Source organism: Heloderma suspectum, chromosome 2, assembly GCF_057233095.1.
Source record: "Heloderma suspectum isolate Gila_16-S chromosome 2, 16-S_ref, whole genome shotgun sequence".
NCBI lineage: Eukaryota > Metazoa > Chordata > Lepidosauria > Squamata > Helodermatidae > Heloderma > Heloderma suspectum.
The window spans coordinates 135,991,502-136,135,003 of NC_139459.1; the positions used below are offsets into that span (position 1 = coordinate 135,991,502).

General features: G+C 45.3%; 4 protein-coding genes across 17 annotated transcripts; 2 read left to right on the plus strand and 2 right to left on the minus strand.

Annotated features, from left to right (window-relative positions):
• Positions 1-30,827: 30,827 nt before the first annotated feature.
• On the plus strand, positions 30,828-79,752 carry GNE (glucosamine (UDP-N-acetyl)-2-epimerase/N-acetylmannosamine kinase). Of its 11 annotated transcripts, none has more exons than XR_014787853.1 (13): positions 30,828-30,991; positions 53,146-53,354; positions 56,513-56,964; positions 59,907-60,059; positions 60,757-60,969; positions 62,775-62,862; positions 66,236-66,446; positions 68,343-68,472; positions 69,252-69,473; positions 71,103-71,285; positions 73,100-73,216; positions 74,454-76,595; positions 78,911-79,752. XR_014787853.1 is itself a non-coding variant. In XM_084834870.1 (13 exons), the coding sequence occupies exons 2-13, from the start codon at positions 47,536-47,538 to the stop codon at positions 74,687-74,689; spliced, it is 2,232 nt and encodes a 743-aa protein (XP_084690996.1). In that variant the 5' UTR covers positions 43,547-43,911; positions 47,420-47,535; the 3' UTR covers positions 74,690-77,613. The 11 variants fall into 11 exon arrangements, 10 of the variants coding, with proteins under 10 accessions (XP_084690995.1, XP_084691003.1, XP_084691005.1 ...); XM_084834870.1 differs by lacking the exons at positions 30,828-30,991; positions 78,911-79,752 and adding exons at positions 43,547-43,911; positions 47,420-47,553 and having other exon boundaries at positions 74,454-77,613; XM_084834869.1 differs by lacking the exon at positions 78,911-79,752 and having other exon boundaries at positions 74,454-77,613.
• A 4,950-nt stretch (positions 79,753-84,702) lies between these two features.
• On the minus strand, positions 84,703-106,020 carry CLTA (clathrin light chain A). 4 transcript variants are annotated; one of them, XM_084834884.1, is made up of 6 exons: positions 105,642-106,020; positions 96,175-96,212; positions 92,665-92,782; positions 91,202-91,313; positions 86,326-86,361; positions 84,703-85,156 (listed from the first exon to the last, which is right to left on the minus strand). In XM_084834884.1, exons 1-6 carry the CDS (start codon positions 105,841-105,843, stop codon positions 84,985-84,987), a joined length of 678 nt encoding a protein of 225 aa, XP_084691010.1. In that variant the 5' UTR covers positions 105,844-106,020; the 3' UTR covers positions 84,703-84,984. The 4 variants fall into 4 exon arrangements, with proteins under 4 accessions (XP_084691010.1, XP_084691009.1, XP_084691012.1 ...); XM_084834883.1 differs by having other exon boundaries at positions 96,169-96,212; XM_084834886.1 differs by lacking the exon at positions 86,326-86,361.
• A 5,942-nt stretch (positions 106,021-111,962) lies between these two features.
• CCIN (calicin) lies at positions 111,963-113,790 on the minus strand. Its single transcript, XM_084834880.1, has one exon. The coding sequence runs from the start codon at positions 113,773-113,775 to the stop codon at positions 112,000-112,002; it is 1,776 nt and encodes a 591-aa protein (XP_084691006.1). The 5' UTR covers positions 113,776-113,790; the 3' UTR covers positions 111,963-111,999.
• A 19,750-nt stretch (positions 113,791-133,540) lies between these two features.
• Positions 133,541-143,246, plus strand: NANS (N-acetylneuraminate synthase). Its single transcript, XM_084834887.1, has 6 exons — positions 133,541-133,766; positions 135,175-135,390; positions 137,157-137,256; positions 138,146-138,300; positions 138,670-138,936; positions 141,257-143,246. Exons 1-6 carry the CDS (start codon positions 133,635-133,637, stop codon positions 141,464-141,466), a joined length of 1,080 nt encoding a protein of 359 aa, XP_084691013.1. The 5' UTR covers positions 133,541-133,634; the 3' UTR covers positions 141,467-143,246.
• Positions 143,247-143,502: the final 256 nt, after the last annotated feature.

Sequence of the window (143,502 nt, forward strand, 5' to 3'; positions counted from 1 at the left end):
GCCTTACTCATGCGCCTTTAGCAGCAGCATGAGATGCAGACGGTTAGCAGGTGAAGCTTTTCTAACTAGTGATCTGATCTCCATGCCAGAAAAAGCTTCACCTCCTCCCTCCCCAGCTGTGACACTCCCCCCCCCCGCCCTTCAACTAGGCTTGAAAAAAGCCTGGCTTAAAGAGATAGGGCGATGGGATGTATGCCACCGAGCTTTCAATATCCCAACCATGCCAAGAGGTGCAGATGTATGTTAAATTATGTAGGAAGATAGTTATCTGTGCCCACCCTGAGCCTAGCTAGTTAATAGCCAGGCAAATTTCAACCAATAAGGAAAACATCCCCTTCATGGATCACTGCCTTGTTGTGGCGAAGGGACTTGCGTAACTCAGTGAAGCCATAAGCTATGCCGTGCAGGGCCACCCAAGACGGACAGGTCATGGCGGAGAGTTCTGACAAAATGTGGTCCACTGGAGAAGGAAATGGCAACCCACTCCAGTATTCTTGCCAAGAAAAACCCATGGAACGTATCACAAGGCTAAAAGAGATGACGCCGGAAGATGAGCCCCTCAGGTCGGAAGGTGTCCAATATACTACTGGGGAAGAGCAGAGGGTATTTCCAAGTAGCGCCAGAAAAAGTGAAGCAGCTGGGCCAAAGCCGAAAGGACACTCAGCTGTGGATGTGTCTGGTGGTGAAAAGAAAGTCCGATGCTGTAAAGAACAATATTGTTTAGGAACCTGGAATGTCAGATCAATGAATCAAGGTAAGCTGGAGGTGGTCAAACATGAGATGGCAAGACTGAACATCGACATCTTGGGAATCAGTGAACTAAAATGGACAGGCATGGGCGAATTTAATTCAGGTGACCATCATATCTACTACTGTGGGCAAGAATCCCTTAGAAGAAATGGAGTAGCACTCATAGTCAACAAAAGGGTGGGAAAAGCAGTACTGGGGTACAATCTCAAAAATGATAGAATGATCTCAGTACGAATCCAAGGCAAACCATTCAACATCACAGTAATTTAAGTCTATGCCCCAACCACTGATGCCGAAGAAGCTGAGGTTGATCGGTTCTGTGAAGACCTTCAACACCTCCTAGAACTAACACCAAAAAAAGATGTCCTCTTCATCATAGGGGATTGGAATGCTAAAGTAGGAAGACAAGAAATCACCGGGATAACAGGCAAGCATGGCCTTGGTGTACAAAATGAAGCAGGAGAAAAGCTAATAGAGTTTTGCCAAGAGAACATGCTGATCATAGCAAACACTCTTTTCCAACAGCACAAGAGGCAACTCTACACATGGACATCACTAGATGATCAATATCGAAATCAGATTGATTATGTCCTTTGCAGCCAAAGATGGAGAAGCTCTATACAGTCAGTCAAAACAAGACCTGGAGCTGACTGTGGCTCAGATCATGAGCTTCTTCTTGCAAAATTTCGGCTTAAATTGAAGAATGTAGGGAAAACCACTAAACCATTCAGGTATGACCTCAATCATATCCCTTATGAATATATAGTGGAGGTGAGGAATAGATTTAAGGGATTAGACCTGATAGACAGAGTGCCTGAGGAACTATGGACGGAGGTCCATTACATTGTTCAGGAGGCAGCAAGAAAATCCATCCCAAAGAAAAAGAAATGCAAGAAAGCAAAGTGGCTGTCTGATGAGGCTTTACAAGTAGCTGAGGAAAGAAGGGAAGTGAAAAGCAAGGGAGAAAGGGGAAGATATATCTAACTGAATGCAGAGTTCCAGAGAATAGCAAGGAGAGACAAGAAGGCCTTCTTAAATGAGCAATGCAAAGAAATCGAGGAAAACAACAGAATGGGAAAGACTAGAGATCTCTTCAAGAAAATCGGAGATCTCAAGGGAACGTTTTGTGCAAAGACGGGCATGATAAAGGACAAAGAAGGCAGGGACATAACAGAAGCAGATGAGATTAAGAAGAGGTGGAAAGAATACACAGAAGAACTATACAGGAAAGATCTTAATGTCCCTGATAGCCATGAGAGTGTGGTCACTGAACTTGAGCCGGACATCCTAGAGAGTGAAGTCAAGTGGGCCTTAGGAAGTATTACTAACAACAAAGCTAGCGGAGATGACAGTTTTCCAGCTGAGCTATTTAAAATCCTAAAAGATGATGCTGTTAAAGTGCTGCACTCAATATGCCAACAAATCTGGAACGCTCAACGGTGGCCACAAGACTGGAAAAGGTCAGTTTACATTCCAATTCCAAAGAAGGGCAACGCCAAAGTGTGTTCAAACTACCGCACAATTGCGCTCATTTCACATGCCAGCAAGGTGATGCTTAAAATCCTACAAGCTAGGCTTCAGCAGTATGCGAACTGAGAACTACCGGAAGTACAAGCTGGGTTTCAAAGAGGCAGAGGAACTAGAGATCAAATCGCCAACATTCGCTGGATCATGGAGAAAGCAAGAGAATTCCAGAAAAACATCTATTTCTGCTTCATTGACTACGCTAAAGCCTTTGATTGTGTGGATCACAACAAACTGTGGCAAATTCTTAAAGTGATGGGAATACCAGACCACCTTACCTGTCTCCTCAGAAACCTGTACGAGGGTCAAGAAGCAACAGTAAGAACCAGACATGGAACAACCGATTGGTTCAAAATTGGGAAAGGAGTATGACAAGGCTGCATATTGTCACCCTGCTTATTTAACTTATATGCAGAGTACATCATGAGAAACGCTGGGTTGGATGAATCACAGGTCGGAATTAAGATTGCTGGGAGAATTATCAACAACCTCCGATATGCAGATGATACCACCCTAATGGCAGAAAGCGAAGAGGATCTCAAGAGCCTCTTGTTGAGGGTGAAAGAGGAGAGTGCAAAAGCTGGTTTGAAACTCAACATTAAAAAAAACTAAGATCATGGCATCTGGCCCCATCACTTCCTGGCATATAGAAGGGGAAGAAATGGAAGCTGTGACAGATTTTATTTTCTTGGGCTCCAAGATCACCACAGACAGTGACTGTAGCCATGAAATTAAAAGATGCTTGCTCCTTGGGAGGAAAGCTATGGCAAACCTAGACAGCATAGTAAGAAGCAGAGACATCACCTTGCCGACAAAGGTCCGTCTAATCAAAGCTATGGTTTTCCCAGTAGTAATGTATGGCTGTGAGAGCTAGACTATAAGGAAGGCTGAGCGCCGAAGAATTGATGCTTTCGAACTGTGGTGCTGGAGAAGACTCTTACGAGTCCCCTGGACTGCAAGGAGGTCCATTCAGTCAATCCTAAAGGAAATCAACCCTGAGTGCTCATTGGAAGGACAGATACTGAAGCTGAAGCTCAAATATTTTGGCCACCTAATGCGAAGAGAAAACTCTCTGGAAAAGACCCTGATGGTGGGAAAGACTGAAGGCAAAAGGAGAAGGGGACGGCAGAGGATGAGATGGCTAGATAGCATCACCGATGCAATGAATATGGACTTGAGCACGCTCCGGGAGAGAGCGCAGGACAGGAAGGCCTGGCGTGCTATGGTCCATGGGGTCACGAAGAGTCGGACACGACTGAATGACTGAACAACAACAACAACAAGGCAAACATGGCTGTGGTTTGGTGGATTTATTTCCATTTCTCTGCTTTATATTTCCCCCATCAGACAAGGCAGCCTTCAAGAGAAATCCACTTAAGGGTGCAATGTTTAGACAGAGGAAATGGCCTATAACTCCCAGCATGCCCCAGCTAGCATTGCTGGCTGGAGCATGCTGGGAGTTGTAGGCCTTTTCTCTGTCTAAACATGCATAGGATTGCACCCTAAGTTACTAATGCACATCAGCTTTTACTAGCCCACTTCCCTATATTAGTCATTTGTAACCAAGAAAGAAACTTTTGTCATGCCTAATTGCCTGGAAATTACTCTTACTTGCTACAGACAAGTGAAGCCTTATTATAAAAGCCAGGAGAAGCCTATACACTGTAAATTGACATTCGTCTGTCTGTGTTCATTGCTTACAGTGTGTCCATATTCACAGCAAGCCACCAAAATGAAAATTCTGTTATTGATTGAATCAATATTGGCACAACAATGTTGACTTTAAAATTCTGTCAAGCTGAAGGGTTATCTACATATACAGCGGCTGTTTGCACTGTGTATACAGTATGCAAAGAACCAATTCGAGCATCTGTTTTCAGACATAGCACAGTCTTCTCACAGGACTGAACTTCTTCAAAATGCTTGTTTGAAACTGACTCCATGTCAGAATCTCCCAGAATGTGAAGAGATGTCCCTTCCCCATGTCCAGCCTGCGGGGGGGGGGGGAGAGACGGGTGAATGCCCGTGATGTTCAAAGATGGCACTAACGGGGAGGGGAGGGGCTTACCAGCCATCTTAGGCTGCGGGGGCCCTCCCTCTCACCCTCTTCGAAGCACAGCTCCCTCCCTCCCGCCCTGTATGCGGTGCGGGCTATACTGGTCATCCTTTGGGGATCTGAGTAGGCATTTTTGGCTCATAGTCGGATAGGACTTGGCTATGTGTTTTTTGGCCCACTTCACACTTTAAGTGGGGTTGAGAGTTGACTTCAGGTTGTTTTGATCTGATTTAAATACTTAGGTGATTTGGTCACATTTTCTAAATAGGCAGGTCTGCGTGGGTACCTTGGTAGGGAAGGGTTGGTGAGCATTCGGAGGCACTGTTTCTGGTGACTGGTAAGGCCTCGGGCTTCCAGCTCAGGGCTTTGTGGCCCCTGTTTGAAGATAAGGATTACCTTTGAGGCCAACTGTCCTCACCCACTCAGGTTTTGTGGTTTGGGGGGGGTGACAGGAGAAGTCCTCCTGCCCCAAGGATTGGGCAGTCTTGTAATGTGGTGATCAAGGACTCCACACTACAGGTATCAAATGTCTGACCTGATACAATGCTAGGTAGTCACTGGCTTTGAGAAGTTGCCCACTTAGGTTTCCCTTCCCAGATCTGACCAATTTTAATAAATTTGGCCCTTGTTTTATATCAACTACTTGTGTCTCATCTCTTTATTTCCCCCACACACACCCTTTCACCTGCAAAACACATCAGCTCCTTGACATGTTTGCATTCAAACATTGTACAATCAAGGGGTGTGTTGTACATGTATGAACAGAGGTGCCAATGGAAGTGGCTGACCTAAGTCAGTTCCATAGTAGCAGGGTTTTCATTCCTTGAGCTTTGCAACCCAGTTGCCCTGCATCAGCTCTTTCCCCTGCAAAGTCCGACATAATGCATTCCAAAGGCAGCTCTCTTTAAAGACATTCCAGGCACTGAGCACTGATTTATGACTCTGTCTGTTCTTTCTTTTGTAATCCTCTTTTCATGAACATGTTTCAAAAATATGCCATTCCATAGAATTTCCTTGAAGAAATATTCCAGTTAAAAGAGATCCACCAACTCGTATGTTTCATTTAGACTATTCCTGCTTTGGATGAAATCTGTTCGCACTGCCATGTTCAGTGTTTTCCTTAACTATTCTACAATAGTTGGCATAATTGGCCAGTTTCCAGGGTCTATACGAGGCAATTTTGCAGCTCCCAAATACCGCATTTGGATGGTTCTTGATCCAAGAACTTATCTGAAAAAGAAAGGTGATGGTAGGAGGCAAACCCTCTTACTGCTTGATATAGTTCCTATGCAATGGGGCAAATTGTAGGGGGCGTATTACACCTGTTTTAGCCAAAGTACACTGATAGCCAGCTTGCTTCCAGGTTCAGTTCAACGTGTTGGTTCTTAACTACCAAGCTCTATCTTCCTAAACTATCTTGGGAGCCAGTGTGGTGTAGTGGTTAGAGTGTTGGACTGGGACTCGGGAGATCTGGGTTCTAGTCCCCACTTGGCCATGAAGCTGACTTTGGCCCAGTCATTGACTCTCAACCTAACCTAACTCATAGGATTGTTGTACGGATAAAATGGAGAGGAGGAAGACCATGTAAGCCACTTTGGGTTCCTTGCAGGAAGGAAAAGGGTGGCATATAAATATAAACATAAATAAATAAGCCTATCGTAGGGAGCATCTTCTCTTAACAGGAATCTTCCCATCCATTAAAATCTTTGCGGGAGACCTTGTTCCAGGTGTCTTGTCCCAAGAAAAGTAATTTGTTGTGTTCTTGGAACAGGGCCCACTTAGCGGTGGCACCTAGATGGTGTATATCCTTCCCTCTGAGAGCTTGCCAAGCAACATCATTGTTTGCTCTTTGGTGGCTTGCCAAGATCTCTTTCTTTAGGCAAACCTATATGGGGATCTTGAATTATTTTATATGTGTGAGCCAACTATTCTTGCTCCTTAAACAAAATGATTCAGCAGCTGATCATTTTTAGCTATGTTCCTGTGATTTCATTCATGTTTTACTTGTTCACCATCTCAGCCATTCTTTGGAATGATGGTATCAGTGGTGCAGTTAGATCATTTTAGCCCAGAACACTTGTAGCCCTCCGTATATTGTTGGACTCCAAATCCCATCAAAATAGCCAATGGTCAGGGATTATGGGAGTTGTAGTCCAACAGCATCTGGAGGGCCACAGGTACCGAACCTCTGTTTTAGACTCTAGACTTAACGGTCTTACTGAGTGTCAGGGGGGACGGGGACGTAATGTGTATTACTTTAGATGGTACTGTGTATTTCAATTTAGATGGTAATGTGTATCACTTCACTGTCTTCAAAATGTGGTAAGCCAGCCCTGGTGTGTTTGGAAGCTCTCCTGCTTATTCTGTTGAGTGCAGCCTTGGGCTTCCTCTCCAAAATCCTGCCCTGAATGCATCGCTGAAGATATATATTTTATGAATAAAAACAAATAGATTCCAAAGAATATACAAGCCAAACTGTCAGCATACAACCATTTGCCCCTTTCATATATGCAACTTGCACACTATATGTGTGTGTGTGTGTGTGTGTAAAACGATGTGTTAACAGTGCCATCTGGTGACTCTGGACATAAAACATCAGTTCTTTCTGGGAGGGGATTATTTTGCAGACTATCAAGGATTGTCACTGAGTACATTTTCTATGCTTTTTTCCTTTTCAACTGAATCCTTCTCCCTCTTTTTAAAAAGCAGCACTTCAGCATTTCATATTTATAACAGCCTCACTAAAATCCTGTACACTTGGTGCAGGTTGCCACATTTTTTATCCTGCCAGGGCTTCTCTGCCTTTAACAACTGCAGAACTCAACAGGTGAATCTTTTCCTGGAGATGTAAAACAGAAAATATCTACCACTGGATTGCCTGTCATGCAACTGCTAAAAGGCACAGGAGCCCAGCCAGTAAAAAGGTTGGTCATGATTTATTATATTTCTTATTATTATTATTATTATTATTATTATTATTATTATTTTGAAACCTGAGGCTGAGACACAGTGGGGTTGCCACCTTTTTTATGGGCCTGCTCCCATGCCTTTAACAGCCTCTGTCGTGCAAAAGGTAAGCAGGCAAAGTTTTCCCCATCATAACATGTCTCAAGTGCCAGAGTATCAAGCACTGTTAAGACACAGAAGCAGGGGCAGGAAAAGAAACCATAGCAAGACACAGTGACTTGCCCACAGGCAGCAGCCAGAGGGTCCATGGTTATCTTTGATCTGACCCCTTCTTATCCTTGGGATCTTACCTCTCCATTCCCAAAGAGCCTAGTTTTACAACTGCAAAGCACCAAAGTGTTCAAAGCTCGATTTGCAGTTCTCTGTGGTATAATTTCACCCACAGGTGTTGGAACTGTTTAAAGACAGCCAGTGGAGCATGACAGTTAACTATCTTTCAGTAAAGCAGAACTGTGTACTTTGTACCTAAAACAGATTATAAATGTGAAATGAATTTTGTTCCCTACATTTGCACTTTTGCTTAATTGACTTTTCCTTATCTTCACCTTCTGTCCCAGTGACGAAAGGCAAAACAGTACGTGGCTGGCTTCTCACAAAGCAAACATTCCTGTGTTTTATTTAAGGACAGGCATGATCCAGCCCAATGAAAAGACCAGGTGCAAACAAGGATACAAATCCGGAATCATGCGCCCTTCCCTTGACATTTTTGCACACCCGTAGTGATGTAATAAAACACACAAAGGGGTGTATCCGGCGTTGGCCCTAGTTAGAATAGACCCATTGCAATGAATGGGACTTCAGTTACACTAACATTGGATACAACCCACTGGATACAACCCAATGTCTTCAAGGGAGGAAAAAGGTCAGCTGGCATAAACCTTCATTGAACAAAGCTTGTAAACTGGGAGTCAGCAGCTGGCAGCCCTGGCGCCAAACCCAACCCTCTAGAAGGTACTATCTGCCTTTCCTCTTATTGCCAACTCTACAAGCAAAGGAAGAGTGTGAAGGAGTAGCATCTATTATTTATGATTGTTTATTAAATGTCATAGATGTCATCAAAAAGAAGAAGACTCAAAATGACTTACAGTAAAAGCTATACAATCTATACAGCGGTGCTGTCAAGGCCCCACTCAACAGAATGAGCAGTGGGGCTGGCTCACCACATTTTGACGTGGAGGAATACACAGTACACTCTAAAGGGTGTGTGTGTCAGGCCTTGAAGCGCGAAGTTGAAAATGGCCTACCTGCACTGCTACATCTATAGCAGCCAGGGCTGTGCACGGACACACACACCCTTCGCTTCAGATGCCGCTTTGGACCTTCCAAAGCAGCCCTGCTTCGCTTTGGACCAATTCAGACCCAGTCCGCTTTGCTTTGGATTCAGATCCAAAGTGAGATTCAGATATCTGAATCATTTGGATTTGACGTTTTCCCAAGGACTTGCATTGGAAAACAGAAATGGCTGTAACGTTTTCAGTTTTCATGATAAATACATGAAAGTTGGGTACCTGCCGACTTCCATGGAGGGGATTCCACCTGCCAAATTTCAGACAGTTTAGCCTGTAGTTTTTGTGCTAGGCACAGGTGAAATTTGATTTTGTCAACAAGAATTCTCAAATCAAAGAGCTATAACTTTTCACTGTTTCCACAGACGTCCATGAAATTTGGGAACCTGTCAGGAGACATGGAGGGGATCTCACATACCAAATTTCAGGCAGTTTAGCCCAGTAGTTTTTATGCGAGGCACAGATAAAATGTGCTCAGAAACTCAAACCAAAGGTCATAAAGGGATAATCAGAGAAGTTAGGTGTTCAATTTCTTTTCTTTATTTCTTTATTAAATTTCTTAATCACCCATCTGGCTGGTCACCCAGCCACTCTGGGTGATGTACAATAATACAACAGTTTAAAACAATAAAATTCCACCTTAAAACATTGTATTTCTAAAAATACCCTAACCCACCCCAAATGCCTGCCTGGACAACCACGTTTTTAATGCATGGCAGAAGCCCATTAAAGAGGGGCCATGGTGGAGTTCCCTAGGGAGGGAGTTCCACAGAGTGGGGGCCACCACAGAGAAGGCTCTCTCCATCGTCTTCAGCAGCCTAGCTGCCCTGGCTGATGGGACAGAGAGAAGATCATCCAAGGCTGATCTTGTTGAGTAGCCTGTCTGGTGTTGCTGGAGGCTCTCCTTGAGATAGGCTGGGCCGGAACCATATAGGGCTTTTAAGGTCAAAACCCGGAAAACAACTGGTAACCAGTGCAACTCCTTCAGCACCGAAGTAATGTGATCACGCCAGCAGCTGCTTTTAATCAGGCGAGCCACCGCATTCTGCACCAGCTGCAGCTTCCGAACCATCTTCAAGGGTAACCCCACATAGGGACCATTACAGTAGTCTAGATGAGAGGAGACCAAGTCATGTACTACCGATGGGAGCAGATGGTCGGGAAGGTAGGGGCTCAGCTGCCTTATCAGATGGAGTTGGTACAGCGCTGTCTGGCTCACAGCTGACACCTGAGCCTCCATGGACAGCTGGGAGTCTAAAATGACCCCCAGGCTGTGGACCTGGTCTTTCAAGGGTAGCCGTACCCCATTCAACACCAGGTCAACATCCCCCAACCTCCTCTTGTTTCCCACCAAAAGTACCTCGGTCTTGTCAGGGTTCAGCTTCAGGTTATTCCTCCCCATCCAGCCACTCACCGTCTCCAGACATTTGGACAGAGAATCTACAGCCAACCTTGGTGAAGATTTGAACGAGAGGAAGAGCTGCGTGTCATCCGCATATTGATGACACCGCACCCCAAACCTCCTGATGATAGCCCCCAGCGGCTTCACATAGATGTTAAATAGCATTGGGGAGAGGATGGAACCCTGTGGCACCCCACAAGTGAGCAGCCACGGATCCAACACCTCCTCTCCCAGTGCTACCCTCTGGTACCTGCCAGAGAGGAAGAACTGGAACCACCGTAATACAGTGTCTCCAATGCCCAACCCCTCCAGGCGGTCCAGGAGAATACCATGGTCAATGGTATCAAAAGCCACTGAGAGGTCAAGGAGAACAAGGAAGGAGCATTCACCCCTATCGAAAGCCCTCCCCATATCATCCACCAAGGCCGTTTCTGTCCCATGACCAGGCTTGAAGCCCAGTTGAAATGGATCTAGATAATCGGCTTCTTCGAAGTGTGCCTTCAACTGCATCGCCACCACCCACTCAATCACCTTGCCCAAAAATGGCAGATTCGAAACTGAGCAAAAGTTGTTCAGACTTGGAGATCCAGGGGGGCTTTTTTAAGAGCAGTCTTATCACTGCCTCTTTGAGGGCTGATGGTATCACTCCCTCCTCAAGGGAGGCATTTACCACCACCCTGATCACCTCACCCAATCTCTCTCTGCAGCACATAATGAGCAAAGATAGGTAGGGATCAAGTAAGCAGGTGGTCGGCTTTACAGATGAAAGCACCTTGTCCACTTCATCAGAAGGAAGAAAGTGGAACCAATCCCACAAAACAGACCGCCTCTCGCTTGCTAACTGTATCCACGGCACACAGAATAACACTCCTGATCTGATCAATTTTATCTGCAAAGTGCCTTGACAAGGCCTCACAGGAGGCCTTAGAATGCTCCAGCGGTTCCGGAGCAACTGTACTGACCAGGCTCCGAACCACTTGGAACAGCCTCCTGGGACAGCACTCTGCAGACGCGATAGAGGCAGCATAATATTCCTTTTTTGCTGCCTTCATCACCACGTGATAGGCTGAAGATACCGCTCTAGCCCTGTTGGAGTGAGACTGATTAAGCGCTGATTAAGAGGTCACTATCCCTAATCTCTGCTGTAGGTTTCTTTGGAGTGCAAATAGCCCCTCTCCTATTCAGCTTCACAGTGGATAACCTCAGGCTTTCTTTGGCGGAATGGAATACACATTACCTGGGAAAACAGGCAGGCAGGCAGGCTGGCAGAGTAGTTTTTGTGCTTTTTTCCAACAAAAACTCTCAAAGCAAAGGGCTATAACTTTTTAGTGGTTGCACTGAAGTGCATGAAATCTGGGCAACAGGCAGCCCAATGCCAAGACCCCAAAGATGCCTCATATTGGGCTTGCTTTGCCACACTGTGTAGTATTAAATTTAAATAATATGTTAATGTGTGTAGCGCTTTGCCTGCTGTATTTTGAAATATGGACTTGTGTCTAGTGCTTTGCCACAAACTGTTTGCTTGAACACAACAGAAGCACACACACATACACACACACAAGAGCAAAAGAAAAGCAAATACAGACCTACTTACAAGCAAAGAAAATGGGGTTTAATTTGTTTTGTTTTTGGGAAAAGATATAGAGTTCAAAAATGGGAAGGGAAGGAATACAGGACTTGAGAAGGGCGGGCAGTGAGAGCCAAGAACAAGGAAAGGAAAATGTGTGTGTGTGTGTGTGTGTGTGTGTGTGATGTAGCCGGAAATTACGAAGAAAGAGTTGAATTGAGAACGGGGGGGGGGGGGAGCCAAAGAACAAGGTAAGGCAAAGAAGCTAAACGAATTTTTAATTTTTTTGGTTGTTGTTTATAAAGAATCTAGAAAGAAAGAAAGTCATACAAATCATAGAATTATAGGGTTGGAAGGGGCCTACAAGACCATCGACTCCAACCCCCTGCTCATTGCAGGAATCCTGGTTCACAGGCAGTCTCCCATCCAGGGCTGACCCTGCTTAGCTTCTGAGATCAGATTGAGATCAGGCGCATCCAGTCCTTTGCTGTACAGAAAGACAGAGAGAGAGAGAGAGAGAGAGAGAGAGAGAGCTATAAGAATGGTTGAATAATTCAGAAGGGGAACCAAAGAACAAGGAAAGGAGGAAACTAAACTACTAAAGTACTGGTTTGGTTTGGCTTTTTAAATAAATAATCTAGAAAAGAAAGAAAGGGAATAGCTGAATTGAAAAGGGCTGGATGGGAATGAATAAGAACAAAACTGCAGTGCGGCACCCCCACACACACACACACACACACAGATCTAGCCAAGTAACTAACCAATTCTTTCTAACAACTGTCTCCAGTAACAACCGCCTAACAGCTCTCTCTCACACACAATGGAACAAACGCAGGCTTTCTCCAATATATACAGTATTTCCCCACTCCTCCACCACTGTCACTGATTGGAGACAGCTGGGTTAAGTTCAGCCCTAATTTGGCAACTAGAGTTGCCATTCACCAAAGCTCACTCCTTCCTCTTCCTCCTCCTCTCCTCTCCCCTCCCCTTCCCCCCTCCCTTCTCCTCCTCTCCCCCTCCCTGATCTTTCACAAGTTGATACATTTTAGAGACAGAATGTCTGGTCCTCAGAAGGCCTCAGAATAGCTCCAAATCCCCAAGGTGGACCAAGGCACTTTGGTGGTTACCCGCTTCACTTCAGAGCGCCTCGGTGCTGTTCTGATTCACTTCGGATCTCACTGAGGCACCCCCAAAGTACCCCAATTCACTTTGGGGTTCAGATTTGGCACTGAAGCGATGCACAGCCCTAATAGCACCAGCACTTGGCAGCAGAGTCTTTGGGGAGGTGCGTCTGGAACTTTAGTCCACCACCTACCACTCCCTTCTCAGCGTGGCCCTCCAGCAAAACTAGTTGCTGATCAGGGATGTAAATTCATTCAGGATTCAAGTAGCCTGTGTGGAACCTCTTCGTGGAGATACTGTAAAAAATATGGAGGTATGAATTCCAAATGAAAAGCATTAGGGTTGTTACAAGGTCACTTGAACTTCTGCCTCACCCATACATTATGGAGGAGGAAGACTGGGAGTTGTGAAAATGGCCCCAGCTGAGTGTGAGAATCAGATGGGAATGGGGAGCTCACCATTATGGATGCAACTGCCAACCAACCAATAATGTTGTACTAGTCCTGCCACAGTAAAACCATTATCACTTTGAAAAGCAAGTAAACACCACTTTCTCAATCTGGCTACACCCCTGACCCACCAGATTCTGCTCTACCTCTGCTTCTGACCCCTTCTGTCCTGGCTCTCTATAGCTGCCCAGCTGACCTCTTTCCCAAAGTGATTCCAGCCAATCAAATCTCACATAATAAATGTGATGGTGTCACTATGTCACATGTCCGTTCACAGTGCTTTCTGCCTTCATACTGAACATCAGCCATGTAGCCAGTCAGGTATTGCTACACGGTGACATCACAAAGGCAATTCAGAATGAGGGCAATCTGGATTAGTCATTGGTTTCAACCTTGCTTACTGCCCTTCTACCCTGAGAAACCACCAAACAAGGGGAGGTAATTTTGAGGGAGATTAAAGTGTTTCTGAAGAGACCGCTCCCCTCATTTTGGCTAAGCCCTAGCTACAACTCTACCTTCGTTTTTGCCCCCACTAGATGGCATTTGATGTAATGGAAGGGAGGAGGATACAGTAGCAGTTCTTCATTCCTTAGACTACTCTGGGACTGTAAAGTCAACCTTCCTACTGAACTTTGTAAATCTGTTAGGTTCTGGTTCATCACCACAAAATCTCCAACAACCATAACTTCTATCAAGGGCCGCCAAATCATGAAATAAAAAATATTCTGGTTTCTGAGTAAGACTTTCTGGGGTGGAGCCTAGAGTAGGTCTGCTGGTAGAGCCAGGGGTAGTGTCAAGTGGTTTCTGACAGGTCCAGGGAGGAGACAAAAGCTATTCACCACAGCATACAGCTTTAAAATAATTGGTTTGGGGAAGTGGAACAGCCTTATCTCTTTACTGTCCTTGTAAACAAAGAGAAAGCAAAAATGAATAAAACAAAAGCTGGGCTGTTTCACCACCACCACCACCCTGGTAAATTGGCATGGCACCTCTGCATTCATCTTTTTCCTCTGTGCTGTATTGTAACTGCAGTTAAATTGTACTGAGATTTCCCAATGTTGTTATTCTGTCTTATAAAGAAAAACAGCCGGTACTGGTGGTATCTTCTGATTAGGGTTGTTATGGAAAGCATAACTCTATATTTAATTAATGGAGGGGTGTGGAGGGGAGACAAGAAAATGACACAAAGAAAAAGAACAAAAGAAGAACAATGTGATGCTCTTTGATTTGCCTGCCTCTTGGGTCCTTCCTTTTGTCCTGCATTTATCTCCCCTTCTCTTAGTATTTACGGCAAATATAAATATACAATGTTAGCACTGCTAACATCTGTTCAGACTTTACCAACACTCTGTTTTATTCTGCCTGGCACCAGAGGTTGCAGGGCTTGGGAAGTTGCCAGAGTCGAGGCCCATGAAGGGGCCTGCCAACTGAGAGACCGTGCTGCCATGTTGACTCTCAATGCCTGTACACTGGCCAGTACCTGCACCAAATAAAAGTTAGGTCTTTTGGGGTCCCCAACCTTTTTGGGTCAGTGGACACATTTGGAATTTGAGGGAGTGTCATGGGCACTCTCATAAAATGGTTGCCATGGGGTGGAGTGCTTGCCCATTCATAAAATGGCTGCCATGGTGGGCATGGCCAGTCACAAAACACTCATTTCCCAGAAAGCAAACTAGTGAAACTAAAAGAAAAGTAACTTGCCCAAGAGCCTAAATCCAAAGCAGAGGTGGGCCCCGAGCTCTAAAACATAAAAACACTCTCTTGAACCCAAATAAAGATGGTGCTGGAGGGTAGCACTGCACTTTGCAGCATGCCTATCTCACGAACCTTTTAGTCCTGTCTTGTCTCACTAACCTTTTAGAGTTCTTTGAGAGTGTCAATAAACATGTGGACAGGGGTGATCCCATGACATTGTTTACCTGGAGGAAGGGGATCTTCACGACAACAGAATGAGAAGCGCATTGGAGTATTATCCGGATTTTCATGGAATTGGCTTCGGTCCGTCAGGAGCACATGAAGCAAGATAAACCAAGTGTACTGTACCTTTAAAATCTGGTTTTCATGGGTCACACAGCGATTGAAAGGAACATACTTCCAGGTGGAGTGGGCAGCGGGGGGAACTAGAACTGAATGTCATCAGACGTCATCAGCAGTTATCAGGGGCTGCTCAAGCAATGAGAGAGGCCTCTTTCCCAGCCTATGCCCAGGCTCCCCACTGCTAATACATTATTATGAATGGAGAGCAACTCATTTTTCCCCATGTGTGCAGATTTCCCTGAAGAAGTAAAATCCCTGCTTCTCGAGTGCAGCATCTGAAGTCTCCCCCTGAGAGCATCCCACCCACCCCAATTTCACCACATTCCAGCAATCTTTCGCAGAGTTATTGCTGTCACCCCATTCATCCCCATGTGTGCACTTTTGCCCTGAGAAGCCAAAATCCCCAGTTCTCGAGTGCAGCATCTGAAAGATCCCACTGAGAACAGCCAGCCCCCAATTTTGCCCCATTCCAGCAAACTGTTGCAGACTTAATGCTTCCACACACGTGCGCACACACACATACACACCACTTTTCTTCTTCTCTGGGCACTTTCCCCCTGCTTGCAATGATAGGCTCCCGAGACCTCACCAAATCGGAGAAGTGACTTCACCTAACATCAAAGAGGTGACTTTAGACAGTATTGGAGATGCAATCTAACACAACAATGGAGAAGTGAAGTAATGCAAACATCAGAGAAGTGCATCATCATGGAGGTGAATTACCAGCAGAATGGGAGTGTAGGGAGATTCTAAAGGTTGGAAAGGCTCTGTGAGGTCACAGCCAGGAGAAAGACACACCCCTCGGCAGGGCCATCATGCCGAAGTAAATGCAGAGGATAGGGGCACATAGCACCAGAAGTGCGGAAAACCTGAATTAAAGAAATAAAATGGAGTAAAAGTAGTCTCAGAAAAACTGGCTTTTTCACCAGAAATCTCTGGGGTGGCTGCAGATTGGCCATAATGTCATCTGCCTCCAACAACCTTGAAATGCTCCCAGTTTGCAGCAAATCCCCCACGAGGTCAGCCCCCTGGACTTCCAAACGGCTTTTGACAAAGTCCCTCACCGAAGACCCCTGAGCAAGCTTAGCAGTCATGGAATAAGAAGTCCTCTTATGGATCAGTAACTGGTTAAAGAACAGAAAGCAGAGAGTAGGAATGAATGGTAAATTCTCCCAATGGAGGAAAGTAAATAGTGGAGTCCCAGAAGGATCTGTATTGGGATCAATGTTCTTCAACTTGTTCATAAATGATCTGGAATTAGGAGTGAGCAGTGAAGTGACCAAATTTGCTGATGACACCAAATTATTTAGAGTGATCAAAACAAAAAGGGATTGTGAAGAGCTCCAAAAGGATCTCTCCAAACTTAGGGATGTCAGAGAATTCCACCACAGACTCCAGTGAGGCTGGATTCTTTAGAATCCGGCCCCCTGGAGTCCGTGGCGGAACGGCCTCCCCCCACCACCATTCCGCGGAATCCCCCCGGGACGGACCTACCTGGTGGCAGATGCGGAGGCAGCGGCGGCCCTGCTTTAGCCATGATAGGCTAAGTAAATATATACATAGCCTATCAGCGGCAAGCGTAGGGACACAAATGGCGGCCGCTATGACGGCCGCCATTTGCGGCCGCAGCAGCCCGGCAGCGGGTGGAGGTCCCGCTGCGGATCGGCCGAGCCAGAGGCTCCGTGGACTGGCCGCGGAGCACAGCCACCCGGCCAGGATTCCGGGGGGGAGGAACAAATCACCTCCCCCACCCCGTCGGGAATTCCAGGGGGAGGAACGGATCACCTCCCCCCACCTGTGGACCCCAGCGGAGCCAGGTAAGTTGGGTTTCGTACACCCCTATCCAAACTGGGAGAATGAGCACCAAAATGGGAAATGCAGTTCAATGTAAACAAATGAAAACTGTTGCACACTAAGCAAAAAAAATCCCAACTTCAAGTATAACCTGATGGGATCCGAGCTAGTGGTGACCAGCCAAGAAAGAGATCTTGGGGTTGTGGTGGATAGCTCGATGAAGATGTCAACCCAGTGTGCAGCCGCTGTAAAAAAGGCAAACTCCATGTTAGATATAATTAGGGAAGGAACTGAGAATAAAACCGCCAAGATCATACTGCCCATATACAAATCTATGGTGCGACCACACTTGGAATACTGTACAGTTCTGGTCACCACACCTAAAAAAGGATATTGTAGAGTTGGAAAAAGTGCAGAAAAGGGCAACTAAAATGATCAAGGGGCTGGAGCAATTCTCCTATGAGGGAAGGTTACAATAGCTAGGATTGTTCACCACTGGGTGAACAGAATGCTGAACTAGATGGACCCTTGGTCTGATCCAGCACAGCGCTTCTTACGTTCTTATGTCAAAAAATAATAATTAAAAATCTTAAGAAATAAAATAAAAAGCAGGGAGCTTTCTTTCTTTTTTAGGGTGGCATCTACCTGCATCTCCTTTGTCACTCTGTGAACAAGTTGATCTGGAATGGCGCACCAATGCTGGTACAAGTCAAAAACAACAGTGTGATTGACCGTGGGGTAAAAAGAAAGGGTTTGGGTATTTTTAGGAGGGTGATTTTGAGTAGACAAAGGAGTAAGGGTTAAGCAGCCTCTCTCACATTAATTTCTCCACACATGATTACAGCCTTCTAAGGCTGTTTTTCATTAAAAGAAAAAAAAAAGGATTGAGAAAATGATGCCTCATTGGGCCAAATAGGCTGTCATGAAAAGAACTCGTGGTGTATACATCTGGTCACATGCTGTTTTGACACAGAAGTTGCTTTCTGTTAAACTCAGCTCTCAACTAAATCCAAATTCTCTCATGCCCATTTCTTCATATCTATCATTACAGAGCTTCAGCTTGTTTCTTCCTCACAGAGATTTGCTTGCTCAAAAGCGTTCTTTTTTCTTTTTAAAAAAGTTCTTTGCTCAAGAACCAAGTAAGTATGGCTCCCTCCAGTACAGAAAGGGTTTCTAGTAGAATAATAATCAACCTTTGGAGTGATTAATTAACAAATCCATTATATTTAAATAAATTTGCATACTGTGTGCAAGATAATATAATAATATGTGTAGCCTTGTTTCTCAAAGATGCAACTACTTTTTGTGCCTTTGTAACTTCTAGGCTAGACTACTGTGATATGCTTTATGTAGGGCTGCCTTTGGTGACAGTTTGAAGGTTCCAGCTGGTAGCTAATGCAGAAGTAAATGTACATCTGGGTGCATATTTACATCTGCTTTGTGATGCTCATCCAGGCCCCATTTGACTGGCTTGGTGTGCCTTTTGATCAGGATGTAGATGCACACACCCATTTGGGCCCACTGGCTGTTATGCACGACAAGTTGCGCGTGACAAACGCTGGATCGGGACTTAAAACTTCGGTTGGTTGATCTACCGATTAAAGCCTGCAGGCCTAAAAATAAATGCCATGAGCCATTGTGTCCTTTGCAGATAAATTATTTCCAGTCCCAACCACTCTACAAGGCTCTTTTCTTTATCATGGTATCTGGGCAAACCTGCATTTTCCCCTCTCCATTAGTCTATTTGCTGCACGCCTTGAATTCCAGCCAAGGGTGACTAAGTCATTATGGTTGTGAAATCCCCTCAACCCCGCCCCCGCCTGAACTCCACTGTGTTAGGTATTTCCGAGTATATAACAAGTTCAGATGATGCTGAAAGGTTTCTCAGATTAGTTGAGCAGATTTTTATCTGTCTTCTTATTGATAGTGGGTAGTTTCTGTGCCAGGACACTGGAACACCTGCTTTACTAAATGATTGCACAATGTGCTACGCAGGTGCATAACCTGCTACGGCAAACAAGCTTTAAGTAACTGGAGTTGGAAGAGGACTTCCTAATCCAGCCCTCTCTGTGTGAAGGAATTCTGTGTTTCGCTCTGCACAAATGACTTCAGGTTATAATTGTGCAAGCTTTTCTCCAGCCCACATAAGGAAATGGATAAGAATGTTCAAGTGCTGTCACAGTGAGGGAACATGCAAATGAGCTGGCTGGGTGGAAATCTATGGCCTTTACTTTACGCCCCACAGGAATTAAGCTTCTACAGCAGGTTTGTTAAATCTCCAAATTCCATTTCAAGGATGCTCTGGGCGGCTGCATTCCAGTGGTGGGTGGGGCCAAAGACAAAAGGGGTGGGGCTAAAATACCAAAAGGACCAGCATATTTTACCTGAAAGCTCTTTGTCAGGTTCCTTCATCCTCCTCCTTCGCAATCAACACACTCCAGGAAACAAGGCTTTGGGCTACACTACTTTATTAGCAAAGGACTAGCTTATTTCCAAATGCAGATTCTAGGAAACTCTCAGACTGCAGAGAACCAGCTAATCTACACATCTATGAATATCAATAGAGGAGCCGAAGTGGATGTTAGAGAAGTTGCCAGCAGTCTGGGCACGAACCTCGCCGCCAGGCTTGCTTTGCAGGGATGCCCCTCCCTTAGGGTGGCTCCCGCCTACGTTGGCTTCCACGAGTGGCCAACCGGGTGGAGCGTCTGAGCCCTGCCCCTAAGTTTTCCCACTTGGCTCTGCGACGGACCCTAGCGTCCCTCAAGTCATGCCCCTCACTCTCCTCCTCCTCCGAAATTTGAGTTCTCATGGTGGAGGAACGGGGGAGCCATTCAGGCTGGGCCATCTGAGTGTCAAGGTCTTGGGAAGAAAGTCTCGCCATGTCTGGGCTCACTAGGGAGGGTTCCTCCCTCTGTTCTGGCTGTTCCCATTCTGAATCTGAGCTGCCAGACATCTCCACACACTCAGATTCATTCCTGACACTCTTACTGCCAGTAAGTAAGCTGGAGGAGAAGCATTTCAACCTTTTACAATGAGAAGAAAACCTGCACAAAACCAGGAAACCACCAAGTGATCGGTGGTTGGGGGAAAGGGGGTGGAGCCAGGCAAAAGGAGCGTGTTCATCTGGGGAACCCCGGGGGGCTGGACTGAGACCCCAGGTGAATCCTTTTCGGCCCCTGCTAAGGCCGGCCCTACCGTTAGGCAAAGCAAGGCAGTCATCTCAGGCAGCAGATACACTCAGGCAGCACCTCAGGCAGCAGATACACCTCAGGCAGCACCTCAGGCAGCACCTCAGGCAGCAGATACTGGCAGGCAGCAGCATGGGGTTGAAGGCGAGAGCTGTGTGCCATATGGCCTGCCCTGCCCCCACCCACAAGCTATCCTACTGCCTTCAGGTGCATGGACGATGCTGTCCCATCCCCATTACTGAAGTAAGCTTCAAGGGCCAGGTCAGTCAGCTTTTGTACATCGTGTTCTTCGCCTCAGGCAGCAAAATGGCCTAGGCCGGCCCAGGCCCCTGGGCCTGAGGTTCTGCACCCCTGTTCTAGAGAAAGTAGGGATGTACAAATCCCTTACCTGGTTCCATTCCAGGTAACCCTCCCCCTGGAATCCACCCCGGCAGGCTCTGCTCCGCAGCAAGTCTGCGGAGCCACCGGCCGGGGCTGCCCGCAGCCGGAGCTCCATCCACTACCGGGCTGCGGCTGCAAATGGCGGCTGCCATAGCAGCCGCCATTTGCATCCCTGCTTTAGCCCTGATAGGTTACGTATATATTTATGTAGCCTATCACAGCAAAGAGCAGGGATGCAAATGGCCACTACGCCATTTGCATCCCTGCTCTTTTTGTGATAGGCTACGTAAATATATACGTAACCTTTCACAGCTAAAGTAGCGAGGGAAATGGCGGCCTCAGACCAGGGCAGCCATTCACGGCCACGGATGAGGGCAGCAGATGGCTGACACAAGGTAGGGTCCTTCCCGGGGAAGTTTCGTGGGGTGGCGGGGGGGATTGCTCCGTTCCGTCAAGGACTCCGGGGGCCCGGATTCTTTCCGGCCTCACTGGAGTCCGTGGCAGAATTCTCTAACATCCCTAAGAAAAAGGGAAATATCAGTCAATCCCAAAGGAGGGTGTTGACTGGAAAGATGCACTGGCATATCAGTGTATCATGCAAGGATGCAGCAGGCAGCCTCCTCTGTACAAAGCGCATTAGCTATCCTCTCCAGACGTGCTAACGTGCTCTAGCACGCCGTCTGGGAATTCCTCATCTACACTGTAGTTCAGAGAAGTGCTTCCAGGGGGGGCGGGGGGTTGAGGGTTTTTTTCACAAATGAAGCCAGTGTGGTATAGTGGCAAAAGTGCTGGACTGAGAACCAGGAGATCCGGGTTCTAGTCCCCACTCGACCATGGAAGCTCACTGGGTGACTTTGAGCCAGTCACAGACTCTCAGCCCAACCTACCTCACAGGGTGGTTGTTGTGAGGCTAAAATGGAGAGGAGGAGGACCATGGAAGCCAACTTGGGCTCCTTGCAAAAGGAAAAAGTGGGATATAAATGTAATAATAAAAAAAAATAATAATAAAAAATATATAAAAATGAAGCCTTCACAGGTGAAATATGATTCCGGAGTGCTCTTTTGCCTGGAGAGAGAGAGAGAGGAGAGGGAAAACACAAATATCATAGTGTTGTGGAATCATAGCGTTGTAAGTACCTTGGAGATCATCTAGTCCAACCCCCCTGCTCAGTGCAGGCTCTGCAATGAAGGATGCAGCTGCAGCATCCCTGATAGGTGGCCTCTGCTTTACTACCTCCAGCGAAGGAGGACCCAGCCCTCCCAAGGCAGTTCATTCCATTGCCAAATAGCCAGTCTGTTGGGCAATTTCTCCAAATGTTAAGCCGAAATCTGCTTCCCTGCAACTTCCACCCATCGGTTCTAGTCCTGCCCTCTGGAGCAACAGAGAACAAGTCTGCTCCATCTTCTGCAGAACAGCCATTCGGATATTTGAGGAACCCTGTCCTCTCTCCCTTTAAGCTTCTCCTCTCCAGGCTGAACAAACCCAGCTTTCCCAACCATTCCTCATAGGACGTGGATTCCAGACCACTCGCTAGTCTTCTCTGGATATGCTCCAGTTTGTCTGATGACCTTCTTAAAATGTCACGCCCAGAGCTGGACGCAGTACTCCAAATGCAGCACAGCTAGCTAACGCAGGACAGAGCGGAACGATTACTCCCCATGGCCTGGAAAGTATGTTTCTGCTCATGCGACATAAGATCGCATTTGCTCTTTTTTAGCAGCCACGTTGCACGGAAGGCTCATATTCGGACTGTCATCTAGTACAGCACCCAGGCCCTTTTCACATGTACTGCTGCCAAGCCAGGTTTCCCCCATCCTGTACCTGCACCTTTGATGTTTGTTTTGGTACCTAAATACTACACTTGTAATTTCTCTCTGTTGCATTTCTTCTTCTTTGTTTCAACTCAGTGCCCCAGCCTGTCAGGATATTTTTTAATCTTTCTGCCTTCTATGGTGTTGGCTACCCCTCCTAGCTTCGTGTCATCTGTAAATTCGATAATCAACCGCTCTGCACCTTCACCTAGGGCATTTATAAAAAAAAACCCTGAACAGCAGAGGGCCTAGGACAGATAAAATGCTATGATTCAGGACAAGGATACGTCTCTTGGCCTGAATTAACCAAGCCATAGAAACAGAGGAGCAACCCCGACCCCTGAGGTGAGAGAGAACAAGTGCCCCTGCCTCATCGCACCCCTTCCCCTTACTGCCACCATGTTGCACTTCGTCTTCCCTTCAGTGTGTCATTTATTTATTTATTTATTTATTTATTTATTTATAACATTTCTATCCTTCCCTGTATCATTAAGATCTCAAGGCAGCATACAGATAAAATCAATGTAAACAGTATAAAACAATAAATAATTTAAACACCTAAAAACATATTAAACTATTAAACAGTCTAGTACCAGTTAAAATGTAAAACAATAAAGCGGTTAAAACAATGTGCTAGGGAATGCATTTAGCCCTCAAAGGCTTTGATAAAAAGTCATGTTTTTACTTGGCACTGAAACGAGACCAATGTCTGCACCAATTGGGCCTCCAAGGGGAGGGCATTCCACAACTGGGGTGCCACAGCAGAGAAGGCCCTCTCCCACATCCCACCATAGTGTATGTCTCATACTGCTGGGATGCAGAGGAGGGCTCCTCCAACAGATCTCAGTTCTCGGGCAGGCATATATAGGGAGAGGCGCTCCCTCAAATATCGAGGTCCCAAGCCGCTTAGTGCTTTAAATGTCATCACCAAAACCTTGAATTCCAACCGGAAGCATATTGGCAGCCAGTGCAATTCCTTTAAAACCGGTGTTATATGGTTTTTATGAGATGTTCCAGTCAGCAGTCTAGCTGCTGCATTTTGCACTAGCTGCAACTTCCGAGTTGTCTTCAAGGGCAGCCCCATGTAAAGTGCATTGCAGTTGTCTAATCGGGAAGTTACCAGCGCATGTACGACTGTGGCTAGGTTATACCTGTCCAGGTAACTCATGCCCCCAACCCCTTCCCCTTCATTCCCCCTTCCTTCCCACTACCACGTTGTGCTTCCCCTTCATCTCTTCCCCTACATCATGTCCCCCTTTCCCCTTACCACATCTCCCCCCTTACCTTTTCTGCTTCAAGTCATGCGCCAGGAGATTGCCCCTCTTGCAATGCCTGGCTCTGGGGAAGGACCCCTTCAGAGCCAGGCATTTTGGCCTGGCCAGCCACTCTTTCCTGGCAGCAAATGCAATACCAGGAGAGCAGGTGGCAAGGCTGTCTGGAGTACCCGCTGGAGGAGGCAGCAGGCCCTCCTGGTGGGGAGAAGCAGCATAATTCGTCGTTCCTCCTGCTCTGCCACCTGAAGCAGGGGCTTTACCGTGCCTCATGGGAGGGCCAGCCCTGCAGAGGAGAGACATTGTTCACGAGTCAGACTGTATTAACAACGTACTAACAACCACCACATGTTACACAGAATGAGGTGGTAGAGAAACACAGTAGAGTAATTTACCACTCTGGACTGCAGAGAGATTTTTAATGCTTCCCTGCATTTTTTTTTAATCCCTGCATATAGAAAAGTAGCACATCAGGAAGAAACATTTAGCACAACGCTCTCTCTGCTTTACCTAGGAGGGCTGTTTATATGGAGGACCATTAAAATACAGGGCGTGTCACAGAGCAAGAGAGAGAGAAAGAGTCCGATATAGTTCAGCTGAAAAGTATCTGATCTCATTCTGTTCAGCAACTCTAAGCAAAAGAGAGTCAAACATGCATGATGAGTTTCACAAGGGGGCACTCCCTTTCATGAAATCCAGCCCGATATGACCAAGTGTCAGGGCCTTGCTGTGCTAACACTTCTGCTGTGTGAATATCAGGGCAATTACCTGGGGTTAACAACAGGCAAATGGGAACAAATTTCACAGTAAACTGAGATCTGGGATGAATCTGATTAGAACCAGTAATCTCTTAAACCATCCTTCCTGGTGCCCTCCAGCAGATTCCCATCATCCCCAGCCAGCATGGCCATGCTGGCTGGGGAAAATAGAAGCTGTAGTCCAAGATATCTGGAGGGCACCAGGTTGGGGAAGGCTATCCTAATCCCATTCCCACCCAGCTAATCCCTTCTGCCCTTCACCCTCTTTTCTCTCCCAACTACCAATGGTCAAAATGTCCACAACCCCCCCCCCCACAACAGGCATATCATGCTCCATTCAACTCCCCCCTCCAACATACCATCACAACCCACACTCCAAGCAATCTCCTCTCCCACCCCCTCCTCCAAACACAACAAGCCCCAAATATGGTGAATTCGTTACAAGTGGGTTTGGGGCTTCAACGAGTTAACATGGGTGTACCAGTCAAAGGGAGAGAGTACTGACAGGCAAAGCTGGATGAGGAAGAAGGAACAAAAATAGAACCTCAAATGAGGAAAAACCAGTGTGCCAAGTTCTGTCCAAGTCAATGAGACTGACATATGACGTGCTTCCTGACCCCATTAACAAAAGAAGCACTCACTTCCTGCATACTGACCCAAAGAGATCTAGATCATACAGTAGAGAGGAGGTCAAATGGTCACACTTTGTTTTCTGCCTTAGTAGTTCAGAGTTTTAATAATCTCATGTGAACCTCTTCGTTTTTCAAGTCACAAATCACAAGACTACCACATTAGAGGAGAGTGTAGAATGACAGGGGAGAGGAGAGAATATTTCCCTCTTTCCTTCCTTGTTCTCATTCTCTCTCCTTCACCCAGTTTTTGTTGTTTATTCGGTCAGTCACTTCCGACTCTTCGTGACATCATGGACCAGCCCACGCCAGAGCTTCCTGTTGGCCGTCGCCACCCCCAGCTCCACCAAGGTCGAGTCCGTCACCTCCAGAATATCATCCATCCATCTTGCCCTTGGTCGGCCCCTTTTGCCTTCCACTTTCCCTAGCATCAGCATCTTCTCCAGGGTATCCTGTCTTCTCATGATGTGGCCAAAGTACTTCAGTTTTGCCTTTCATATCCTTCCCTCAAGTGAGCAGTCTGGCTTTATTTCCTGGAGTATGGACTGGTTTGATCTTCTTGCAGTCCAAGGCACTCTCAGAATTTTCCTCCAGCACCACAGTTCAAAAGCATCTATCTTCCTTCGCTCAGCCTTCCTTATGGTCCAGCTCTCGCAGCCATAGGTTACTACAGGGAATACCATTGCTTTAACTATGTGGACCTTTGTTGTCAGTGTGATGTCTCTGCTCTTCACTATTTTATCAAGATTTGTCATTGCTCTCCTCCCAAGAAGTAAACATCTTCTGATTTCCTGGCTGCAGTCAGCATCTGCAGTAATCTTTGTGCCTAGAAAGACAAAGTCTGTCACTGCCTCCATGTTTTCTCCCTCTATTTGCCAGTTATCAATCAAGCTGGTTGCCATAATCTTGGTTTTTTTGAGGTTTAACTGCAACCCAGCTTTTGCACTTTCTTCTTTCACCTTCATCATGAGGTTCCTCAGCTCCTCCTCGCTTTCAGCCATCAAAGTGGTATCATCTGCATAACGGAAATTGTTAATGTTTCTTCCAGCGATTTTAACTCCAGCCTTGGCTTCATCAAGCCCAGGACGTTGCATGATGTGTTCTGCGTACAGGTTGAATAGGTAGGGTGAGAGTATACAATCCTGCCGTACTCCTTTCCCAATCTTAAACCAGTCCATTGTTCCGTGGTCTGTTCTTAGTTTTGCTACTTGGTCGTTATACAGATTCTTCAGGAGGCAGACAAGATGACTTGGTATCCCCATACCACCAAGAACTTGCCACAATTTGTTATGATCCACACAGTCAAAGGCTTTAGAATAGTCAACAGAACAGAAATAGATGTTTTTCTGAAACTCCCTGGCTTTCTCCATTATCCAGCAGATATTGGCAATTTGGTCTCTAGTTCCTCTGCCTTTTCTAAACCCAGCTTGTACATCTAGCAATTCTCGTTCCATGAATTGCTGGAGTCTACCTTGCAAGATCTTGAGCATTACCTTCCTGGCATGTGAAATAAGTGCCACTGTTCGATAGTTTGAACATTCTTTGGTGCTTCCCTTTTTTGGTATGGGGATATAAGTTGATTTTTTCCAATCTGCTGGCCATTCTTGTGTTTTCCAAATTTGCTGGCATATGGCATGCATCACCTTGATAGCATCATCTTGCAAGATTTTAAACAGTTCAGCTGGGATACCTTCATCTCCTGCTGCCTTGTTATTAGCAACGCTTCTTAAGGCCCATTCAACCTCACTGTTCAGGATGTCTGGCTCTAGCTCACTGACCACACCGTCAAATCTATCCCCGATATTATTATCCTTCCTATACAGATCTTCTGTATATTCTTGCCACCTTTTCTTGATCTCTTCTGCTTCTGTTAGGTCCTTCTGTCCATAGTTCTTCCGGGACCCTATCTACTAAATCTAGTCCCTTAAATCTATTTTTCACCTCCACTGCATATTCATGAGGAATATTAGTGAGCTCATATCTAACTGATCTGTGGGTCTTCCCTATTCTCTTTAGTCTGATTCTAAATTGTGCAATAAGAAGTTCGTGATCTGAACTACAATCAGCTCCAGGTCTTGTTTTTACCAACTGCATAGATGTCCACCACCTTTGGCTACAAAGGATGTAGTCAATCTGATTTTGGTGTCGACCATCTGGTGAAGTCCATGTATAAAGTCATCTCTTAGGTTGTTGGAAGAGAGTGTTTGTTATGCACAGTGAGTTGTCTTGGCAAAATTCTATCAGCCTATGTCCTGCTTCATTTTGTTCTCCCAGACCATGCTTGCCTGTAATTCCAGATGTCGTTTGAATACCCACCTTAGCATTCCAGTCTCCTGTAATGAAAATAACATCTTTTTCTGGCATATTATCCAGTAGGTGCTGCAGATCCTCATAGAACTGATCTCCTTCTGCTTCTTCAGCATCTGTGGTTGGGGTGTATATTTGGATCACTGTGATGTTAAATGGCTTACCCTGAATTCGAATTGAAATCATTCTGTCATTTTTGGATTGTATCCAAGCACTGCTTTAGCCACTTTATTATTATGAAGGCTACTCCATTTCTTCTGTGGTCCTCTTGTCCACAGTAGTAGGTCTGGTGGTCATTTGATGTGAAGCGGCCCATTCCAGTCCATTTCAGTTCACTGACACCCAAAATGTCTATATTTAATCTTGACATCTCCCCAATAACCACATCCAATTTGCCCTGGCTCATAGATCTTACATTCCAGGTTCCTATGGTGTGTTGATCTTTAGCAAATCGTAATATCAAAGTGCAGGTTCTTAAAGTCGAGAAATGTGTTTCTGCTTCTCCTGTGCTGGTCCACTTTGTATTCACATATGAACTTATGAACCCTTAACGCATGTTGACTACTGTGATATCAGAGTTAAGGCAAGGCGGGTGAACTGAGGTATTTACTTCGCTTTAGAGAAGCCTTCCCCAACATGTTGCCCTCCATATGCTTTGGAGTGCAACTCCCATAATTCTCAGTCAGCATCTTCTCACCATGTGATGTGTGCTTGTTAGTTTTTAATGAAAACTGAGATGCTTAGGAAGCCGAATTCTGTGGCCACTGGCCAATGCCGCATTCTGCAACTTTTCTGTCCTTCCAAGAAACTGCAGCCTCAATCATAGCATAGAAGCACCATCATCATAGAAGTGAAGCTCACAGCAGTTTTTCAACCACAGCTTTCTAGCATAATAAATAATCTGGGTAATAACTGGGATGGATTAGAACTGACATTGTACAGCACCCACACCCAGGTTCACAGAAATTGCAGATGTGAGCAAGATCTCAGTTTACCAAAGTCTGCAGCCATTTAGTGAGAGTGTCTGTTATTTGATTCAAATGTTCTCTTTTTTTCAAAAGGAGGAGGCACTAACCAGAGATGAAGTCATCTGGAGTATCTCTAGATAATGTAGTGGAATGTAACCTTAAGAAAGCCATAACAGCAGATAAATTTCATCCAGTTCTGGAACTGTTTTCCTTAGGCTCTTGTAGGAGACAACTCATTATAGCAGTATAACAGCAGCTTTCAAGTGAACTCCCTATGATTTCCAAATATCAAACAGCCTGGCTGCAAGACAGGGTGGGAAAATATTTGAATATTATGTGCTGAATCCAGTATTAAGTCTTACTTGGAGTAGACCCACTGAAATGAATGAGACAAGTTAAGTCCTGTCTAACCTAGGTCCCATTCATTTCAATGGGGATACTGTAAGTAGGCCTAACACTGGATATATATTGAATATATATTCAACCCTATATATTTTTCCTTGACATTGCACTGGTGACATCCCACTTTAGAAAACCTTCATCATAACCTATTATAGTGTCCCAGAGGAAGATCAACAGGGAAATTGCACCAATATTCCCCAACCTGGAGCCCCCCAGATGTGTTAGACTGCAACTTTCATCATTCCCAGCAAGCATCTGGTACACAAAAACACCATTGGTGAAGATCAGCCTGAGTCTACATGGAGCAACTTGTGGGCAGCTAAATAATAATGACATATGAATGGCACAACTTGAATGCAGAGGATAAAAGCCTTGTCAATCAGCATTCTGATCTTGGAGCACAGAACCCAACCACAAGTTTTGATGACTGTGCTGCTCAGTTGCTAAACAAAATCACAGGCGAGTAGGAAGCTTGCATATTCAGAGGCCTTGAGAGACCATCAGAGGCGTGAACTATTTTATGCAAGACCCAACTTCCCTCTAGGAACAGTGTCCATCAATCTCAGGATTTCGCCAGTGGTTTCCCCACCGCTGCACCAGGAACCACTTGGTTGTGCTGTTATTTCAAGAAGGGGAAACAGCGCCCCTTTGGCAGCGGTGCACACATTCTAAGCATCTCTACAGCTGCGTCCTCTGTAAGAAAGATACACATCCACCCTTTCTCTTGGATCAAAGAATGAGCAAGCAGAGCATGTAGGCATCATTCTCCCCCAGAGGCCACTTCCTCCTCCGTGCCTTGTCTTAGTGGTGTAGCGGTAAATTTTTAAGTGCAGGTAGTGCTCATGACAGTCTCTGTAGCCATCGCCCCAGGGAGAGTCCAAATATGCAGGCAGTTGTGTTGATGCATATCAACAAACCAGTTCTACTCCTTTTTCTTATCTGGCAGGAGCAGGTCTTTTGTAAAAGGGGTGGATCTTAATTGCCCATTCTGAGGCCAAGCCACCCCAAAAGACTTGGCATTACAACAGGAAACAATATATTGTTGTTTGGAAAACCACACTTGGGAATTAGCCCTGAGATGTGAGCCAGGCCTTACTCTGTGAGCTCAGAGATGCAAGAGAACCGAGTTTCCAAATCTGCAACGTGTCTGTTTAACTCACCAGCCATGCAGTGAACCGATCAGCTTCGGTGACGCTCAGGGCTGGCCTAAGGCATTTTGTTGCCTGAGGCTGAATAGCAAACAGTGCTGCCGCCGCCCTGCAAGGTGCATAGTTGCACTGTAAGCCAATCTCTGAGGAGGTTTTGCATTCGATTCTTGCTTCTGCCCTGAACTATGTGGCAATAGCGTGCGCACACACGCGCACACGCACACACACCACCCCTCTGATATATGTGGGTCATAATAACAATCCCCCATATTTCAGATTTCTTCTATGGCTTGTATTATGTAAAGCGCTGTTATTACACTCACAAAGTGCTTTGCTGTGCTAATCAGGGCCAGCTCCAGGTTTTCGGAGTGCCCTTGGGTAAGTCACCCCCAGTGGGCCCCTCCCTCAGTGAGCCTACCTTCTCACTGTCATTGCCACCAGCTGCTCTTGTGCCTCATCCTCTTTCTCATCATTGACACCGCTTACTTAGAATCATAGAATAGTAGGGTTGGAAGGGGCCTACAAGGCCCTCGAGTCCAACCCCCTGCTCAATGCCTCCTTCGCAGGCAGGGGGCCGTGGCATCTCCTGCTCCTCCACCATACTTGTCTGGACCAGGTGAGAGGCAGGTGAATGAGCAGGCCGCAGTTGTGCAGAAGACCAGCAGCGTCGGGGTGTGTGTGTCTCGTCAGTGGGCCCCCGCCGGGGTGCGGGCCCTGGGCAGATGCCCAAGGATGCCTACCCTTGCACTGCTGGCCCTGGTGCTAAGCCGAGCCACGCATCTGAAGATGAGGGTTGGGAAATGCTGTGTGAGGATTCAGACGCAATTCGAAGGGGGAGACTGCTAGGACACGCGCTTTTATTCGAAGAGTAATACCAGGTTCTGTTTTTCCGTCCGGAAAACAGACGCATCCTCGTGGCTGCGAAAGGCCACATGAATGGGTCTGCACTCTCTCTCCCTCCCTCCCTCTCCCTCTCTCTGAGAAAATGATTTTCCGGGGGGCAGGGCTTAGCGTGGAGAATGTGGCACCCCGGTGCCCATCAAAGCGTGCACCGCGAGGAGCAAATAGTTGTTCTGCTCCTTAAGGCAGAGGAGGAGGCGCAAAGGCCGGCTCGGCGGGATGGGCAGCAAGGTGCGTCTGAGCCGAGAGCCGCGGAGCCCTCGCTGCCCTCACGTAAGCGAGATCTCGGGGGAGAAGCCTTTTGTTTCTGGAACTGCAAGGAGGGCGGGGACGCGGCAGGAGGGCGCTGGGGAGCGGGGCTGAGACCCGCGAAAGGCCAGCGGCGGCATTCGTTGCCACGGCGTGGCGTCGGGTTCGCGCGGCGTGCCGGTGCCGCTGGCTTTGATCCTCCCCTGGCCGTTCGTGCTGCGCCCACCCGTGCGGGGGTCTTCACCGCGATCGAGAGCCCTTCCAATTGGCCTGCCTGGAACAGGATGGTTAGAAATACAAGAAAGGGGGAAAGGTCCGCCGCCGCTCCCCTCCATCCCGCCGCCCTCCCGGGTCCCCATCCACACACACACACACACACACACAATGACCTGAGAGCGCTCCGTTTGGCGCGGAATGCCCCGATCTTCATTCATGCGAGGGGAGACGGGCCCGTTTTCAGACAGCAGCAGCGGCAGCGGCAGAGAAATGTTATGATTCAGTTAGCTAATTTCTAGACAAGAGAGATGCCGCGGCTCAAGTCTGGTCTGGCAGCATCTCAGCTCTTTCTCCACGCGCCCAAGCCAGGTGGTTTTTCAGCGGTAGAGGAAATGCACTCTACATCTGCTCAGGAGCACTTTCATCTCCTTACGAGGGCGCTGAAAACAGACGCCAGGGGTGAGCTGTAAGGCAAATCGAACCTACCTCGGGAACTGGCGCGCTCCTCTTCGCGGAAGACGTTCAAACGGGCGCCTATTGACTTCCCAGCCAGGCACTGACTGGGTCCGCGCGTGCTTACTTCGCGTCAGCATCAGCTGCTGAATCCTAGACCATTCTTGGGTGACTCTAGTTTTTGAAGGCTGCAGTTCTATACCCGCTGACCTGGGAGGAAGCCCCATTGAATTCAATGGGACTTGGTTCTGAATGGCAACTGTGGCGTTAGGTGAGTTAGTCTCTGGACTTAAGGGTCTTCTTACAGGGCTCACTCTTTAGATGGTGATGTGCATTCACTTCACTTCTCTTGGCTTCAAACAGTGGTAAGCCAGCTCTGCTGCACTTGAGGGGGTCCTCCCTCATTCTCCTGGGGCAGGGCTGGATTTCTGCCCCAAAGTCCTACCATGATGGCACCACTGCTGCGTAGATATATCTTGGATCGAACCAGAAAAGTCGGAGTTTTCTGTGGCAGTTCGTTTGCATTTATCTGGGGCCAAAATCTCCTAGTTGGGGACTAGGACATGATACGCGTTTTTAGACTTGGGAAGCAGGAAGCTCTGGGGAAAATGCTTGTTAATTTATTACAAGATGTTTCCTCTGAAGTCTTTCACCTCTGCTGGGAAATAATGTGCACGTTTGATGTCATACAGCCCAGCCCTATGTCTAGTTACTCAGAAGTCTGTTCCACTGACTTGTCTTAGAAGAAAGCTCCTCTGAAATCTGTGTAGGGTTGGAGTCTTTAGCACTTTTCAGATTTGGGGCGGGGGTAAATGTGTGGCTGGGGGAGCAGGATTTTCCACCCCTCTGCTCTTTCTCCGAGTCACCATGTGCTCACCGGAAGCTGGCATTACAAGATATTTCCTCTAAAGCTCTTTCACCTCTGCTCAGAAATAATGTGCATCGTTGATGGCATTGAGTCCAGCCCAAGTCTGTAAAACTACACATGTGTAAGAAGGACCACCTTCAAAGGATGAATATTTAAATAAACAATTAATATTGTTTATTTAAAATGAATAAAATGCCAGTCATTGTGATGGGTGGAATGTGTGCAGGGAGAGGGGATAGGCACATTGCAAGGACCTGTGAGTTGGGGCTGCTTCCTTAAAGGGCCAAACCCAGAAGAATGGGAGGAATATCTCCAGCTCACAGGAATGTAATGGGATGTACACTGCATGCCCAGGAGTCCTTGCAATATGCACCTGTTGGGATCAATTTGATCTGCTTGCGCCCCCCCTCCCACAATGACAATGTTACGCAATAAAATAGGGCAGCAACACAACCAGCAACAGTGCTGCAGCACAGAGACAAAGATCTACCTTGACGGTCTTTCATAGGAATAATGCTCCCTATCACCACCAGCCCCTGTGGCAGAACCTCAGGCCCAGTCTGGCTCTTGGGGGTCCCAATCCAGTCCTCCGGGGGTCCCAATCCTGCCCTCTGAGGTTGCCCAGATGGCCCCACCCCATATAACTGAGTCTATGCACACCTCTAATATATATGTGTGTGTGTGTGTGTGTGTGTGTGTGTGTATGTGTAGTGTGTGCATGTGGTGTGCTTGCGTGTGTGTATAGATTACATACATACATACATACATACATACGAAGGGTGACTGACCCCCCACCTCACTTCAACTCAGACCCCAATTCAGCGTTTTGGAAAACATCCTGCTTCTGTTCAGGCCAATTTGTAGTCAGTCCACTTCAGCTCAGCACCAAATCTCAGTCAAAGTATGGAAAAATGAGTCTTTATGCTTCCTGTTGACTACCATGGGGAATTAGAAAAAAAAACTGCAATTTTTTTCTCATGGTCAGAACTGGATGATCATTTCAGTTATAGTAGCCCCCTAGAAGGGGATTACACTTGCCCAAAGTCAAAAAATAGGTGCAGGGTTTATATTTTGATTTTTCTTTAAAGGGAACTGCCAATAACATTTTTATTACTTGGAAGAATTGGATAAAAATTTCAGGATTCATTGCCCCATCAGAGGAGATCATGTCTGCCAAATTTCAGAATGACTGCCACAAGGGTTTTCGTGCAAGGGTGGCCTTGACATTTTGAGGTCTCCAAAAGAGGTCATACTTATCTCCCTATGTTCCTTGTGGACTGTTGATCTGAAAATTACAGACAGCCTAGAGTTGTCCCTAAGTAAGAAACACCGTTCCAGAAGGATAGGTGCAGCAGTTCATATGGAAGGGGAGTTCTCCAGTTTGGGGGAGGGAGTGATTTGTTTCCCCTTCCAATAATTTGAGTCCTACAGCTATTTAGGAGAAATTAAAGTGGAGGGGGAGAAAGAAGTTTGTGGAGGCTGATTGGATCCTTTGCTGTACTGAAGCTACTAAACTTCTGCAGAAGCCAAAGGTTCCAGTTCAGGGCAGTAAAATCAGATGCTGTGTGAAATACGAGTATTTCACATGGAGCTCTTTCTTCCCTTCCTTCTCCCTCTTCAAAATTTCATTGCAAGCAAGCACCCAACAGTGGGCATGTAAGAGCAGAAAAGAAGTGGGAGAGAAGTTTTTTGCACCTCAAAAAAAACCCCTACACCAGAGATTAGGGATAGCGACCTCCTAATGGTCACCTTAAACCCCTTCTGATTAGGATCTCTAATCCCCTGTGTGGCTTGACAGTTTTTTACATTTTGTTTCAGCCTTTGAGAAAAGGAAACTTTATGCGTGGCTAGCACAAAAGTCACTGGATCGAACTTTCTGAAATTTGGCAGGCTCAGTCAGCTCCCTAGGGGCTGCCAGGTCCCCAAATTCCATGAACTTATGTGGAAGCACAAACAAATTATAGCTCTTTGCTTTGACAGATTTTCTGGGGAAAAGCAAGTTTTACCTGTGAGTAGAACAAAATTCACTGGACCTAACTGCCTGCAATTTGGCAGGTTCAATCATCTCCATGGAGTCTGTGAGGTCCCCAAATTCCATGCATGTATGTGGAAGAACAAAAAAAATATTGCTCTTTGCTTTGACAGATTTTCTTGAAAAAAGCAAAGTTTACCTATGACTAGCACAAAAGCCAGTGGACTGAACTGCCTGAAATTGGGCAGGTTTAATCAGATCCATGGGGGCTACCAGGTCTCCAAATGTAATGCATTTAGCCTACAAACTAAAAACGTTATGGCCATTTCTGTTTTCCAATGTAAGTCAATGGGAAAATGTAAAAAAAAATGGCAGTTAGGACAGCTCAACAGATCCGGGCCCATGCCCAGGTGGGCCTTTTTCTAACAATGCCCCTGCTACAGCTTTTTAAAGATGAGCCCTTACTCCTGTTCTGTCCTTTCTCAATTCGAGCAGTACAGAATTAGTGCTATAAGGACCTAAAGGGCAATACAGCTAGCCCTCACAGCCATCACTCATTGGCTGTCAAGTACCTGAACTATCATTGACTACTTCCTATGTCTAGAAATGGCATATTGTTTGACATCAGCTCAAACACAACACTTTCCAGTGGAGTCAGTTCACACATTCAGGTGAGGGTCATCCAAGTACTGAATAACCATGTAATGTACATGTATGTACGAAACAGCCCTCTGTGTGAATATTATAGGAGCTGGAGTGTTAAGGTTGAATTGCATCAGTTAAACTAAACTGTTCTTCTGAACATAACTTGATTTTTAAAAAAAAATCAACATAGTTGAAATGATCAACCTAATAGAGGGGATTGCTTGGGGAAGTGATTGGTATGATGGTCATGGGGCAAATAGGCTGCATGAGGTGATCTCCTGATCCCTCTTGCTCGCTAGGGACACATTATAATTGACATGAGGGCAGGAGAACAGACCTACACAGATACAGTACATTGAAAGTAAGGTCCACTAATTTGTTTTGGATCAAGGTGTTAAGCTGGGCAGCAGGATGACTAACTCTGGGATGACTCATCGCAGAGTGCAGGACACGGAATAATGGGCTCAAGTTACAGGAAGCCAGATTCCGGCTGAACATCAGGAAAAACTTCCTGACTGTAAGAGCAATACGACAATGGAGCCAATTACCTGGGGAGGCGGTGGACTCTCCCACACTGGAGGCCTTCAAGACGAGGCTGGACAGCCATTTGTCAGGGATGCTCTGACTTGGATTCCTGCATTGAGCAGGGGGTTGGACTCGATGGCCTTGTAGGCCCCTTCCAACTCTACTATTCTATGATTCTATGATAATTTTGTGCCCAAGTTTCAGAATCTGCTGTATTGCAACTGGCATGTGCTGATTAAATGAGAACAAATTGCACATGTACTTGTGATGTGTAAAAGCAACAAATGTAGAATGTTGATGCAAGTGGAAGATCTGCGATAGCCATGTTTGTTTGTTTGGGCGGGAGTCACAATGCAATTCTAAACCCCATTGAGCTCAATGGGGCTAATTTCTGAATAGGACAGCACTGCAAGGGCCTTGGTTCCATAAGTAATGTGGTGATGGGGGGGGGGGATAGAGAGGCAGCAAGTGCCTCTGCCAAAAAACTAAATGATTTGTTCCCTTTTGCCTTCTACTGGTGATGGGCTGCCAGTAGCACTGGTGGGTGCTGGTGGGCAGCAAAAACTGGAGTTAAGCTTCAGTACAAACAATTTCAGTGACACCACACACACACACACACACACACATGCGCGCGCACACACGCACACACACACACACACACACAAACTTTTGCATATAAGACAGAATTCCTTCTCTCTTAGAATCCACTTCTGCTTTCCTTTGCCCTAGAGTAATTTTTGTCTTGTGCTGCCACTTAAGGTCTTGGAGTTCCCATGCTGGGTTGATTCAATTCCACGACATTACATTTTTAGTTGTTCTAAGTGTACATAACCTATGTAAAAATGTGAATACAAAAATCAGCACAACAAATGTATCAGGTGTACACTGGGTACACTGGACGGGAAGTCACGTTTGGCTACAGCTTTCTGTTGAATGCATACCCAAGTTTGCTTCTGCCCAGTGCATGAAACTTACCCTTAAATCACAGGTGCGCAGCCTGTAGTCCTCAGAGTCCCAGGGAGCCTTGCCCATTTCCCCCTGCTGCCCAGCTGATCAGCCATCAGCTGGGGTGGGGGCAGGGTAAAGATCACTGTCCTGGCACTGCTGTTAGCAGTACAGAGACAGCGATCCGATCGTGATAGCTGCGCTGTCAGCTTTAACCCCACCCTGACCCCAGCGATCCCAGTGCAGCCTGAATTGTTGTTTTCATGCTGCTTCTTGGCTACATTAACACTGCTGGTGTGTGTGTGGGGGGGGGGATGAGTGAATGAATGGAAGACAGATAAATGAAGGTGAGAGAAAGAGAAAAGGAGTGTCCCCACCCAGTCTTTGCTTTGGGCCTGAACAGTCTTGGCCTCACCTATCATCAGCAGTATGCGGCCTCCAATCACTTTCCTACATGGGAATGTGGCCCTCACCCCCAAAAGTTTACCCACCCTGCCTGAAATATTTCCATTTCCTTATTGGCTACATGAGAGTGTATAAGGCTGAATCTACACACAGCAGTTATACCATTATCATAAATATTGGTGCCCATTGGTGTCATGTGTACCAATAGTTATGGTAACGGTATAATAACGGTATAACTGCTATGTGTAGATTCAGTTGTTTTAAGGGTAAAACACTTTGTAAAACACGGAATCCATGGCAGCAAGATTCTAGGCAGCAGGTGCAACATTTTAAAATCAGAGTAGGGTTCACTTCTACAGTGTATATTATCTGTATTTCTTGTTCCACCAGTTCTCCTAAGCCTGTGATTTAGTGAACAGAAAGTGACATTTGCTGAAACAATTCTTCTGAAATGAAGTAGTTTGGGGAGGGAACTTGCCAGGTAGGAATCTAAGTGCTAGGGATGTCCTTAAGACTGAAATCAAAGGCAGTGAGGTCAATGGGACCTTGCATAGGGTTTTCAAGAACTTGATTTCTGGATGACTCTCTTCTCAAGAAAGGTGTCAGAGATCAAGCCTACCTGGAAGTCATGCTCTCTGATCTAAAAGTCCTACTCCCAAATCCCAGTTACGTGGAGGTTTTTATGTAGTCGGCAGGCCAATGCATTTAATGCTTTCGACACCAAAAAATAAATAAATCCCATATGAACAGGGTAGCCAGCAACTGTCACCCTAGGTAAACCATGTAATCAGCGCCCCACCCCCAAACCCCAAGGGCCGATCTAGGCTGAGGCTTTTGGTAAACTAGGAAATATTTTTCTCCTATTTTTTGTTTAATGTTTTTTGTCTGTATTTATTTAAACAGAGTCATAATTATTCAGTTTTTCCATCTGTCCAACCAATGTTTCTGACATCAGATAAAATAGAGACTATTTTTTCTTTTTTAAAAAATTTGTTTTCCCACCCTTCCCACGCCACTTAACTTGGTGCCCTAGGCAACCACCTAGTTTGCCTATGTATGGGTGGGCTGCCCCTGCATATGAATAACCCTGAAACAAGAGTAAACACTGGGTGGAATCCAATTAGCTCATCCTGCTGACATAATGGCTTCCCTCAGTGGAGCCAGGAAGGGGGGGGTGATTGCATCCCTTGCAGCCCCCTATGCACCCTCAAAATCTGGTTCAGAGGGTTGAGGGACAGACACACACACACACACACACACCAAGCAAATTTGGGGAGGGCACAAAGGGGAGGGGAGGAACAGAAAGTCTCATCACACATGCAGTTGGATTCTGCCCATTAACCTTATCCATTTGTCTTAAAATACTTTTGCCAGCTCATTGTATAATTGAAAGTGTACCCAACCTGTGTAATCTGAGGCTGAAGCCATATGAACAATGTGCCCAAACTTTTAGTGATGTGAGGCAGCGAGGGTGTAGGGAAAGAAAATGTCATTTCTCAGGAAATTGATTAATGTTTCATTGCATTTATACATGCAGCCAGCATTTGGGGCTCCACTCGGAATTTGAAAAATTAGGCAAAGGTTAACAAAATGTTCACAGGGCATATTACATAATCCCCGGCCACCACTCCACCCCCCGCCCCTGGAGCAAATAGAAGGTTGTGGGAGGGGCAATTTAAAACTGGGTTGGATTAAGTCCCTCCTCCCCACCCACACACTGCTTCCCCATTCAAATTAGCAACACCACCTCCTCAAGGCTGCATTTAGCAACAAAACAACAACAAACAAGGCCATTAGATCAGTCACAGATCTCCTGGCATAAGTAGTAGCTTGGCCATAATTTGGGCAAATTGCTCTAGCATGGCAAAATTTTGTATTGCTGGGCAGAGTACACTTTGGGCAGATTTTATAGATTATATCTGAGTTGCCATATTCACATGTGATTCTCTTCTTAGGCTGCAATCCTATACACAGTTACCTGGGGTGCATAGGACAGCACTATCAATATATAACCACCGACGTTGGGTGTTTGTTTCTGACGAGACTGAGGTCATTCAACTAATCTCCATCAACCTGCAAAAGCCACTAGTAAATACAAGAGGTACACTGGTTTGTTCAACAGAAGTTACGCATAGAATCTGATTTTTGAGGTCCAGCTTTTCCCTATTTCCTTTAAGCGGTTGGTGTCTGGCTCTATGGTTGCAATCCTCTCTGTGACATGAGAGCAAAAGCCAATGACGGCCAGAGACACTGAGACTGCAGATGATAGTTTAATATCGTGAAGGAAAACACATGAAAAGTTGTTGTTGTTGTTCATTCGTGTCCGACTCTTCATGACCCCATGGACCATAGCACGCCAGGCCTTCCTGTCCTGCGCTCTCTCCCGGAGTGTGCTCAAGTCCATATTCATTGCATCAGTGATGCTATCTATCCATCTCATCCTCTGCCGTCCCCTTCTCCTTTTGCCTTCAGTCTTTCCCACCATCAGGGTCTTTTCCAGAGAGTTTTCTCTTCGCATTAGGTGGCCAAAATATTTGAGCTTCAGCTTCAGTATCTGTCCTTCCAATGAGCACTCAGGGTTGATTTCCTTGAGGATTGACTGATTTGACCTCCTTGCAGTCCAGGGGACTCGTAAGAGTCTTCTCCAGCACCACAGTTCGAAAGCATCAATTCTTCGGCGCTCAGCCTTCCTTATAGTCCAGCTCTCACAGCCATACGTTACTACTGGGAAAACCATAGCTTTGATTAGATGGACCTTTGTCTGCAAGGTGATGTCTCTGCTTCTTACTATGCTGTCTAGGTTTGCCATAGCTTTCCTCCCAAGGAGCAAGCGTCTTTTAATTTCATGGCTGCAGTCACCATCTGCGGTGATCTTGGAGCCCAAGAAAATAAAATCTGTCACTGCTTCCATTTCTTCCCCTTCCATATGCCAGGAAGTGATGGGGCCAGATGCCATGATCTTCGTTTTTTTAATGTTGAGTTTCAAACCAGCTTTTGCAGTCTCCTCTTTCACCCTCAGCAAGAGGTTCTTTAGATCCTCTTCACTTTCTGCCATTAGGGTGGTATCAGGAACTATTTGTGAATGGTTTGCTGCCTTCTAGGAAGGCAGCTTGTCTACAGAAACTGTGCCAACCGTGTTGTCCTACGCTTTGTTGAACAGAAATGGGCACGCAAAGTGTACCTATTCATATTCACAGGGGACCATCCATGTACTCCAATCACTTGCAGGATACCTATGACTCCATAGTTTAAAATGTAGCATGCAAGCATAACCTGACTACAGCAAACTATTCACATGGAAACTGCTCCTTTGCAAGCTATAATAGTGGGTGTAGTTGCTGTTTGAGCATATGTACTTTAATTTACTGGCTGACCTTTTGACTATGTGTAAATTGCGTAATTTATTGAATTACTGTTAAGCATATATGCTTTGAGTTAATAGTTTACCAAGAACTATTCCTTTCTAAAATCTAGAGAGACAAGTCTACACTAAACAACTCACCGTATGTTTTAGGATCTTTTTTTCTTATGAAAAATACTTTACTTTATTATTACATTTATATCCCACTTTTTCCTCTTGCAAGGAGCCCAGGGTTGCTTCCATGGTCCTCCTCTCCATTTTATTCTCACAACAGTCCTGTGAGGTAGGTTAGGCTGAGAGTCAGTGACTGGCCCAAAGTCACTCAATGAGTTTCATGACTGTGTGGGGACTAGAACCCCTGATCTCCTGAGTCCCAGTCCAATGCTCTGACTACTACACTGGACTGGCTGTCACACTTATCAGTACTACCCCAGAGCCAAACATATGTTCAGCAAAATCACATGGTATAGATTAGGGGAGTTGAATCTTGTGTCTACAGTCCCACTCTAGCCCTCCAGGCTTCCCCAGACCCACCCCTTCCCCTTGACCCTTGATTACTCATATTGTGACTAATGAACTTATGAAATGGAAATTCCCTGGAAAAATAAAGCACTGGAAAATTTTCCATTCCACATCACTGGTTACTAGCAGTATGAGCGTCTTTTGCCTTTGGTCCTACCCAGCACTGAGAGCTTCTCTAAAATCGAATTTGGCCCTCAGTCTGAAAGAGGATTGACACCCCGGTATAGACTTTAAGACTTATCATTTCATGCCTACAGGTAGCAAATCACATTCTTGCAATGCCATTAATCGATTTTAAAAACCTGATACAAGCACATTTTAAAATGCCCCATGCTGGCTGGGGAATGCTGGGAGTTGTAGGACGTTTTTATGTCTAAACATGCATAGGATTATACCCTAAAGCACTTTTGAATATTTACATCTGCATGAGTCTATACATATTTGTAGATAAACGGAGAGCATGGGGAACTTCTGATCGAAGGAGGATAAGGAGAATTGTTACTTTAAAAGTCCCTTTCTCAAGAGACTAGCAGATGTGCCCTATATTTGTCAGTTTCAAGATAGCTATACTTCCTGTAACAGTATCTACATCTAGTGGTGTAGATGGATAAGTTTAGATGCTGGACTTAATGGTCTTAGGGGGGCACTGGCAGGCATGCGTATTTATTCTGCTGTGAAGCATACAACTAACCGTTCCTTCTCCACACCCTCCCATACTTTACAACTGCTTCTATATTCCTGATATGCCAGAGCAAAAAGTAAAACATGTCTTCCAACCCTGATAAAAGTCAGAATATGCTGTATCTCATTTTAATCTCACTCAAACCATAGCACCATTATTACAGGAAGCTAGTTGGGGGCTGTGGTGGCTAGCTAGGTGTAACCTGGGAGTTTGGGGTAGCGGGATTATGTGCTTTTATGTCTGAATGGATGGGGGAGTGCCTTCTGTGAAACTGGTTTCTGTTGGTTCTGAAAACTGTGGGTTCAAATTAGTGTGTTGGGGCAATACCCTATCTCTGCCTTGTACTCAAGACTTTGGGGCAGGTTACTTGTCCGAGGTGACTAGCCACACCTCCCATGGAAGGTCGGCAGGCCAGCAGTTCGAGACCCGAGGGATGCGTGACGGAGTGAGCTCCTGTCTTCAGTCCCAGCTTCTGCCAACCTAGCAGTTCGAAAGCAAGAAATTGCAAGTAGATAAATAGGTACCGCTTTGGTGGGAAAGGTAACAGCGTTCCGTGCACCTTGGTGTTGTCATGCCGGCCACATGACCACGGAAGCGTCTTTGGACAGCGCTGGCTCTTCAGCCTAGAAAGGGAGATGAGCACCACCCCCTAGAGTCGGACACGACTGGTTGGGGACACCTTTACCTTTTTTACCCCTGAAATAGTCTATTTAATATCAGGGCTACCTGCTCTTAAGGGCTTAGCCTGTAAGTACGCTCCTGTTGAACTGAACGAGAACTACTTTTGAGTAGGCATATATAAGTTTGCACAGTTAAACAAAAACGTGAAGCAGCAGCCTCAGGTCAAATCGGGGCGCTTCCTGGGTTGTATCCAAGGTTGGTCTTACTTAGAGCAGGCCCACTGAAACCAATGGAACTTACGCGTTTATTTATTTTTAAAAAATTCTTGTCTGCCTTTCAGGGCACAAGCCCTCCCAAGGCAGCTCACAGCAATAAAATACATAAAAACAGTTAAAATATTTAAAACAACAAAACATCAGCACAAAAAATAGCAATAAAAGCAACAATAAAAGCCGACAATAAAACCAGCAGCAACAACAGCCACAGTTAAGTCTTACACTGGATATAATAATCAATTGGATACAGCCCTTTGGGCCAGTGGAGGCTGGTGGCTCCGATTTCGGCGGGGCCGTGGTTCCATTCTGGGTTTCAGTCAGAACTCTGAAGGAGCTACCCAAGGTGCTGACGCCCATCCCCCAAATAGGTTCCGCACCCTGAATAGCTCCTTTAGAGTTCTGGCTGGTCCTGACTGAAACCCAGAATGGATTCCCGGCCCCACCGGAATCGGAGCCACCAGCCTCCACTGCCTTGGGCCAAGCGCTTTTTCTACCCCCTTCGCAGTACATCACGACGTGGCTCCGCGAAGAACCCTCTCCGCTCCCCCTTCCCGCCCACGCAGCGGCTTTTCCGGAGTCGACCCTGCGCCACGCCGGGAAGAGACGGAGGAGAGATTCCCGCCAGTCGCCGCCGCCCTCGGGTACTGCACACTCGGCACAGGCGCGAAAGGCGGCCGCTATGCCGGGGAGGGGGAGCGCGGGGGGAGAAGGCCCCGCTGAGCTGAGGCGAGCGGGAAGCGCCTGAGCGGCTGAGGGCGCTTGCGGGCGCCGCTCCGTCTCCGACCTCCGCTAGCGGAGGAGGAGGAGGAGAAGGCGGCGGCGGCGGCGGCGGGAGGGAGGGAGGTGCCGCCGCGCGGCGAGGGGCGACGCTGCCGCCGGCTCCTCACGCGCCCCCGGCGCGGCCTACGGAGGGCGGCCCGTGTGGGCCACGTTTGTACCCGCCGGGCACCTCCGCTGAGGAGGCTTCGCCGGGCCAGCCCCCTCGCAAGCCCGGAGGGAGGCGAATAAGGCAGGTAGGCGGGCGGAGCGGGGCGGCGGCGGCGAGAGGGAGACGTGTCGGGTTAGCCCGCCTTACGTGGCGCGGCGCCCATGTTTCGCGGGGGTGGGGAGAGGAGCCGCCAGCGCCGCGCCGCCGCTCCCCGCGAGTAGCGCGGAGGCGCGTCGTCTGGAAGCGAGGCGCCGCCGGGCGGGCTGCGTCGGGCCGTCCGCGTGCGTGCACAGCCGCAGCCAGGCCTCGTCGGGCCCTCGCGGGAGGACGGGCAGCGCGCGCCTTTCCCCCGGGGGCTTCGCACAGCCCTGCAGTCGCCCACCTCGCGATCGCCCGGTTAAGCGCGCAGACGCGGGCAAGGCGTTTTCCTGCCCCTGGCTGAAGGTTGCCCAGCCGTCTCCCGGCTGTGCGCGCGGTACGATGTGCGCTGCGGCTGCGTGTTGAATTCTGGCGTAGCGGGCACCCGGTAAGCCGGACGCATGCAGGGACACGCAGCAGCCCGCGTCGAGCACCGCTGCTTCCGCACGGCCTTTCCCTGCTGCGCTCGGCCGAAGGCTCTCCTATCTACCTGCTGTGCTTGATGCATGGACTCTGCAAATAAAAGGCCGGTCCGGTCCGGTCCGGTCCTGGCTTCTCGAGCAGAGCGTTACTTAAAATGGCCCTTTTTCTCTCAGTCTTCTTTTATACCAAGAACCCTTAACCCTTAATCTCACAATGGATGTATTTGTGCCTCTTTATAAAACGGATGCAAAGCCAACGCCTTCAGCAACGCTTGCTGTCTAGGTAGGCAGCAGTGGGGGGGAGGGGGGAGGAAAGTGGTGCATTGGCGCTTGGTGGCCCTGTGTGCTAGGGGAAGATGCTCTTTGGAAGAGATTTTACCTTTAGAGACGGGGGGGTGGGGGCGTGCTGCAGCCTAAAGAAGTCTAGGATATACTTGTGCACGCTAAAAATATTTTTAAAGGTATTTCCCTGAAAGAAAATTTAGTCTGGCCATACAAACTATGGACAGACCAGTGGAGTGAGGCCCACTTGGCACCAACGTTGTGCAGCACCAGGTTAAGACCTTACTACCAGGCTTTTGACAGCATCTAAGATTTGTAATGGGTCCTGGAACTTTCATTGTTGATTGTGCAAAATAGTTTTATATTTTTGGATGCAGGTGGTTTTATATTACTGTTTTGTATTTTTAGAGTTTAATCTTTGTAAACCACCCAGAGAGCTTTGGCTATTAGGCATTATAGAAGTGTAATAAATCAAATGAAATGAATGAAACTATTCCTCAGTGTATTACACACACACACACACACACGCACTGTAAATACAAGCGAAGCTTGTATTCTGCAAGCCTAGAGCTTGTTGCTGGTTGCTGTTGGAAGTGCTGCTTGCTCCCAATCCAAGTGTTTACTTTTTTCTCCAATCCTAATTCATCGCACTCACACTCACCCAAGGACTCTTTTAGCTTCAAAGGTTCTATAACCTTGAAAGGTTAATCCTGGACACTTTCTCTCTCTCTCTCTTTGTGTGTGTGTGTGTGTGTGTGTGTAATTGGGGGGTGCAGTTCACCAGGTGTATCTCCATCCTAACCTGAATCCACCCGGCCCCTATGGCCATTAGAGGCTTGATGAGGCCACTTTCCCTCTCCCTTCTTGTTCTGTAAGTAACACTTAACTCAAGGAGGGGGGTGGTTTTGTTTTGTTTTAATTCACAAATCAATGTTTCTGCATATCTTTTTATCTTTATTTAATTGTTTATTTTAACAAATGTTTATTTTTATTTAATTTGTTTATTTTTAAATTTAACTTTTTATTGTAAGCCATCCAGAGAACCTTTGCTTATGGGGAGACATCTAAGGGTGCAATCCTATGCATGTTTATACAGAAAAAAGTCTTACAACTCCCAGTATTCCCCAGCCAGTCATGCTTTTTTCTGACTTTTAGACTTTTCTGTCTAAACATGCATAGGATTGTTCCCTATATGTCATAAATGAATAATGTCAGGATATTCATTGCTTTATAAAGACATGCCTGTACCATGTTTCAGCTCTAACAAGGGCCCCCAAAGCAGTTTACAAAACAAAATACATTAAAACCAGTTTAAACAATAACAGAATTAAAACAGAGCTTTAAAACAAAGCAATTAAAAACCTTTAATCTTAAATTAAAACCCATTAGGAGCCAGGTAGAAAAAATGTTTTCACTGCTGCCTAAAAGTCATCAGTGATGGGACTAGTGGAATTCCATAACATAGGAGCTGCCACAGAAAAGACCCTGTCCCACATTCCTACCAACCAAACCTCTTGCTGGTGGAACATACAACAGGGCCTCAGTCAATTATCACAGTCTATGGGCAGGTTCATATGCAAGAAGGGAGTCTTTCACATATCCTGTGCTAAGTACACAGCAACACCATGGGTCCTATATCAAATTGGAAGTCAGTGAAATTGATATTGTTGTTTGTTTGGTCAGTCGCTTCCGACTCTTCGTGACATCATGGACCAGCCCACGCCAGACCTTCCTGTCGGCCGTCGCCACCCCCAGCTCCACCAAGGTCGAGTCTGTCACCTCCAGAACATCATCCATCCACTTTGCCCTTGGTTGGCCCCTCTTCCTTTTGCCTTCCACTTTCCCCAGCATCAGCATCTTCCCCAGGGTCTCCTGCCTTCTCATGATGTGGCCAAAGTACTTCAGTTTTGCCTTTCATATCCTTCCCTCAAGTGAGCAGTCTGGCTTTATTTCCTGGAGTATGGACTGGTGTGATCTTCTTGCAGTCCAAGGCACTCTCAGAATTTTCCTCCAGCACCACAGTTCAAAAGCATCTATCTTCCTTCGCTCAGCCTTCCTTATGGTCCAGCTCTCGCTTCCTTTGCTCAGCCTTCCTTATGGTCCAGCTCTCGCAGCCATAGGTTACTACAGGGAATACCATTGCTTTAACTATGCGGACCTTTGTTGTCAGTGTGATGTCTCTGCTCTTCACCGTTTTATCAAGAGTTGTCATTTGAAATGTGCATCAGCAAGCGATCTAGCTGCCACATTTTGCACAGCTGCAGTTTCAAAACACTCTTCAAGGACAGCTGCATCTGGAGTATGTTGCAGTAAGGAAGGGGTGCAGCTGACCAAAACTGGGCAAAAGCACTCCTGTCCACAAAAGTCACCTGAGCATCCAGGAGCAATGCCAGATCCAGGAGCACTCCCAAACTCAAAATCTGATCCTTCAGAGGGAGTACAGTCCTGTAAAAAACAGGCTGTACTCCCAGTTGTGAACTAGTTTGTCTATTGACCAGCAGCACCTCTGTCTTTTGTGGATTGTACCTCAACTTGTTAGGCCACAAGCAATCCATCAGTGCATCCAGGCAATGGTTCAGAACTTCCATAGTCTCCTTGGCATTCATTGAAAAGGAAAGATAAGCGTTAGGTATAATCAGCATATTGATGAGACACCACCTCCAAGTAGGGATTTCAGAGAATTCTGCCACAGATCTCAGTGAGGCCGAATGCCAGCACATTCGGCCCTCTGAAATCCATGGCGGAACGAAGCCCCCCGCCCCCCCACTTCACGAAATGGGCCCGGAACGGAGCACCTACCTGCTGCCATCTGTGCTGCATTACGAATGGCAGCCGCCATTCGCTTCTTCCATAAAGCTGTGATAGGCTACGTAAATACTAACGTAGCCTATCACGGCAAAACTAAGGGAATGCAAATGGCGGCTATGGCGGCCACCATTTGCGTTCCTTTATTTTTTTTTGCCGTAATAGGCTAAGTAAATATTTACGTAACCTATCACGGCAAAAAAAAAAGGGAACGCAAATGGCGGCCGCCATAGCCGCCACCATTTGCATTCGCTGTTTTGGGTTTTTTTTTGCCGTAATAGGCTACGTAAATATTTATGTAGCCTATCATGGCAAAATACAGGGACGCAAATGGCGGTGGCTACAGTGGCCGCCATTTGCGTTCCCTTTTTTTTTTTGTCCCTGCAGGCTGCCCAGCGGCCGGATGTCTGGCTGCGGGCAGCCCCGTCCGGCATCTCTGCGGAGTGGAGCCGGCCGGAGAGAATTTCAGAGGGAGGGACAGAGCGCCTCCCCCCCCACCGCGAATGTCACCCTTTGAAAAGGTAAGTGACTTCCGTACATCCCTACCTCCAAGGCCTAGATGAACTCTCCCAGTGGCTTCATATAGATATTAAAAAGCATAGAGGATAAAATAAATCTCTGGGAAAACCAAGGGAGTGAGCAATCATCCCCCAGCACCATCATCTGGGAATGTTCAGCCAAATAGGACCAGAATCACAGTAAAAAGGTGTCTCCAGGTCCCATAACAGCCAAACATCCCAGAAGAATACTATGGTCAATGGGTTTGAATGGTACTGAGAGGTTCAGCAAAACAAACAGGGATATATTCCTTCTGTCTAGTTCCAGGCATAGGTCATGCACCAAAGCCACCAAAACCTGGCCTGAACCCTAATTGGAAAGGATCCAAATACTCAGGTTCATCTAAGATAACCTGGAGTTGAGTTGCTACAACCCACTCTAGGGCTTTCTTCATGGAGCTTTTATCCTGCAATTGAAATTGCTCCCTCACAGAAGTTTCCGGGCTCTTTATATGATTCCGTGACCCTCCAGGGCGTTTCCTGCACTAAATACCCTTTGTTCCGTTTTTAAATAGATCGCAGATAATGAGCTATCAAATTACTCCATTGTGTTCCGCCTGAGTTCTCTCCTTGAAAAGAGGAAAAACAGCAAGACAAGGAGCAAGATCAATGAATGATAATGGAAGACTCAGATATGGGGAGAAGGAGGGGGGAGGGGAGGGAAGAAAAGAGAGTTGTTGTGATCCTGCATTTAAAATGGAAGCAGAAAGCCCCATTTTAAATGCAGGATTTTAGGTGTTGGTGTAGAGATGCCCTAGGACCTTGCATAAAAAATAAAGATTGGGGATAGACCAGTAATTATCTAGGTGGGATCTAAAAAAATTTTCTTCAATAATGGTCTTCCAACTGCTTCCTGGAGGGAGCAATCCTATGGCCACTAGTCAGCAGCTAGACAGCCATAGGATATGTGGGTTTCCAGGAACCGACCTTGGAACCGACCCCCCCCCCCCGCACTGCCTTGGAGGAACCGCGGAACTTCCCCATGCTCCGTGCTCACAAGAGGAGCGCAGAGCGGCCAAAACAGGGTGTTTGGGGGTGGGGAAGGTGGAAATGCCGGTATGACACATCCAATGTGTCATTTGGCAGCCTCCTCCCCCGCTCCGCCTTCCCACGGCTGGACATCCGAAATGGCTGTCTAGCTGCAAATACAGGGCAGGAGAAGCACGGAGTGCATGGTATCTGACATGGTCTTAAAGGCCCCTTCCAACCCTACTATTCTAAGATTCATTTTAAAAAAAGCAAAAATATTCAGTGGGGAAGAAATCTGTTTATATATGTTAGAGTTAGTCAAATGGCCAGTGGTGTAGTCTTAACTGCGCTGCAGTATAAAGTAATAAAGAAGGAAAGAGGTCTCTATTGCTGATGCTGAAAACAATTCATGAATTGGGCAACATGTTTTCATGGTTTAAAAATATACACATTGGATATTGCCCAGAGGACTTTGATTATTGGGCAATGTAATAAATAAATGTAATAAATAAGTACAGTTGTTACACACATGCTACAATGGGTTTAAGCTCAGAAAATTATACCTATCTCACTTTCATAGCTCAGAAAATTGTGCCTAGCTCACTTTCATATTTCATTTGGTTGTTAGGCAACTGTTTGTCAGTTTTGTAGAAGTCATGATTCCTTGCTGATACTGCAGTTCAGTTTCTTTGTTTTGGCATTTAAGTTGCCCTGTTTGCACAGATATTGGGGGTGGGGGGGTCTTCTATTTGCATGCTTGTTTCATTTGAGAAAGTACGAAACTACTAGAAGTGTAATTTATGAGTTAATCATGACTCATTGGTTAGTGCTGTGGGAAGGGAGGCGGAGTAAATCTGATGCAATTATTAGAAAAAGGTAATATTCAATCCCTCAGTGTGTTTTGCAAAAAGACAGAAGAAGGTAAGGTTTCTTTGTACTAATGTGAAAGAAAGTGATTGAGAGGGGTGTCCAAAATGAGACTTGCTACTATAGCCCTAGGTGTTAATAGTGAGTGTTAATAAAAAGGAACTTTTCTCTAGTTTTTTAAGTTTTATTTTAATTGAAGGAAACTAGCATTTTGGTAACCAAAATAAAGTTAGAATACATAATCAGTTCTTGTAGCTCATGACTAATGGGAAATCTGTTGTGATCAAACCTGAAGAAAGCTAAGTCTCCGAGTTTATGTTTTATATGAACAAAATATTGATTAGCTATGTTGCTACATTAGCTTGTTTGGTTAGTTTAAACTGGGAGAAATTTTATCTTCCAGTTTTCTGTAGACTTGCTGTGTAATTGTTTCCATCTTCTGGTTTGCCACTGAGTGACGTCTAGCACAGTTGGTTCACGTCATAAAAGTTAGTCGGTTAACGTGTTTTTAGAATAGTTTCATGTCTATTTTCATGCACAAGGCTGCCTTTCTTTGAGCTATTGAAACATGTAATTGTGGAGGGTGAAAAAAAAATCCTCTTCCATGTATGCTTGTAATTCGGGAGCAAGAAATCAGAGCTCTGTCTTTTTGCTTCCTGGTAATTATTTCTGGGTGTGTTGAGCAAGACACTGATGAAGGAAGCTATTTGGTTAGTTACAGGTGCATTATTTTCTCCCTACATAGGAAAACAGAAGCAACCCCCACTCCAAGGTATTTCTTAGTAGGAACAAAAATGTCAACCCTGCTTATGGGAGGGATCCCAGATTTAAAGCACCCTTTGCAGAATAGATTAAGTTGAATCTATTTTTCATTTTATTGTGTTAAGCTGCCTTTTACTGATAAAACAGTAAAAATTAATAAAATCAACAAATGCCAGCAATAAAACATCTAGTCCAGACAATATTATAATCCAGATTGCAGGTAAAAACCTAATACCTGAGCAATAAGGAATGGATAGAGAAATCCTGTTTTTGCTATTGCTAACTCGCAAGCACACAAAGAGTGATTCTACCTGGAACTTCTGCTTTGCTTTAAAGTCTTCATTTCAGAAAGACTGCATGAGAAAACGTCTTGGTGAATTATTCTAAAACAACAACAGCAGCACATATAAAGTTTGGGAAAGAAATTGGCTGTTTTATAGCTGTTATGGTCATTTGTATTTCATGAAAATCCAAACATGACAGCAGTGATGGCAGGGGCTAGAACTTGTATAAGCACAGCACAGATACGTTTTAGTTATATATTTAAAAATAAAACCCTAAACATAAAATTCATATCATACAGCCACAAGACATGTGCACAACAGAAGGTTCCATTATTTTCTCTAACACAGATGTGGACAACCTTTTTGGGTTGGGCAGCTGCATTGGCTTTGGGGGGGCACACAAGTGGGGTTGGTGGGTAGAACTATGATACATACACCTTGCAGACACACATGTACCCATTTTCTCTCTCACCCTCCCTCCCTCCCTCCCTCCCTCCCACTCACACACACACGCGCACACACAGTACTGCGGGGGGGTAACCTCACCCCCCTGCCATGATCAGGGTTGCTGGGGGAGCAGGGGAGAAGAATTTGGTGGTGGGGATGGATAACCTGCGGCTGGCTGCAAGAAAGGCCTTTGAGGGCTGTGTGCAGGCCACAGGTTGCCAACCCCTGCTCTAAAAGGAAGTGTTCCACATACCCCTGGGAATTCCCCGTTACAGGTGTGAGGCATTAACCCTGTTCATTAAAAGGAATAATGCAGTAACTGCACATGAGAGGTGCATGATCACGACCCATAGATTTAATGCGAGGTTGGTAGTGATAACTCTCTTGCCAGGTTAAACAGAGAGCCAAAGCCAAACTTTTCGGTTATCAGTAAGTTTGGTCATTTCTGTAAGAGAATGTCCAACTTCCAATGCAACGGCATTTCAGAGACGTGGAGTGTCTCTGGAGTGTCCACAGTATCGCCTAGTGGAAGTTGATAAAACGCTTCTGAAACTGAGATATTTGATTTTTCTAGATGGAGACCCTCGACAGAAGGGCATTCTTAAAGAATTTAGCTTGTATCGCATTCAAAGTTACACAGGTGTTATCGTGGGGATTTCTTTCAGATTTCAGTATCAGCCCTATGTCAGTCCCCCAGCTTTTCAACATGTCCCCAACTGTCCAGCTAATCCAGAAAGGGGAGATATTAACTCCCCCACCCCTTCTTGTGGCTTCTTTTCAGAGCGTTGCTGCGGTCCCTGACAGTTCTAAAAAAAAAACCCTGAGAAGGCAGCTGTATGTAACAGAGTGAATGGGCCCCAAGGGTGGGCGGGAGTACTGTTTGATGCTGGTGCCCCATTTGCTCCATCCCATTCCGCCACCCTCTGAGGGGTTTTTTTTTTAATCTGTCAGGAATATTTGCGCATACATTTGGACTGAGAAGTAAATAGAAGGGAAATGTATGCAAAACATATGCAAATTTAATGGCTGGGAAGTAAATGGAGGGTAAATTTGCATAAATTTCTTTTTTTTTAAGAACTGTCACTAAAGGCACAATCCTATTCAGATAGGTGACCGCCTCCAAACTTGGAGGCGACCGCCTATCCAATGCAGGGCAGGAGAAGCACGGAGGGGATCGTTCCCTCTGTGCTTCTCCTGCCCTGCATTTTCGGCTAGGCAGCAGATTGCGGCTGTGTAGCCGTGGGAGGGCTGAGCGGGGAGGAGGCTGCTGTACGACACATTGGATATGTCATACAGGCATTTCCACCCTCCACGCCCTGGAATACCCCCTTTTCAGCCACTCTGCACTCTTCTTGTGAGGGGCTGTTCCCTGGCTTTTTTTGTTACTATTTTTCAGTGCCTCAAAAATGCGCAATTGAGGTTGCTCCAGTCTCTACCCCTTTTCATTCCCCGGCCATCTAACAATGACCAATATCTACAGAGACCTTCCTGGCATATGGCGCAGCTGTTACTCTCACTCAAGCAGCTTGTGCAAGAACTATACATAGAAAAGTCAATTTGCATACAGAGAATAGGCTGAACATAAACAGGCAGTTTCACATAGCTGATTGTTCCTGTATGGGCATTATGTTACACTATTGCTTGTACATCCATGCAAACTTACTGTCTCAGACATGTGGCCTTCTGAATTTCAGTCTTCACAATATGTCTGTCTGAATTGTTTCCCATCCTTCCTCAAAGGAGCTCAAAGTAGCAGCAAGCAGCCTCCACCCCCATTTTATTACAACTCTTTGAGATAGGTTAGGCTAAGAGTTGTTGACTGGCCCAAAATCACCCAGGGAGCTTCATGGCTGAATGGAGGATTAAACACAGTTCTCCTCAACCCAAGTCCAATATTCTACACCACACTGCCTCCTAGTATAGCGCTTGTGCAAGTATATCATTATATCATATGCCAATTTGATACAGAGCCAGGTTCAAGGCATTATTATGACATAAAAAGCCCTAAACAACTTAGGACCAGTTTACCTGCAAGATTTTCTCCCCCTATATAGGATTCTGGCTTTTCCAACCATTAACTTGTCTAAATGTTACTGTGCTTTAATAATGGTGTGCTTTAATAATGATATATTGTTCTATAATTTGTTGTAAACTGCTTCAAGATTTTTAAAATGGGGAGTGGTATAAAAATATTCTGAAATAAATAATATATCTTTTATTATTTCAGGAACTTTATTTCAGAAACCTTTCCAAACAGAAAAAAAAGGAAGTAATGGAGAAGAATGGGAACAACCGGAAGCTTCGGGTTTGCGTTGCTACCTGCAACCGGGCTGATTATTCCAAATTGGCTCCAATCATGTTTGGCCTTAAAGCAGAACCGGAGTTCTTTGAGCTGGATGTTGTGGTTCTGGGCTCTCACCTGATTGATGATTATGGGTAAGATGTATAATTGTGTTTCTTCTGTAATTTACTGGAAGAAGTGGGGCATTCTCAAGATCATTCTCTTTATTCCAGATTGATTGATGCAGAATAAATACCGACCTTTAGAGCTGTTTATACAATTGATAGTGCAGATCAGAATTAATGGGTGCAGTCCAAAAAAAGGTTAAATCCCATCAATTTAAATGTGACTTCAGAGTGCAGTTTTATTTCTTTATGTTTTGTTGTTGTTGTTCAGCTGTTAAGTCATGTCTGACTCTTCGTGACCCCATGGACCATAGTACGCCAGGCCTTCCTGTCCTCCGCTCTCTCCCGGAGTGTGCTCAAGTTCATATCCATTGCATCAGTGATGCTATCTAGCCATCTCATCCTCTGCCGTCCCCTTCTCCTTTTGCCTTATTTCTTTATATAGTTGTATTTTATTCTTTCTTAATGATGTGAGGGTGGCTTAGATAGTGCTCTCAGTGGCATCCCATTCATGTATCAAGTCTGCATGGTCAGTTCTACATCTGCTTAGCTTCAAGAACCATATAGTATCAAGTCCTCTCAGACCGTTCACTGAACCATTGTTCACTATTCACCCAATCAGAGGTGTTTAAAGGGTGAGTAATTTTTCTGATTACTTTGGGGATGTATCTTTTGGGGGCTAACTTTAAAACCATACTATAACTTTGAATGATTAAAAATAACTCTTGGATTAGTTACTATAGTGCAGCCTTCCCCAACCTGGTGCCTTCCAGATGTTTTGAACGGCAATTCCTAGCTTTCCTTACCATTGGCTATGCTGGGTGGGGCTGGGGGGGATTGAAGTCCAAAATACCTGGAGGACACCAGGTTGGAGAAGGCTGGTATAGTATGTTCTGATAATCACTAGCATAGATGAGTGAGCACGCTTCTAATAAAATATATTAAGAGTTATCACATCTCTGCTGGCAATAATACCGACAGCGCCTTAGGCCACAATATAAAGACTTTTAAATTATACAGGTGCTAGTCAGTAATTAAGTAATTCAATTTATGGGGCTACATCCAGTGTTATGTGATCAGGCAGCCACACATGCACTGGGACTTCCCCTTCCCTTTTTCCCCTGCTGCAGCCCTCTGCACACACCCCAGATCTGCTCCAGAGGTTCCCAAGGCATGTAGAGTGCTGCAGGAGGTGGCACCAGGGTGTGTGTGTGTGTGTGTGTGCTGGGTCTATTCCATCAGTGAAATATGTTCTGCTGGTAGATGGACACCATTGGATACAACTCACAGTTTTTAGAAGTAGATACATATACCCTACTGCAGGCAGTGCTGGTAAATACCTTGAATTGGTCAGTCTGCATGAACTACATGCGTAACAACCTATTTGATGCTGTTTTTGCAACCAGCCTTCATTTATTTTATTTTAAAACTTTTGCATCCTTCTAGAGCGCTCACCAGTTGTGCTCACACACAAATAAATATCTGGAGGACCACAAGTTGCCCACCCCTTCTTTAGAGGAAACTGCTCTGGACACTTTACTGAAGGGCAGAGGAAGGGGTTCAGTCCCAAGGTCATAGTCCTGAGATTTGGATTACTTTTGATGGTAGTCATCACATAAACATAACAACACAGTCATAGGTGTCATCAAACAATGTTGCAGATATGACCCTTAAAGGATGGCGTTTATTTTGTTTTACAGCAGAGGATGGGGAAATTAACATTTTTGCAGTTAAAAATCATCTTATGACAACTACCAGTATTCCTGGCCCCCATCTTGCACCATTTATTCAGGCAGTATTGTAATTAACATTGACGTGCTAAGTCAGAGTTGCAACTCCATCATTGTTCGATGTCATGTTTTTCATTTAACTTACTAGTTATTACCACAGCAGCTTGATGCTAGCTGTTACAGGAAGCTTTTTTTTGTTTCAGTAGCATATTTTTTTCAATAGAAGGCTAATGCCATTGGGCAACTTGCATTGGCACGGCTGTTGGTCCAGAGGAATATGTAAACTGAGACAATAATATTAACACAGTAGAAATGTGTGAGTGCTGTATAGGAAACCCACCATTATTCAAAGGAATAGTGTGAGGTATTAAGAAATCATAAAGTCAAGGTTTAACATATGAGTCTTTTCTTAGCTGTGATTTTTATTTTGGCAGGATGCCAGTTGCCAAGTAGAAGAAATAGTTTGTCTAAGCATCCAGTACAAATTGATACGTTTACCTTTCCTTTTGGAAAGACAAAAAATAAGAGTGTCTTCTTGGTTTTCCCATCTTTTCAGTTGGAATTACTGAAAGATTTTATCTGTTTTCAAATTTATTTTTATATGCTTCCTGCCTCTTTTTCAAGGCAGGTGGTTGCTATTTTGTGGATAAATGCCTTTTGTATTCAGCATATGACACTCTGTATTGTGTCTGACTATTTAAAGAGCTTTATTTCTGTCTTTAAAAAACAAACAAACCTGGAAGTTTAAGCACATCTTTGTGAAGCAAGCAAGCTTCACAAGCTTGCTTGCTTGCTTTCTTTCTTTCTTTCTTTCTTTCTTTCTTTCTTTCTTTCTTTCCCTTATTATGAAAAAAATGCATATGGAATTGACTTCACTATGTATACAAATATTCCCAAACTACCAATTTTAAGATATACAGATGGGGTGTGTGTGCGCGTGCATATGTGTCCAAGTAGGTGTGTGTGATCCCAAGTTCATGTTAAGTACCTGCAGCCATATTTAGTAATATACAGGATAAATATTGATGATAAATGTTTTGGAAATTACAAATTCAAAACATCTATGCCAGGGTTAGGCAATCTTTTCAGGTTTGTGGGCATATTTTTCATTTTGAAAAAGGGTCCGCGTGCAAAACAAGAAATCACAGCAGCAGCTGGCGGTGGCGGGGAGGAAGGAAATTGAGAGTGGGCACTTCTGGGCACTACATTGCCAGCCCCAGATTTAAGCCATAGGAGAACCTCAACATTTTGATAGGAAAAGAACCTTGGTTTGGGGAAAATTGTTAAAATTTCCTGTTGTTAATCTTATTGTCGGACAAATATATTGGGTTAGTTATGACTAACTTAAGTCCCATTGTGTTCAGTGGGTATGCTCTATGACTAAGTTTGTATCCAACCCATTGATGTGAAGGTATGTGGCATTGTAGCCTAAATACATTTTCCTCTTCCTCTTTCCAGTAACACTTACCGTATGATTGAACAGGATGACTTTGACATCCAAACAAGGTTACACACAATAGTGAGAGGAGAAGATGAGGCAGCCATGGTGGAGTCTGTAGGCCTTGCCTTGGTCAAACTACCAGATGTCCTCAATCGCCTGAAGCCCGACATAATGATAGTCCATGGAGATAGGTTTGATGCTCTAGCAGTAGCTACATCCGCAGCCTTAATGAACATTCGAATTCTTCACATTGAAGGTGGAGAAATCAGTGGGACCATAGATGATTCCATCAGGCATGCCATAACCAAGCTGGCTCATTACCATGTGTGTTGCACAAGAAGTGCAGAGCAGCATTTGATCTCTATGTGCGAAGACCATGACCGCATCCTCCTGGCAGGCTGTCCTTCGTACGATAAGTTGCTGTTGGCCAAAAATAAGGACTACATGAGCATCATCCACATGTGGTTAGGTAGGTATATTGTACATAAATACATATTTAGGCTGAACAATTTGTGACCCACAAAGCCGAATGCAGCCCACCAGCTTTATATGTCAGCCTGCCAAATGCCTGATAACCCTCTTGTTTTTTCAGTCCCAGGCACACATTAAAAGAGATTTACCTAAGCCCTGGTGGGGTTGCTATCATGAGTTAGTGGGCCGTACCTTGGGCAGGCCTGCTTAGATTATATATTAGAAATTGGTGCTGTTCTCTTATGCAGATTAGATTCGTATAGTGTCCTTTTCATGTCTTATAAGTAGAAAGGAAGTGAAAGCTGGATGTATACACTGGGTATTTTAGAACACTGAGGAAAACAGTCATGGAATAAGAGGAGAGGTCCCCTTATGGATCAGTAAGTGGTTAAAGAACAGAAAGCAGAGAGTAGGAATAAATGGTAAATTCTTCCACTGGAGGGATGTATATAGTGGGGTCCCACAAGGATCTGTTTTGGGACCAATGCTTTTCAACTTGTTCATAAATGATCTGTAATTGGGAATGAGCAGTGAAGTGGCCAGGTTTGCTGATGATACCAAATTATTTAGGGTAGTTAAAACAAAAAGGGATTGTGAGGAGCTCCAAAAGGATCTCTCCAGACTGGGAGAATGGGCATCCAAATGGCAAATGTAAGCAAGTGTAAAATGATGCATGTTGGGGCAAAGAATCCTAACTTCAAATGTAACCGGATGGGATGTGAGCCAGCAGTGAATCACCAAGAAAGAGATCTTGGGGTTGTGGTGGGCACCTCAGTGAAAATGTCAGTCCAGTGTGTGGCTTCTGTAAGAAAGGCAAATTCTATGTTAGGCATAATTAGGGAAGGAATTGAGAATAAAACTGCCAATGTCGTACTGCGCTTACACAAATCTATGGTGTGACCACACTTGAAATACTGTGTACAGTTCTGGTCACCACACCTCAAAAAAGATATTGTAGAACTGGAAAAAGTGCAGAAAAGAGCAACTAAAATAAATAATCAAGGGACTGGAGCATCTCCCCTATGAGGAAAGGTTACAACAGTTGGGATTGTTTAGCTTGGAAAAAAGGCGAGTAAAGGGAGACATGATAGGTGTAAAAAATAATGCATGGTGTGGAGAAAGTGGATAGGGAGACATTTTTCCCCCTCTCTCAATACTAGAACCCAAGGTCATCCAGTGAAGCTGATTGGTGGGAGATTCAGGACAGATAAAATGAAATACTTCTTCACACAGTGTATAGTTAAATTATGGAATTCACTTCCACAAGATTTAGTGATGTCCACCAATTTGTATGGCTTTAAGAGGGGGTTAGACGAATTCATGGAGGAGAAGGCTATCAATGGCTACTAGTCTTGATAGTTATATGCTACCTTCAGTATCAGAGGCAGTATGCCCATGTACACCAGTTGCTGGGGAATATCGGTGGGAGGGCGCTGTTGCACTCGTCTCCTGCTTGTGGGTTCCTTGTCGACAGCTTCTTGGCCACTCTGTCAACGGAATGCTGGCCTAGATGGACCCTTGGCCTGATCCAGCATGGCTCTTCTTATGTTCTTAAATTTTGCATTAAGTACAATGAATGTAAAACAGTGCAGTGTTTCCAGTACAATAAAAATGTAGCAGCACATGTTTCTGAGATTTGTAGTTTATGGTAAGCATCCAGATAAACCAATTCATTTATTTGGTATTTAACAAGAGAAGTTCTTAAGAGAGCAATCCTATGGCTCCTAGACAGTGTCTGGAACACCATAGGATGCTGTGGATCTCTTCCTCTGTGCCCATAGTTAGAGCTATGAGCATGAAAGAGGAGAGTCAGTCTTGGATCTTCCCTTCCCCCCTACCGCCCCCAGCCTGGGCATGCTGAGGGGAGGGGAGAAGCCAGGTTGTACAGTATCCTGTGGTCCCTCCAGTCCCCTCCCTGCCCACCAAAAGGTAAGTCAGCTAGATGGGCTCAGAGGTCCATCTAGGTGCTTTTTGTATGGAGGTGAAATTGCTTCTGTCCTCCTCTTGACCTGCCTGGCTCTTGCTGAAAGGGCATAGGTTAGGCAGAGGTATTGGGAGTGCAGCCCATAGGTTTGTGCCCTGTGTTTTAAACCTGCTCTTCGATTTGGAGAGCAAATGGACTAGCACCATGGCCTAGGGACTCATGGCTTACTAGCTTTCTTTTTTTCCCAGGTAAATTAAAACAAGCCCTTTTTTAATCTCTCCCTCTCTCTTGTGCAATATATAGACAGTACATCAAATGTCTGTCTTTAAAAATAAATGAGGACACCGCCTTTCCTTAAGGCCAAAGGTTGTCTGATCAAATAAATGAATGTAATAAAAATAATTAATGGTCCCATTAAACACTCTATTAAATCTTGATCAAATGTTCCTCATGTGCTGATTGATAATGGAGAAAATGGTCCAATGATAACTGACTTTGGAACAAAAACTCTCTTATTTCATAGTGGAATAAATCTTGAGTAATTTCCCTGAATGAAATACTTTTTGACTGGGTTTGAACAATCAGCAGGGGAAACAATGCAGTATGGGTTGTTTCCACTGCTCCCATACATGCCGGTCATGCGACTGGCATTGCCCTAATTACCCGGGCCGTGTCGCAGGTTGCCGTGTTGCCCAAACGTGGCACAACGTGGGTAGCTTCTTACCCACCCTACAAACCATGGCTTGCAGTAGGGTTGCAGGGTGGATGAAAAGCCACCCCCGCCATGCCATGGACCGGGTTCGGATGACACAGCAGCCTGCGACACAGCGTGGGTAATTAGGGAAATGCTGGTCATGCAACCAGCACACACGGGGGTGGGGGAAACAACCCATACTGCTTTATTTCCCCTGCTGATTGTCCAAATGCAGCCTCTGTATAGTTTCTTTTGTTCCTTGTCCAACCCAAAAGTTGATTTGTTTTTTTAAGTTGTACATACTTTTTCTTTGCTTTCACAGGTGAGGATGCAAAACTAAAGGATTATATAGTGGCTTTACAGCACCCAGTGACCACAGACATTAAACATTCCATAAAGATGATTGAATTGACTATAGATGCCCTCATCTCTTTTAACAAGAGGACATTGATTTTATTCCCAAATATTGATGCAGGTGAGTGGGATGAGTTCTTATTCAAGCCATTTAAAACTTAGGATGGCCGCACTGTAGCTCTTATCCTGCCACAGCTTTGTGTCATACAAAATGAATACTTGGAGCTGTATAGCTTACCCAAATAAACAGCCGGTGTTTAAAGTTCTGATTCCCAGTTTCTTCTTTTTTTAAAAAAAGTATCATGATTATCCAAAGTTAAGTGCTTTTAAGTACAGTTTGTTTCAATGGGAGAAGGTTAAATGAGCTTAACCCTCAAATTCAAATCACTGGATATTAAAGGTGCATAAATTTGGCTTGATTTTTGGTTGTGATATTAATATTTCAAACATGATTGCTGTATGACCCAGTAATTGCATTGCAAAGCTTAGCTTTGTGTAATAGATTATTGTGTGTGCTAGATTGTTTTGCTTTAACTGTGGAGATTTTCTGATACAGCATTGTTGACAGCCAGAAATAAAGTCAACTGAATTCAGTGGAGCTTTTTTTCCCTTTCTGATTAGTACCCTTCGGTAGTGAGACAGGATCATCCATGCACAGCTATGGGAGGGCTTTGGAAATAGTAGTTCCTCTGCTTATGTTGTTATGTAATGTTGCTTGTAATAGTAGCTATTTTATGTAGCTATTGTGTACCTACATAGATATGTTCCTAAATTTAAATTACTTACTGTTAAGTTATCTACTGTTACTTTTGCCACAGGGAGCAAAGAGATGGTTCGGGTAATAAGGAAGAAAGGTGTTGAACACCACCCAAATTTCCGAGCAGTAAAGCATGTTCCGTTTGACCAGTTCATTCAATTAGTGGCTCACGCTGGCTGTGTGATTGGGAACAGCAGCTGTGGTGTGCGAGAAGTTGGGGCATTTGGTACTCCTGTCATCAATCTTGGAACACGACAGACAGGGAGAGAAACAGGTATTGTATTATTATTTTTAATGGCATGGCACCATAACGACAAACAATGTCCTTGTGGCATAAGCTCTTATGGGCTATGGCCCAGTTGATCAGGAATGTGAAGCCTATATACCTGTACTGAATATGTGTGTGCTGTGGAGCTGCCTTTCTACCTTTGTTTTCTTAAGTGTGCCAGCTTTGTTAATATTTAGAAAGGATAATTGGCAATTGTGTTTTTGGCTGGGGGCGGTATTTGTTTTTGTTTTTTTATAGAGACGTATCCTTTGCAGTATTTCCATCGATAAGCATGGGGAAAACAATCTTTTCTGCAATCCAAGTATAAGATTACTACAAAGCAGTAGTTATACCTGCAGCCTGTTTAAGTAAAACCACTTGAGTGAGCTACCTGATAAACTGGAAACTGGACAATAATGTTGCTAATGCAGCAAATACTGGTTAGTATTCTCAGGCAGGGCAGAAACTTTGAAACTGGAAGAGTGATTTCTCCTCTTCCCAGAGCAGATCTTGCCTAGCAGAATAAACAGGACTTCCTTGGGGTTCTGGTGTATTCTCCAGGGCTCACCCTGTTCTCAAGTTCTCCGTCCCATAGATCCTTAAGGAGAATGCAGAGATAAGCGGGTATATTCTCTCCCCACCACTGAGTTACTTGCTGATGAACTTGATGGCAGCATGGGAAACTGTACATCACTCAGACGTGTTAGAGTCTACCAACAGAGTATGAATGCAAATTTACTTTGCATTTTGGTTTGTTATTACTTTGTTCCCTTTTCTATGTGTGCGCAAAATTAAAATTTATGTATTAGTTGTTGATTGGTTGTGTTCTTTATTTATTCATTCATTCATTCCATTATATCTTGCCTTTTTTCCTCTTGCAAGGAACCCAAGGTGGCTTACTTGATCCTCCTCCTCCTCTCCATTTTATCCTCACAACAGCCCTGTGAGGTAGGTTAGGCTGAGAGTCAGTGACTGGCCCAAGGCACCCAGTGAGCTTCATAGCTGAGTGGGGACTAGAAACTGGGTCTCCCCTCTCCTAGTCCAAAACTCTAACCATTACAGCACACTGGCTGTCTTTTTGACATCTAGGAAAAATAAACCCACTGTTGTCTAGTTTCTAGTTCCTTTATATGCTGTGTTGTTAGAATAGCCTTTCCCCCCCTTATATCTGCATGAATTAAACCAAGTCCCTCTCTATAATAGTAAAGTGGGTGTGCTCTGTGCAAACTGAGAGGGTGCCCAAAGTGGGCAGGAGAAGTTCCTGCATATCAGGGGAACCATCCAGGCATGTAGGGAAGCCATGTTTAGTGCTTTGTTGTTTAAACTACAACACCCCCACCCTGGTTACTGAGAAGTTCATCCAGGATGGCTTGTGCATGTGTATTTTCTTGGCATCACCCTAGCACTTCTTTAATATGGTTTATTATTCTGGAAAGGCTGCAAGGCCTGTGCAGCCTCCCCCAACCCAGTCCCCCCCAGATGTTTTGAACTACAACTTCCAGCATTCCTGATCATTGGCCATACTGGCTGGGGCTGATGGGAATTGTAGGCCAAAACACCTAGAGGGCCACAAGTTGCTCGCCTTGCCCTAAATAATTATTCTAGCATATCTGTCTACAGTGCAGGTGTAACTTCTCCCAACTCAACTGCAATGTCAGCATTTATAATTATGTGCTGGTGCAGCAATAGGACCTTCCCATACTAAGCATTTATTTGCTAGAAATGCATCGGCAGCATTCAAAAGTAAGTACTTTTCATTTCAAATTCAATTTCATCCTATAATACTGTTTTATGATTTTATTTTTTTTAAGGTGAAAATGTCCTTCATGTTCGTGATGCTGACACCAAGGACAAAATACTGCAAGCTCTGCAACTCCAGTTTGGGAAACAGTATCCTTGGTAAGTATAACCATGCAAGTGACTGTAAGAGATATTTAGGGCGCAATCCTATGCTGATACTTGTAAGCCTCCAAACTTGGAGGCTTATGGGCATCCAGTGCAGAGTGGGGGAATGGTGGAGACGATCTTCACCTCCGCCTTCTTCGCCCTCCTCCCACTCTGCATTTTGGCTAGGTGGACTTTTTTGCCCATCTAGCTGGGATGCGTCAGAGCAGGAGAGAAGGAGGCAGGGGAGGCCTCAGGATACATTGTATCCCGGCTTTCTCTGAGCCCTCCCCGTCCACTGGCACGCCCCCTTTTCCCCCCTCTCTGAGGTCACCAGCATGACCTCAGAGAAGCAGCCAACACAGTTCTTTCTGCACCAGCTGTGAAGGAGAGGAGGTGGCGTGGGAAGCATGGATTGCTGTCTCTGACCTTGGATCCAGGAATCCAAAAGTTCCTGTGGCCCCCCCAGATTCTGTTTAGTGACCATAGGATTGCTCCCTCCGGCACCAGGAAAAATTATTTGATATCTTGCAACCTTTTTTCCCTAGCATCAGACCAATACAGAAGTGCTTTGATCTGTAGCATCAGTAAACAGCTACTGTTGGCTAAACTAGCATAGTGTAGGGACTAAGAGAATGAGGGGAGAACTGGGAATTCTCCAGGTAAAATCTCATCTTGCACACACCACTACAGTCATTCTCACTTTATATTTAAATGCTGCTTTTCCATGTACATTACACTCAAAAAAGCATGACTAAACACAACAACCAAAAGTATAAATATGTCAATGAATCACTTTCTATAATATCTCCATATTAAAAACAATTCAATAAAATAGTTCTGTAATCACAAATATAAATACAATTGCATAAATGTCAAGATAGCAAAACAATGAATTAATAATTCACAACCAAGTGTTAGCAGGAAAAGGGTGAAAGACCCCCATGGCCGAGATAGTAAATGACAGCTAGCAGAGCTCTTTCCTCTGACTGTGGTCTCACTATATCTCATGGCTTCGGCCTCCCAGCCAGGATACAGGGAGAACAACACAAGTCTGCCTTTTCTGGATGATGTAAGGCTTCATGTACGTGAACTGCTTTGAGCACTTTAGAACTTCAGCACTTACAAACACTTGAGTGTTATTATAAACACAATTCAGCTCCATGATGGCAAAATGTGCCCAATTCTGCCAGTGCAAACTCAGCCATTCATTTTTACTTGGTCTAACAGTGGGTTATTACAAGACAGCTGTTTATGTATGCCATAGATCAGGCTGACAATGGGCAAGATTTTGTGAAAAATCATGTGGTCTTCTCCTAAGACTCACTTCACTAGCTGATAGATGTTAGCGCCTAGAAGAGCCTATGTCTGCACCAGCATATACGTAACAAGTACTGATATCACGCTGGCGTTGCACAGCTGTTATATACTGGTATAACTGTGTAGGATCAAGATCTCAGCTACTACTGGCACTGGAGTGTCGGTTTTTGGTGCAGTTGCCCAAAGCTGATTCACCTGTCTTTGCAAGAAGGTCTCAATATGTAAAACAGAAGCCATTTTCTCTGTGTTGATTGATATGATCATCTAATGGCAATATGGTTGGGTTGGATCTGAGCCCTTAGAGTCCCAAAGCAGCTCTGATTCTGAGGAAGAGATACATTCCATGGGAGAGGAACCTGCTCATTTTTCAGAGGTGCAGCTGGAGGGAGAGCACCCCCCTGCTCGCATTCCTGGGAGTGACAGTGACCATGGCATGGAGATGGTGGGACAACTTGAGCTTCTAGACGTGAGGCGCAGGCGCAGAGACAAGAAAGAGGTTGTGGGCACCAAGAGGAGGCGCTCTGCCCGTTTGGCGCAATAACAACAGCTGCGCCCCGAGGCCCCACGGGAAAGGGGGGGACTCTCCCCTCCTACTCCTTAAGTTCAGAGAGTTGCTGCGCTTTTCTCCAAACGTAGACCAACTGACGTCCTAACTCTTAGAATCCCCTAGTAGGCTGCTCCTTTGTAGGGATGTACGAAACTCACTTACCTTTTCGCAGAAACTTTCACGGTGGGGGGGAGACGCTCCGTCCCTCCCCCTGGAATCCTTGACGGGGGGGAGGCGATCCGGTCCTCCCCCCCCGGAATCCTCAACGGCCGGCGGTTCCGGCGGCAGCGGTGGTTCTGGCGGCAGCAGCTGGTCTCCTGGCTGGCCGCGGCCGGGCTGCTGCCGCCGCCATTGCCATCCTGGCTTGCAGCCGTGATAGGCTACGTAAGAATTTACGTAGCCTATCACGGCTGGGTAAAAAAAACAACCTCAGCGTACACAAATGGCGGCCGCTGTAGCCACTGCCATTTGTGTACGTGAGTTTTTTTTTTTTTACCTAACCGTGATAGGCTATGTAAATTCTTACATACCCTATCACGGCTGCAAGCCAGGACGGCAATAGCGGCGGCCGCGACCGACCAATTGACCAGCCGCTGCCGCCGGAGCCGCTGCCGGAGCCGCCGCATCTGCCCCAGGTAAGTACTGTCCGGCCTCACTGGAATCCGTGGCGGAATTCTCTGCCATCCCTACTCCTTTGTATTTCCGCTTAGTATCAGGCAATTCTCTCCCAGCCCCCAGGCACTTCACCTGCAGGAGTGTGTTTTTTCTGCTGCTTCTAGGAGCAGAGAGGCAATGATCACATCACTGGGGACTGGGAGATGTGAAAGCTTCTCCCAATCCCCAGGGATCCCTAGGTCCGAATACGCAGGGAGGGGATGTGGGGATGTGGGTGGGGAGGGGGAAGAGAGAGAGAGAGAGAGAGTGTGTGTGTGTGTGTGTGTGTGTGTGTGTGAATGTGAGTGTGTATGAATGTGTGTGTGTGGCGGGGAGATAACACTGTGTATGTGTGTGTGGTGGGGGGAAGAGTGTGTGTGTATACACTCCTGGGAAGGAGTGTACATGTTTGAGGTGAGTCTATGTGTGTGAGGGGGAAGAGAGTATTTATGTATTTGGACGCTCTGTGCGAATGTGTGTGGGCGTGCACGTGCGCGCACACATGCGTGCAAACACATGGGCATATATGTGGCCCCCAGCCCTGCATCTGACACCAGATACAGCCCTTGAGGCTAAAAGACTGTGCGTCCCTGCCTTAAACCTGGCTTTTTCAGTTGAAATTGGTGGGATTTAAAGTGTTTGAACATGATTGAATTGTACCTAGACGTTCCAAAGTTATGTTTCTTACAGGTGCACAAATTCCTAGTTATCAAGAACATCTAACAAATAAATGACATACTTCCTGTTGCAATAGTGTTTTTGTCTTTTTCCTGCTTGTCATCTAGAATGCATTGTCTTGAATTGTAAGATGTGTTGCTGTGGTGTGTTTTTTTTACATGTTACAATTGCTGCCACCTAATGTTATAGTTCAAAAATATATGGAGATGGGAATGCTGTTCCAAGAATTTTGAAATTCCTTAAGTCTATTGACCTCCAAGAGCCCATTCAGAAGAAATTCCGTTTCCCTTCTGTAAAAGAAAGCATCTCCCAAGATATTGACCATATCCTAGAGACCCAAAGCGCACTGGCAGTGGATCTGGGTGGAACAAACCTCCGGATAGCAATTGTCACCATGAAGGTAAATACTAACTGTAACACAGCAGGTGGGAATCTCTTTGCTGGACCGGGAGGTGGGGTGTTCACATTGCCAATTTTAAACAGATTACCAAGCCACATTATTCTTTAAAAAATCTGCACAGCATGCATGTAGACTGATTCACTCAAACACATGGGAGATCTTCCAGGAGGCTGGCGTGTTGGCAATAAATTGGAGGTTCAAAAACAAAACCTCTGGAACTAAAAGGCATGCTGTGGAGTAGATTTCCTATGAAGACAAAAAAGAGAGCACAACTTGAATGTATTACGCCATCCACTCCAATAAATATCTGTTGATCTACAATCACAAGTTCTCCATAAAAGAACACATACAAATATAACAATACATGAATGTACCAATAATCCAGAAATATACATGTATTCAACCAATCTACATAATAATGATTTTAAAAATCCCTGATGAACAAGTTCTGGATGGTGCTGAAACACTAATACAAAAGAGAATGAAGGCCTGTGAAATTGGATGTGTGTAAGCACATCCTGTTTCAGAAGACATGATGAGGGCTGTATAAAAGAGCACACATCTCTAATTGTAGTAGTAACAATGAAATAAACCATGAGGATTCTGTAGCAGAATATAAACTTCTCTGTCTTGGAATGGTAGGCATTACGTGTTTTGGTCTCCAGTGCCAGCCAGCACTGCTCTAGGACTGCAACTATTCATCACTCTAAAAAAAAAAATCATAATTTTTAAAAAATGTTAATTATTTTGAATATAAGTAATTTTTTTTTAAAAAAACACTAGGTGACAAACACAATCTTAGAAGAGGCATTCCCCCCACCCATCACTCTCACAGAGAAGGGATGCTCTTCCAAGATGGCACCTGTTGCAACATACGTGTGTACCATCTAAAAACAGAGCAAGCATGCTTTTTTCTTAAACTATAGTCATATTAATCCATTACATTTAAATCAATTACAGCTCATTTAAAGAACTCTTAAAGCATCAGTCAGGTGACACCCCCCCCACACACACACACATACGTTGCTCATTTCCTGTTGTGGAGTGTATTGACACCCATCCAACCCCATTTTCCTCCCATCTGAAGTGTAAACAAGTGGCAAGTAAGTGTGGACTGAGCTTGGGAATATGGCTTCATAGTAGGTGAGAAGAGCACATCCGATCCCAGGGACGTGGCACACACATGCGCGCACACTAGGGATGTACGAAAGTCACTTACCTTTCATGGATTATGTTGATGGTGGGGGGGGAGGCGTTCCGTCCCTCCCCCTGGAATCCTCACCGGGGGGAGAGATGATCCATTCCTCCTCCGCGGCCGGCTGTGCTCCACGGCAGCTCCGCGGAGCAGCCGGCCAGGCCCAGCCAGGCCAGAGCCGTCCGCAGCCGGATTTCTGGCCACAGGGGGCTCTGGGGGGGGGGAACTGTGTACGCAAATGGCGGCGGCTACGGAAGCCGCCATTTGCATACGCCCTTTTTTTTTTTTTATCCAGACGTTTTAGGCTACGTAAAAACTTAAGTAGCCTATCACGTCTCTGTAAAAGAAAAAACTGTAAATGGCGGCGGCGGCAGCCGGTCGGAGGACCAGCCGCCGGAGCCGCCGCCGCCGCTTGGAAGATCCGCCCCAGGTAAGTCTCATCCCGGGGAGGATACGCAGGGGGGCAGGCCGTTCCACCACAGATTTCGGGGGGCCGAATGCACTGGCATTCGGCCTCACCGTGATCCGTGGCGGAATTCGCTGCCATCCCTACACAACACAGCACTTGCATACCATACATAATCATGTATATTTTCTTAGTCTTTGACTCTATCACATACTTGACAGCCTGTGGAGAAGCCACTCTTAATATAGGGGAGGGTGACCAGAAGGAAGCTTGATGTGTTTTTCCTCTTGCGTAGGGTGAAATACTTAAGAAATATACTCAGCTCAACCCCAAAACCTATGATGATAGAATAGAACTGATCCTTAAGATGTGTGTAGAGGCTGCCTCAGAAGCAGTAGATCTGAATTGCAGAATTCTGGGTGTGGGTAAGTTTAACAAGCGTTACATATTTATTTACCTAAGTGGGAGCATTTAATATTATTGTGCCCTTTTTAATACTATACATTTTAGGTTTAATATTATGCCTGAACAACTTTTGAATTGGCTGTATATAAGAAATGGCTAAAGGCAGACACGTTTATGGTAATAAGCAGCAAACTGTATTATTATGCTATATTCATATGAATGTATAATTCTTTAATTCCATGCCTTATCTTTTTCATAAGAAATTATACTTCTGCAAAATTAATTTGGATTTGCACACCTAGCTTTTTTCTGCAGACTAAAAAGTAAAAAGGGCACTGATTGCAGTACCATTTGAAATGGGAGACACGGCCCTCATCAGCCTCGCAGTCCCTTGCAGTCTCTCTCTCATCCCTTTTATTCTTGTACTGATGTCTTCTGTCTGAGTACTGCATACCTTCAAGGAACAATAAAGGACAGGTCAAAAGTGCATCCAGGACATGGTGTGGATGCATCCTTAGGAATCCTCTTACAATATGCAGATACAAAGAGAAATATATATTCTTGAGTCAGTTAGTTACCAAATGGTAACAGTTCTTTGGGGGAATTACTGATGAATGCTTTTTTAAAATTAAAACACTGTGAAAAGACACAGCTGATGAGGGAGAGAGGCTGTTTTGTTTTGTTTCCTAATGGCAAGCTGACAATTGACAAGGCTTTCTTTTAGATTTTTCATTTTTGGCTAGCATTACCAGATTTGTGTTAATTGTGTTTTTCTTTCTTGACCTGCTTTGGGGCTCAGGCATTTCTACAGGCGGACGGGTAAATCCAAGAGAAGGTGTAGTTCTTCATTCCACAAAACTTATTCAGGAGTGGAATTCTGTTGATCTGCGGACTCCAATATCAGATGCGCTGCATTTGCCAGTGTGGGTAGACAACGATGGCAACTGTGCGGCTCTGGCAGAGAGAAAATTTGGGCTTGGAAAAGGAGTAGAAAACTTTATAACCATCATCACTGGGACAGGTAACTATGTGCTCAAGCCAAAATCTGACACAGAGCTAGCCCACTGAAATCATTTCTGTTGCTGTAAATGCACCTCAGTCATAAGAAATAAGAAGAGCTATGGTGAATCGGACCAAAGGTCCAGTATTTTGTTCACACGGTGGCCAATCAGCTGCCTGTGGGAAGCTCACAAGTAGGACATGAGTGCAACAGCACACACACATGCCCCACTCGTGTTCCCCAGCAACTGGCATACAGAGCCATACTACCTCTAATACAGGAGGTAACATAGATGACCTCATGGCCAGTAGCCATGGATAGCCTTATCCTCCTTGAATTTGTCCAAACTCCTTTCTTGCATCATCCAGCTCCCACCATCCGTCATAGTCTTGTGTTGGATCCCAGCCTATAACCTGAGCAATGATTTTTTAAAAGAACTGTGTGCCGTGGCTGTAGAGTTGTTGTGCCACCTAATTTCCCTTAAGCTACAGAAAATTTTCAGGCAGCTGCAGCAGGGATGCTGCCACCTTCCTCGGGACCCCACTGTCACTTGAATTCCCTGGCAGCGCTTCTGCTGCCTGCCGCCCTCTCCTCCATGATGGGCTTGCACAGCACGGCGCTAGTAGTGCTGAGAACCAAGCAATGCTGGGCAACTGTCACGTTACAGCTGTCGCAGTGCAGTGCCTGGCATTGACAGGTGGTGGTGGTAATAGTGGCAGGGGTTGCAGGGAGTGAGTGGTTGGCGGTGGGGGGGTTGCTTTTGCGGGAGAAAGGCTTTACATGGGTTGCAATTAGCTACAATTGCGTTTTAGAATACAAGGAATGACCGTGGAACAAAATCAACAGAAAAATAGCCGCAAAATCAGTCAGCAAGCAGCCATTAATGCCTGAGTGAACAGCCATGGTTCTACTCGGCACCTTAAGATGGGCACCAAATAAATGAGATGTCACAAATGAGAATGCTGCTGCGGAGATGGCCCTATCCCTGGTCGCCAAGTGCCTCACCTTAGAAAGTGGGACACCCAAAACAGGGCCTCCAGCAAAAATTTTAATTGAGCAGGCACTTATGGAAGCAAGTGGTTCTCAGATATCCTAGTCCCGGACTGTTTAGGCCTTTATACATAGACATTTTTCACACACATTCACACTATATAGATATGCACAAACACACACATATATGTGTATGTGTATATATCACACACACACACACAGAGCCTTGTAAAAGGAAAAACAGTGTATATACAACAAATGATTATCATACAATGTATCTCATTGAGCACCAGAGCGCTTAGATTAGCTGTGTATTTCCTGCTGTATACACAACGGCTGGCATGCATTTGCCACAATATGACGTGTGAAGATAATTGGTCTCGGATAATCCTATCTCTTAATTGTGAGACCTTGCGGTAACCTGCACCTTGCATTCCAAAGAGCACTTTTTAAATAACATGAAACAGAGGCTAGGAGTTGAAATGTATGCCTTCAGATGTGTAGTGATGAATATGTTTCTCTCAAGATATGTACAAATATTATTATTAACTGCATTTCTGTAACATCCAATGCTGAAGCTCTCTAGGCAGTTCACTAAAACAAAAATAGGGTTCTGTGATGCTGTAGCTATCATTTTCAGGCCTTGTCATTAACTTTCAGGTATTGGTGGTGGAATCGTTCATCAAAATGAACTGATCCATGGAAGCTCTTTTTGTGCTGCTGAGCTTGGGCACATCATAGTAGCTCTAGATGGACCTAAGTGCCTGTGTGGGAGCCAAGGATGTATAGAAGCATATGCTTCTGGAATGGCCCTGCAGAGAGAAGCTAAGAAATTGCATGATGGTAGGTATAGTGTTGAACCTCTTCCTTCGTCCTTATTTACATCCACCTTCCCCAATCTGGTGTCCTCCAGATGTTTTGGGCTACAACTCCCAGGATTCCTGGCTATTGGCCATGTTGGCTGGGCCTGGTGGGAGTTGAAGTCCAAAACATCTGGAGGGCATCAGGTTGAGGAAGGAAGGATGTGCATGTAATGCAAGCAACCTAAAAAAAAGTTCCCCTAGTATACATTTAAATAATTACAGTGTCAGAATACCACTTAATGCTGTATTCTTAAGCAAATAAAGTGGCAAGATGTTCAGAAGCAAACTGTTCTGATTCAACTGCATTCCCAGCTAACTGTGCTCCCATCGAAACCTACAGTGAAGCCTACCTGAAAGGCAAGTCTGCCTGTGCAACCATATGCACATTCGCCACATAGGCATTGTCATTGGCACTGTGCAGCATTGATCTAAGAATTCTTCACAATTCTTCATAATGCAAGATACGATGAGCTGTGCTGTACAAGACTCCATGGGGGAGGTGGCTCCACACTGACTGCGCATGGTAGGCGGAGCATGGACTGCAATGTGCATGTCACTTGCTGCTGAGTAAACACACAGACGTGATTGCTTCTTACAGCTTTGCAGCCTTTGTGTGTATTTTCTGTAGTTCAAAACAATTTACTTGTTTTCAACTTTCACCTTTTGGAGTAAATCCTTGCTTTGGTGAGAGGTTTATATATCTTACCATACAAAATTAACATCACCCTTAATGTAAACTGTTGCCAGTGCAGTGTTTTTTTTAGGTCTGCTTCATTTATTTCTGCTGCCTTTCTTCATCCCCAAAGGCCCAAGCAGAAGTAAAGCATTGTTGGACATACATGTCGGTAGGCCTTGCTCCTCTATTAAGACCAAAGTGCACATAGCTTTCTGTAAGACATCCCATCTGCGTTTTAGACTGTGTTTTATTTAGCAAGCAGGGAACGTTGCTTAGTGCTAGAGTACATGGATGCTTTGCGTGCATAAAATTCCAAGTTCAATGCTCGGCATCTCCAGCTAAAAGGATCCAGGTAGTTAGGCTTAAAAGAGGCCTCTACCTGAGATTCGAGAGAGCCAAGAATTAACAATACTGGAATAGCTGGACTAACCGTCTGACTCAATACAAGGCAACTTCTTGTGCCCATATATGTTCGGATACCTGTATTTGGCATCATGTCATTTCCTATTCTTCTGAGATGCCTCGCTCATAATGAAATTTTGGCTGTAGCTAGCTTAAGACCTTGCAACATATTTTTGAAATGTTGATAAATGACCTAATTAGCACCACTACACAAAGAATGGCCATTCCTGCTGTCTCTAGCTATCAAAATTCAGCAATTCTGTTATACAGGGCAAATGAAGAAATTGAATTCAAAGAGCACCTCACTGCTAATGAGTTATTTAAATACTGACCAGCATAGTATGTGAGTATAGTTTCATCCATAGTACTGTGTAGAAGCATGCATTCACGCCATGTGGACAGAGCTTGCTGACAGAAACTGGCTGGGTCAATCACACTCTTCCCTGATACATCTAGATGTGGAATTATTGTACATATGCAACCAAGCCAGTAGAATATCACAATTGAACAGTAATTTAAGGATTCGTATCAGCGAAGAGCTACAACAGGTTTAATCTTGTTCCATTTGACATTAACTCCTCACATCGTACTTCGTTATGTGAAATTAAAAGTCTTGTTTCTACCACTTTTCGTGGTTGGTGAAATGTAACAAGCAGTCTGTTCTCACTCCTTAGTTACTAGTACCATCTTACTATCCCCCTTTTCTGTCCAAGCAGAGGATTTACTGTTAATTGGAGGGATGTCTGTAAAGAAGGAAGAGACAGTAACTGCTGCCCATCTCATTCAAGCAGCTAAACTGGGAAATCCAAAAGCTGAAAATATTGTTAGAACAGGTAAGTATGCGAACATAAGGCAGAAAATTTTGTTAGAATCCTGGCTAGTTATAAAGATGCGATGTAACTTTACTGTTATTGATACAGCAGTATGGTTATGTCAGTTCCAGAGTAATGTTAGCAAAAACGGCTAGGTCCTTGCCCCAAGGAGATTACATTTCAACTTTCACTTGGAGGCAACGAAGGGAGGGAAAGAATAGGCAAGACAAGGTAAGAAGGGATGGATGTGAGCAAATATAGGTACACGTATCACAAGCTGGTATCTACCTAATGTTCTTCTGCCAATGGAAGGCATTCTTCAGTGGGAGCAATTTTCAGTGATTCCCCCTCCCCTTTGCAGCCCCCATGTGCCCCCCATTTGCTCTGGAGGGTTCCCCAACCCTCTGGAGCAGATTTTTGAAGCCTTAAGCTATAGGGGAGGGGGCAACTTGTGGCCCTCCAGGTGTTCAGGCCTACAACTCCCATCAGCCCTGACCAGCATAGCCAATAGTGGGAGATGATGGGAGTTGTAGACCAGAAAATTTGGAGGGCCACAAGTTGCCCACCCCTGCCTTAAGCAGAAGATGGAGGAAAGTCTATATTTGGCAGTGGGTCTTCCTTATTGTAATGTGCCCCATCTTTGACAAGAGATAATTTATATCCAATAAATCAAATCCCTATTTATCTTGAAAGCAAACAATAATTCTCCCCATCCCCCATTGTTTGTGCTAGGGGAGAATTTTGCAGAATGTGGAAACCTTCCTGTCTTCATTATTTCTTGAATCCTAAGCATGGTTCTCCACCGTATTTTTTCATTGTTAGAACTTGGCCAGCTACTTTTAGGGAACTACTAAATACATAAAACATTTTCTGTAGAGATGGAATGATACCTAGCAGGGATTGTTGTCTTTTGAATCATAAATATATTATTTGTCACATGAAACAAACGTTTTTACCATACTGTTAGGGCTCTTGAAGTTAAGGTGTACTATTTGGGACAGTTGACAGTGGTGTGAGAGAAGCATAGGTGCCAATGGTGTGTATGCTTATCCCACTGTTGGCTCTGGTAAACATATTTTGTGGTGCTTTAAGAATCCTATAAAATCTGTTTGATCCGAGATGATAGTAAGACAAAATAAAGGTAGATGTACACCAACGACAATACTACCTCTATCATAGCATTTTTCATCTTTAAGAGAGTTGTCTCTCAACAAATTCCCATATTCTCGCTGACTTCTGCTTTCCGTCTTTCTCACAGCAGGTACAGCTCTGGGCCTTGGAATTGTGAACATGCTGCACACCATTAACCCTTCTCTTGTGATACTTTCTGGGGTCTTGGCAAATCATTACGTCAACATTGTCAAAGATGTGATCCATCAGCGCGCCTTGTTCTCCGTACAGGCAGTGGATGTGGTTGCCTCAGACCTGGCAGATCCTGCCTTGCTTGGAGCAGCTAGCATGGTCCTGGATTATACTACACGCAGGGTATACTAGACACCTGGCAAAAAAAAATATAGAGAGATTACTGCAGTTTATACTGGCTCATTCAAAAAAGTTTTTTTTACTGATGTCAGCTTTCTTTTTTAATTAGGTAGCAGGTCCTTCAGAATTTCCTTATCCCAAATACTTTTTTCCTTATTGTTGTTTTTTAATGTGCAGTTTCATTCTGTGCTGGAAGATCACAGGATACTAGAAAGGTCGCTCACAGGAAGATTCTCTCACAGACCTTTTTGAAACTAAACAATTCCTGAGGATGCCTGTATCCCAGACATCTAAGAAAGATGGGGGATATTAATTTCCTTACTTCTTCCTGCTCATGGATTTTCCAACTGTGTTAGCCAATACATAGCATTTCAGTAGCCAGAAACTGTGACGATCATTATTCAAGCAAAGAATCCTCACTTACAGATGTACAGAACCGTTCTTGCCTCTGCAGAGGCTAAAACGGGCAGTGTGATCTCTGCTTGATGAGAGCGGCTACATACAACCATCTAATGCTAAGATTATTCAGTGATAACGCAGTGACCATCCATGCATTTATTTGTTAAATTAATATAAAAAATCCTTGTTGGAAGGAAGAGTCCAATGATACACAGTGCACTTACAGGTATTGCTTCCAAGAGCTTATACACTAGGAAGCAAGAAGTACTAGCTTTGTCTCAGTCACCTGTGGTGATGTTTTTTTTAAATGCAAGCTGTCTCTACTATGGACTTGCTTTTTGATCATTCCTTTCATTTTTAGAGAATCATGCAGCCAATCTCAAGTCATTTGTATTACAGACTGCCTTTACTCATTGGACTGAGTTGCTAGACCTTGGTTAGAGAGAGGCATCTTGGCTGATTTGTGTGTGTTGGTATGCAAATAACTGCTTTGTGTGTGATGTCTGAATCAATCCCACACTTAAAACTGGCCTTCGAAGATGGTATACAGTTTTAGCAGCCCAAGCACCCATATATTATATCCTCTTTTTACCCCCAGGATCTGAGCAGATAGTATCATAAGGCTGCCTAGCAAAATTCGATGATAATTCAGTACTAGTGTACTTGACCATCAGATCTGAAGATCGGTAAACCCGATTTCAAATTTGATGAATCAGCCTCACCTATATCGCTACTTTGAGGCTGCAGGCCTTGGAAATAAATACTTCTTTTTACAGCACTATGGGTGTGCCAGTGTTGGACTGATGTTTGCTGTAAACATGAAAGGGAGATACATGGCCTAAAGATGCTCAAAGACATTTAGCAGAGACTTGCTGGGGAGCCATGATTGGCTGCTCTCCCTGGTGTGTTTGAGGATGCAGTTCTCTCCTTCACGTACTTACTGTAGCAAATACAGATGTACCTGAAGCACCTTGTAAACCAGCTGTATGTCCCACTGAATTCAGAATTGCTTTGGAGCAAATATGTTTAGGAGTGTCAGGACACAAGTCTGGTTTCCAGATTCTATTTTAAAGGCATTTTCAAAATGCAACATGATAGAATATTATTGATATAAGTGGAATAGAGAGGTACTTGAGACCTGCCATCCTAAAAGCTATAGAAACAGCTGTTTTAGTTTTTAGAACACACACACAAAAATTAGTGTACTTGACCATCAGATTTGATCAGTAAACCAAATTTGAAACTTCAATTTTGAATAAATTAAATTTCATATTGACTTTGAATATTTGCTTCCTGTTTACTTTAGGTAAGAAAAAATAAGGTCTGACTGACGGATTAATTTGAGCTAGGATTTCATAACCCCTCAGTGAGACAGGATGAAGACATTAAACAGACACATTGCCCAGTGTGTCCAATGGTCTTTCATGTCTAAGTTTATGTCTGTAAGAACAGCTACAAAATCCTTGTGACAATTTTTAAAATATTGGGCCTGAAAAACCAGATCTCTTCAACAATGAATGTAGGAAGGATTTTTGTTCCCTGTCAGTGCTTCTTCCCTGAATTCAACTTGTATTTTCAATACTTACTGCTAGGATCTAATGTGTTTACAGCCAAAAATATGCTTGTACCCTGAAGGAAGCGAGGTCTTCCCACCCCCAATTCCCAGTACTTTGAAAGAGAGACAAAAATATACTGTGCATTCTAGCATGGTAAAAATGGTTGTGGTTGCTGTTATGCAGCAGCACTTAAACCGGCCTTCCCCAACCTGGTACTCTCCAAATGTGTTGGACTGCAACCCCCGTCATTCCTAGCCAGCATGGCCAATGCTTTCACCAATGGCCATGCTGGCTGGAAATGACGAGACTTGCGGTACAACAGCTAGAGAGCAACAGCTTGGAGAAGGCTGACAAACTGTTAAACCATTCCAACACAACTTGTTCACCACCAAGCAAAACACAGCCCTGTGGGGGCTCAACAACCACCTTGGTTTGGTTGACTGCTTAGGACTGCAAAAGTAGAGGAGTTGTCAAACAGCTATCAGGCCATTGACATGGTTGGTGGGTAGTGTTCCAGTTGTGGAAGTGGTCATGAGCTGTGCAGGCCTGCACAAACCAGTATTTACATGGCACAGAATCACCCCGTCTTTACCCTGAAACAGCAGTTCTGGCAAAAGCTAGAGCATCTCAGTATATCTAATACCATATTATTTAATGTTGGGTTTTGGAGCACTTCACAAAATGCTCTGTTAGCTGTTCTTCTCATGGCTAAACGTCTCTGGTGCCGGTGTCTCTCCCAGCGTTGCCGCATGTACGTGGCCCACTGTTATGTAAACGAACTTGGAAAAGCTCAAGAGAAATGCCACATCATAATGTCACACCTTTCTTACATATTTTGCATGATAGGGGTGGAGCCAGAGCCTAGGGGGAGAATAAATGATGCTTCACCCCATCCCACCCCACAAGCAAGAAACTGCTTAGGTTTGAAGCTAGGTGAGCAGGAGGTTGCTCATCTACCCCTGAATCTGGAGGGCAGTGTGGCACTTTTACCTTTTCCTTCCCTGCAGTGTATTGGAGAGTTGCAGGTAGAGGTTGGGGTCAAGGAATGCACATTGGAATTTTATCATTCCTTCTTAAGGGCTGTACGTCTTTCACATCTAAGAGTATTTGGAAGGGTAATTAGGATGAAGTGCCTTTCCACTATTCCTAATTAATCCTCCTTCCTGCAGGATTTCTTTTTTTAGCTTTGAAGCGGTCAGAGACCTTAAAGCTTATAGCATCCTGGAGTATTAGTGGTATTTATTTTTTATTTATTTATTTATTTATTTCATTGCTATACTGCCCAACAGCCAAAGCTCTCTGGTATATATGTATGGAATGCATATGCCTCGACACTCACCCCTCCAGGATACTATATAAATGGTTAGGGGCTTAATCAGGGCAGTTTTGTCTCCTTCCTCCAACTGATGTTCAACTGCCCTGAACATTCCATGCTTTCTAGGTGACAATAAGCATACCCAGCACTTCATTAGACTGTTGTTTTTAAGTAAAAAGTAGCATTTTCTGTCTGCCTGCAAGTCACCCAATTATTCAAAAACCTTGTCTGTGCATGGCCCCGTTTTTCTGCAAAACAGCCATAGGACCCCCTGGGTTCAGTACTGGATGGAACAAGTGCTGGCACAAAACAAAATGTTGCCATGTGAGCCCTGCTTGCTTCCATATCAATAGCCACAGAAACATCCACGTTCAGTATTAGGAATAATGATAATGTAATTAGTAGATGGACTGTTGTGCTGTCAAGTTTGTCTTCTGTTTGTTATTGGTAGCCCTGGTGAGACTTGCAGTCTTCTAGACTGGGAAGGCTGGGAAACAAAACAAGTTTTGAGAACGTTTAGTTTTCTACCAATAGAACGGTAAATCTGGGCTTAGCTAGAATCGGATGTCGTATCTGCTCACATCATTCAGGGATACGTGGCTAAGCTTTTTTTAGTATTTGTCATCCCAGTCCAAGAACCATTACTGTAGAAATGGGCTACATGCTCACTGCTGTGCTTGCAGGGCCACACACATCAAAGATTTGACTAGAGTGAGGCAGCATCAGTCACCTGTTAGGTGGGAGGGAGGGGATCTATAGATTGTAAAACAACTGGTTGTGTTCTCTCTCCCAGCCCAGTGCAGAGAAGAATGGATTGACTTCAGTGCAAAAGCTTTTTCCAAGAGCATATTGCAGTTGCTAGTTCAGGATGAATAGATAACTTAGGGTGCAATCCTATGTATGTTTCAACAGAAAAAAAATGTCCTACAATTCCCAGCATGGCTGGCTGAGGCATGCTGGGAGTTGTAGGATTTTTTTCTGTCGAAACATGCATAGGATTGAATCCTTACTCCCTCAATATTAAATAGAATGTCAATCCCATGCCAATTTGTGTCATACTATTCCTGAAATACTACTGAGTAGCAGAGACAAAAGTACTCCCTGGAAAGCAGTACTGCACTTTCATTTTAAATCAAATAGCTACAGTATGGGAGTACTATTTATATTCCATTATCTTCAGTAACAGATTCTCATTTAAGATACCAGGTTTATAAAACTTGAGAACCAATGTAGCCCCAAATGCTCTTGTTCAATGGGTGCCAGTTTGAACTTGCTGAAACTGCCATTTTCTACCAAAGTTAGTATGAACACATTAGCAATTGCTTTTTGCCTACTTTAACTATTTCATAGTGCTTAAATGGCACCAAGATATTGCTTTAAAAGGCAAGAGCCTTTCCCCATTGTTATAACTGGAAACCAATATTCGTATTTGTTACGTTTAACTGTGAATCAAACCCCTTATGTTGAAGTAGTTGTATGGAGCTCAGTATGTAATAATCACTATTCTGTCTGATGTGATAAGGTATTTCTTATTGGTGGGTATAATATCATTTGTGTATAAACAAACAGTTAAGCTCAGAATATAAATGAAATTGATTGAGAATTACTGGATCAATTGCTATCTTCAACTGTGTTTCTTGCTACAGTGAAGGCTGAGGAGATATATGGTAGCTTTCCTCATTATGGCATCTAGTTTGTATCATAAATTTTGAACAATTATGCTCTGGCCTAATGCTGAAAATGACAGGTCTACCTGGCTTGTGTTAAACTGCATAAGATTTGAACAATTAAACCTTTTAAATGTATATATCACAACTTTCCACAATTACCTTGTTTCCAAAGGCAATAGCTACATGAACGTGTCACTCTCGCATGGTTTCTTCTTGATGTGTAGCCCACTTTCATCAAATTCCTAAAGCTAATGGAGTGGAGCTGTTCCATTAACAATAATTAGTTTGTATAACGGTTAGAATAAAGATGGGGGCGCAAATCTAAGGGGTGGGGGAAAGAGGTGTGTGCTTTATGATATAGGGGCCTAGAAGGAATGGGGGATTATTTTCAGATCCTTTAGTTTAGCTTGGAAAATAAAATGGTTTTTTCCCAATTCTTTTGGAAATAGCTAGGTTGATTTCCAAGGGAATCTGAGGAGAGTGAGAGTAATCTCATCTAACTCTACTTAAGAGTCTTTTCTGTGCAAAGTGAAGTACTAGCAGAGTTTTGTTTCAGAACAGTATTAGAAAGCAGCAAGGTCGGTAAACATGATGGCTGTTGAAAGCAAGCATGGAGGCCAACTTCCAAAAGAAATTACCACTATATCCATCTGACCATCTCTATGCAACAAATAATTTACATAGTCCTATAAGGAACAGTTGAAAAAACTGGGTATGTTTAGCCTGGAGAAGATTAAGGGGAGACATGATAGTTGAAGGCAGCCATCTGACGGGCTGCTATATAAAGGATGGAACGGACTAGAACCAATGGGAGGAATTGCAGAGAAGTTGATATTGGCTAAACATTAGACAAAACTTCCTAAAGGTAAGAGATGTTTAACAGTGGAACTGATAGCCCCAGGAGGCAGTGGGCTCTTCTTAAGTAGAGGCTGGATGGCCATCTGTCAGGGGTGCTGTAGCAGTATTGTGCAGAGTTGGACTAGATGATATAAAATTACAGAACTGGAAAGGACTTTAGAACAAACAGGGACTAGCTGCAGCTGTGCCGTTTCTCAAAACTACAAACACCAAAGTTTGGGGGTAATGTGGGGTCTGGCACTAGTAAGATTTCAGTTACACACTTTTTGTCAGATACATTTTATGACCTCATCCCTCCCGTTTTGGTAAGACCATCTAACTTCAATCATTGTCAGTCCCCAACTTTCCAATAAGCTATCGGCTTGGCAGTCTAATTTACAATTAAGCCTTAAATTCTGGCCAGAACATCTTACATTCTGTACAGCAACTGGTATACCACTGGTATTAGCCAGCTGTAGTTAAAGCATGTTTTGAACAGAGCATTGTTGTTGTTGTTCAGTCGTGTCCGACTCTTCGTGACCCCATGGACCATAGCACGCCAGGCCTTCCTGTCCTGCGCTCTCTCCCGGAGCGTGCTCAAGTTCATATTCATTGCATCCGTGATGCTATCTAGCCATCTCATCCTCTGCCGTCCCCTTCTCCTTTTGCCTTCAGTCTTTCCCAGCATCAGGGTCTTTTCCAGGGAGTTTTCTCTTCGCATTAGGTGGCCAAAATATTGGAGCTTCAGCTTCAGTATCTGTCCTTCCAATGAGCACTCAGGGTTGATTTCCTTTAGGATGGACTGATTTGACCTCCTTGCAGTCCAGGGGACTCGTAAGAGTCTTCTCCAGCACCACAGTTCGAAAGCATCGATTCTTCGGCGCTCAGCCTTCCTTATAGTCCAGCTCTCACAGCCATACATTACTACTGGGAAAACCATAGCTTTGATTAGACGGACCTTTGTCTGCAAGGTGATGTCTCTGCTTCTTACTATGCTGTCTAGGTTGACCATAGCTTTCCTCCCCAGGAGCAAGCGTCTTTTAATTTCATGGCTACAGTCACCGTCTGCGGTGATCTTGGAGCCCAAGAAAGTAAAATCTGTCACTGCTTCCATTTCTTCCCCTTCTATATGCCAGGAAGTGATGGGGCCAGATGCCACGATCTTCGTTTTTTTAATGTTGAGTTTCAAACCAGCTTTTGCACTCTCCTCTTTCACCCTCAACAAGAGGCTCTTGAGATCCTCTTCGCTTTCTGCCATTAGGGTGGTATCGTCTGCATATCGGAGGTTGTTGATAATTCTCCCAGCAATCTTAATTCCGACCTCTGATTCATCCAACCCGGCATTTCTCATGATGTACTCTGCATATAAGTTAAATAAGCAGGGTGACAATATGCAGCCTTGTCGTACTCCTTTCCCAATTTTGAACCAATCGGTTGTTCCATGTCTGGTTCTTACTGTTGCTTCTTGACCCTCGTACAGGTTTCTGAGGAGACAGGTAAGGTGGTCTGGTACTCCCATCACTTTAAGAATTTGCCACAGTTTGTTGTGATCCACACAATCAAAGGCTTTAGCGTAGTCAATGAAGCAGAAATAGACGTCTTTCTGGAATTCTCTTGCTTTCTCCATGATCCAGCGAATGTTGGCGATTTGATCTCTAGTTCCTCTGCCTCTTCGAAACCCAGCTTGTACTTCCGGTAGTTCTCGGTTCGCATACTGCTGAAGCCTAGCTTGTAGGATTTTGAGCATTGCTGGCATGTGAAATGAGCGCAATGGTGCGGTAGTTTGAACACTCTTTGGCGTTGCCCTTCTTTGGAATTGGAATGTAAACTGACCTTTTCCAGTCTTGTGGCCACTGTTGAGTGTTCCAGATTTGTTGGCATATTGAATGCAGCACTTTAACAGCATCATCTTTTAGGATTTTAAATAGTTCGGCTGGAATACTGTCATCTCCGCTAGCTTTGTTGTTACTAATGCTTCCTAAGGCCCACTTGACTTCACTCTCTAGGATGTCCGGCTCAAGTTCAGTGACCGCACTATCATGGCTATCAGGGACATTCAGATCTTTCCTGTATAGTTCTTCTGTGTATTCTTGCCACCTCTTCTTAATCTCATCTGCTTCTGTTAGGTCCCTTCCTTCTTTGTCCTTTATCATGCCCGTCTTTGCACAAAATGTTCCCTTGAGATCTCCAATTTTCTTGAAGAGATCTCTAGTCTTTCCCATTCTGTTGTTTTCCTCGATTTCTTTGCATTGTTCATTTAAGAAGGCCTTCTTGTCTCTCCTTGCTATTCTCTGGAACTCTGCATTCAGTTGGATATATCTTCCCCTTTCTCCCTTGCTTTTCGCTTCCTTTCTTTCGTGAGCTACTTGTAAAGCCTCATCAGACAGCCACTTTGCTTTCTTGCATTTCTTTTTCTTTGGGATGGATTTCCTTGCTGCCTCCTGAACAATGTTACGGACCTCCGTCCATAGTTCCTCAGGCACTCTATCAGGTCTAATCCCTGAAATCTATTCCTCACCTCCACTGTATATTCATCAGGGATATGATTTAGGTCATACCTGAACGGTTTAGTGGTTTTCCCGACGTTCTTCAATTTAAGACGAAATTTTGCAAGAAGCAGCTCATGATCTGAGCCACAGTCAGCTCCAGGTCTTGTTTTTACTGACTGTATGGAGCTTCTCCATCTTTGGCTGCAAAGGACATAATCAATCTGATTTCATAGACATGATTTCAACAGCATAGACATCTGCAAAGGAGAGGGATGGGAGCGGCATAGAAACTTTGTAGGCAATAGCCCAGTTGGAAAAGGGTGTAGTTATTTTTGGGAGTTTCACCCTGTCCCTCTACTGCCAAGAAAGGAACCCTTTTTCACTTGGCAACTGGGCCTCTCCTCATGTGTCTTTGTCCAGGCCCATTAGCAGGAAGACACAAAGGAGTAAAAGCTGAAATGTGTGGGGCTTGTTTTTTCTGCCTGCTAGTAGTTTACTACCAAGGTGCCACACAAGCACATTCATAGAATGCCAGATGCAAGGAGTCTCCCTCAGTTGGGTGGGGGATTCTGGGCCTTCTCTGGTCAGGAGCGTATCCCATGAGAGACAGTCTGTCATCTTACATCTTGGAAACAGTGGAGGTTCTTCTTGGAACAGTTGTCCAACATGGCTGCTTTTTGTCATGCCTTTGGGTGCCAAAAACCCATTGGCCAAGCTTTCGGAGATATGCAGTTTGCTTGCATAGTGTGCCAGGGCTACTCAACTGCTTCCTGCGCAGGTTCTCCCTGTTGCCAACTACGAGGCAACAGTAGGGGATCCCTAGATGTTCTGAGGTTGCTGTGAGGACAGGATGGGCTGCAGCCATGCTCCTATGCCACAGGCTAGGAAGCACTCCTGGAACTAGGATTCTGTTCTGGTTTTTGCCTCAGGATGGAAACTGCCTCCTCTGCTTCTCCACCCCCACCCCATCTAACCCAGGTATGTATGAGAACAGAGCATGTTAATTTTAGTTTTGCCCTGGAAACTTGTTTGCTCAGTGAAACCTGGAGAAAAAATCCTACAACTTCCTGACCAACAGCTATGGCCATCTGTCAAGAGCAGGGTTGCCAGGTTCCAGGAAGGTTGTTTCTTTAAGAGCTGCACAGAAGGTATCATTTTACCAACTAGATTTTCAGGCCATGTGTCTTCAGAGGTAACTTGTGCTACTGAAGGAATTTTCCCCTTTTAAAAGTTTAAGAACCCTCAGGGTCTGAACTTGGCAACTCTACTCATGAAGGAGACTTATCCCTCCTCTGCCCCACCCCCCCACTACAGAGCACATCGATGGATCCATGTTTTGTTAGCTCTACTCCCACACTCTATCACTCCTCCCTCTCTTCGTATACACCAAGAGCAGCAGTTAGACAGAAACCACCACCTTTTAACGTAAGCTAGCAGATGGAGAGGAGGGGGTTATGGTACAACCCATGAACTATCTGCCAGGAGCTAAAGCTGCTTCAGTAAAAGGCACAGCTGTAGGGAGCAAAGCCTCTTGCAGAGACAACAGCACATCGCCTTGCACAAGGAGGAAGATGGTGCACATCGCCTGGTATAGTAAAGAGACCTCTCCATTTGCTCTGCATATTATGTGACCACTGCAGCTACAAGATCTTATTCAAAACTAGCACCTCTCAATCACACAGGCCATAGGTCAGCATACCTGTGTCTTTTTTAAATGGTAAAGATGTTGATTTGGCTTTTTAAAATCCCCACACAAGAGTGCTGTTCAAACAGACCTTTAATATCAGTACAGTTGAAAGTGAAATCTCAGTGCATAAGAGCACAGAGACTACAATTCTGGGAGTTTCCTCCCAGTTTGGACACCAGGAGGACACATGAGGGAAGAACATGCAATCACAAAACAATGATCAAACTCTAAATACATCATGAGGTTTGGTCCAAAACAAAAACATTTAAACATAATTAATCCAATTACTGCAAACACAGCTTCTCTGAGTAAAGTTAAAGATATTGCATTTGTAGTGGCGGGTGTGCTTTCCCTTCAGCGAACCAGCGGAGCCTGCTTGAGTGAAATCAGCACGGAGCGCATGCGGGACACATCCTTTGCCTGCTTACTCGACTTGGGGTTAAAGTCACAGAGCCGAGCCACACGTTCCCACTCGGTGCCTGGGGACGATTCGTCAACATCATTCACAAAAGCTTCTTCAGCTGCCCTAGAAGCAACGTAACACCAGTTTTAATGTCAGCCGCATCCATTTCCCACCCCACCTGCCATCCCCATGAGTTATCTGCTTTGATTTTGACAGAGGGTGGGGGAGAATCCAGTAGCGTCTTGAGGACTTCCCACACCCACCACCCCAGAATGTCATGGGGGGGCAGCAGTCAGGCCCACATGAATAGAGAAGGGCTATGTAAAATGTTGGAATACAGGTGTTTAAGAGAGAAGTGCAATCTCAGCCTGTGTCGTACGCAAACAAGCCTGTTAGCGGTTATCTCGGAGTGCCTCAACAGCAACACTTGTGCCCTATGCAGACACAGAGAACTATGCATAGTGAGGGGGGATTGGGGCTACCACAAAATCAAATAGCATAGCTGGGACCTACAAATGCTGGGCTCTACATGCGCGGGACCCTACGCAAATATGACGTCCAACACACAACTCAGGTGTGCTGGTGGGGGCGGATAAGATCCCGATCTCCACACATAACACTCAAGTTCTACATAGGGCATGAATTAGTTTGGCACAGCAGAAGCGAAACATCCAGGTGGAAAAGTGCTAGGGCTGGGTGCTCAATTGCCCTTTTAATTTCTGGAAGCAACTTCCAAGGCTCACAAACCACAGTATAAGACCACATGATGACATTTCCAATGCTACGGAAAAGCAGAGAGGATCAGCAAAGAAAAAGTCAGGGCCCTCATGCTTGTAAGCGCTGTGGACATGATGGTATAGCTGGAGCAGGGAAGATCAGTGAAAGGCCAACTCAAAGGATAACTTTGCCTGTTCATTTCATGGACACACACACACAGTTCAGTGCACATCGCCATAAGAATTAATGTTATCCTTTCAATACTGACACACTGCTATATTGCTTGAACACAAAAATACTTCAGTGACAAAAGCAAACAGTGAGACCCTGGAACCCACACATGGGCAGAAGCTGTGAGCACCCCTAATTACGGGAAGGGGAAGGGCAGGACTCCCAACTACAATAAGCAGTACAGAAAAAAAAAAAAAGCAATGAGGATGAACCCATGAAGGTCAGTAAGGATCACAAGGATGATTGGGGTTTTTTTTACAAACATCACTGATGACAAAGGGTCACTACAACACTGCTATTTTATGTGACAAGACACTTAAGGGGCAGTGAAGAGTTTACTTAACTGTTCTAGGCTGTAGCAAGGATGGTTTATGTTTGTGCTTAAAGGTGAAGAGAAACAAAAAAAGGAGAGTTTAAGTCAGATATAGTAAATGAAAATGAGCATAATGCAGATGATAAGTAAAGCTGGCCAAACATGCACTTCCCAGCCCTGTCTACATTCAGGAAACATGCTGCTAGCTTGATTCTGCATCAGTTGCACTGCAGGTTCCCTCCTCCCCCACTGGCTACAGGAAATAAGTCTGCATCAACTCCAATTGCAAAAGGCAAACACCACCTGTAAATCCAGCATTTCACAAGTCTGGGATTATTCTAGGTCATTTGTCAGCCACATTTCCACAGGGGAATCTTTAATACTAGACTCAGAACAGAAACATACATGCAAGAACCATCTGCTGCTTCCAGTGCTGCCAGGCACACTCCTGGTGGCACAGGAAGGCTGTGAAAAAGGAAGCATCTGATTACAGAGGTATAGGCTTAGAACAAAGTCCCAAAGCAGTTTGAGTAGTATTGCTTCTTCCCAACTGGGGGCCAATTGGGTGGTGTCATGTCAGGCAAATAGGTCTTGCCCCACACAGATGGATAGGACATCCTGTGTGCTTAATACATAGCAGGAACGTGCACAAGACTAAGTCTGCCTACTTATACCTCCCTCTTCTGCCTGCCTGCTATTCCTTACCAGGGGCAGCTTTTCAAAACTGTTGGAATTAGAGAGGTGCCAACCATACAGCTCTATTAGTTTTATAAGCTCCTTGCACATGACTAAAGCCAGATTTCAAAACAGAACAAGGCGGTAGGGCCTACTTGATTGAGATCAAGAAGAACTGAGCATCCCAATTCATCCCACTTCCAAATTTGTAAAATATCAACCTACTTGACCCAGTTGAGAAAAAGCACAACTGCACTTTCCAAAATACCTCAGACAGCTTCCTTTTGAACAGATCCACTTCCTACAAATCTTATGGAACCCATCAATGACTTGGAACTATGCGATTTACAATCCTACCACTGTTTTGGCTACAGCATGGATGGTCAACTTCAATGTTCTCAGAGGCCAAGCTGTTCTCTAGGCAGCTGTTCAGGCAGGGGCAAAAGGGTATTTTGCTGCACAATCCAAACCCCATCATGGGTTGTTAGGCTCTAATTAAGTTTGTGCCTAGAAGCATTATATTCAAAAACCAAAAGGAAGCAGTAACGTTAAATGTAGAATCGCCCTCATCACAATTTTAGAAACCCCTTCATCCTCACAGTTGCACCCGAACTTTAATCATAGCTTTGATTAAAAGTTGGTAGGACAACCAAGAGGTACATCAATTGGTCCATAGGCCAGATGTGGCTGACAAGAATCCATCCCCAAGCTTCAGTATTCCTTCCATCACATGCCTTCCCATGTTATGGATGAGACCTGTACGCCCCTCCAAATCCTGGAAACTCAAGAATGCTTTCTTGCAATTTGCTCTGCTGCAGGACATGCCTCTCTGCCTGAAGTGATTTGTCTTGGAATACTCTGACCACAATACGTGTCACAGATTAGAAGTGTTAATTGAAACTGATGGATAATGGATAAGACAAATAACCAGTAGTTAGGTAACATACACATAACCAATCACGTCAGAGAAGGGTTGTTTGTAGAAAGCTTCATCTGCCACCCTAGGTGGCAAGTGGTCCACAGAAGAGGCAAGCAGGCAAGAGAGAGAAAGAGAAAAGAAGAATAAGCAGAAGAAAATGCAGATGAAGTAATATCAGGTTTAATATGTTAAACATGCAACAGATTTGTCTGAACCTAGAAATATTAAGAAATTCCCAGGCAAGCAAATATGATTTAAACATTGAGCTGTATTGTTAAGGAACACTTTGGCCCAGTGCAGACATAACACTGGCTCCTTTCATACCATAATTTGCAAGTGGGTGCCAGCCTCCTGAAAACAAATTCGGCATCCCTTCCAGGCCTCAACTATGGTATCGCATTATGTACACACTGACACTCAAACCAAGAGTATCCTCATAAACCAGACTGCAAGATGGTTTGTAAACCATGACTATCAAGGTACTGTCTTGCATTAGCTACAACTTGTGTCAGTGCCTTCTTTAATACTGAGAAGGGAGGGAGGGAGGGAGAATGAACCGCTCCAGAGCACAAGAAAGCACAGGTTGAAGCTGGCTCCCAATCTGCAAGCCACGGTTGGTGGGAGTTCACCTTCTGCCTGCAGTACATGAACTGCATTGGCTTTAAAAAAGGAGGCCATTCTGTGCTCCTATCATGTCCTTTTTTTTTTTTGCAGTGCTTAGTACGTGGTTCATATCTGTTGCAAAGGTGAGCTAAGCAAAGTAGCAGCTTCTATCTCCAGTCTGGAGAGCACAGCGGTTACTAATATTTGAAGGAAGAAAGAATCCGTACATCATGTGTTAGCCATGACACTAACTGTTTAAACACTATTGGATTTCTCAGGCATGCCAAGTATAGAGTAACTATTTAACATGTTGGAACATGGAAACCCAAGTCCCTCACTGCGTTATGAGAAGGGAGAAAGAACAGGGCTCGGAAACCCACACTATAATCAACCCCCATCTTCCATTAGTAGGGGAGAACAATGAATAGGATGTTGAGGACTGGGAGGCCCTGAATTCAAATCCCTGCTTGGTCACAAAGCTCACTGGACATGCTGCTGTCTCTCAGGCTAAGCCACCTCACAGGGCTGTTGAGAGGACATCCTGCACTCCTTTGAGGGCACAGTTCTGCTTCCCCCTTCAGCAGTGCATAGCTTTCCACAGGAAAAGGGAAGCAGTGTGTCTGAACTAAGCAGACAAACACAGACCTGACTGTTCCCCTGCAGCTTTATATAATTCCCATCACATTAAAGCACTATGAAGCCTGCTCTAGACCCACCCTCCAATATCTTAAACACCTAAACAAAACAGTTTAAACTAAGCAGAGGGAAAAAGAATTAGTGGACCAAGCAATGGACTAATACACAGCAACCACAGTCCACTAGAAAACATGATGTACATCTAAGTCGAATGAAGTCAGCGGCCTTAAACACATTCAGCTCCGAACTGGACTACAGCCGGTGTTGTTCACCTCAAGGGATGTAAATGTGGTTGCTATTTCATGGAGAGTCTCACAAGAAGATATTTGTTAGATTTATAATTACCATCTTCAGCAACAAAAGGCTCCCAGGTCAGGTAACATATTAGAAAAGCAATAATGCATAACTGTATAACAACAATAATGAACAGTTCTACTGCGGTCTACCCAGTTCCATCAACATTACAAAATTTTATGAGCCTGGGAAGCCCAGCAATAGATTTTATGGATACTGGAGTCACAGTAAATTAGTGCTGCTGAGACCACTCAATTTAAGTGGGAGAAGCAGCTCAAAACGTTCTAAATAAATACTTCTTCAACTGGCAACAAGCCCTGCAATGCTGCCCTGCTCCCGCAGGATTCTACAAGTCTAATGAGTATGTGTGTTACAGCCCCTTGCTATTTTAAGCATGCCTATGGTTTTGACCATACACATTGGGTTTTGTAATTCTCCCCCCTCCCCACCCCTTGGAAAACAGACCTCTCCTGCCCTTGCAAAAAAAAAAAAAAAAGTGACATCAAATTAGAAGAAAGCCCCCTTAGCGTCAAGCTGCTCTGGAAGCCTTTTTGGTTGAAGAACAAGACAAAAATACATCAAATATATAAATGGGTCTTATTATACAACATGGGAGGCTGTTTTAAGGCAGGGGTCCTCAACCTTTTTGTGCCAGTCAGCACATTAGGACTGCTTAGTGTGTTATGGGCACTTTCACAAAATGGCTGCCATGGCAGGTGGCTTGCCCATCCATAAAATGGCTAGTATAGTGGCCATGGCTGGCCACAAACATGCATTTTTCAGAAGGCAAACTGGCAAGACTAAAAGAAAACTTGCCCAAGAACAAAGTCCAAAACAGAGTTGGGGGTGGAGCCCCAAAATACAAAACCCCCTTTGAGCCCCCAAATCAGGTAGCTATATGGGTCCTTGGATTCCAGGCAGTTTTGGACTGCAAAATTAAGCCTGGTCACGTTGCTGACATGAGAAGCCTCATGTATTCTCAACTCCAGATGTTGCTTTTCCTTTTACCAGACTTTCTTTCTCCAACTGTTGCAAAAGAAGAGTTACTGACTTTTAGTTTATTATAAACCAAGAAGGGAAGGAGCTCTGAGTTGCTCTTATAATGCTATTCATCTGTCACTTAGCTGCATAATACTCCTGTCGCCTTCCCCTTTATTATACATGTAACCTCCAAAGTAATTCTGATTCTCATTTTGCAGATGACTTCCAGAGAAACGACACTGGTTCTGCTAGCACAGATACTAGGTCCACACAGCAAAGGCCTAATCTCCTGGAACGATCCACATGATTCTGGCAAGAGACAATCCCTTTACCATACAAATCCACTGCAGACCTAAGGCCGATCAGGAGCCAGCTTTCAGAACACATGCCTTCTCCCTGCTCTCCTTCCCTCTGCCAGGTCATTCCCACCCCCACCCCCTCACTTCCTTTGCTGGCTTTATCCATGATTTACTTTTACCTCTGTACCAACAAAAGCCAGAGTTAGAACACCAAGGTTAGCCTTGACCGTGGCTGCCCCCTATCCAGATGTAGTGGTTAAACCAAAGTTAAAGTTGACAAAGAGATGCAAGTGAAGAAAAGGAGGGAATTCACACCAGAAAGCGGCAACAGGGGTAGGTGCTTCCGAGGATGACTCCCTTTTTGATAGTTGTGGTACGCAGGAAACCAGTATTATGTCAGCACTGGGCCAGAGAAAGCCAAAATGGAGCTGCTGAGCTGCAGCCATGTTTTAGTTCCTCCTAAGCAGTGTAAAAAAAACACACACCCTGCAAATCCTTACCTATTGTTAGCTTTTGTTTTCTGTAGCTGTTCGTCTTGCCTTGCATACCATTCTTCCAACTCCTTTATTGCTTTCTCTTTCCATTCTGCTTCTTGCTTTCGAGAGTTCGCATCTTCGGAAAGGAACAGACACAAAATGTGGCTTATACACAAACATCTGTTCTTGGGGGCTAAATTTAGCTAAGATTCTGAACTAAGTAATCCAGGATTTGGAAGGCATGGAGCTGCTGGAGGGCAAAGAGTGGCCACAGAAACAGAAATCAGCCAGCTTGGTGTGCTAAGAACAGGGTTAAACACAAAGTCTGTTGGAGCAGCAACAGAAGCATCCAGTAGTTTGATCCCCATGGATTAGTTTCAACAAGACAAACTCAACAGGAAGCACAAGTTCACCAGTTCTCTCTCCATTCCTTGAAGTCTCCGTATTAATTTTGGCAAACGTCAAACTGAACTGGGCAACACCTACAGGCCAAAACAGCAGGAATTTCATAGGAGCACAGGATGAGATACTGACCACCCTTCCATTTTTCCCTTCTTATTTAATAGAAATCCCTAACCATTATAGCTGTGAAGATATGCTTGACTGCATGGGCAATTCCTACTGAAATTGTAGGGGCCAGAGGAGTTGCTGTCTAAGATTTCCAGGGGTTAGGTATTCAGGACACTAAGTACTTCTTTGCCACCCCCACCAATAACTAAAAGGAGAACTATGCAAAATGGGAGCGATCACACACATTAGCATGGTTTCTAGAGATCACACAGTCTGGGAATCAAGACGTTTGACCATGTGTACTGTGTGCTTTAAACACAAGACCTGCACACAGGAAGCTGTGCATCAGCATAGTAGGAGATCAGGCCCCTCCCCAGTTCCAAGGTGCAATAGCCCTCATGTGGCACTGCTGTTAGAGATGCATTACCAGAGGCGGCAGTGGCTGCTAGGACTAGGCCCGCCACTAAGGGGAAAGCTGCCCTCCCAACACCAGGTGCCCCAACAGAAGCAGGGCACAAATTCTTAAAATTCACTATTAAGGCAGGAGGACTTACACATGGGAGAGGCAACTGAAAGCCCAGGGGGCGGGGGGGGGGCAGTCCCCAGGATCTGTCTTTAGTACAGGTTCCAGTTCAGAGGATGGTTAGATAACATCTATGTGAGTCACAGGACAGCTTGTCAACCTCCTCCTCCTCCCCCCCAGTATGTACTGCAACAGACGGTCTGTGAGATTTCTCCCTTTACATGCCTCAACAGCTCCCCACACTCCAATGTGCGAAGGAAGATTCAGTCAAAAGGGAGGCAAGAGGCATTCAAGGGAAACCCCAACCAAAGCTGCTCTTCATGCCTGGGTAGGAGACAAAGCAGCCTGTGACTGGGATAGAGCCAATGTTGCTGCCCCATCGGACTCTGCGCAGTTCAAAATGCTGCCCCTATTCACTATTAGGGGCTGAAGAATGTGGCGTCCTGGCCCTTACCAAGTACTTCTAGGCGCTCCTGTTGCTCTTCTCTCCATTTGCGGATGCTCTCTGGTTCCGTCTGCAGACGATCAGCTTGGGAAATAGCAGCATAGCAATCTGTTGGACCATTGCTCTCCTGAACCAGATAAAAAGATGCAGGCATTTTTACCATCTTCAGTGAATAAAGCACAGTTTTAAAGTGGCGCTACTTTTTGCTGTAGAAATTTAAAAATAAGCAAGCATACAGGAGTTACAGATCTGGCGGATATGCCACAAATGAACAAGATTACTAGCACAGACAGGCTCCAGTAAGATGTCTGCTTCAAAACAAGCAAAACTTTAAATGAAGGGAAGAGAACAGAGATCCTGGATGGTCTTTTTAAAAAACTGACTGTGAGTCAAGACAGTGAAGAGACAGTAAACCTGAGACAGTCCAGACACTCCTTGCTTTCCCCCTTAACAAGTCAGAAGCAACTCTTTGACTGGGTTCAAATGAGCCACAGTGCCCGTGGGCACCAGGTTGCATATGCAACCCCTGCTTGGGGGCTGTCGTATCATGTGAACTCTGCAAGCTTGAGTTATGCGAGGGTTAAACAACCTTTGCATAACCCTAAAACAGGCCACGCATTATTTAACACTCATATAACCCACACTTGCCAGGTCTGCACAACTCAACTCCCCATATTAAAATGCTGGCTGCACATAACCTGCAACCTCATGTTGTGCGAACAGCCCCAGTGCCAGCTGTCACAATGCTAGTCTGCTAGGAAGTGCCTGAACTGAGCCCCTGCAAAACTTAACGTGCAGGAGTAGGGAGGAGAGAAGCATCCAGATACATCGTCCGGCTGGATTATTGGCAGTTCTAGTCCCCATTCCACTGCCACAGTATTCCTCAAAGAGGTGAAAGCCCTAGATACAATTCTTGGAAAATTACAGAAAAACAAGGCACTGCTGAAAAGGATTCAGTAATTTAGCAGACCATTGTTTTACTCAAGGAAACTTTTAATCAGTATGCTCGCAGCACCTACTCTGCATTGGTTTTATCATTCTTCTACACAAAGAAAATAGAACTCCAAAAAGCACTGAGCTACAAGGCTTGCACAGAGTAGAATTACAAGCTCTCACTTATAAGCTCTCAATTTCTTGCTCAGACAGTATTTGGCTTTATACAGAACTCCTCGGAGCCAGAAAATGGGTAGTTCTGTAGCTATAAAGAAAGTGGCTCTTATCTGCTATTGAATGCAAAATGTAGTTATACCTATTTTCACTAGAGTCACAAAGATAGGTGGCCTACAAAATGCCCTCTCAATTAAATCTGTAGTGGAGGAGATAAACAAAGAAATATTGCAACACTTTGTGTATATTTTGTATAATGAAAGCTACTCTACCTCCATCACGCTCTTGTGTGGCAATTTTCAAAACTGTCAGGCTTAGGAAACACTTTCTGTATCAACTTGTCCACAGAGGATCGGGCTGCTAACAATTCTGAGGCATGTTCTATAGTACATATGGGGCACTGGCCAGGCTTGTTAGGCCCCACTTCAATTAAAGTCGTGCCCTAGAAAATAGCCAACACGCCGCAGGAGCTATTACGCAAGCAGTCTTGAAAACAAGCTTGCCCACCATTACTGACCTTACTGAGGAACCCCAGGATTCACTGGGAGCACAGCTTAAAAGGCCACTGGTCTATTGCAGGGGCATGCCATGGCAGGCCTTCCTCACATTTGGACTGCAACTCCCTTATGCCCCAGGCCTGCATGGCCAATGATCAACGATTCTAAGGGTTCCATTCCAACTAATCTGGAGAGCACCAGGTCACCTATCATGGTGTGACCAAGAAATAAAACCCAGGGCAAGGTTATGCAGATGACAACAGGCTTGATTTCAGTGGCTCCTAAATTCGGGGGGGGGGGGGGCACAAAAGAGAAAGGAGACAAAAACTGACCCAGACAATAGGGCCAACAGGGGAAGGGAGGATGCTTCGTTTCCCCTCCCCAGCACAGGCAATCACTTTCTCCCTTTTTAGTAAAATGACTGAAACACTAAGCTTGGCAGATTCTGCTCTGATCCTGGATTGTCTATTCCCTTCCACTAGGAATACAACATCCCTGTGTGCTTAACTGCCACCACTGGGGTCCTTGACACAGCCCTTCCCTCTGCCCCACCCATCAGGCATCTGGCTAGCACTTAGTGACACAATGACGCTATTCATAGGACTCTTTCATCATTACCCAGTTCACCTGAAGTATCATCCAATTCAGTCCCTCTTGCATGGCTCTTATGCTGCACCACTTCTAAGGTTTGTTCCCACTGCATTTAAAAGCACTTAGATGTCTTTGGTTTTTAAATCTACTTGCACCAAGAGCAAAGTTTACTCCTCACATGGTTTACAGCAGCAAGAGGACCTGTGGGCCTCCTTGGAGTCCCCTGGAGGAACCACTGCCGTTATCTCTGATCACAGATTGGAGATAACCGTGGGGATGCCTGACGCCAGGGCCTTGGCTGGCCCTGGAAGGTGAAGCTCCTCCCCAGCACTGGCCTAGTCTTCCTTCAAGCACCTCTTGCCAACCCTGATGGGCAAGCCAATTTTAGAAGCATTCAGCACATAAGATAGTTTTGTGAAATGCAGCAAGACAAATATCCAATAATTCCTCCAACACTAAAAAAAAATACTGGGAAAATAAGCAACTGGTGCGAGAGTTTGTTCCCTAGTTCTCGTGGGATTTTGCCCTGTTGTCATCAAAAGTTTGATTTCACTTGTCTATAAACCAGCGGTGGGCAACACACATTGTCCCCCATACGGCCCCTGCCCCAACAAATATGGCAACAGCAAAAAAAGAAAGAAAAATCGGCCATTTTAGCACTACAGAGCTAAATTTGACTGTTTCAGAAGTCTCTTGTGATTTGCCACCGAATTTCAGCAACAAACTGCCGGGTCACAGCTTCCTACAATAGGCCATGCATACTTTTACAAACTCATATTTCATGGCAGGGACAGGAAATGGTCAAACAAGGTGCCCCGTCTGATCTCCAGGGACTTCCTAGCTGACCCCGCCCCACCCCAAATCCTCCACTACCCCTTTAACCTACCTCCACTTCTTTTTCTTCAGCGGATCACAAGCAAGATACTAAGCCCCTCCTCCCCGGTAGAGCAGTAACAGAAGCTTTTAGAGTTCTCCCTTCCTGCACCTCAATCGCTCATTCCTGCATGCAAGCCAGGACTCAGGAGTGGGCTGCTGAGTTGCAGATGGGGAGAAATGCACTTTGCTGTGTTTCATGCTGCCGAAAAAGTGAGTTAAAGAATGCTGTGTGCCTGCCTCTTGAGCCTTTGCTCAGTTCAAAACGGCCTCTACTGAAAATTAGTTGCCAGCTCTAGCATGCATGCAGCAAGCACCTATGCTCCATCACCTTTGGCTCAAGCATTTGGATGGGGAAATAAGAGAAATGGTAACCTTCATTGTCTGGACAGCCATTCAATGACTAGACTGCCTTAACTATTACAGTAGAGCTCATTCTACTCACATTTACCTGGTAGAAATCACCATTCATCACTCCATCAATCGAATCTGTAGGAGAAGAATTTGATGTGTTAGCCTTTTCTGGCAAAAAAGCATCTCTGTAGAAAACTGTAGGAGTTCAGAGTATGCAAGAAAGGAACGGGAAGACTGAGGTTTTGTTGGGCTATGCATATGTAGGCTTTAGACCTCCTCAATGGGGAAGTGAGAGACAATGTAGGCCAGCCTTCCGGAATGCGGTGTCATCCAGTTGTGCTGGACTGCAACTCCCATAACTCCCAGCCAGCATGGAATTATGGGAGTTGCAGTCCAGCACATCTGAGGGGCACCAAGTTGGGGAAGGCTAATGCAGGCTGGTAGCAAAGAGTGTGAGGCAGGAAGTCCCTTTTCAAGGCTCAACTCCATCAAGACTCACTTGGTGATCTTACGCAAGCCGCTTTTTCTCGGCCTCCTCCCACCCCCCTCCTATAACTTGAAGTACAGTGATTACAAAGCCCTTTAATACTAGCTGTGAAGACCAGCATGACAATGGTTTTGAAGCGCTCGGAATGCTTTAATACTAGCATTCATTATATTTTGTAAGAACTGAAACAATTTTCTTCTCTCGGGTCAGTTCTCATCAACCATACGATTATCCCAACAATTAAAAACTGGGTGTGCAGGCTATGGGGATAAAACAGTAACAGGGAAAAATTCTATTAGATTAAGAATGAATGAAAATCAGATGGATATATTTCAGAAGAGCAGCACTCTTTTGGAGAGATCACCAGCATACATAGGGGCTAGAAAACAGGATCACAGAAGTTGATAAATATTTTGTAATGACACAATCTCTTTTCTATCCTGTTGCATATATTACTTTGCAACTTTAAAAATATCAATAAAATGTAAGAACTGAAGTGCTACATAAATGGCATTAACCAAACTCAAAAGAATATCTTCTCTGTATTACCTCAAGTACATGATCACAGGCCAATACAAACATGTATCTGAGACTAGGATTTGTATTACTAAAACAGAATACTAGTAATATAATGTCTGGCATCATACATATTTCAAAGGCACCAGCTTAAGTGCCTAAATTATTTAGCATTAGAAGTCTGAGTAACAATTTCTGGTCAGGTTTCTAAGCTGGCGTGTGATCAGCCATAGGAGGAGGATAGTTCTCCAGAAGTAATACTGCTTCTAAGAAAAAGATCCATTAAATATAGATTTATCTACAAGGCCTATTTCCCTCAGCTAAGAGCAAGCAGAAGCCACCAGCAGTCAGAGTGGCCAGAAGGAACAAACTATTACTACCAATAGTCAGTCTTGTTTCAAAATGTCACCACCTAAAGTCATGTAGTCTTCCTCTTACGGGCATTATCAGAACTAGAAGATCAGAATAAGGCCTGGACAAATGGTGATCCAGCAAGCCAAATGCAACCCACCAACCATGAAAGACGCTCCTAGTGTGTTCCAATGAACATCCTGGCTTTGCTGCCTAGGACTGCAAAGCACTTGTGGTCTGTCATCTCACTCTAGAATGTATGGGGGGGGCTGGGGGGCTATATTGGTCACCAAAGGCCATAGGTCCCATAGGCTCACCAAAATAGTAGCTATTTAGCACTTGTTGCCTTCAATGCACTGCATACATGGTACTGAAGGACAGGTTTGAGAAGGTAAAAAAAAAATGAAACTTCAAGCTCAAAGAGACTGGAAGAATATAATTATTCAGTTTGCCATTCTCTTCCCTTACACAGGTTAGCAAGGCACAGCTGCAAATCAATCTGCAACTGTTTTACACATCATGAATGGCCAGCATAAAGGCCCATGTATCACTCTGCTCTAGATCCACACACTTCATTTTTCCTGAAAAAAATGTTTCTGGCCTTTATAAATCTAGAGCCTGAAAACCCAATGATCAGCAATTCAAAGATCCAGGAAGGAGGCAAGCAAGAAATGCAGACTCACTGGCCCGCTACAGAGACATCTCTTATTAAGCCAAGATGTGCCTGCGCTACCCCCTCCCAATGACTGGGTTGCAAGTGATTGGTTTCCCATTACATCTAAATTAGGGAACTATGGTTACCAGGGTCAGAACAAGCCAGGTCCTCAAACCAACTTCAAACCACTGTTTCACGTTCTGGTTTGTTCTGATCCTGGGAACCACTGTATCTTAATTCTAATGTAACTAATTAAACAAACTAACTAACTATAGCTAATTAATCTAGGAAATCTTCCAGTACAGCATACAGGGATGCAGGAACATAAGGTTTGTACACAGTTTGGCTTAATATGCTATGCCCAAACTAAGCCACTAAGCTTTTCACATCTCCAAAGCCCTACTACAACATCAAGTGCTTCAGGGGTAGCTTGGGTTCCTCCATATTTGAAAATCAGGTTAAGGGAAACATTTTCATATCCCCACACCAATGGAAATTGTAAACGGCAATTAACTAAACATGATTATGCATAACCTTCCAATTCACAATGGGCAGCATCCCAATGCAACACTACCACTAGCAGAAATTACGCTGCACTATGGCTGCGAGAGCTGGACCATAAGGAAGGCTGAGCAAAGGAAGATAGATGCTTTTGAACTGTGGTACTGGAGGAAAATTCTGAGAGTGCCTTGGACTGCAAGAAGGTCAAACTCCAGGAAATAAAGCCAGACTGCTCACTTGAGGGAATGATATGAAAGGCAAAACTGAAGTACTTTGGCCACATCATGAGAAGACAGGAGACCCCGGGGAAGATGCTGATGCTAGGGAAAGTGGAAGGCAAAAGGAAGAGGGGCCGACCAAGGGCAAGGTGGATGGATGATATTCTGGAGGGGACGGGCTCAACCTTGGGGGAGCTGGGGGTGGCGACGGCCGACAGGAAGCTCTGGCGTGGGCTGGTCCATGAAGTCACGAAGAGTCGGAAGTGACTGACCAAACAACAAAAGGGTGAACTACCCAGTACAATGCCAATATGCTTGTTGGCGCGACAAGCTTCTCGGGGAAGCCCATCATGTCAGCAAGTGCTACTGGCACTGCGCTAGAATAGAAGTAGTTCACGCTAGCACAACATAACCTACACTAGCATTCAATGCTGCCCACTATTTCTGATGTAGCCATCAGTGCTAAAAAGAATCACCTGCCCTTTTAAAGGTTTGGGCAAATTCACCATGTATATAAAAAGGGTTTTATTTTAATTAAAAAATAATCACACCTGCTCTGAAACATACAAGATGGGAATCCCCCCTCCAAAAATGTCACCCACTAGGACACTATAATAGTGCTGGTTGAGCTTTATTGCACTGGCAAGGATAAGCCTAGAAAGCAGTTATATAAAGCGAACAATACTGACCAGAAGTCTAACTGGCAAAATTTGGATTCTAGGGGGCAACTCCTTTCAAACAAGACAGGAAAGCCAGAATTTATGGGGCAAGAGATGCAACATATTAAGGCTGTTCGTGCTCAAACACAACAGCCCTCCTCCTATCCAGCTGTTCTCATTTGATCCAACTACTTCAAAGGTCAAAAAATGATTTCAAGGGCAGCGTACAAAGCTTGAGGCTTTACCATTCAGTGTAGTCAGTTTAAGGTAGGTTTGCTCTACCCATGTGGACCATGCAGATATCTGCTGGCTTTGCATTTAAAGAGCCATCCAACCCTATGTGGGCAACACATTACTTTGGGTGTAACATTACTTCAGGTTAGCATCATTGCCAGCAAACAATATATCAATTCCTTGTATCAATGCAATTTTTTCCCTAATTCTGAGTAACCCAGCTAAGCTACTGAGACTGAGTCATCAGCACTCTTACAGGATACTCCAGGGCATCTTTTCATAGCCTCCCACTCCTAAAGGAGTCATTTTTACTATGTAATTTGACTCACACTGTATTTAGTTCCAAGAAGGCACCTCGAATACCACAACTACCACTAGAAAACCATATTTCTTCCAAACAGGGGTAGCACTTGGCACAGCAACATGTTTTAAGAGCACCAAATTGAACAAGATGGCTCAGAAGGTTAGAGTTATAAAAGGTAAATCCACAAATCCCCAGCTGTTCTCCCTACTTAACTACTTAAAATTAACAAGGGTCCAAAAAAGCAGTTTGTCTTGCATGCAGCTAGTTAATTTTACTCTGCATTAAGAAATAAATTGGATGGCTGTATGTAAAGTAGTTGAACCACAGTTCCAACAACTTTTGCTATCATATTTTACTTTACCTATACACCACAAATTAAATAAGGGGCTAACACCCTCAACAGGAGATGGGTGGGGTCTTAGCAGATGTTACGTTGAGTTTTGGACTATTATTTTAGCACTTTGCTTTTTTTCACCCTTTTCATATCAACAGGTGCTTGCAGAAAGACAATTTGTACATGCAAAAAAGGCTGGATTTATTTAGGGTGCAATCCTATTGATTGCACCCTCACTGCTCAGAAGCCTGTCAACTCAAAGGCTTCTGGGATTCCTATCCCCCATCAGGCTGAAGTAAGGATGGGAGACTCCCTACCTTCCAGTCCATGGGGGAATCCACCCACGGGGGGAGGCGATCCATTCCTCCCCCCAGAATCCTCCAGAGCCGCTCCGTGTCAGGAGGATTCCACAGACCAGCACTCCTGCTCCAGATCATTTGCGATATGGTAATGGTGGCTGCCATTACTGTATTCCTTGGAGAATACAGCTGCAGTTAGGTTAAACTCAGCACTTTACGGCCGCAAGTGGTGTCCACTATGCCATTTGCAGCTGTCTTTCTCCAAGGAATACGGTAATGGCAGCTGCCATTACTGCATCGCAAACAATCCAGAGAAGGAGTGCTAGTCCATGGGGGATCCTCGGGAGGGTGAGGTGAGTGGTGCCGTTCCACCATGGATTCCAGAGGCCGGATTCCAAAGAATCTGGCCTCATTTGAGTCCGCAGCGGAATTTTTTGCCATCCCTAGGCTGAAGCCAACAGGGCAGGAGTGGGGGGAGGCAATTTTTGTCTCCCCATCCTCATTCTTTGGTGATTTTTGCTAGGCAGGCTTTTGAGCCTCTCTAGCAAGGGTGCTTTGAAGGGGAAGGGAAGGAAGGGGGAGGGAAGGTGGCAGGAGAAGGCTCAGGGTACCTCATATCCTTTCCCCTCCAGTCTCCTCCTCACCCACCAGAATGCCCCCTTTCCTCCTTCTCCAAAGTCTCTTTTCCAGCCTCGGAGGGCACCAGTTCTTTCAGCACTGGCTGCGAGAGGGGAGGGGAGTGTGCTTGGATCTCTGACTTTCCCTTCTGAGGGCAGAGCACTGTCTCGGACCTTGGAAGAGTTTTGTGAGCAATCCCATGGTCCCTGGGATTGCTCTCTTAAGAGTGCTAGTTTAAAGAGTTAAATTAGTTAGCATTTCTTAAACAAGTCCAGCTGCATCACTTCATTCATTTGGTTTACATACTGTCCAACTGACAAATGCCCTCAGAACAGTCTAAAATCATTTAAAACATATGCATGGAAACTACCCCAAACTTGAACATTTCTTTTAAAAGAGAGTACTTACTACCCAATCCTATCCAGGTTTACTCAGAAGCATGTTCCACCAAGCTCAGTGGGACTTAGCCCTAAATGTGCATGCACAGGATGCTAGTTGTTAAAGTGCACCTCATTCCTACAATAAGCTCATGAAAGAGTATTTTATGTCAAACCCCTTTCGGAAGATTTGGCCAAGTATGCCAGAACAGTAGTTAAATCCAAGGGAAACTTCACATCAGCAAGTTTGTAGTGTACTCCATCACAAAAGCAGACGCCAGCATAAAAAATATTTTCCCAGCATAGTGTAGCTGGCTGATGTTTCTATACTACTCTTTCCTGGTTTTAAATAAACTGCTGAGTGAGGGGGTCATTGGGTCATTTGGTCAAATGGCAAAATGTGCTAGTCAGCATTTCGCTCTTAAGTACTTAACAGCAGATGAACTCTTGAGGCTGGGTGTTAGTTTATATTCCACCTTTAAAAGCAGCACCCAAGGCAATTAATAGTTCAAATTAACAACCCAGCCATAACATGACAAACAAGAACAGATTAAAAAACAATCACAGAGCATAGTAAAAGAAGCAGCATCCAGTCAGGTGGCTTGCTTGCCAGAACAGGAATGTCTCCGAGAGAAAATGACCAGGGGTCAGGAGTTTCACAACCCTGGTGCCACAATGGAGGAAGTCCTTTTGTGCAGACCCAAACATAGGAGAGAGGAGTATGCAGCCTGCCCAACTGATCTTAATGGACAGGCAGGATCATATGGAAGGCAGCAATCCCTTAAATCCTAAGCCATTTAGGGCTTTAAAGGCAACAACCAGCATTTTACATTTAATATAATCTCTATAACCTCCAGAAAAGGAGCATGGCAGTGGTTTTCTAAGGTTTACCTCCAGGAAGCCATTTCTGTGCTGAGAAACTCTGGCACACCTGCCACAAGAACTCCAGCATGATGCAGATTCTGGGATACGTTCTAGGTCCCCGACATGGTGCCCATGGGCACTGGGGGGGCTGTTATCCCCATTTTTTAAATATGCATGCATGGATTTGTATGAAATGCATACAACTTTCTAGGAATTATACATGACCTTCAACAAAGGTGGACAAAATATCCAAAAAAGTATCTTTTGGAAGGTGGTGTCTGTATGCCATCCATTCACATATTGAAAGTGTTGTAAAGTCCTCAATCCATTGCATTATAGGAGGTGAGTGTTTTATCCTTCCAAAGTTGTAATATTAGTCTTTTAGCTGTCAAAAGGGTGCAGAGAATCCATTTGTTATTTCCATGAAGCAGATACATTATTTGAGAGCGCATGTATATCACTGAATATTAAAGACTGTTCCAGTACAGTTTTTTTCTGTGCAATGACCTCCCCACAAAAAGAAGCAAACACTGGACATCGCCAAAACATATGTTTAAAAGCAGCATTAGCTGTATTGCACCACCAGCAATTAGGTGAATTATTAAAGAGACGCTGCGCCATCCAATAAGCATGAAGCAAAACTTGCTGCTGAATAATATTCAGCCTAAGACCCACAGACATGACAGGCAGACAACAAAGCAGCAATCCACTGATTAGGCATTTTGTGGTAGTGCCCACAGCAGTTACCTCAAATTCCCAAACGCACCCACAGGTCCAAAAAAATTTGGGGACACTCTCCATTCACATGAGGCACAAGCCAGCCCTGTTGAGTCCTCAGTTTCCCTACATAAACCAAAGCACAATTGAGAACACAGCCAAAACTCTTGTAGCTGGACATTCCTCATCTTCCCCTGCAGCGGAGCTCCAGCATTCCCTGAATAAAGTCTGACAGCCAAAGAAGGGGGAGAGAGAAAGAAAGACAGAGAGAAAGAATCTCTCTCTCAAACATCCTTTCCACATTTCATCCTGAACCCTCTTAGAAGACAGTTGACATGAGGTCAAGTATTCTGTTAACAGTCTCAGCTTTATGATGGAGACCTTTTCTTTCCCCCCCCTTTTTTTAAAAGCAAAACAGTAAAGAACTATAGATTTTTGAACAAAATGTTTCATTTGGTTCTATATCACCTTCTGCTTTCCCCAATTGCTACCATTTGAATGTACTTCATTCCAAGAGGGACCCAACGCCTTCCTGGCCTGGGAAAAGACTACACGCTAACAGGTTGGTTTTAATAACTTAAGCATCCATTCTGGAAATGTGTGAGATGAGATACAACAGATAAGCTGGGCCACAACTGAAAATGTGGTTTGTAGTCTCAGTCTAGAACTACATGTGACAGCAACAGATCTGTGTAAAACATGGATCCACCCAAAACATACAGAAAACAGGGTGGGGGAATAAACACATTTTAAGAGAAAGAGAGGGACACAGCCTAGGGGAGGCTAAATGCTCTTCCACCTGGATCTCACCTCCCTTAAGTCTGTCCCCAATATCATCTTTCTTTCAGGAGGCCTTTTTAGAGATAGGTGACTAAGAAAGTAAATAATAAAATATCAGACATGAGCTCAGCTGGGAGAAAAGTATCTGCAGAAGGCTACCGTCAATGGCACTTATGTACTGGGCTATTGCTGTCAATTTAACACACTTCAAGGGACTAGCACAGAGTAGCTTTTATCTTGCCTTAAGACGTTTCAAGGCAGGGGTGGGGAGGCTTTTTCTGTGGCCACATTGCTTCAGAGGTAATCTGTTGGGGGGGTGTCACAGGCCAGTAGCAGTCAGGGTCACTCTTTTTCCTCTCCCCCCCACTCCGGCACCCCCTTCTGTCTCCTGCTTCCTCCATGATTTCTCTTGCCACAAGTCTGAACTAATCGCTTGCACAGGGCTTTTAGTCTAAGGGTTGCAGACAGCCCTCGATCCACAGGCTATCCACCCACTTTAAGCCCTTCAATATACAACAGAGTTGACCCATCTAACCTCTCTTAAAAATTGAGCTGAGAGAAACCTGGAATACAAGAGGCCACATCAACATGGATCTAACTGTTAAGGCCACTTTAGAAGTGGGCACCAGCTATTCAAATTTGTTTCCTCTATATCTCTGAAAGGCTTTCTGAAGAAATAGCCCATGTTCAACTGCCTGCTTTTTTACTTTCCTGTTCGATGGGAGACTCAGCACATTTAATTTTAACAGGACAGCATTAACCCAACTCACTGGCTCACCCAAACCTTTCTAGTATTCTGCAAGCTCATCTATTGCCTTATGATATCAAGACAGACAATGGGTCCTGCTAAAAACCTGGATCAGTTCACACAACTAGCCTGTCAAGGAGAACATGGGGTGAATAGCACCCAAGGCAAAACTGTTTCTTTATAAATTGTATATTTTACTGCCTTGAGGCCCTTTTGAGGGCTGAAAAATGATATGCAAGTGATTTTATAGATAAAATAAAATACATTTTGGGGGTGAAATCGTTCGTTGTTACTCCAAGAGGATCACAGCTCAGAATTTAACCCAACACTGTAAACGTGTCAAAAGTAATTTGGAACTGCACAGTTATACTCGCAGCAAAGAGGACACATGCTCACTTGTGTCACTAAAGCAAGCAGTCAACAGGAAGCCACAAGACATACCGAGTTACTGCTCTGGGATGAGTTTGAGGGAGTAGTGATATGAAGTGGAGACAAGATAAAACTGAAGGGCTTGGCCATGCTGAACGCCTGCAGAAATTGGGTTATACGGGTCAAAAGGCTGTGTTTAAGAACCTAGACGGGGTTGTTGTTGTTCAGTCGCAAATGAGGGGCTACCCGAGAGAGAGAGAAAGAGACTCGCTTAAGGAAACCTTAGCAAGTTCGGAGCAGAGGCAGGGTTGGAGCGCTGGCGAACCCCCTGCTCAGTGGGACCCCTAACCACTGGGCGGCACCGCCTCTTGGTGCCGGTTGGGGGAGGAACAGCAGCACAGCGCTTGGGGGCGCCACGAGAGCTCTAGCCCCGGCACGGGACCCACGCCCGCCCACTCACACGTGCCAGGCCTCACGTGGCAAGCATGCACGTGCGGCTCCTCCCCCTCCCTGGCCCCAAGCTGCCCCCTTACCCGCGAGCAGCCCCTCCTGGCCTTGCATCCCGGCCGGCACCTCGCCGTTCTCGAGGATGCTGTAGCCCTCGTCGTTCTCGATGCCCGCGATCTCGGTCTCCTGCTGGGCCAGGAAGGCGGCGGCCGGATCCTCCTCGCCGCCGCCCAGCGCCCCGTTTCCCGCCGCCTGCTGAGGGGCACCGAAGAGATCGAACTCGGCCATGAGCGCCGGGGGGGGGGGGGAGCCAACAGAAGCAACGGCCGCGAGGAGCGGGGAGCGCTCGAGACACTCCGCCGTTCAACGGACTCTGGCAGAGCCGCAGCTGCTACTTCCGGCCTCCTGGGGCTACTCAGCCGAACAGCCAGCACCCCGCGCGCCTCTTCCTCCTCCCCCGTCCTTATCCGGAACGCTCCGAGAGTGACGACGCAGCTCCACCAACCGACTGAGAGGGGGAGAAATACGTAAGCCAATCAGCGCGCCGAGAAGGCGGGATTTATAGTACACTCCATGTGACCCCCTGCCCGCTCTGCGCGCGCCGGATCTGCCCGCGGTCCGTCCCTGCTGCGCTTGTGGGGGCGGCGGCCGCGCCCGACTGCGGGGGCGGCGGCGGGACCAGCGTCTGAAGCCTCTGCGGGTTCTGTCCCGGGCAGCCACGCGCGAGGTGGCGCTCCCGTGGCTCCGGATTAGGGCTGCGCTCCTACTCTCGCTTGGGAGCGAGTCCCATTAATTCACTGGAACTTATTAACGAGTGAGCTGGACGTTAACTAACGCAAAGAAAGACAAGTTCGGGAAAGGCAGTTCAGTTCGTGCGTCCTAGCAGAGATCGCGTGCTTTCCGATCCTAAATCTAATCCTACTCGGGATAAATTCCCACTAAACGGTGTAGGATTTACTTCTGCATAGGATTGTGCTATGCCTACACAGCAGTGAATAACTAATGAATGAAGACATTTCCCATAAGGCTGTATTCCTAAACATGCCAACAGGGCAATCCTATGCAGGTCTGCTTAGAAGGTCCATTGAGTTTGGTGGAATTTACTCCCAGGTAAGTATGTGATTGCAGCCTTAGGCCTCACTGAATATAATGGGGCTTGCTTCTGAATAAGCATGCATAAGATTTCATTGTTAAGATCAGGCCCAATACATCTGCTTGGAAGTGTAAATCCCACTGAGTTACGTGGGGACTGTGTTTCTCGTGTGCATGCTGAGGATTGTAGAATTACTGGGAAGTAAATCCCACTGATACCGGTGGCATGATGCTCGCTCAAACTGGATCAGGCAAGGCCATTCATATATAAATAAGGCCTGTGATAAAGATCCCTGTGCAATCTGACCCTCTGCATGTTTGTTTAAGACTTAAAGTCTTACTCTGCTCTACAGGTCAAACTCCCAGATAAGTGTGTATAGTTATACCATTTATAGCTGAATCCAATGTCCTTTACTCAGGAGTATAGCACACTTTATTCAAAGATCCTGACTCCCAGGAATGCAGCTCTAGTACTTTTTTCTCCCCACACCTGTTTCCCCCTTTTCAAAATTAGTTTTAAATGTTTCTTTCTTTCAGTGTAAAACTCCGTGGATTCAAGACGTTTTCTTGGGTTTTGCCTGTGCTTTTTTGTATAGCTACCTAATACACAGAAATTAAGCAGGTGGCTCAGAAATGAGTATTGTGAAGTATTCACCTGCTACACTACTGTACTGCAGGCTGCTGTTAAAAGCACAGGAGCCAGGCCAGAAAAAGTGGCAACCCTACATTTCCTGTGGATCCTTACTGGAGATTTGCACAGGGCTAAAAACTTCTTAGCCAATTCCGGTGACAAGTTTTCCCGTTTCTCATTTCCCCTTCTTTGTGCTGGTTCAGCTCTCTGCTATAGTTCTCTGTAAATTATTATGCAATCATAAGTAGGACATTGTTTGATTTCCTTGATACAGCATAAGGGTTATCTTGGTTGGAAGGCTAGCATGGCTGGAAGGTCATGTTGAGAATGAGAAGCTAATGGCCCAAGGCCCCAGATTTCATCCCTCCTCATGGCCCACCAGAAAGCCCCACTCTTTACACCCCTCTTTCACCTTGCATTTCCAACTGGCCTCGCCCTGCCACATACATATCAAGGCTTTAGAGCAAGCTGACATGTGGCTTTTCATCAGCCACCTTGAAACCTGACTATTTCAAGCTAAAACAAAAAGTACTATAATACGTTATTTTAACATTATACGGCATTGGATGCCAGTTTGGCATGTCCAGGCTATGCTTGAGACAGAGTCCCCTGCTCCTACCCTTATTATCCTTTTCACATGTATTCTGAACCATGCAAGAGCCACATCTCAATGGTGCTGTTCCATGCAGCTACGGTGTGGGAACTATGGCTGCAATCCTGCGCAGACTTACCTGGGAGCAAGCTCCATTGAATTTGATGGCACTTGCCTCTGAGTAGACACGCATAGGATTGTGCTGCCAGTGTGTCTTTCTACCTCATCAACAGCCTTCTGGCAGGACACTGATTGGGTGGGAAAGATTCACACAGCTAGCTCTGGCCATGTGATTGCAGTATGCACACGCCCAATGCAGCTGTGTGGAATAGCACCACAGGAGAGTTTTGACTGAAATTGCCATCCTTCGCTAATTCACTTTTCCTGGAGAATCCAGACAACATTGCCAGCCTGTTGCTGCCTAGAGTTTTCTGTTATCCTTCCTTCTTTTTTCAAACCTGATTTGTGGTGATTTTTTAAAACTTAAAATGCAGTTGTAACACCAACTTCAGGGGTACCGTGCCTTTAATTAGAAATTTTCTGCTTGTGAGTTCTGCCTCTAGTTACTTCATGTTCAGTGCAGGCATTATTAATTGTTCCTTAATTAATCAGTACTGTTTCCTGCAAGGGTTGAGAGGACTCTGTAAGTTTCCACTCATTATTTGTTTTTGTTTTTCTTGTTTTTTTGTTTTGTTATTGCAAACACTTCAGCTCATGTGAGTGGATTGCGAAAGAGGAAGGATTAAGAACTGAACAGGCACCTCACTCTAGCTGAAATGTTCTTAGTCTGCGATAAATCCATCAAGAAGAAAAACAAGGGCAACTTATCCCTTACGCTCTGCAGCCAGCTGTGAAGGGTGCTTCCAAGGAAGTGAGTGGTGTTTCCCTGAGGTAGAAAGCTAAGAGACAGGGATGAGGGGCTCCCGCCCTTTAAGTAGGCCAAAAAAGATATGGGTATATACTTCCCTCTGTACAAAAAGAAAAACAATTTGAAGGGAGATTTTGAGCAGGAAAAAAAAGATTGGAGGGGAAAGAGTCAAGCTCTCCACTGCCAACCCTTTACTTAAGATTGCAGCCTCAGAAGGAGATTTTGTTTAAAAAACCAAGAAATTTGGAGGGGTGAGGATGACATGCATGCATCATATGTAGTTTAGGCAAGGAATATCATGAGAAGCTGTGAAAGGTAGGGAGGCTTTGCATTTTTCCCCAGGTCTGCTACATTTTTTACCTACTCTACTCCTGTTACTTTTAACAGCAGCCAGGTGTCCAACGAAATGTCAAAGGTGTGGTCTCCTATATCTGTTTTAACAATAACAGCCAGCTGCACCCCCACCCCCCAGCAATTGGGATGGGGAGGATGGTTAACCATTTCCCCCTGTACCACAGTCTTGATGAGAACTGCATGCACACCCTTCCCTCAAAATACTGTTTCCTCTGGAAAGGGAAGCTGCTATTTGCACCAATAGGAACTTCTTTCCTACAGCAAATGGCAGCTTGGGGGGTCGGGGGAGGTTGGTCCAAATCCCAATCAAGGGCCCTATGGGAATGAGAATGGCCATTCAGTAGTTTGACAGTGCAACTCTATGCATTGTGTTCAGTGGGGCTTATTCCCAGGTAAATAGTCAAGGACTGCAGCCTATGTCTGCAGTATAGATACACCTGTTTTCATTCCTCTAAGACAGGTGCTTGGGGGCCAAATCCAGCCTTCCAGGGTTCCCCAAAAGGCCATGGCCTCTTCCCCTGGCCCCAGCTCTTTTCCCTGACCACTGATCGGTTAGTGATTTCCTAGCTTTCCAAAGGGCTGTGATACCTCACTTAAGACTTAATCACGGTTAGTAAGAGTTTTAAGCTAAAATACACTGGTATTTCTGGTATTTTGGCCATGTCCCCTTTTGTGTTTGGCCCTGCCCACCCCTGGAATGTGGACTCCCAAGAGTCATGGGGTCCATGGGGCTTGTCCGAAACTGAATTCAGCCCTTGGGCTGACAGAGGTTTAATACCCCGTCCTTCAATAAAGGAAGAGAATTGGCATGGGTTTATTATTATTATTATTCTTACTATTATTATGCAATCATAAGTAGAACATTGTTTGATTTCCTTGATACAGCATAAGGGTTATCTTGGTAAACTCTATCCTTCTGGTAACAAAGGTAGAAACCAGAGCAGGGCTTAACCCAAGATTGGGCAACTTGTGGCCTTCCATATGTTTTGGTCTGCAATAACCCCGATCACTCACTATTGACTGTACTGGCTAGGTCTGATGGGGGTTGTAGGCCAAAACATCTGGATACGTTGCCCACCTGAGGCTTAACCCTTCCCTAAGAAAAGCACCCTTGGAATGCTGTGAGCAAATTCACAATGGAGTCACAATCTAACACTACGTTAGCAAGGTCAACCTGTGTTCCTCCTTAAAATCCTCTGCATTTTTGAGATCTTCAGGAAGTATACTCTGTTTTCTAAAGGATAGGGGGAGGCAAGAAACTGGCCCTGGTTACATACGGAGCACAGGGCACCTTGCTGCTGCAGAGCCATCTAAAGGTGAGTCGAAGCATTTTTAGGCCTGGGGCAGGCCACTGCCACCACCAACCAGAGAACCAGCAGCAAGATAGTTAAGAATGGTTGTGGACTTTATAAGCTGCTGCTGCAATTCCAAAGCCTCACTGCTCAGATGAGTGTTTCTTCCTGGAAGCTGTTGCGCCAAAAATCCTGCTGGTTCCTGCTCTGCAATGTCACTCTGATTCTTTCTTCAACACCTGCAAGACTCAATGGCTGATGTACTTAGGTAGAGCATGGGCACAGGACCCAGTCAGAAGCTGCAATCTGGTTCTTCTCTACCACAGCCTTCTCCAATGTGGTGCCTTCCAGATGTATTAGACTTCAACTAATGATGTGGATTTTCTGGAAAATTTCAAATTGGGGTAATTTGCATAGGATAATTTGGATTGGAAATGTTCTGGTGCCCTAGAGAGTGAACTAATTTAGCATTTTTCTTTTACTTGTATTTAGTAAACAACAACGCTTTCAAAGGTACTCCGTGTTAATTTTTTGTCCCACTACACCACAAGTATTTGACCTGAAATATTTGAGGAAGAAATTAAAGCTCACTTAGGGCGCAATCCCATGTATGTTTAGATAGAAAACAGTCCTAAACTCCCAGCATTCCCCGGCCAGCCATGCTGGGGGATGCTAGGAGTTTAGGACTTTTTTTTCTGTCTAAACATACATAGGATGCTGGCTGGGGATTTCTGGGAGGTGTAGGATTTTTTCCTGTTTAAACATGCATAGGATTGCACCCTTGACTATTATGTAGACATTTTTATTGGAATACTTGTAAAAATTTAAATATAATACTTCCTTTACATTGTTTAAATTTAAGAAGAACCCCCCGCCCAGTACTGAAAACTGTTGATACACTAATACATTTTAGCAACCCAAATAACTACATGATATGCTGGCAACCACACATCTATTTTAACAGAGCTCAATTTTTTCCACTGAGGTTGTTAGGGGACCTTCAGTTTGAGACATATATATATTTCAGTGACATATATGTATTCTTTCACGCACTTGCTTGGGATAATCACCTGAAAAACATTAATTACAACTTTGAAACTGCCAAGCTTGACTAACATTGTTTTTGCAATTGGCATCCAAGCATTGTGACTAATGAACTTATGAAATGGAAACATTTCCATGGAAAAATTAAGCACTGGAAAATGTTCCACCCCACATCACTGACTTCAACTCCCGCCAGCCCCGCACCCAGCCAGGAAGGATCCTGCTGGCTGGTGATGATGGGATTTGTTGTCAAACACATCTGGAGGGTGTGAGTTTGGGGACGGCTAATCTGCCATTTTGAAAACTTGCTTAAATATTCCACACTGAAAAGAAAATATTACGCAATCTAATATTTTAACTATCGATATATTAAATCATACATGGATGCCCATTTTCTTCCCCCGTCCCTGGTTCTGCCCAAGGCAGGTGCTCATAACAGCCCATCCTAGTTATACAACAGAATCAAAGTACATGATAAAGAGACAGAAGGAAGCAGCCTTGTGTTTACCTGTGATCTGCAAATCAGTCATTCTTTATTGCTAGAAATTCTGTTTGTTCTTGTCTTCCCAAATTAATTGACTACAGTTTTTTGGAGAACCTTGCATGGCAACTTAGCTGTACAGCAAGCGGGACAATCCAGAGCTTCAGGAGGCTCTGCCAAAAGCCTCCATTCCCCTGTGTTCTGATCTAACATATATGCTTGCCGATTGATAGAATACTCCTCTGGACGTTTGTCACCCGGACAAATGAGGCCCCCGCACACAAACACTTTGTTATTCCCGACAGAGCACACAGCATGCGACAGATCCAAGCTATAGTTATTTGGCAAGAGAGGCACAAGGTTTGTGGATTTGCTCATTTTAATCTTCTGCAGGTTTATTTCCAAGCTCTCTCTGTGGCTCCGTATGCTCAAGATGTTCTCCTGGGGAAAGGACAACAAGGGCTTGTGGTTGAACTGAATGGGAAACGTGATGTACTGCACCACATTCCGGGTTTGAGTTTCAAAGCAATCCAGTACCCCTATTCGGGAGAAGCGCCCATTCACCAGGCATCTCCCCGTCACAATGTAAATGGTCTTGTCTCCCTTGGTGATGAGCGCAGTGGCGTCCATGGGAATACTCATCTTCCCAGCGAGAACCCACTTCTCTTTCCCTTCGTCGTATTTGAAGATACTTGAAATGTACTTTCTTGGGGCTGTGCTTCCTCCTACAGAGTACACTGCCCCCCCACAAGTCACCATGGTGTGAAAGACCAAACCTATTGGCAGATCTGGAAGTTTGACCCAGGAGTTGGTATCCATATCATATTTCCAGGCTGTCTTCAACCCAGAAATCTGTTCCGTTGTTCCTCCGGAGACATAAATATATTTCCCTAAGGATGTTGCACTGAGAGCAGCTGCTTTGTAAGGCATCTCTGTGAGCTTCAGCCAAATGTTCTCTCCAATGATGTATGCAAAAACCCCACTGTTGAACTTACCCTGCTCTTTTTGCCCTCCTAAGATCACCACGGAGTCTATTAGTGCCCCTTTCCTTTGGTAAAGCATCAGGCTTTGTGGATTTCCATGTTTACGGTCGCTCAGAACGTTCTCTATCCGGGACAGGGGGCCGGTGTGGTCGGCAAACAGCAACACTTCCCGGCAGCCAGCAAGCAGCGTCTTGGTGGAGACCGCAGATAAATGTATGTGGGCAAAATACTTCTTAAAAAACTTCTCCCTCTCACTTTTTTTGTATTTCACCCACTGAATGAGAGCCAGGAATGTCTGATCCTCATTTTGCACATGAAGATTATCATCTTTAATGAGCCGGCCGAAGACATGAGAAGGGCAGTGCACAAAGTCTGTGATGCCCTTAGGGCCCGCCCAGTAATGGAAATTATCTCGTATGCCATCGTAGGCAGCATCTCCCACCTCTTTTAGGTCATATGTATTGGCCAGGAGCATGTAGTAGAGGCAGTTGTCGGTCTTGAGGGACCTGAGGAGGAAGTCAGAGCAGTGGCTTTTCAGAGTCTGGGAATTGAAGTACTTGGCTCCCTTCAGCAGGTCCTCCACATTCTTCTCTGAAATCACAACCTTCCCAGTGTAGAAGTAGTCAAGCAACTCCTCCACCAAGGTAGGACTCAGGAACTTGGCATCAATGATAATAAAGAGCTCATCGTCGGCTTTCATGTCATTGCTGGATATCAGATTCCTTATATGGGACGACACAGCTGCTAAGATGTTGAGGTGGGCATAGAAGATGTTCTGGTCCACGCTGAGGGCCACATCACAAAACTCCTTGTTCTTTCTCTGTTTGTTGAGGGCCTGCATTATAAAACTGTTGTGGTTCTTCTCTGTAAACTGCATCTTCATTTTTGGAGCCAAGGTTGTCTGGAATGAAGGATGATGGTATAAGTGTAGAGGACTCTGCCCAGTTATTGAAAGCCCCACTCTGGATAAAGAGGAGTGATGTCATGAGATATAGTTGCCAGGTCACAATTACCTGTGACATGTGTTGAAAACATCCTTCTCAGATTATCCCTTTTGTCTGAAAGAATATTAGTCTCTCGGTTACTAGACATGGTTCGAAAAGAAAGATGTGCCATGGATTGGAGGTAAGGTTGCTTAGAGACTGTATAAAAAGGCTGTCTCTTACAAAGGAAATCTTAGGATTTGAGAAGTCTGTAGGTAAAGCAGTATGCTTTGGTAATGGTCATATAGGAATATGTTCCGGTTGAATTTATTAGGTCCGCTGCATGTGATCTGTCTCAAAAGTGGGCAGAAAACAGATATGGATCGACTAATGCGGCAAAAGGGTTAATCCCTCTTCCCATACACCATGGTCTCTATCATGGGGTAATATCCAACATAAGTCCTACTTAGAGTAGACCCATTGAAATGAATGGGAGTTAAGTTAATCATGATATTTGCAGGCACAGTAGCATCTTGGGAGGAGATTATGCCTGCCAAATGTCAAAAAATAGGTGCTGGGGGTTTTGTGCTACATGCCTTTTAGATTTTGATTTGTTTTATAAATTACCAATAACACTGGTTTAATTCTTGGAAGAATTTGATGAAATTTGGAGGATGACTTGCCTTCTCTAAGGGGATCAAGCCTGCCAAGTTTCAGATGAATAGGCAAAGGACGTTTCATGCAGGAATAGCCTTGACATTTAGAATGTATCCTAAAGAGGCTGCACTTATCCCCCTATGTTCCTTGTAGAGGGGTCCCCAACGTCTGGGCCGCAGACTGGTGCTGGTCCATGGCCTGTTAGGAGCTGGGCCACAGTAGCGGTGTGGGAACCCCCCCTTACCTTGGGTCCGCAGGGCGGAGGCGATCCCCCCGCCCCAGAATCCTCGCCGGCCCTGGCCGGTTCCGCTCCGCAGCAAGTCTGCAGAGCTGCCAGCCGGCTCTGGCCTTGTTCTTTGCCTATTACTGAAAGAACAGGGCGTCCCAGCGGCCAGAAGTCCTCCCCCTGCCGGAGCCTGTTCTTTGCAGTAATAGCCTATAACTACAAAGAACAAGGGCAGTTCTGCGGCGAGTCCAGGGCCGACGAGGATTCCGGGGGGGGGGGGATGGATCGCCCCCCCTTGGACCCAAGGTAAGGGGGGTTCCCACACCCCTACTGCAACCCAGTCCCATCCCCCCTCGGTCCGTGGGAAAATTGTCTTCCACAGACCGGTCCCTGGTCCCAAAAAGGTTGGGGACCACTGTTGTAGACCATTTATCTGAAAATGACAGACAGCCAAGAGGTATTCCTCAGTAAGAAACCTGCATAGCTTCAGGAGAATAGGTGCAGCAGTGTGGAAGGGAGTCCTCAAATGGGGGGGGATATGATTTACTTACCCCTCCCTCCCACCATTGTTTTAGGGGGCAATTTGTATGAAAACGGCACACATCATAAAGCTGTCTCCAGGCAAGAAACCTGCAAAGTTTCAAAAGGATAGGTGGGGGGGGGGGGGCTAGGGAGTTACAATGAATGAATATCAGTTTAAGGCTTTTTTCATGGATGGAACCATAGCCATCTCATGGTTCCATCCATGCCCTCCCCCAAAGCACTGTGATTGGAGCCCCTGGTAAAATATTGCCAGGGATAAGAAGGTGGTCTTGTCAGTCACTCAACCACAGTCCCCCCACAATCAGCATTTTGGAGAAATGAAACCATAAGACACTGGAGTGGACAGAGAATATATGTGTCTTCATGCATGAAAGTAATGAAGCCACATTCTGGTGGCTTCAGAGGGCAGCCTGCTTCACCTTGGGAAGCACCAGAAATGGTCTAAAGTAGGGCTGCGCACTGCTTTGGCCCGAATCCTGAAGCAGAGCAGGGTCTGGTTCTGGAGCAGGCTGGGAGCAGCCCAAAGTGGGTTGGACTGCTCCTGGAGTGGATTAGACCCCTCCCGAAGCAGTTCGGGCCACTTCGGCCCGATCCAGGCAGCCACCCGAGCCTCCTGCTCTTTACCTAGACCCGTGGGGAATGCCTGCAGCCACCATCATCTTGGAAGGAGTCACCATGGCGACTCTTCTTCTTCCAGTAAGTAAATGGTGTGTAAATTATGGCTGTCAAGGGGCCATCTATGCAATATTACAGGTGTAAATGGGCCATTTACACCTGTAATATTGCATAGATGGCCCCTTGACAGCTGCAATCTACACACCATTTACTTACTGGAAGAAAAGTCACCATTTTAAAAGAAATATAGTGACTCCGTTCAAGACAGTGGCAGCTGCGGGCACTCCCCACGGGTCCAGGTAAGGAGGACCAGGGAGCTCACACGACTGGGCAGGGGGTGCTTCGGTTGTCTGGATCATGCTTCAGATCTGGAGGCCAAAGAGGATTGGCCCAGCTCTGGATCAGCCCAAGGCGGGTTGGGGCTGATTTGGAAGCTCCAAATTGGTCTCCAGAGCGGGTTGGGTGGTCCCTGCACAGCCTTAGTCCAAAGGGGCCCAATTCTGCTTGGGCTTTGGCCTTCATCTGAATCCACTGCACATGCCTAGCACACACACATCTAAAGTAGGGATGGGGAATTGGTGGCCCTGGGCCTCAGCTTAATTTCGAAACCTCTCTGCAAGCGATCAGTTCAGACTTCTAGCAAGAGCAATCTGTCCCTTCCCTGGCAGCCCCCTGGATGGGGAGGAAGAGAGAGAAGAAAGGTGTCAGAGAGAGAGAGAGAGAGAGAGAAAAGAGGTGGCCCCGCCCACTACCAGCATGGGCTCTCTGACAGATGATCTCCAAGGGAATGTGGCCCTCAACAGAAAAGCCCCACTTTAATGTATCGTCTAGTTTGGTCCTGAGTGATTATTGTTACAAGCAATTATTAGATGTGCTAGATATGCTGCCAAGGGCTCAAATCCCTTTGCTTACAACAAAGGTCACTTTGACCTCTGTTGACTATGTTGCTATGAGAAATTAAAACAACGGTAACAAATGCTTTTAAAATGCATTGCCTGCCTTTCTTTTTTTTTCTTAATTTAATCTTGAATAAATACAAGAGCAGGACTTCAGTCAAGCTGAGAATTCCCTTCCCCACTCACTAAAATCTCTTTCCCACCCCACCCCACCCCTGTATTGAAGTCTCCAATACATACTGCTGGAGAAACTAATCAACAAGGTTTATATATTAATATGTGCTGGTCATGTCCTGTTGGTGTTACAGTTTTGGAACATGATGTCAGAAATGACAAATATTATACATCAAACTATATATGCCACATAAGCATTGACTCTATTGACAATATGGGAAGAACAAAAGGGAAAAGTGACATCTAAGGCATTAATCGTGTTCATGCTGACAGGGTAATAGCTAAAAGCAGGAAAACTGCAGAACTTCCAACATTGAAATCTTGGTAGATGGAGCTGTGGCAAATAGCCAGGGCATAAAAATTGACATATCAACTGAAATTAGCTAAGGGCAAAGTCAAAATACCTGATTTTTATACAATGTGGGATGATTTTCTTTCATATACAAATCAGGGACATATGCAAGAACATCTCTCAAAGCCTTCTCTCAGATTATGGAAAAGAGATTAAGGGCACAATCGTATGCATGAAAAAAGTCCCAGCACTCCCCACCCACCCTTTATAAAGAATCATAAAGAAAATCTCCAAGCAGCCGATGGATTCCACTCATATTTTGTCCTGTAAAATGTGTCGGGGGGGGGGGGGGGATTTAAATGCACTACTCTCTGTCAATAACCAGGCTTAAACTTCATGCAATTTTCTTTCTTTTCTTTTTTCTCTGTTTATTTGTTTGGCTTTGTATTCTTCCTTAGTGCAACTCATGTTAGTGTCCTCTTTTTTTCTCAGTTGGAGTGTATTATTTATTAATAATCATTTATTCATTACATTTCTCTACCACCTAACAGCCAAAGTTCTCTGGGCAGTTCACAGCATGATAAAACATATAAAACTTTTAACTTTCAATAATTTAAAACAGTTTGAAAATAAATTAAAAACCATTAGCAATAAAACTACCAGGACCTAATTAAAACAAAAAAAACAAAAAACCTAAAATGCCTCATCATATCTTGTCAAATGCCTGGGAGTAGAGGAAAGTCTTAACCTGGTGCCAAAATGATGACAATGTTGGCACCAGATAGACCTCACTGGGGAAAGCATACCACAGTCAGGGGGCCACCGCTAAGAAGGTCCTCTCGTTGCCATCCTCTGAACCTCCCTCAGAGGAGGCACTATGAGCTTTTCTACACAAGGCTGTTAATCTGCTGAATCTACTTTGGATTTCATCGCAAAATTGACATCTGAGCACTACCTGAAGACCGTTTCCTTTTCTGCTACATAACCTCTTGGTGGCCCTGTGGTATAGTGGAATAGCACAAGTACACAAGTGAAAAAAGTAGTTTCTTTCACTTTAACAATTAAATGCTACATTTTCCCTGCTCGAAAAAAAACTTGCCGAAAGTGCTTGTTAACACCAAAGCGAAACTGGATGGTCACAACATCATCTAATGAACCCTTAAACAACCATAAGTAGGGAATGATGAATGCCCAATCAATGCCTCATGTAGAAAAGCCCTTGGAGGAGGACCTCATATCTTGATCATAATGTACAGGTAGGTTCATACTGGGAGAGGCGCTCCATCAGGTATTGCAGTTCCAAGCTGTGTAAAGCTTTATAGATCAAGACCAGCACCTTGAATTGGGCTCAGAAATGTATAGGCAGCCAGTGTAATTGGGCCAGAACTGTTGTTATATGCTCAGACCTTCTGGTTCCTGCTATCCATCTGGCCACTGCGTTTTGAACAAGCTGGAGCTTCCGAACCATCTTCAAGGGCAGCCCCACATACTATGTGTTGCAGTAATCTAACTTGGAGGTTACCAGAGCATAGACTGGAGCCCAGTTATCCTTATTCAGACAGAGGTGTAGCTGGATCACAGCTGAAGCGGGTTGAAGGCACTCCAAATCACTGAGGCCAGCTGAGCCTTGAGTGACAATGATGGCTCCTGGACAACCTCCAAGCTACAAACCTACTCCTTCAGAGGGAATGTAGCCCCATCCAAAACAGGATGAACCACCCACTAACAGCATCTCAGTCTTGTCTGGATTGAGTTTCAGTTTATTAGCTGTCATCCAGTCCATTGTCACAGGCACTGATCTAGCACATCCGCAGCCTCACCTGATGAAGATGAAAAGGAGAAACAGAGTTGTGTGTCATCAGCATACTAACGGCAATGTACTCTAAAACGCCTGATGACCCCACTCTTTCATATATATGTTAAATAGCATGGGGGACAAAAGTGACCCCTGTGGAACCCTATCCTGAAGAATCCATGGGGCTGAGCAATATGCCCTAAGCACCACCTTCTGCAGCCAACCATCCAAGTAGGAGCAAAACCACTACAATACCTCCCACTCCCAACTCAGTCATCCCAGAAGGATACTATGGTTGATGGTATGAGAAGCTGCTGAGAGATCAAGGAGAATCAACAGGGTTTCGCCCCCCCCACCCCCTGTTCCTCTCCTGACATACAGCAGGTCATCCTACAAGGTGACGAAGATTGTTTCCATATCAAAACACAGCCTGAACCCCACCTGAAATGGATCCAGATAATTGGCCTTATCCAAGAGTGTCTGGAGCTGGTCAGCAATCACCTGCTCAAGGACCTTGCCTGGGAAAGGAACATTTGCCACCCGCCTAAAGTTGTTCAGATCTTCCCGGTCCAGGGTGGATTTCTTCAGGAGTGGTCTCACCACCACCTCTTTCAGGAGGCCTGGGACCACTCCCTCTCTCAAGGAGGCATTGATCACCTCCCTGGCCCAGCCAGCTGTTCCCGCCCTACCAGTTTTTATAAGCCAAGAAGAGCAAGGTTCCAATATGGAAGTGGTTGCACGAACCTGTCCAAGCACCTTGTCAACATCCTCAAGCTGTACCAACTGAAACTCATCCAACAAAACTGGACGAGGCTGCATTCTGGATACGTCACCTGATTCACCTGCTGTAACTGGCTGTAAGAGCCAGTGTAGTGTAGTGGTGAGAGTGACGGACTGGGAGCCGGGAGATCCGGGTTCTAGTCCCCACTTGGCCATGGAAGCTCACTGGGTGACTTTGGGCCAGTCACAGACTCTCAGCCCAACCTACCTCACAGGGTTGTTGTTGTGAGGATACAACGGTGAGGAGGAGGATAATGTAAGCCGCCTTGAGTTCCTTGCGAGAGGGAGAAAGGCGGGGTATAAATGCAATAAATAAATAAATAAATAACTCCATGGACTGAATTCTGTAAGGTAAAGTATGATGGACTGCCATCATTGCCTTCTCTGCCTGCTGCTGCTCCACCAAGCTGGGACTGGACCCTTCACAGAAGCCACACAACCAAATGCCCTGTGAACAGGAGAGGAAGAGGATGCAAAGTCATCATCTTGAGCAGTGATGATGACTTTTATCATAAATTGTGACCAATTTACTATTTATAAATATGTAAAATTTATACATTTTCTAAAATTTAAATTAAATTAAAATTAATTTAAAAATTAAATTTAAATTTGTAAGTGTTTTATATTTATAAATTTATAAATATATAAATAGTGATGATGATTTTTATCATAGTGATAAATTTGCTATTTACCTCTGTAAGTAGTCAAGACAAAAGTACAGTTTTGTGTGCCAAACCATTTCAGGCTGACCCCAAGGTTCTAGTATTATGAGAAAAGAAATCTATTCATTCTCTTCCTACACCAGGGGTGGGGACTGTTTGTCCCTACAGATGTTGTTTGACTGCAGCTCCCATCATCCCTAACCAGCATAGCCAATGGTGAGGGCTGATGGGAGATGTAGTTCAACAACATCTGGAGCCCCTCACATTCCCTATTCCTGTTCTACACTATTCATAACGTTATCAGAACTCTGTTTCTTTTTTAAAAAATAGTAATTATTTTAACATGGTGTTTTTATTCTTTTATCCTATCTGCTGTTCACTGCTCCGAAAGCTTTTGGATGCGGAGCGGTATACAAATAATGTAAACAAGTAAGATAAATAAACTTCCGTCATATCTCGCCTTTTGCTAAAGTAACAAGCACCCAGTGTTTTATACTTTCCTGGTACTGAAGGTGCTCCAAGCCCTTGATTAATGTAGTCACCTTATTCCTATACGGAACTTTGCATGAAGCCCAATCCAATGCACAATGACTTGGAAGGTAATGCAAGTCCCCCTAATCTGAATGGGGCTGACTCCCAGCAAAGCAGCCTCCCCCAACCTGGTAGCCTCCAGAGTCTTGTATTCAACTCCCATCTGCCCCAGCCAACATAGCCAACTGTAATGGCACCAGGCCTGTAACCAAGGCACCTGTAGAGGGCCTAGAGATCCATAATGCTTGGCTTAGGTTCATTATTGGTGCAATTTCCTTGCTAGTGGGCCACTGAGCATGTGAGATGAGTCAAAGGTCGATAGCGCGGCTTCAGCACATTCCATGTTAATGAAGGCTAGTATCTTATCAGGGCCTAGGATGTGTCTGAGAAGTGAAGCTTGTTTGCCTTAAAACTGCAGGTGTCTGTGCTGGGAAAATTCTGATTGTTTTCCCTCTGAACAAGTACTGTTAGCCTATGCTGGGAAAGTTGCAAATGAATGCTAATTAACGCTTGCTTCTGTCATGCTGCCTCGCTGCTGACATGTATGGTATAAAACCCATTTTACCCCATGGCTCTGGGCTCAGAGAAGCTGTCTGATCCAATCACTGGGTACGCCTGTGTGCTGACGGTACTCAATAAAGTCTCCTTGTAAGCAAACCTGGATCTGGCTTCTCACTATCTTGGCACCTCCAAACCTTAGCAGCCCATGGCCGGGCATACAATTGGCGCAGCAAGCAGGGTACCAAGAGAACTGGTATGTTCAGAGTCAAAGGGAAGGAGGATGCAGTTGTCAGCATGCAAAACCAATTCCCAGGCTGTCCGCAGTTGGAGCTGTGGGTCCAGTCGCAAAGCAGTCAGCAGTCCTGAGCGGACCAGGAGCATGCCCAGAGGTCAAGAAGTACTGCACACCAGTGGCTCTGGAAACTGCGTTAGAATCTCTGCAGCTGGGAAAGTGGTCAGCTAAGGAGGCACAGAGTGCAGGAACTCTGACGTGGCTTTTGCTGACAGCATTGCAAACTGTCGGGCAGAAGGAGTTGGCATGGAGAGATAAAGCAGAAAAGCTCAAGGACGAGCTGGGGAAAGAACACGATTTGACGCTGTTAATTAGAGAAATGTTGCAAGACAGCCTGGCCTCCAATGAGGCGTGGGAGCGTAAGGCTGAAGAAGTAGCTGTTAGGCTGATACGCTGAGCTCAGAAGAATTGCCCAAAGAGTGTCAGAGTGCGCAACATCATCACCTCACCCGATTGGGATGAAATCCCTAGGAAGTGGTAACTCAAGATGAAGACCCAGAAGATGAGGAACGTGGTAAAGGTGAAGAATCAGCACCCAGGGCACGGGCTACACCCCTCTTAGAGTGGAAAGTGTGCCAGAGAACGGTTCCAAGACAGAATGAAGCAGAGCAACCACAATGAAGATCTCAGTCACGGTAATAGTGTTTAACTTTGAACTGTTCTGGAACTACATAGCGCCTATAGCTACTGATTATCAGCTATATGATTTCTGAAGAGTGTAACCATTAAGCTTTTGCTGTGGGATTCCCTACAATAAAGAAATCTCACTGATTTTGGTGTCCAGGGTCGGACTGCCTGAGTGTGTGCGCTGAAGAGATCGAGAAATCAGACAACATGTATTCCTGGCCAAGCCAACAATGCTACTACCATGCTCCTGCAAGCTGCAACAAACCCTGTAAGCTGGGAGACCCAACCTGACTGAGAAGAAGATATCGTAGTAGCTGTCTCCAAAAACACTGAGACCTGCATAGCCAGTTGGCTGACACTGTAAATTATGTTACAACTGCAAACTAAGACTGTTTTCCTTTTTGAGACCCTAGCGGAAAAAAAGCTGACCCGAGTCATTTGTCGCCCCTGACAAAGCAAAGATTCTGTTGCCCTGTACCTCATTGTGTCTTGTGTCGAACCCGGGATTTACAAATACAAATGAACTGTGAAACTTTACTTTCAAGCCCTGTAAATCACCCCACCTGCCTCCCGAAGAAGACTGATGGCTGCGTAAAGAATGCAGGTACAAGGCCCCCATCTCCCTGTAGATTCCTGAGTTTCGGCACTATCCGAAAGTTTGTGTGCCAGGTTAAGGGAGAAGGGGAGGGTCATGTTGTGAATCCCTGGCTAGCCTATCTAGTGATTGATAGCCCCAAGAGTTTTCCCCGTTTCCTTAGTCCTTGTTTGAGAAGCATTGAAAATTTCAATTGTTGTTCCCTTGCTGTTAAGAGCCCGGCAGTTCAAAACTGCCCTGTAACCCTATGTTTACTTTTGCGAAGGGGAGGGGATCATAGCCGATTATAGTCTGTAAAGCCACGTGAACAACTTTAAGAATGACAGCCAGTGTAGATCACTTTTCTTCTTGCAAAAGCGATAGTTTTGTTGTTTCTAATGTGTTTGAAATAACTTAGATTTAGATTTCCAAGTACACCCATTGAAAGCTCAGAAGCACTGGCAATGTTTTTACAAGCTCCCTAGTTTAGACAGTCACTTCCCCTCAGCAATCTCTGAGCAACCAAGCCGAGAAAATGTGAGGGGAGAGGAGTAAAAAAAAAAACTGAAGAGGCGCTATGAGAGCGAAAATAATGTCAAGGCCCAACATCAGTAATGCAGCGAGGCCTTGTAAGTTATAGACAAGATTAGATTAGAAGTAGCATAGAAAGGCTTGGGCCTATTCACTTTTTAGAAATCTCAGAGTCTGTGTGAGCTCATCTCTTTCAGTGTTCTCAGAGCGGAGCCAGGGGGAGTCACCCAACTCCCTGTCCACCTCTGGTCTAGCCTTGGCGGGCAGAGAGGCTAGAAGATGTCTGTGAGAATCTGACAGAGGTGGAGTAGGATTTGCAGAAGAGTCGCCCAGGTTGAAGCGTCACTGCTAGAGAGCTGAGCAGTGCTGCTCTGTTTAGACAGAAGGCCCTTTGTCTGTCAGGGGATATAGAAGGGATGTACAGTCGCACCTTCCCTTTCGAGCTGATGCAGAGGCGGGGAGCCTTTGCCAAGAACATCTCATCTTCATTGCCCAAAGCCTTCTCTGTTTGGATTTATTATCATTTGGGCTTTTAGGAGACACTCTGCACATGGACTGGAGCTTCGGATTGTAAAGGACTTGCCATGGAAAGTACTGTGAGGCTTTTCATAGACTTGAAATCTCATTGCTGTGGATTGTGTGTCTGTGTTTGTAGTCAGTTCAGTGTACAGCAGGCTGAGTTTGATCTACGACTTTTGGACTTCCCTCTGCCAGAACTCATGCAGTGTGAAGTCGCTGATACGAAAGCGGTGGCCTAGAACTCCTTGTGTGTGTATGTCCTTCACTTGATCTTGATGGGCCCCGGCCATGTAACCTGGAGGAGCAGTATGATTGCTGGAGCTGCTCCATCATGCCTCACCATGCAAGAAGTGTTTTCCAGTCATGGTGTTAGAGTTCAATAAAAGTTTGTTGTGTACATTTTATAATTTTTAAATACTACTCGATACCTGCAAATGTCTTTAATGTCAGTTACAACTCTGAATGATACTGAGTGTGGTTCCCAATGGTTTGATGTCAGTGCCACCCAGGACAGAGCCTTCAGAGTAAACATGCAGAAGGCAAACAAATCCATGCAAATCAGAGAGAGATTTGAGCAATTACATGATGAGATAGGATGGCTTACCCCATTAAAGGTGTATGCCCCACCACGGCCATTAGTGTGTTGGGAACAAGTGAAACACAATAAAGTAGCACCACACTCTCAAAGACACGTAGGGTTCAGGAGGGGTTGCTAGACCATACATTTGTGCCCTAGTGACAACACTCAAGGATGGGTCTGCACAAATTGGAAAGAGCACCCTAGCATTAACTGGGCTGCCCCTAATAGTAGTTATCAAATCTGTAGAGAAAAAGTGTGGCCGTGGTTGCCCCCAGGGTGAATGAGAAGGTGCTCCCTGGGACTGTTCTAGGGTCCCCATAGGTTTGTGAATACCTTAGAGACCCTGCAGTAGGTAATTGCAGGGCCTGGAAGGTGAGATGGCAATGTGACATCTTCAGTGTGGCTGATTGTGCATGGAGTTTATTCCCTGGGGGTGGGGTGGCTACCATAATGTACCAAGTAAATATCTTTGGAAGAGCAATGGACACAGCATTGAATACCACCGCTGAGGCACTAGAAGCCATTGGAATAGAATTGACAAGCATGAGAACTGCTATTTTGCAGAACTGCCTGGCCTTAGATATGATTACAGCAGCCTAGGGCGATATTTGTGCCATGTTGCAGCAGGAATGCTGCGTGTACATTCCTGACAAGCAGAGTGTGATAAATCACAGTGTAAGGGCTTTGTATGCACAAAGTGAGAACATACATCACCTAGAAGAGGATTCCCTCTTCTAACCGATTTCAAACTGGTTTCAAGGAATCGGGGGGTGGTAGAAGCAAGATGTTGCCATAACCGTGACTATCGTAAGTAGTTTTATAGCTTTGTGTGCTTGCTCATATGGCTGTCATATTTTAAAATATACAGTAAAGTAGGTATCAATCCCCTGGTGATCAAACAATAGGGCAAAGAAGATCCTCTGGGTAAGAAGAGATTGTGATGCGCAGACTGGTATCGTCCTTTGATCATCTGGGGGTGGAGTGTAATGGCCCCAGGCCTGTAACCAAGGCACCTGTAGTTTTAGAGGGGCCTAGAGATCCATAATGCTTGGCTTAGGTTCATTATAAGTGCAATTTCCTTGCTAGCGGGCCTCTGAGCATGTAAGATGAGTCAAAAGTCGATAGCGTGGCCTTAGCACATTCCATGCTAACGAAGGCTAGTATCTTATCAGGGCCTAGGATGTGCCTGAGAAGTGAGGCTATGTTTATGCTGAGTTACAGGTGACTGTGCTGGGGAAGTTCTGACTGTTTTCCCTCTGAACAAGCACTGTTAGCCTATGCTGGGAAAGTTGCAAATGAACGCTAATTAACGCTTGCTGTTGTCATGCTGCCTCACTGCTGACATGTATGGTATAAAACCCATTTTACCCCATGGCTCTGGGTTCAGAGAAGCTGTCTGATCCAACCATTGGGTACGCCCGTGCGCTGTAAGTACTCAATAAAGTCTCCTTGTAAGCAAACCTGGAACTGGCTTATCACCGTCTCGGCACCTCCAAACCTTACCAGCCCACGGCCAGGGCATACACCAATGCTCAGGGAAGCTGGGAGACAGGAACATAGGAAGTCACTTTATACCAAATCCACTCTGTCGGTAGGCAGTGTTTCAGCTTCTTGAATCCCTGTAGGCTCAACTAGAAAGCTGTAGGAGGAAGGGTGACTGCTCTTGTGGCTGAGTCACCCTCCAGATGTTCTCATTTTCTGGTCATAGTAATGCAATACCGGCCTTAACAATAGGGCAATTATTAACAGTGCAGTGTGATTTTTTCATTTAAAGGGACAGAAGAGCAACAAGTCTAAAGGAAAATATTACTGTTTGGAATATCAGTATTATCATAGGATCACTCATGCCAAATGGACTGCAGACTGACTAGAAAAAGATGGCATGACCAGCTCCTGTGCATTTAATAGCATCTTACTCCATAGAACCCACCAGTTTAAGCTTTTTACAGCACAGACATAAACCTCAAGAGCTTGGAACTGTACGTACAGGGAGAGTCAGAATGAGCACGCTAGCTTTGACCCCCTCTGTCACTGTTCTCAGTGCCTTCAGTTCAGGACGAACTTCTGAAGTGGGGTGCCTTTTTTCTCACTCCCTCTCTCTCTCTCTGTGGAGGCTCTCCACATACTGTATCCTGATTTTCTGGGGTTCTGCATCACATGGAGAGCCTCCACTGATGGAAGAGGCTCCCCACTTCAGAGATTTGCCTTGAACACAAGAACTGCGACACAGGGGGCCGGAGCTCGTGTGCTTGTTCTTGCTCTCCCTCCTCAAGGGCTGCATCCAGAAAAGGCTTTTACCATGAAATTGCCCTGCCTTGTTCACAGAAATTTATGGGCGGTCCAGATGACATCATCTTCAGTTTGTAGCCCTCCCGTGCTTTCCCACTGCTCCTTCCATATTTTTTTGTTACCAGAAAAAAACTGTTAAAGAAAAAAGGACAGAATAGCCATACAATGCCTTTTGAGAGTCAGCACTAGGAACTCACTGTCTGGAAACAACTTGTGTTGCTGAATGTCTGAACAGGGAGCTTGCAAATGTCTGTTCATCAAGGTGTTGTTAAAAAGCGCAGGAGCCAAAGATGAGGGGGATAGTCTGCAACCCTACACCCAGGAGCCAGTAATGGAATTCAAATATGTCTTGCAGTGCAGTCCCACTCAAAAGTCCCACTGAATTCAGTGGTGCTTACTTTCAGGAAACAGGGCATAGGATTGCAGTTTAGGATTCTAAAAATCATGATGGTATTATTGAATGAGAAACTCCAAGTATGACGAACAGATGCAAATGAGAACAGGGCTCCTGTTCTCTATGTGGAAGAGGACATTTTGGCAGGCATATGGCTTTGTTTGCATGGATTTTAAAAAAGCCATACCCGCTGAACCTCCCCCTTCTACGCAACTATTAAAGGAGCTCTGTCCTTTGCATCTGATCATCCTGTTGCTAAGCCTCATCAATCTGTTAGTCATTTAAACCAGTGGTGGGGAACATGTGGCCCTCCAGATGTTGTTGGACAGCAACTCACATCAGCCCAGCCAGCATAGCCAATGGTGAAGGATCATGGGAAGTGCAGTCCAAGAACATCTGGAGGGCCATGTGTTTTCCCCATCCCTGATTAAAACACACAGAAAAGGGATTTATTTATTTAATTTATATACCACCCAATAGTCAAAGCTCACAAAAATTAAACTCAAAAAGTGCAGGATAAAACAATATTAAATATAAAAGCATTAAAAGCACAATATAACAATACAACCAGAATAAAACTTAGCAGCAATGCAGGGATTTAAAATACAGATTTAAAACACCGAACTAAAAGATTAGGAAGCTAAAATGCCTGGGAGAATAAAAAGGTCTTCACCTGGCACAGGAAGGAATACAACGTAGGTGCCAGGCTAACCTCTCTAGGGAGCTCATTCCACAGCCAGGTTGCCACAGCAGAAAAGGCCCTCTTCCTGGTAGCCACCTGCCTCACTTCCTTTGGCAGGGACTTACGGGAAAGGATCGCTGAGGATGATCTTAGGGTCCGGGCAGGCACATATGGGAGGAGGTAATCCTTCAGATAACCTGGCCCCAAGCCGTTAAGGGCTTTGAATGTTAATACCAGCACTCTGAATAGGGCCCGGAAATGGACTGGCAGCCAGTGCAGCTGGAAAAGTACTGGCATAATGTGATCTCATTGGCCAGTCCCTATTAACAATCTTGCTGCCCTATTTTGGACTAGTTGAGGTTTCTGGTCCGTTTTCAAAGGCAGCCCCACGTATAACGCATTGCAGTAATCCAGACGAGAAGTTATCAGAGCATGGATAACTGTAGCTAGGCTATCTCTGATCAGATAAGAGTGTAGTTGGTATACCAGCCTAAGCTGATAAAAAGTGCTCCGTGCCATTGAGTTCACCTGTGCCTCAAGTGACAGTCCTGGGTCCAAGAGCACCCCAAACTACAAACCTGATCCTTTAGGGGGAGTGCAACCCCCTCCAGAACAGGTTGAATATCACCTAGCTGGGCAGATGAACCACCCACTAACAGTACCTCCATCTTGTCTCTTTTCTTTCTTTTTTTACTTACATGCTTTTAACCACAGTCTGTCACACAGCCTGCTGGGAAACTGTTATCATTCACTTTATCTTCCTGCCAGGAAAAGCCAGGATTTTGCTTGTCTACTCATTACTGGTCCTGCTCCCGTGTCCTTAAGAGTAGTTTGATTGGCATCAAAAGCCTTGCCTGCTGAGTTCAGGAGATCACACCTTGTGGAGTTCCACTCATGGTGCTTGACATGTGTAGTTTGGCCCTTAACTTTGGGTGGATGCACACAGTGTGATTTAAGTTTTCACACACAGGAACTAGCAAATCCCCCTTTTAATCCTCATGACAACCCTGTGAGGTGGGTTAGGCTGAGAGTTCGTGACTGGCCCAAGTTCCCCCAATGAGCTACATGGCCAAGCAGGGATTGGAAGACAAGGTCTCCCTAGTACAAGTCTGATGCTCTAACCACAACACCAACAATGGTCCCCACCTTTTACAAGAAATGTAATTCTATCATCTGATACTGGCCATACATAAATAACGTGTCTGGCCTCAAGTTACAGGAAGCCAGATTCCAGCTGAACATCAGGAAAATCTTCCTGACTGTTAGACAGTATGACAATGGAACCCATTACCTAGGGAGGTGGTGGGCTTTCTCACACTGGAGGCATTCAAGACGAGGCTGGACAGCCATCTGTCAGGGATGCTCTGACTTGGATTCCTGCCTTGAGCAGTCTTATAGGCCTTGTCCAACCCTACTGTTCTATGATTTTCAGACCTTTGGCTCTTCATGTGGAGGTTGGGGCCATGCAGTTCTGCTTCTCCCTCCATAGGTTTATTCTGTGCATCCAGGATATGGTCTGAAAGGGGATTATGTTACTCTGCAAAGCTAATTGATGGCTAATAATAAACATTAGAAACTCAAAAGAAGGGAAACCATAGAGGAGAAGGAAAAGAGGAATAAGCCAGGATAGAGCAGGCCAGCCCAGAAGGACAATAGATGCAGTGTAAACCTGAGTACAAATGGCCCCAGAATAGGTATATCCCCATCCATCTGGGCAACTCAATCATGCATCACCATCATGCTTTTTTCCTCCTCCCACCCAGTCTTTCCTTGTGTCTCATGTCTTTTTTAGATTGCAAGCCTGAGGGTAGAGATTGTGTAATTACTGATACTTATAAGCTGCTCTGGAAGCCTTTTGACTGAAGCGTGGGAGAAAAATGCTTTGAATGAATGAATGAATGAATGAATAAATAAATAAATAAATAGAACAATCCTATGGTCCCTTGGACAGCCTCCCAGGAAACAGGATTGTTTGAAGTCCCCCTCCCGAGGCCTTTGACACTGCTACGACCTCGGGAGGGGGACTCTGAGTTCTGATCCTCCACCCGGCTCACAGCCACTGTGGAAAGAACCATGGCTGCTTCCTGAGGTTGCAAAGCGGCCTTGGAGGGACAGAAAAGGGGCTGTTCCGGTGGGAGGGGAGAGGCCAGGATACGCAAAATCCTAAGGCTTCTTCAGCCCGGCCCAGACCCCAGCAGTGTGCCTTTTCTATATAGGCTCAAAGGCCCTTCTAGAAGAAAAAAATAGTAAGAGGAGGGTGGAGAGGCAAAAATCGCCTCTATTGTATCTCCTGCCCTGCCGGCGGAGGAGGAGCAACAGATCAGAGGCTTCTTTCTAAGGAAGGAACTAATAATAATAGATCATTTAATGCATAAATTATTGCATTCATCAGCGCTAGATGCAAAATACAAATTTTCACATCTGAGAGGCATATGAAGTGCATCTAAGGAATCTCATAAACGTAAAGTCATTTGTTACAGGTGAATCAATCAATGACAGCATACAATGGCATCCCATTGAACTCAGTTAAATTTACTTACAGATAAGGATGTTTAGGTTTGCAGACCTAAAGCCTATTTGAGAGTTAAACTGCCATTATTCCATCTGTCCAAATACCAACACACCTATGCAACTCAAACAGGTTGTCTGACAAACAATACTGGTCCCATGTTGACATAGCTGGCCGCAAAAAATGTTTTTCTGAATCTTGTTCTGAAACTTGTTCTTTACCAGCCTTTGTCCACCTTCAAATGGCAACACCCAGTTTGTGCAAATGACAGTTAAGTTTAGTAAACTGTTTCCCTTGAACATCACAAGTGGATGAATAAGCAGAACAAGACAGGGTGGCTTATAAACAAAGAGACAAATTGGAAGAAGTTCAGAAGGTGTGGGGGTAGCTTCCTGGAATTCTGTGACACATCTTTCATCGCCCCGTTTTCTTTTTAGCAGTATTGTGTCTTACAGTTATGCTATATAGTCATTCCCCTCTAATAGCAAATGTAGTACTCCTGTGCTGCCAGAAATGAAGCCACATGAAGGCCACTGAGAAACAAAAGGGAAGTATCACCTGCTTGGGAAAACTCCAAGCTTTGCAAAAGTACACACACAGACACACTTGAACACCCCAAAGGGGGCAAACCCCACCCCAGGACAACCCAATGATGAGGATGCTCAGTGATCACCAGAAGTCATGGAAATGGAATGTCAGTTGGGAAAGAAAAATGGAGAACCAAATGGGGGGCTGGGAAGAGAAGTGGCTTGCTTGAGTCCCTAACAGCTTTGTATCCCAGAGGGAAGCATGTGTGGCTGGCTGGAAGCGTGCTAGACCAGGGGTCCCCAACCTTCTAGGGCTGGTGTTCACTTTCGGAATGTTGAGTGTGTTGTGGGTGCTGTCACAAAATGGTTGCCATGAGGGGGGTTTCCTAGTCACAAAATGGTTAAGATGGTGGGTGTGGCCAGTCACAAAACACCCATTTCCCAAAAGGCAAACTGGTGAGGCTAAAAGAAAAATAACTTGCTCCAGAAGTTAAGTACAAGGGGGAGGTGGGTTCTGGATTCCAAAACACACACCTGTTCTTCCAACACAGTTTTCTGCTCCAACACCTATTTAACAAGGCCCGCAGCCACCCACCATTTTATTTCTTATGAATGCCTCCAGTGCCCTTTATTCTTGAAAATAAAGATGGAACAACTTGGGAAGCTGGCTGGGGATGACAGGCATTGTAGTCCAACACATCTGAAAGGCACCCAGTTGGGGGGAGGCTGCTGTCAGTTAGAGCTGGGTTGTGGATGGGAGGAGCTCAGCTTGGAGAGGAAGGGAAGAGAAAAAGGTTGCATTTCCATACACATTGTTCTAAAACTCAATACAAGTGAATCCCCCCCCCCCCAAGTTATAAGATGCCTGAATGGTCAGCAACTCTGCTGTATATCCAGACAGAACAATCATGAACATAATAAATGTAAATCTGTGAACTTGCTCTTTCCCCTGTCTCCCACTCTGAAATGTCAGGACTATACGGGCTATTTCCAGATGCCAGTTTTTAAACAGAGAGGACACAGAGAGAAAATGATTACACTCAGCATCAAACAAACTCTCCTCTTCCCACAACCACATTACATTTTGTTTAAGGATCTTCCTCAGTCTGTGGCCTCTCTCTTGTTAGGCTGGGCTCCAGAGGAAATGGGTGTTGCTCTTAACTAGTTTCTGGTTCCTCCCAGGAAGCATTAACACAACCCAAAGTAGTGGCTCTTTCATGCTGTTACATCTGATGCATCATGAGTCTTGTGATCGATCTCACACACACACAATTTCACAAATGATTAACAAAATTATTAAAATCTGAAAGCAAAACATTTTAGCTTCTGTGTTTAGCTGAAGAACATACAAACGTATATGCATATGAAGAAGTCCAACTCCACAAATTGCACTGCAATGAGGGCTGGTGTCAAAGGTAGGCATGGCTGGGCCCCCACCAAGGGCCCACACCCCAGCAGGAACCCATTGACAAGAGCCCCTTCGAGTTACTCCCCCTTTTCATCCTTGCGACCTGTTTGTTCACCTGCCTCTTGCTCTGGCCCAGACAATGCCCTGCTTCCTCACCAGCTCTTTTCCTGTCAAGCAAGCAAGCGGTAGCAATGATGGGAAAGAGGATGAGGAGCAATAACAACTGGTGACAAGTGGTGAGACGTTACAGTTGCTGAGGGAGGGGGCCGTGGAGGGGCCCTCGCCCTCAGAAACCTGGAGCTGACACTGGCTGCGGTTGCCAGGGTGGAACTGTGCAGCGCAGTCCTCCAGAAGCAGACCCAAGAAGTTCAAGGAAACTTCCCTCCAAGTGGATGTGCGTAAGCCGCAGTCCTAACCTTCTACGCAGTCAACTAGGCTTAAGCATGCCTAGGATTGCAAACTCGGGCTGCAGGCCTGCGCGTATTCACCTGCCAGCCTCATACAAAGCAGCGGGATCTTACCTCTTAAATTAACTCGCGCGGGAAAGGACTTTTTGGCTGGGACGCCAAGCACGCTCTCTTGGAAATAAGGCCTGCTGAAAGCACTGATTACGTGAACGGTTTTATACTTTATATAATGTACTTTAACGGTTTAAAAAAAAAAATTGTGAACCGCCCAGAGAGCTTTCAGCTATGGGGCGGCATAGAAATAGAATAAACGGCACGGAACGACATGAGGACTTATCCTAATGCTTAGCAACTCGAGCGAGCCACGTTTCCCTCTTCGCCCTTTAGACTTGAACAATGGTGCGGCGGGCGGGCGGGCTCGGCTAGAAATTCCCTGCCACGTTGCGAGAGAGACAACGAAGCTGGCAACTGAGAGGGCGGCAGCCGAGCGCCGTCTTCCCGCGCCACGTACAACTGCGCCGCCCTATTAAAAGCTCCGCGCGGAGCAGGGCGGGCGAGGCTCCAGCTTCCCCTTCCTGTACGCGCGAGCGAGGGCGCCGCCGCCGCCTGGCTTCTGCGGGGAGCTCGTGCGTTGATTGGCCCCGGGGGCTTCGGATTGGTTCTCTGTGATTGGGTAGGAAACGTGCTCACGGACGCCTCGGCGGTGCTGGCCCTGGGCGCATGCGCGGTGAGAGCGAGCGGCGTTTTGTGCCCGCGCGGCTCTCGCGTGAATCGGGCTCGCGCCCGCTGCTGCCCAACGGTCGCCGCGATGCCGTTGCAATTTGACCTGTGCCCGGGCCGGCCCGTCGGCGGGGACCACCCGTGTTTTATCATCGTCGAGATTGGCCAGAATCATCAGGGGGACCTCGAGATCGCCAAGCAGATGATCCGCGTGGCCAAGGTGGGGGGGCTCGGGGGCGTGGCCAGCGGGGGGAACTGGGGTGTCAGAAGTGAACCAGGCTGGGCAGGAAGAGAAATGAGGGGAGGAAAGGGCGCCTCGCAGGCGCCCTCTATTACATTATTGTATTCGCTGTTCGTTTTTAATAGTGCAGTGTTGTGGTTTTGTAGATGGAACTTGCTTGGGGTGGGTGGGATACGCTAAAGTTATTGCAATAACGTAATGTCAGGATGATGATGATGATGATGATGGTGATGGTCTAGCCTTGGTAGGTAAGTAAAGGCTGGTAGCTGTTAAGACTGTACCTCTGAAGAACCCCACCGCGGCTTCTCTCCCCAGCTCCAAGTGTGGAGATGGAAGGGGTGGCAGGGCCTGTTGTTCTACCCCTGTGCAGGCAGACGTGCTCAAGGGGCCTTGGGCAGCCAGGGGGCCAGTGAAACCGCCAGCAGCCTTTTCCTCCCTCTTTGCTGCCCAGGCACGTCTTCCAGTAGCAGTGAGGAGAAATACTGACGGAGCTAACTGCAAACTGCTCTGTATTCCAAACACTACTCTGTAAATACTGAGGCTGATAGGCCAAGAGCCACAAATCTGTTAAGATTTCAGCTTTTTAAACTGCATTACTGAGATTGTTTTTATTGACTACGTTCCCAGCATCCTTCCTCCAAAGGAGCTCAGGGTAGATAACATGGGTTCCCTCCCATTTGATAAATGTGAGTAGCAACCCTGTGAGGTAGGCTGAGACATAGTGAGTTTGAATAGCTGAGCAGGGATTTGAAGTCAGATGTCCCCAGTCTGTCCTCTACATTCTTCACTATATTAGATTGACTCTAAAGAGAAATAGACACAGGCAGACCTGTTTCTAACGCAGTACATGAAATGCTAACTGTAGTACCAGGGCAGTTAAGGTTGTGAATCTGTGCAGGCATACTTGAGAGTAAGTTCCATTGAGCTATGAGGGATTTACTCCTAAGTAAAATATGCATTGGATGCAGCTGTAAGGCTGCTTTCCTATGCATATTTGGGAATAAGTCCGCTTGCAATAAATATGACTTTACTTCTAAGTAAGTGTTACTAGGACTGGGCTGCAACTTCCATAGAATGTATTTCGATTCTGCTGCCAGCTAATGCCATCATTAACTTTAAATGGGCTGTTAGTCTGCAAGTCTATTTTTTGCTGAACTGTCCTTTGTTTCATGTGACTGTGTTTAGTGCGGTACTTGTTATACATCTGACAAAGTGGGCTCAGATCCACACACCTTTCCACAATAAATGCATTAGCCTTTAAGGTGCCACAGGACTCTTTGTTGTTTTTGAGTAGCGTGGCAAACTCAAGTGGTGTGCACGTGCAGGATCAGCGTGGCATGTTCTGTAGTGGCCTCATGGAACAACTGCAATGGTTTCATCTTTATAGGAATGTGGAGCAGATTGCGCCAAGTTCCAGAAAAGTGAACTGGAGCACAAATTCAACAAGAGAGCATTGGAGAGGCCGTACACCTCCAAACACTCTTGGGGGAAAACCTATGGAGAGCACAAGCGCCACCTGGAGTTCAGTCATGACCAGTACCGAGAGCTGCAGCGGTACGCAAAGGAGATTGGCATTTTCTTCACAGCTTCAGGCATGGATGAGGTAAGTGAGATGGAGGGATTTGAGGTTATATTAAAAAGAAGCTACCATTTCTGACATCACCTACAGACCATTCCGTGGGCAGCTATTCCCCCGAATACATTTCAGATAACCCCCAGACCTCTGGATTTCTAGAAATACTTGCCAAAGAAGTGAACACTTGTCTCTTCACTGGCACGGCTACTGTCATCTCTGCTTTTCCTCAAGGTCTAACTTGCCAACACTGATCTGTGGTAAGGCTGAAGTCCTGCTTCCATTATTCTGATAAGGAGAGGGGAACTCCTGTATGGGAGTTTGTTCAGGATAACCAGTCAAAGGAGTTAAAGATGGAAAAGTGGGTAGGGAAGGCTCCATCTCTCCATGGTCACAGTGCCTACTGCTCTGGTTGGCCGACCTCCACAGCTCCACCTCTGCTTTCTGTCCCTGTCCTATATGTATTATTTATGTTTTATTTATTTAAAGTATTTTTATCTTGCTCCTCAGACAAAAAAGGCTCCCAGAGTGGCTTATAGTCTGATCAACAAAAAGACAGTCCCTGCTTGCAGGCTCACAATTGAAAAAGACAACAATGCACACAGAAAAAGGGAAGGGGGGGAATTAAGTAAATCATCAGCAGGGCTGGTGGAATGACTCTGCTTCCCCTCTCATCTCCAGAGTGGGGCGGTGAGGGCAGTCCAACTGGAGCAGGCCTTGATGCTCCCTTTGCCTGCTTCTGTCTCCCTTGCTCTTTCTTCTTTCCCACAAGGCAGCTGAATATATATGAGGTGGATGGAGAGGTGCCCCACTCCACTCCTGTGTGAACTACAATGTAATATTCATTTTAGACATGGAGCGTACACTCTTATCTCTTCACACAAACCACACAGAATGAGAACCAGTGTTTCAAAAGTCCTTGATCCCATTGTCAACAGATTCAAAAATGAATTAGCACTAATGAGTGAAAACGTTTTTGGAGCAATGTGTTTTACCTAATTGCAGCCTTTTTGACATAGTTTTAAAATTCATCTGTGTTCAGTGGCTCCCTGTATCACGGTTGCATGTTTCTCCCGGCCCCAAGAGGGATCCTTCTTCTTGAATAGCAACTTGTCCTGTGACTGTAACACTGGGAGTGGTTTGAAGTCAGGCTTGCTGTATGACTTGCTGCGATGTATATAGTAGTGGGCTTTCTGGGAAACTGAATTAGAAAATTTCTGCTGACCTAAAGTGGTGGAGGTCTGACTTAGCATGTTAATTTAACCTACATTTAATAAACAAAATTTTAAAAAGTATGTCAGATTAATTCTGTGTGATGTATAAATATCTGAAAGTTTTTCCAATATGTAAAAGTAGTTGAACTGAAATATTTGATATTGTGTTTGGGGTGGTGTGGGGGATCAATAAAATTCACTTTGTGTGGTTTAAATGTTATCCCTGTTTTCAGAAATGCTAACAATATAGTGTCATTCCATCTTTGTGACTTGTTTCTATGACTGATGGATCCAATCAGAGTTTGTTGATTCATAAGTGGATTTCTGATTCAGTGATGCTTACTAATATAGGTAAACCATCACATGGAGAACTGGATCCTTTTTTGTCTTTTGTGGGTCATTCTGTTCTGTATGCCTGTGGGTATACTATGAACTTTGCCTCCATATGTATTCCTTAGGTTTGGACATAGTTACCTGTTGTTCCGCTTGTTTGGGGGGGATGAGGCCCATTAATCCAGTTAGAGGAATTTATTGATGAGTGGAATTAATTGTATGATTTGTGTTTTGTCTGTCTCTTCATAGATGGCTGTAGATTTTCTGCATGAACTGGATGTTCCATTTTTTAAAGTAGGATCAGGAGACACTAACAATTTTCCATACTTGGAAAAGACAGCCAAAAAAGGTAATTTTTAGGATTAGCAGTAATAACGGTTGCTGAATGTTGCAACTGCTTATTTCTGCTCTCACAAACACAGATAACCTAGTTACAGAGGGTTGATTTATGCATTACCATGTCTAATGAGAGACTATGTGAATTCAAGCCCCCTCCCCACTTCCTGTATTAGAGCCAAATTAAATGTGATAGTATAAATGCACAGTGACCACCAGATGGGGCCTTAGCTCCCTCCTGCCCTTCCACAGTGTCTAGGATGGGGGGGGGGGGGGAGACAATTTGGGCCCCTTCAGCTGTATTGGTTTACAACTCCCATTGGCTATGCTGGCTACAGTTGATGGGAGTTGTAGGTCCCCCAACCGTCCAGGGCAGGTTGGGGTGGGGGCTGTAGGAGGGATGCGGAATCTGTTCCGCCATCAGATAGACACAGCTGGATATACTCGTTATTTCCATCTCTAAGTAATGTCTAACAATGGATTGAAAGGTTGAGGAAGGCTGTTCTAGAGTCACCATTCAGTGGCCCTGTTATGTACCGCCCTGTCTTTATTTTACTATAGCAAAGGGATCACAGAAGGCTGAGACATGGGGGGTTGGAATATACAGTTGTGTTTGCTTAAGTATGCATGTCCTGGGCTGTAAAGGACATCAGAAGGCATACCAACATTGTGGGTTGGGTGATACAAAACACTCTACTTTTGTTCCAGTTTTGGGGAGAAGGGTACCAGCTAGAAAGATGGCACTGATTCGGTTGTGGATGAGCAAGCTGGCATAGATCCAACCAGACCATAGGTGATAGAAACTCATTGGCAAGTGATCCACCAATTCTTACAACTAGATGCCATGAGAAAAAAGTGCAAGTCGTAGTAGAATTAAAACTGTTGGTGAACTTCCCTTCCAGGTCGCCCAATGGTGATTTCTAGTGGGATGCAGTCAATGCACACAATGCAGCAAGTTTACAAGCTGGTGAAGGCCATCAACCCAAACTTCTGTTTCCTTCAGTGCACCAGTGCTTACCCTCTTCAGCCTGAAGATGTCAACCTGCGTGTCATAACGGTCAGTGAGGTGTGGGGTGGACTGGACAGTACTAGGAGGGCGTGCAGGCAGTTGTCCTGAGGTGCCTTCTTTGAATCTGATCCCTTGAGTAAGACAACAGACCACAGGTAGTTAAGAATCCTTTTCAGCTGTAAGCAGAGGTGTCAGTCCAGCGCAGAGTTAAGCCTGCTCAAACCCACTGATTTTTTTCCACGGGTTTAAGAGCACTGAACTGTGTTGGATTGTGGCCAGAGGAACTTGCATATTAAGCACGTCTGAACGATTTCATGTCATGTTGGAACAGCTTGTGCGTGGTTAGCTGTCTGTCCTGTACCTTGCAGGCCATGGAGATGGCCATCTGTGTCAATTACGTCAACTTCTCTGTCCTAGGAATATCGCTCAGTCTTCCCAGATATTCCTGTTGGCTATTCCGGTCATGAGACTGGGATAGCAATTTCTGTCGCAGCAGTTGCTATGGGTGCTAAGGTACTGGAGCGCCACATCACGCTGGACAAGACCTGGAAAGGGAATGATCATCAGGCGTCGCTGGAGCCAAAAGAGCTGGCAGAGCTGGTGCGAAGCATCCGGATGGTGGAGAAGGCTATGGGCTCTCCAGTCAAGCAGCTTTTGCCCTGTGAAGTGGCTTGCAATGAAAAGGTAACTTTATTCTTGAATGCCGCAAGATTACTTATCTTGAATTAAATTCTGTTGCCGGGTTTTTCTTGGTTACTGATGGCAGCAGCATCAGTGGAGGCTGGTGGCTCCAGTGTTATGGGGTGGTGAATCTGCTCTGGGTTTTAGCCAGAACTCTAAAGGAGCTATCCAAGGTGCTGAGCCACTGAGCAGCATTCATATGCATATGTTATAATAAGGCAGCAGAGTTTGCTTTCTAGCACAGGGATGCAAAAAGTGCAGCCCATGGGTCACATGTAGCCCACCAAGCCACATGTGACTCACCAGACCTCTTTGCTGCTAGATCCATCTTCTCAGCAGCTGGCAAGTTTTCAGGGAATGCAAGTTTGTAATCTGATGAGCCACAAGCCTGATTTTTATGTTACCCTTACAGTGTGGTTGCCACTGAAAAACCATTTGCAATATGGTGGGATTGCAGGTTGCAGCAGTAATATTTTTAACGTGATGGAATCTTGAGTGGTCACGTGGGATTGTCCCCACACCAACATCTTGGGTGGTTGGACTCGATGGTCTTATAGGCCCCTTCCAACCCTACTATTGTATGATCTTCCCTCACTGGGACCTGCTTCAGAATCATGCGCTTGTTGTGTCAGTGGTGCTACCTTCGCCGTGTAGAAATACTGAAGCAGTTGCTCCACAGTCACATCATGGGACATTTCGGTAATCTACCTCCCTAGTTCATTTGGGCTGGTATGTGCCCAAATACTATGCAAAAAGCACGGTTTTGTACATTGGGGCAGTTGTCTATACCACTTGAAGTAAGGGTGTCCCTCTTGAAGACAGCACTTTGCTAGTGTTCAGAAGCAGTGTTTGGTTTAGAGGTACTCTGCTATGTGCAGGGGCAGTGCAGTTCTGAACACCATGTGCTGGGGGATAAGCAGTGGGATAAAGCTACTGTTAGCCACTTTGGCCTATCCAGCAAGACTCTTGTTTTCTTAAACATTGTCTCTTTGCTATGCCCCTAGCCAAATGATCTTGTCCGTAATGTTAGCTCAGAGGTGGGGAACCTTTTTCAGACTGGGGGCCAAATCCCATGCCAGAGAAGCTCTCGGGGGCCGTATTCCAGTGGTGGGCAGGGCTGAGGGCAAAAGGGCGAGGCGAAAAATGCACTTATTGCCAATAACTAAGCCGTAGGAGAGGCATAAATATATTAAATAAATGTCAACTTTTCAGGTTGGGGAAAATCCTGCACAAAACCTGGGAAAACACCAAATGATCAGAGGAAGGGGGGGGGCGCTATTTGGCAAACCCCAGAGAGCCAGATTTAGCTTGCAGGCCAGAGTGTTTGCTTATGCTAGGGATGTACGAAACACTTACCTGGTTTCGTCCAGGGACATCTGTGGTGGGGGGGAGGCGCTCTGTCCCTCCCCCCAAAATCCTCCCCAGCCAGCTCCGCTCCGCTGCAACTCCACGGAGCCGCCAGTCAGGACTGCCCACAGCCGGACATCCGCCCACTGCTAGGCTACGCAGGGACGCAAATGGCAGCTGCCGTAGCCACTGCCATTTGTGTCCCTGTCTTTTGCCATGATAGGCTACGTATATATTTACATAGCCTATCACAGCAAAAGGCAGGAACGCAAACGGCGGCCACTACGCTGTTTGTGCCCATCTTTTGCTGCGATAGGCTACGTAAATATATACGTAGCCTATTGTGGCAAAAGACAGGGACGCAAATGGTGTAGCAGCCACCATTTGCATTCCTGCCTATTGCCATGATAGGCTACGTAGATATTTACGTAGCCTAGCACGGCCTCTGCAGGGACGCAAATGGTGCCCCTGCATTAGTCGTGATAGGCTACGTAAATACATAGCCTGGCACGGCCATTCATGGGAAGGCGAATGGCGGCCGCAGACGCGGCAGCCATTTGCAGAGCACGGGACGGCCGCAAACAGGTAGGCTCCGTTCCAGGCCCATTTCAGGGGGTGGCAGGGGGGTTGCTTTGTTCCGCCACGGATTCTGGGGGGCCGAATTCCCTGGAATCCGGCCTCCCTGGAATCCGTGGCGGAATTCTCCAACATCCCTAGCTTATGCCACTTCGGTGCACATTACAGCATGTATTCAGCCTCTTTCCCTTTAGTCCCCTTATCAGAGTAGCCAGTATTGGCATAATACAAGAAATGGAGCCTGGAGTGTAGGCCTGACTGTATCCCACACTCAGGCCTATTGGTCCTCTCGCTCCTGATCAGTCATGTCCCATACTCCCTGCCACCTGTACATTTGTGGCACCTATAGCATGGGATCACCACCCTGTGACTTAATCTCCTTCGGCTTCTCTTTCTGTAGTTGGGAAAGTCCGTTGTTGCCAAAGTCAGGATCCCCGAAGGCACCACACTCTCTCTGGACATGCTCACAGTCAAGGTGGGCGAACCCAAAGGCTACCCGCCTGAAGACATCTTTGACTTAGTTGGCAAGAAGGTCAAGGCCAATATTGAAGAAGATGACACCATCATTGAAGAGGCCATTGAAAATCATGTGAAAAAAGTGAAGTGCTAAATGTGAATGTACTGTTCGAAAGAGGGGCCGTGGGAAGCACTGTGGCAATCTACTGCAATCACAGCGTTTTAAGTTCGAATGAAAGCAAACCTCAGTGGGATTTTTCTTTCAGGTGGGCAAAAATGCCAATATGGTATCTCGACTCATTCTCAACAAGGGACTTAATAGAAACAGGGCAATGTAGTATTTCATGAAGGGATTTCAGATTTTCTTTATTGCTGAAAATTTTACATTAAGGCATGACACAGTATCTTCCAGGAGGAATATTTTTAAAGGGCAAGGTGGGGCTTTGGAAAATACTTCTTTGTGGGGGCAGGATGAGCGCTACTACTGAGTTCCTCTAAAGAGTGCATGATGTGGTCAACACTTTTCTACCGTTCAGCTTGACTTTTCTAGTGTTGAGAATTAAGGATGAGAACATAAGAAAGGTCATGCTGGATCAGACCAAGGGTCCATCTTATCCACCATTCTGTTCACGTAGCAGCCAACCACTTGCCTGTGGGCAACCCACAAATAGGATAAGAGTGCTATAGCACCGTCCCATCCATGTTCCCCAGCAACTGGTGTACATAGGCATACTGCCTCTGATAGTGAAGGTAGCATATAGCCATCAGGACTAGTAGCCACTGATAGCCTTCTCCATGAATTTGTCCAATCCCCTTTTAAAGCCATCCAAATGCTGGCCATCCCTGCATTGTGTGGTAACAGATTCCATAGTTTTAACTATACACTGTGTGAAGTACTTCCTTTGATCTGTCTTGAATCTCCCACTCAGATTCATACGATAACTCTCTTTTTGGGAGACATAAGGCAATGTAACATTTTTTGTGCGTACTTGCAATGATGATGAAGCAAGCAATTCATGCAGCAGGAAGGCCTATAGGAAGGCCCAGCAAGACAATTCCTCTATCTTGTCATAAGCTGCCGCTCTGCTTGGTGGACCTTTAGTAGACACCGCTTGTACATCTTTAAACACCCCCACCATGAAGACTAGAAATGTGCTCTTTTGGAAAAGGCAAGTCTATAAACATCAGCATACTTACTTGAAAGTACATCCCGCTGTACTCAAGTGGGTTTACCGTTTAGTAAACGTGCTTAGAATTGGGATGTCAATGATAAATGTTCTGCATATCTTGCCATTCTTTCTGTGCTGTTTCACATTCTATACAGAGGATCATGACCATCCAATTTCTTGTAATGCATCTAGAAATTGTTTTAATGGTGTTTGGGCACTCCTGCATTGGCCTTGATGACTTTGAACAAAAAATGTATCTGCTTATGCTTAAAATGGGGGCCAAGAGGTTGTTTTCAGTTGTGATTCATTTGTTTTAAACATAGCCCTAAATATGAGCTGGAGTATCAGGATTGTGCTAGCCCACCTGCGTCACTCCTGGGTGCCTGTGATGCCTGCGCATTGGGCATTACATTGGCATACGCATTGACACACAGAAAGCCTCAGTGTATGTCGGCTGCCCTGCGATGCCTGCATCACAAAATTCGGGAGTACGGATTTCACCTATGTGCTTTGGGCTCTGTGCAGGGAGGCCCTGCTGCATCCGTGCTGTCCCAGTGTGTGGATGTCACGAGCACGGCACCAGGGTGAGCGAGCTGCAACAATCCTGATCCCTCAATGGTAGGTTTGATCAAATGTCTGCACAGGACTCGTATGATTCATGATGGTGCCATTCTGCTAACGCTTTCCTTAAGAAAGTTACAAAATCACGACTGGTGGATTTTTTTCTAAATTGAAAATACAATAAAAGTTTTGTCAGAAATTTACTTTTTGTCTCCTAGTTTGTTTTCATGGCACAACACTGGTTGCTTCTCTTTCCGGTTCTTCTACCTTTGTAGGAGGCACGAACGGACAGAATCCTGACAAGCAGCCTCTTTGGTGCCTTGATGGGTAAAGGCCTACTGGAAGCCTGCCAGCTGCTAAAAATGTGCCACTGTCACCCAGAACGATGCTTTTGAGTCAGTGACAAAGTCCACGTACTGAACAGGGCTCGCCAAGGACTGTGGCCTAGAAAGATAACTGC

What these genes read in the sequence shown, in the direction of transcription:
- GNE (XM_084834869.1), top strand. Translation starts at nt 30,938, where the DNA reads ATGGGCAGCAAGGTGCGTCTGAGCCGAGAGCCGCGGAGCCCTCGCTGC. An exon ending in CATCATCCACATGTGGTTAG is followed by an intron (nt 56,965 to 59,906) that starts GTAGGTATATTG and finishes TTGCTTTCACAG; the next exon opens with GTGAGGATGCAAAACTAAAG. An exon ending in TAGCAATTGTCACCATGAAG is followed by an intron (nt 66,447 to 68,342) that starts GTAAATACTAAC and finishes CCTCTTGCGTAG; the next exon opens with GGTGAAATACTTAAGAAATA.
- CLTA (XM_084834883.1), bottom strand. Translation starts at nt 105,843, where the DNA reads ATGGCCGAGTTCGATCTCTTCGGTGCCCCTCAGCAGGCGGCGGGAAAC. An exon ending in CCAGGAGGGGCTGCTCGCGG is followed by an intron (nt 96,213 to 105,641) that starts GTAAGGGGGCAG and finishes CTTCTCCTACAG; the next exon opens with ATTCGATTGATGGAGTGATG. An exon ending in GTGATTTCTACCAGGTAAAT is followed by an intron (nt 92,783 to 96,168) that starts GTGAGTAGAATG and finishes TATCTGGTTCAG; the next exon opens with GAGAGCAATGGTCCAACAGA.
- CCIN (XM_084834880.1), bottom strand. Translation starts at nt 113,775, where the DNA reads ATGAAGATGCAGTTTACAGAGAAGAACCACAACAGTTTTATAATGCAG.
- NANS (XM_084834887.1), top strand. Translation starts at nt 133,635, where the DNA reads ATGCCGTTGCAATTTGACCTGTGCCCGGGCCGGCCCGTCGGCGGGGAC. An exon ending in AGATGATCCGCGTGGCCAAG is followed by an intron (nt 133,767 to 135,174) that starts GTGGGGGGGCTC and finishes TCATCTTTATAG; the next exon opens with GAATGTGGAGCAGATTGCGC. An exon ending in GGAAAAGACAGCCAAAAAAG is followed by an intron (nt 137,257 to 138,145) that starts GTAATTTTTAGG and finishes CTTCCCTTCCAG; the next exon opens with GTCGCCCAATGGTGATTTCT.